The sequence below is a fragment of the Myotis daubentonii genome, chromosome 12 (assembly GCF_963259705.1).
Source record: "Myotis daubentonii chromosome 12, mMyoDau2.1, whole genome shotgun sequence".
Taxonomy (NCBI): Eukaryota; Metazoa; Chordata; class Mammalia; order Chiroptera; family Vespertilionidae; genus Myotis; species Myotis daubentonii.
The window spans coordinates 40,664,486-40,808,664 of NC_081851.1; positions in this window are offsets into that span (position 1 = coordinate 40,664,486).

Here is a 144,179-nt window from a genome sequence, read left to right on the forward strand (position 1 = left end):
TTATAATATCAGTTTCCCCCAAACAGCCTGACAGAATGGCTGGGGGAGCAGAGGTGACTCAAAGTTTAGTAAGTCTTGGGGAAAGTTTACTGGCTCCTGCTGCTTTCTGGCTCACAAATTTGGCCTTTCTACTCCCCAGCACTGGCCACAAACAGTAGGAACCCTTTTCAATCACTATTAGCAACACTTCATTTCTGTCATATTTGACCCTTGGCAAACTGCAACTCAGCTCAGAACATTCTTTCCAGAAAGGAACCAGACATCCTTCAGCTAGAAACGATTTACTATGGGACACGGAGCTGGATTGCTTTTGCTGTCCGCCTGGAGTGACTCAGCCCATTTAGATGAATTGTCCCTTTGCACAGCGGTGCTGGTGGGAGATTCTTTCCTGAGAGACAGCAAGACCGGGGGCCAGCCCTGGACCTACTGACTTGTCATCCTGCCTCGCTGCTCTGAGCCAGGATCTTTGGAACGTCCTGGCTGCCCAAGTACCATGTTTTGTGGCTTTGCTTGAAAGCAAGGCATATGTTACACAGTTGAGAACAGCCACTTTCTCCTCCACATGAGGGCCATGGGGGTGGTTCCCTCTAGTCTTTGCTCATGTTTAATTTGCCTAACACAAAAGGAACACACTAACCAAAATACTAGAGGACTGAAGATTGCTTACATCAGCTAAAGGCACATACACCCCACCTTTTCTCTACCTATTGCAGGAGAGAGCATTTGGGACTTTTAGCTTATTGTTTCCTCCCACCCAACTGTCTTTCATGGGAATTTCTAATCAGGGCAAAGAAGACTGTGACGCAGTCATCCTCTAGACCATCTGGGCATCTCTCATTGTAATTAATATTAATATTATTTGGGGAAAGGGGAGCTGTTATTTAATGGTACAGAGTGAGTGTGATGGATGATGAAAAAGTTTTGTATTGATAGTGGTGCTGTTTCTACAACATGGTGGATGCATTTAATGCCACTGGATTGTACCCTTATGGATAGTTAAAATGATAAGCTGTAAGGTTTGTATAGTTCCCACAATAAATATATTAATCTATTCAGTGGTCGGCAAACTCATTAGTCAACAGAGCCAAATATCAACAGTACAACGACTGAAATTTCTTTTGAGAGCCAAATTTTTTAAACTTAAACTATATAGGTAGGTACATTGTTATTAACTTAATTAGGGTACTCTTAAGGCTTAGGAAGAGCCACATTCAAGGGGCCAGAGAGCTGCATGTGGCTCGCGAGCCGCAGTTTGCCGACCATGGATCTAAGTTAATAATTAATAATGATCAATTCAGAGTAAAAATGGCTAAGATGTCTGATCTGTGCTTTCTATCTTAGCATCTTCTTCTAAGATGCAGTGTCCACAGGTGGACCAACCATACTATGGAATGTTAAACCCAGCACAAAGCACAAATCTTGCCCTGTTTCACATAAAACTGGAAGCAGAGATGGACAAGCCAGAGTTAGAGTACACATAACAGGGCAGAAACTGGGATAACCCACTAAGCACATCACTTCATGGGCGTGAAATACTCAGATGGTTATAGGGCTGCAAATTAGTAACAAGATGGTCCCAGGTAAAAATGATGGAAACTGTCTTCTCCCAGTGACCCACAGACATTGAAAGAGGCAGGAGATATGGATTCCCAGAAAACCACATATATTTGGGGGAAAACAGGGGTCACTCTCCAGAGGCTTTGATCTATTAGTTGGCATTTCACAGAAGGCGGCCAGACTGTGTTGACTCGACAACAGCAGTGCAAGCTGGGACCAATTAATTTACACGGCTTCATGCGGGAAAGGCAGCAAAGCCTGTTACGTCCATTGCTGGTCTTAGCAAAAATAATTGCGAAATGTTAAAATGGTTTATAAATGTATGAAATTAACAAGTGATTTGATCTTCTGTAACCACCCAAATCCATTGAACAAATGTTTGGGAATTCCCCTGGTCAATCTTTGTGATCCTGTGTTTTCTGCACCAAAGACAGAGTAAAACTGGAAATCTGAGCTATAATTTCCTCCCTTCCCCCACATAAGCATTTGAGCATTGGACTGATTTTAGGCCTTAAATTATCATTGACTTTAAAGTCATTCATTAATGTCGTGGTTTCATGGGTATGGTCAAGCACTAGCTTAGACCTTCTAGGAGACTTGTTAGTTGGTTAAGACCCATTATCTGGAGTTGTAAACTTGATTTTGAAAAGGTAGCCTCATCTGAGCAAAGCCTTCCATGGCCACTTCAGCCTAGACTTCATTTTTTTTCTTCTCTTTTCCAACACTTGTTGGGTTTTGGCCGTTTAATAGCAATGAATCTGCTGAATCCAGAGGACATTCTGAGGTAGGCCCTGCAGCACATTGGAGAGACAATCTGGATTCCCTAGTGCAGCCGTGAGCTTAAGGGCCATGCCAGGAAGCCATACTCCTCAAGCTCCATTGTTCTAAGCGCTCAATAAATTGCCTCTTCCTACCTGAGATAGAGAAATGAACTAAATGTATGGTGGAGTATGATTTCCAAGGGGTGCTATATAAAAGATAGGACCATATTAATAGCAGGTGCACTTTACTCAAGAGGAAGAACAATCTTGCCTCTATATCAGCAATGTTAAATAACTCATTTCCAATAACCCAAATGAATAGAAAATTATACTGGGACTCTCCCTCCCTCAATCTTCACTGAGACACATATTAGCTAAGATTAGATGGAAAAGCAGGAGATAGAACTCATATTATGTGCACACTTACAAAGGGAATGATCCCAGAAATTATTCCAGGACTCTTCATCCTGGTCAGATCCAGGACATAACAGGGAAAAGAGAATTTTTGTGAGGAGAGAGTTTGGCCTGTGTGTCCTGACTAGTGTCTAATTCTTGGAACAGTGAACTGGGGTCTGACTTAAGCCTCAGGAACATAGACCATCCAGGAAGGTGTGCTGCCTGCTTCAGTGGTGCATAAGGAGATAGTGACTTGCACTCCTTGACTTGGCAGGACAACATGTAAGAGTATTTCCCGTAGGCCAGTATAAGGGATGTATGGGAAAGAGGGCCAATGTTATGGCAAGAAAGTGCCCATTAGAGAAGGAATCAGTTTAAGAATCTTCCTGGTCCAGGGAGCATGATATTTCCCATCAAAGTGGTGCAGTGATGTCTCTCTCCTTCTCTTCTCTTACCTCTCCTCATTCTCTGTCACCCCCACCTTTAACTCTTGGATGGAGAGAAAAACTATAGATGAAGAATAGGGGGCAGGAGGTAAGCTGGGACAGAGCAGATGACAGAGAAACCAACTGCCCACACACCCCTTTCTCACTGAAGGTTTTCAGCCTTACATGAGTACAAGCTAGAGTTCAGGAGCAATTTAAAGCTAAGTCAAGCTTTGGAGTTCAAATGAAATTGTGGTTTTTAATCACTTGACTATGTAACTTAAAGACTTGGGGTGACCCAAGCAGTCTTTATTTTCAGAGGGTGACCAAAATTATTGGAGGTAGCCCATAGCTTCATCCAGCACAGAAAAGTGAATTAAGATTTAATGGAAACTGCCACTCCATTTCAACATACCTGTTTTCTACCGATGGCAGTACCGATAACAAAGAAATTCTTCCCAATGAGGATGTTAGGGTCTAAGCCAGTGACTCAGGGTATGACAAAAAAGGTGAAAGAAAATATAAGAATGAGAAGCAAAGCACTGATCAAGCCACAAATGGCTCCTGGTTGGGGCGCATACAGGAAGCAACCAATCCAAGTTTCTCTCTCATATCGATGTTTTGCTCTCTTTTGCTCTCTCTTCCTTCCTCTCTCTCTAGAATCAAGAAAAAATATATCGCCAAAACCGGTTTGGCTCAGTGGATAGAGCATCGGCCTGTGGACTGAAAGGTCCCAGGTTCGATTCCGGTCGAGGGCATGTACCTGGGTTGCGGACACATCCCCAGTGGGAGATGTGCAGGAGGCAGCTGATCGATGTTTCTAACTCTCTATCTCTCTCCCTTCCTCTCTGTAAGAAAATTAATAAAATATATTTAAAAAAAAAAAGAAAAAAAAAAGAAAAAATATATCTTCAGGTGAAGATTAAAAAACAAATAAATAAAATAATTTCTATTTTTTTGAGTGACAATTATATAATGCCATTCAAGTGTGGTGAAACAGAAATAGCCTGAACAATAGCAGTATAGCAATCCTAATGATGCCATTTAGGGATGAACCAAGGGCCCACCTGCCTGGTCTAGGTAATAATGAACACTTAGAGGTGATGTCTTACATATGTATCTGTATCTCGTCATCCTAACTCCATTACATGCTTTGTAAGATAAAGAATCGTGCTTTATTCTTTGACATTTAATACATATTTGTTAAATAAACAAGTGAATAAAATTGGTAGCCAATTTGGCATATCATTTTGATTCCCATCCTCTGACAAATCGAATCTTATTTTTACCCAAATTACCCAAATAATTGCTTCATTTTACTACCCGGCTAGTAGAACACTGGCTACATAAATGCTACTATTTAAAATTTATTTATTTGCCAATGATCAATTTTGTTATATTACTCCTGTCTTTAGGAGTAAATCCCATTGAAATAAATTCAAGCCACATAGCCATCCGAAATGAAATGTGAGTAAATCCAATAGGAATATCTAAGCTAATTACTATATGGAAAAGAAACATGAGACTTGGCTGTGAAAACTATAACCATTTGAAAATTTAAACATTTTTAAACTTTTGAAACATTTGAGAATTTCTGTTTCTTACTTAGAGCTGGAGTGACAGTGCTATCAGAGGAGTACAGGAGTGGGGTTCCTCCGTTGTTTGTGGGAGCAGGGTTCTAGGGGCGCTGCTGAAGCATTTTCAGGAGCCCCCATGGGAGGATGAGAGATGGTGAAATGCTTTATTGGTATCAAATTATATTTCTTAGTTTCCAATGTCCCACCTCCCTTAAGCCAGCCCTGAATGAGGGGCGGCTGTGGGTTCAGCAAAGCCAAAAGAAAGGCCAGTGTCCTGAGCTTTCATTCCATGCTGCAGCCTGTGCCATTCACCATTCAGCACAGATTCAGCCCATTAATCCATTGTGTGGAGTCCCACCTGGCCATGAGCCACGTGTGCCCTGCCATGGGAGAGCCAAGAACCCTGCCCGAGAGAAAGAGAGAGAGAGAGAGAGAGAGAGAGAGAGAGAGAGAGAGAGATGCTCCTTTGTTTAGAACTTTAAATCTTTAAATATTCAGGCTTTTCAGGCTTGCAGTGGCCACACTCATCCTGGCCACTAATTTGTTCCCAGGTGTGACTGGCAGACAGCTAGGCACCTTCCCAGATCATTCAGGCCTTACTGGGCATGCGTCTAAACTGCCTCTGTCCAGTTCCTTCCTCCATCAATCAGCAGGGAACAGACTTGGAAAGTGCTGAATACATCTGTTTGGTAGAGCTGTATAAATGGCATGCTTATATTATCTGGTTTCCTGTTAGATAATAACCAGGTTATTATAATGCCGTCAATAGGAAAGGTAGAGAAATAATTCACATTCCCAGGTGACATCTTTCTAACCATTTGAAACAAAGAGGGGGCCAGTTTTCCCATCCTCTGGACTAACTAGGCTCTTAATGGCAGGAGAACCAGGAAACGAACCAGTTGCCTGTTATCAGATCAGTGATGACTTTGCATTCTCAGAGGAGTAATATTTATATTCTATTTTGCTTTCTCTGTTAGGATTTTCCTTACACAGATAATTCAGCATCTTTTTTTTTCCAGAATAGGCCTTTTCAGAAACAAAATATTGAAGAAAATAATAAAAACCTACCAAGTGTCATTCCCGAAGAATCATGCTAGTCTCAGAGAATTGTTTTTCCTCTGATCTTTCTCGGTTGTACCATAATGGTTTTCTCAAAAACAATACTGGCTAACAACTCTAAGAGTCCTTTTGAGTCACCAATAGCAACACTTTTGTTCCCACCAAGCCTAACCACAGCAGGTTGCAGCCCCGCTCTCCACATGCCTTAGAGAGAGCAACCCGACATTCAACTACCACAGATTTATGGTGTGAAAAATGGCATTTTTTAAGGACCTTTGGAAATGTTAAAAATGAACATGGTTTTGCTATTGTTTTCCACAGCGGGAATTTCCATTTATAAATACGACTCCTAATCAATTGGGGAGCTGCTCATGGAGCTCACAGGAAAAAAAGGCCCACATGAACTTTCTTCAGTGATTATTATGTTACAGCTGACTTTCCATATCAAATCCTTGCCACTGTAAATGTGCGTCTTTCCACACACTTTTGTTTTAAATTCCCAGAAGGTCGCAATGCCATCGTATGGCTAAGAGCTAACACGTTTGTGTCCAGGACAGAGAGCTGTTTTATCTTCTTCAAAGCAAGTTTTGTTGCTATGTTGTTTGAGTGTAGATGATTTTTTTGATTGTTATTGAAAGCCAAGAAATGTTTTAAAGCAATTTGTTTCATAGAACATTTTGTCCACCTCATTACAGCGATGTTTATTAATGCTATATTGCAATACTTAAAAAGATCATTTATATTCTATTAGTACCTTTATTCTTTTCAACCCTCTATTACCCAATGGAGGTGACACATTTGGCACTTCAAATGTTTAGCACTTAAAATTTTAGATGAAATAGCGATAATGTGACTTAAACAAGGACATTCTTTCGAAAAGGACTCAGAGAAAAAAGAAAACTTTAAAGTTGCAGCAGCACTTCATAGACATGAAATTGACCCCCCAACCCAAACAACTCTATGCTCCATTATCATAGAGTAAATTTCAGAGCTATTTGGGTAGAGCATAAAGTTCAGAGAGTCATGTGATCAAAACCTCCAAGAGCAAGTGAATGCATTGGGGGCCAAAGGCCACGGAGCGGAGAGAAACATCTGGATTCCATCTTTTGAACTTTTAATGGAAACACTGATCACTTGGCGCACATCTGGGGCTTTTGACAAGAAGAAAGGGTATTTTTTAAATGGGGGCTTTGCTCTAGTTCACTATTCTTCACTCGTGTTAGCTATGAATCTCTTCACATATTGTTAGTTTAATATTTGAGATACCTTAGACTTTTAGTCAATTTATGTTGCTTGATTATTTCTTTAATGAGGTAAGGTTTTGCTGTTTTCATCTCTTTCTTTGAAGTTTTTATTCCAAAGGATTATTCCAGGAAAAAGTTAGGGGGCCCCCTTAGCTATGCAGACTGCACTTTCCCTAGGGAAGCTATTCTTATCATCTTATCACTCAGCAGGGAGAACCATTTTTAAAATCACCAAACTGTAACCAAGGAAGAGGCCTGTAGCATTTGGCCAAGCTGGCTCACTGCCTAAAACCCACATTAACTCCCTGTGACATCTGCATGTGAAATACGTCCCGCACGCAAAGCCTTGCAGGGCTTTTTACAGCAAATGACCTGGTTGTTACCACATTGTTGCTGGCTGAAAAATGTGTCTCAGGCTCACATAAAAATCATGCAAATCTTGTTGCTGAAGACGAGCGTGGTTTGGATTCAGATCTACTACTAGCTGGGACACCATGAGCAAGTCACTTACATGCTTTGGGCCCTAATTTTCTCTTTTGTAAAATGGCAGTCCTAGACTATTTGTTTTAGACGAGTTTGTTTTCAGCAATGTTATTTTATATGCGTTGATTGTTGTCCTGGATGGAGCACTGAAAATAAAATTTCAAAAGCTTGATTGTTTAAATTTACTTTTCAACTTCCGCCTCATTCTCACAGGTCTTATTCCTCTTGAACTTGTGAGGCAGGCGTGGCGATTATTACCCTCCCGGTTTCAAAATGAGACCACCAAGGCTCAGAGAGGTCAGGTGCCTCCTTAGCAGCCACAGAAAGGCAGTCCATTTCCTCTCAGCATGGAGATTTTTTCCTGCAGTCTGGAGACTCTCCTTCCTTGCGATTAATTCCATGAAAATGAGATTCCTCAATCAGCAAGACCCATGTCACAGAAAAGAGGATCGATGGCATGGATGGGAAAACAGGGATGTGCTCCCCAAATTTAGAGCAAAGGGACCATTTCTATGCCTTAGCAAAGAACTGAAAAAACACCAAAACGCACAGGGTTTATAATCAAGCTGTAATACACATTTCTAAACTGGAAAAGGGCCAGATTTTCAGATGAAAAAGGCTCATCACTTGCTAATCAAAATTAATGAAGAGACAAATATCTAGATGTCATATGGATTTTTCTTTCATTTTTAAAGTAAAGAAAGAATCCCATATATGTACATGTATTAAACTAAAGGAGTTTAAAGCAAATGGGGTTAGAGTTCTGGATTTGGTGTCAGAAACATAGCTTTGTCACTTTTCTCACTGTGGGACCATCAAAATCTTCAACCTTGTTAAACCTCAATTTTATCATCTGTAAAATGAGAATAATAAAAAAAAACTTAAAGATTTGTTGACAAGATTAGATAATATCTCTATATAGAAATATCTATATATATATATAAAAGCCTTAGTGACCATCCGACCATTTGACCGGTAGCTATGACGTGCACTGACCACCAGGGGCAGATGCTCAACACAGGAACTGCCGAACTGAGGTGACTTTGCAGCTGTGGTTCTTGGGTGACACACTCGGAACCAGAGAGGAGGGAGCCTGATTTTGGGGTGCATCACCTGAGAACCACCCTCTTGCAATCCAGGATTCCCTCGGGAGATGTCAGAGAACTGGTTTCGGCCCAATCCCCACAGGCCAGGCTGAGGGACCCCACTGGTGTACGAATCCGTGCATCAGGCCTCTAGTCTATATATATAAAACCCTAATATGGAAATAGACCAAATGGCAGAACAACCCAACAACCCAACAATCGGTCGCTATGATGTGCACTGACCACAAGGGGGTGCACGCAGAACATGGTGGGCGTTGGCTGCAATGGGATGGTGCAGCAGGTGAGTGGGGGCACCACACCAAGGTGGGGCACCTGTCACTGTCGTTGGGGCGAGCCTTTGGTGGTTACTGAAAATTCTTTGCTCCCGCATGCTGCAGTCCCACCAGTTGCTCACACCTGCTGCATGTGCCAGAGCCACCGCTCTCACCCACTGCTGGCATCCAGCACTGTCCCCAATTGCTCGGCGCCACCAGCAGGTGCGAGTGGCAGCTGCCGGCCCTGACTGCCCCTCTGGGCTTCTCCACCTCCCTCTGCTCCTGAGGGGTGATCAGGGCCGGCAGCTGCCACTCGCACCCGCTACTGGCACCAGCCCAAATCGTGAGTGGGTGCAAGCAGGGCTGGCACCATCAGCACATGGGAGCAGTGGCTGTGGGAATGGGGCTGCATACAGAAAGGGGACTGGGGGTCACAGCAGGAGGGGCCAGGCAGGGGCATGGAGGATGGGCCGAGACCTGCCCCTGTGTCCACTGCAGCCTCGCAGCCCACAGTTCCTTTCAAGGTGCACAAATTCTTGCTCTGGGCCCCTAGTATGGCTATATATATATATGGCCTTCTTAATAAATACTAAACATTATTGTTATTACTACTATCACAAAACAAAATAATTACATTGAGCTCTAACTTCTCCACAAGAACACTGGTTTTTAGAAGATAAAAGGCTAGGTGATTCAATATTCCTGTCATGGCCATGCTATTTTTCAACTATGTAAGTGTCCCAAAAGCATAATATTGGTATGCCTTTTCTCAAAAAATAAATTGTAAATTGTCCTAAACAAATGGTTGAGTAGTATTGTACAAGAAGTTCTGTGAAATACCAAAACTATTTAAACATACATTAAGATGAGTTGTGTGTGTGTAGTACATACATTCACCAAAATTAATAGAAACGTTATAAAGTTTTTGAAATATAATAACATAATTAAGAGAATTATTTAATAATAATAAACTAGGTCTGGGTCCAGATTATCTCAACAAATATTGTAAAATGAGAAGAAAAGGGATTTTAAGAATTAAGATCCTAGTAAATTCCTAACTTTAATAAATGAAAGACTATTGATATTGGGATTTGTTTTGTTATTTAGATAAATATACAGTTTTAGAATAATTTAAATAAAAATTTAAGTGTACCTAGTAGTAAAATAGAAAACACAAAGCTTATCGCACCATTAGAAATCAATTAAAATTATGGGAAATACAGATCAAAGGAGGAAAATAAAGAGAAAAAAAGATCAAACATGTCAAGGCAATAAATGTAAATTAAAATATCTTGAAATTTAAAAACTCTTAAAATGAATCAAAAGGCAAGATTCATCTTTATGTTGAATATATAAGAAATGCCCAAACCAAAATTATTCAGAAAAGTTGTAGATAAAATTATTGTGAAAAGTTATAGATAAAATGATAGGCCATACTATATATAAAAAACCGACAACATCAAAAATGAGAAAAAGAAATGCACACACAATAATATCTGGCAAGATTCACTAGTGGTGAAAAATATGATTTATGAATTTAAAACACAGTGGATCAACACATTAAATACTACAGAAAATAAATAAGAGAATTAAAAGATAAGTAGGGACATTCTCCCCAAACTTAGGAAAACATGCATATATTCACAAGATAAAATAAAATATATAGCCCTAGTTGGTTTAACTCAGTGGATAGAGCGTCAGCCTGCGGACCAAAGGGTCCCAGGTTTGATTCCAGTCAAGGGCACATGCCTGGGGTTGTGGGCTCGATCCCCAGTGTGGGGCATGCAGGAGGCAGCCAATTAATGATTCTCTTTTATCATTGATGTGTCTAACTCTCTCTTCCTCTCCCTTTCTCTCTGAAATCAATAAAAATATATTAAATACACACACACACACACACACACATACTAGAGGCCCAGTGCATGAATTTGGGGGCGATTGGGCTGGGCTGGCAGGGGGGAGAGGCTGCGGGCAGTTGGCAGGCTGGCCCTGACCCCTGGTCGAACTCCTGGTCAAGGGGACAATTTGCATACTAGCCTTTTATTATATAAGATGTCATTAAGGGAAGATATAAGAATCTCTAAGTATTGTTATTTAAAAAGAAAAATTATAAATTGGACAGAAAGTTAAAGGATATAAAAATTACTGATTTTTAAATATTTCAAAAGGAAGGATCAATATTTACCTGTCATTTTTGACAAATAAAACCATGGGGTTAAGTAAGCTTTTAAATATGTAAAATTAAAATTATTATGTGTAGATCACTAATAGCATAAAAAGAATGTATATATTCTAAATCTCTAGAGAATTTTTTAAAAAAGCAAGAGTAAAATACATGAAAAAGGGTAGAAGGGAGCATAAAAATATAATATAAATAACACTAGAGGCCCAGTGCACAAAAATTTGTGCACTCGGGGGGTCCCTCAGCCCAGCCTATGCCCTCTTACAGTGTGGGACCCCTTGGAGGATGTCCACCCCAGTGGGGACCCTCACCCCATGGAGGATTGGCCAGCCTGGGTGAGGGGCTGATGGCTGTTTTCAGGCTGGCCATACCCCCTTTAGGTTGGGGGGTCCCCACTGGGGTGCCTAGCTAGTCTGGGTGAGGGGCTGACGGCCGTTTTCAGCTGGCCAAGCCCCCTGACGTAAACTCCCAGCCTCTCCTTTTTTCCTTTTTTTCTTTTTTAATTCTGGGATTTATTTACCTTCTATAATTGAAACTTTGTTGCCTTTAGCGGAGGTCTGCAGAAAGCTTGGCTTCCTCCATCGCCAGGGGCAACCCACTCCTGCTCGGTCCAGCTCCGTGGCCACGGCCGGCTGAAAGCAGGTATCTGGGGTTTGTTTACCTTCTATAATTGAAACTTTTTTGCTTTGAGTGGAGCTCAGAACTGGCCGCGGCAGGCGGGGGAAGCTTGGCTTCTTCCATCACTAGAGCAAGCAGGCCTCCTGCTCACTCCAGCTCTGTGGCTTCCGGCCGCCATTTTGGTTGGGTTAATTTGCATATAGTCGCTCTGATTGGCTGGTGGGCATGGCTTAAGGTGTAGTGAAGGTATGGTCAATTTGCATGTTTATCTTTTATTAGTGTAGATAAGACTAAATCATTGATATAATTACTACCACTATTACTACTGCTGCTACTACATGACTACCAAAGGCTGCAACTATTACTGCCATTAACATATAATGGCTAATATTTCTTGAGTATTTATCATGTGGCAGGGGTTTGTCTAAAATCTTAGTACTGCTTATGGATAGTGAGAAATTCACCCAAAATTAGACAGCAAGAAAGTTTTAGTCAGAACTTGAAAACCATCAGTGTGACCCCAGGGCTTAGTTTTAGCACAGGAAACCTGTCTAAAATAAATGATGATGAAATTTGTTAACTAAGTGTTAGGTTAAGACATGCAAGCTAAATGCAAACTAAAAGAATGCAGAGGTGGGAAAATCAAAATAAAGTTAAAATCAAGGAAAACTGTCTTAAAAGACAGTTTTACACTGGTGAAAGCTGTAATCTGATCAAAGTGCAGAATCTCTGGAGGGAAGGCGGGGGAGGATGGGTGAGTGGGAAGTAATCAACCAAGAACCTTGCATGCATATTGGCCCACGGCCACAGACAATGGGGCGGTGAGGTCCTGGGGCAGAGGGCAAAGGCAGGCTGGAGGGGGCCAATGGGGGGGAAAGGAGACATATGTAATGCTTTCAGCATTAAAGAATTATTTTTAAAAAGCTATAATCTGTAATAAAATTATTTGCAACATATTGAAAGTTGAAATTTCAATGGCAGCATTTATGTACATACATTGATAACTGAAATATATGTTAAACCAGATCAAATCAGAAATGACAGTGAACGGTTAACATACTTTCTTAATTTTTCATAAAATATATATACAAAATGAACTAATGAAGTGATTTGAATAATCCATTACTTATTTTTATATCTTTAAATCTAATTTTTAGACATCAAGTGTCAATGGACCTCTAGAAAATTCTGGTAACCAATCTGGGCTCTGAAACACCCAGGAGGAGTTTTCTAAAGATATATATTCTTATGCTTCTCTACCATAGTGGTTTCATAGAAGGGTCCTGAATGTCCCTCCTCCCATAGATGCACAGAATGTAAAGCTGTGCCTAGAACAATTCCTTCTGAGAAAATCCAGGAACTAACTGACTCCTACACATTTCGCAAGTGAGAAAGCAACCACATCAAAAGGTGAAGGAAAGACTGAGACACACTGGTGCCATACACTCCACTGCTGGCACAGCATCACACGATGGAAAGGGAACCTTCAGCTCCTGGCTTCTCCTTGAAGATTGAAGAATTTGGACCACATAATTAGTCCCCCAAATTTAAGGCTCCAACTGGGGACAGGCCCCCAAAACACCTAGTTCTGAAAGCCAATGGGGCTTTTGCTCACATGTCCCACAGGACGATAGCAAACAAAGAAGCAGTTATTAATGGGCATGTGAGGTCTCACCACAGCGACCCACCCAGGGCTCAGCGCAGAGGGGGCACGGACAGCCACCCACTCCTCAGCCTTTCCCTATGGGCTTGAAGACCTGGAAAAAGCTCATTTCAACCCAAATTAGAGTCTTCCCTGTGGAAAGCTAAAGGATTGGCTGGAGACTCGGTTGGTTTAAATTCAGATCCTCAAACAGATGGACACGTAAGTTTTATGGACCCACGGGAACCAAAACAGAGTGCCTGTGTATGGGACCCTTGTGAGCTGACTGCTCATTTTGTCCAGCATTAAAAGTATACATGAAAACAACACAAAACACTACTGAAAGTAAACCGCAATTGAAAAATTAAAAAGATATATCTTTTTAAAAACTATGTCCTTTCTTAATGTTCTGAAGGTTAAGTAGAAGGTTTGGGTATATGCAGGGGTGCCAAAGTGTTAAAGAGTTGATATTTTTATTCTAGAAAGAAAAAAAATAAAATGAAGTAGAAATTCTGGGAAAGTGAGGTGGTCATTATACTTTCTATAAACATTTAATTAAAGATTGGCTATTTGAAAAAAATAAAAAGAAGTGGTTATACAATTAGAAAGATAAAGGTCACCAAATTTTGAATGTTACCTCTAAATTTTAAGGTATAGCTCCACTAATGAAAAAATATAATATGCCCTGTGCCCCCAGATCAAATCAATTCATACAAAAGACTGCAGCCCAGTCAGTGTGGCTCAGTGGTTGAGCATGGACCTATGAACCAAGAGGTCACTGGTTCCATTCCCAGTCAAGGCATGATCTCCAGTAGGAGGCACATAGGAAGCAGCCAATTGATGTTTCTCTCTCATCAATGTTTCTATCTCTCTCCCTCTCTCTTCCTCTCTTTCTAAAAATCAATAAAAAAATTTTTAAAAAAGCAAAGACTTCAAAAGAAAGTTCATTCCTACTCAATTTCAGATGATTTCAATGATATAAATAAAAAGTGCTGCACACATCAACATGACAGAAGTCTAAGGGCATTTAGAATTCTCCATTGATCTGTGACTATTTACTACATCTTGAGAACCCACAAATGCATGAAGAAAGTATCTTCCCTCAAGAAACTTCATTCATCAGAAGGTCAGGTAGACATGACCCTCATTTTTCTCATGCATGGGAATACAACAAGTCCTCATTGTCAATAGGCTCTTGGAACAGACAACAGAATGGTTTTTACCATGGACAATATAAACAGAGTTAAGTTTCTACAGTATGTCATCAATGTTATAAAGAAACAACATTGAACAAAACAACATTAACTGAGGATCTGCTGAACATGTCAGCTTTGCCTTATGCACAGGCGCAAGCAGTATCACTTGTAATGCTCAAGGTGAAGGGAGGCCTAAAGCATCTTGCCAGGAGAGCTAGATTCAGATGGTGGTATTACAGCGGAAATTGGAAAGCCATAGGCTAATATGAAGACATGGACTCTGCATGCTTTAAATGACCATCCTGGGTCTGGGCTGGGAAGCCTGGATCCCAACAACACGAGGCTCCTCTTATTAGTATAATACATGGTGGGGCAAAAGTAGGCTTACAGTTGAGTACAGGAAACACAGAGTTTATGCTTGTATTATTTTCCATACAACTGTAAACCTACTTTTGCCACACCCTGCATACATGCTCTTATATGTGATTTTCACCCCTCTGCTTATGGTGCCCTTCTACATGTTCTGTCTTGATTCATTATCACTCATCCTTCGAGGCTTGGCTCAGGTATCCTTGCTTTGAAGGGTCTTTCCTACTTCCCTAGGCAATCGGTCTTGCCCTTCTCTTCGCAGCCATAGCATTGGGTAAGCTTCTCGAGCATAGCATCTCTCATCACCTGGTGACTGTTTAAGAATCTGCTCCCATTGCCGGGCCAGTGACAATTTGATTAAATTTGTTTATGTATTTCCAATCCCCAGAAAAAGGGAAGGAGACCAATGAATACTTGTCACTCATTCCTCCATTCATCAAATATTTTCTAAGGACTTTCTATCTGTCCAACACAGGTATAAGCGTGTGGGTCACCTCATCTCAGCACCCTTCACTGCCAGGTACATTGATATGGCTGACTGGTCTACATGTCTCTTCCTGAGATATGTGATTCTATGAAAGACCTAAACTAACTTTCGTTTGCAATTTATGATAAAAATTAAATGATCAAGCAACTGTTTTAGAGATCACAGTTTGTAGAAGAATTTGGAAAAATACCTGTGCTTCCAAGTTGCAGTATGTGTGTGTGTGTGTGTGTGTGTGTGTGTGTGTGTGTGTGTGTTCCAATTGTCTCTTTGGGCTGACTCAATTTTTTATGATTGCATAGAGCATAGTCACCCATGGCTGCGGCAGAGGCAATAGACAAAACCACTGGGAGGGAAAGCAGGAAAGAAAGTAAAATCAGATGCAGGACTGCAGGGACTCCCTTCTAAACATCCCATAAATGTGTGTTTAGCTCACATTTATTTTTACATACTTCACCAGAAAATAGCAACTGCAACGTTTCATTCCTGATGGTAGCTTCAGGCAAAGAGGAGGCATAAAATGAGAAAGATGCACAATAAACAAACGAGCAACAAGCCCTTTCCACACTATGCAGATTTCAAAACTTTCCACTCCAGGCCTCAGCCAGCCTCACAGCCTGTGAGGCTCACAGCATGCTCTGGGTGAATGTTAATGCTTTTCCTGAGTGTCAAGTGTGAGTTAGGATAAATTTTTGGTCACCTATCTAAAAAAATATAGTTTTGTTCCCAACCCTAAAATATATAATTTTTGCACTATACTTTTAGGAAGTCTCTTATGATGGAAGGCCTTTGTTTCTACTTCCATTGATTTGGCTTAATCAATTATTGACTTTATTTTGTCAAATGATAGGAAATGTTTTATTCCCATTTAACAAATAACAACTTTGAAACATATATCATGGGAGGGTAGATACACTTTGCCTGATTCCAGCTACCACGTGTCTCTTACAAATTTTCATTCTAGATTATTCCTTTGAACAGGCAATACGTGTACATGTTTGATGGCTTCTCTCGATATCTCAAAGACATGTCAAATTCAAAATGTTAAAGGCTATTACATGATGCAAACTTCCCCCCAGACGATCCCAGAAGAGTGCTTCTAGCTGTGGGAGGAGACACCCGCCCTCCACCTCTAGAAAGCCTGGGGCACGTCCTTTGGGTCTCCATGAGCTCAGTGCCTTCATTCAGTACACTGCATTGCTCCTAATTTTACCTCCCAACTATCTTTTACAGCTTTCCGTGTCTCCCCTCCTCTGCCATGATTACTGCCATAGCTCCTACTTCAGTGATGGCGAACCTTTTGAGCTCGGCGTGTCAGCATTTTGAAAAACCCTAACTTAACTCTGGTGCCGTGTCACATATAGAAATTTTTTGATCTTTGAAACCATAGTAAAACAAAGACTTATATTTTTGATATTTATTTTATACATTTAAATGCCATTTAACAAAGAAAAATCAACCAAAATATGAGTTGGTGTGTCACCTCTGACACGCGTGTCATAGGTTCGCCATCATTGTGACCTAGTTGATGCCTCACATCTGTTCTTATTTACATCCACTCCACTCCCCCAACAGCAGAAAACAGTATTTTCAAAATAAAAATGCATCATCTATCTCCTCTATTTAAAAGCTGCATGGCTTCATTTGTTTGTAATATAAATAGGTATTCTGAGGGAGTTAATCCAAAATGATGATCAGAATGTTGTAACATAGCCCCTCCACCCTGTCCTCTGTGGTCTTACTGCTCTTGTTTTTCCCAGTCCCTTAAATGGGAGGCTCCCTCCTGCCACAGGTCCCTTGCACAAGGGTATTGGGAAGGCCATGGGTGATATAATTTGCAAAATTACCAATTAAACTACAAGAGGATACATCAATACTTATACTGCTTTGAGTGGAAGGGGCAGCCAGTAATTGGGACAAAAGCCCCAACCTAGATTTGTTGGTGGTGTGTCTTAACGTGAGGATGAGACTCACTCTGTTCCATTGAGTAGCTGCCCCAAGTGTCATAGGTTCCCCTGCCTTACAACTTTATCCGTTATGTCTTCACAGTACACATAATCAAAAGGAAAAGGAAAAAAGCTGAGTTACTATTATTGACAGCAACATAACCATAACTAACATTTATTATTTCCTGTCTTAGGAAGCTAAGCACTAGACACACATAGAATCAACCCACTAATACTTAGGACACCCTGCGTGGTACCTATTATCATCCACAGCTTACAAATGAAGAAACTGGGGATTGGCCAAGGGCAGTATCTTGCCCAAGTCATTCACTCATACGTGGTGGAGGCAGTGCTCCAACTCTGGCCACGCGAGAGAAGGCCACAGCAAGGCGGCAGCAGCATGGAAGACAGTTTTCCAGATAACTAAGATAAACGCTTCGGATACCGAAGTCATTTGGGGGGTAAAAATCCACCCCCCCCCCATATCTAAGTATATGCTTCGGTAGAAAGGTGGCATCAAACATTTGTTTTTTTTCTTTTTTTTTGATGGCAGGGCCTTAAAGATGATCTTATCTAAACCTTTGATGACATGACTGACACAAAGCTCTTTCGGTTACGGTATAAATCAACTCTGCCCCCGAGGACTAGAGCGATGTGTAGGAAGTCCCCCACACTACATGGCAACACATTACTATGTTTTATTTCATTCTAAGTTTTTTTCCTATGATTTCCTTTCTTTCCCTTTACTTTCAGGTTGTCAGGCGTCACTTGCTCTGGTCAGGACACACCCCTTCCAACATTAGGCCGTGCTGCTTACAATTTGCTATGAGCTGGGAAACCAGGTAACTCTAAGAGTGGGTGTCAAATAAATTCTGATCGAGGACCTAAGCAGAACTCATGGGTGATGTGCATGAGATTTTGTGAATAGATGCAACCTCTATTTTGGTTTCCCTAATGGTTATCAGCTGTATCTTGGATAAGTGGGTTTGTCGGAGAAATGAATGCCATATAAGTGAGGAGTTGAACACTTTGAGACACACATCTCCAAAGAAGGCATAAGTCAGACGTTCAAATAAATCTACTCCCTCTTCTAGGTCCCCCGTAGCGACCCTCAGAGCTCGCCAACTCCACCTGCTCTCCTTACATTAGTCCCCCTCCCCTATCTTTTTTATAAATATAGTCAAATCATCCTTTACCCTTTACTTCAGTTGTCATTTTCCAGCTGGAAAACAGCAAATTTGATCATTCAAACAGAAACAGCGTCTGTTGCTAACCCCTCAAGCTGGTGTACGAGTTTCATTTCTTGCAACCAAACATTCAGTAACATGTGTTTAAATGTATATCTTTTCCTTTATATTAGTAATAAGAGGGTCATTAAGGGCTGTATAATGAGAGAAAGCAGTTTTCTGGCCTGATAAGTCCCTGGGCTTCATTACCAAATTCATCTTGCGCGTCAGACATTAAATAGCATGGCATTTTCCTCTCTCATCCACGCAGTATCATTTAATTTCATCTAAATGGAGTTTTCGCTATGGCCATAATCATCATCATCTTCATCGCCACTATCATCAAGAAGCATTTATTACCTGCTGCAGTGCATATGGTGCTATATTCAGTATGGTTCTGCACAACTTCATCATCATGGCCCTTACCCCTTAGAGGCCATGAAGTACAAGGGAGTTATTAAAAATAGTGAGATTGGAGTTCAAGTCTAGACCTCACCACTGAGCAGCCGGTTAGCTGGGCCATGCCTCCTCTGAAATTAAGACAGATGAAGCACATTATCTCTAAGATCCTGTCACACTTTAATGTCAGGTCCTCTTCCAGAATCAGCTGTAGGTGTTTTAAGTGGGAGAAGGACCAGCAGAAGAGAGAATTGGCCTAGAATTTTAAACAGGGGCTATATCCAGGGAAGGGGTCTCAGATCAGAGTTGTCTATGCTGAACATTGTTTGTTTCCCTGGCCTTACCCTGGCTTCTCTGTGTTCTCAATATCTTCTACCACCCTTACGCCATTCTGGTTTTGACCTTGGCTCTCTTCCCAGCTCCTGGCCTTTTCACCCAGGTGACAGCCCACAGCAGGCCCTCTAGCTCTGTTCTCTTACTTCTCCCAGCCACACAGAGGAGCTGTGTCCCAATTAGAAGATTAACCCTGAATGGTTCTATGAGGGAAATTCTGAACCCCCTGGCTCCCTATTCTGAGAACTATGCCTGATCCCCATGAAAGAGGATTGAGCTGAGGGTAGGTCACCAGTGAGTGTTGCAAGTACTGAGAACTAAAGCTCATCACACAGGAAATTACCTTGGTCAAAGAACTAGAGAAAATGTGAAGAATAACACAAAATAATTTCAGAGAGAATAAAGGATGAAACTCAGAAATGCAGACAAGTCTAGATGCTGATTATGGAGACAGGAGTGGAAACAAATACTCCAAAGTCATTCCTGGGCTTGGCTGGATACACACAGGAACAAAGAATAGGAAGGTGGGTAGTAGGAGGAGAAGGGACAGGATTTAGTGGGATCCAGAGAGGAGTTCTGTAATTTTTGCCCTGAAATGTGCCTACTGGTCAGGAGAACCATCACATCTCCTCCCAGCCTGTGTATTAATTAGACTGAGTCAAAAGACATAAAATCAGACAGGTAGGCCTGGTATTTAAACAGTCATCTAATAATCTCTCTAACAATCCTAGTTATTTGTATTGGCTGTTCATGACTTTGTGCTAAGTCCTTGACATGCATATTTTCTTGAAGGACCTTCCAAACTAGCAATTTTTGTTGTTGTTATGGTAAAATATACACTATCATGAAATTTACTAGTTTAATCATTTGTACAACTCAGTGGCATTGAACACATTTACAATGTTGTGCAACCATCACTCCTATCCATTTTCAGAACTTTTTTTTTATCATCCCAAATAGAAATCTATACTCATTAAACATTAACTCCCCATTCCCTTCAGCCCCTGGTAAGCACTCTTCTACCTTCTGTCTCCATGATCCAACTATCTTTTAAGAATAGCCATAGACCTGACCGGTTTGGCTCAGTGGATAGAGCGTCAGCCTGCGTACTGAAGGGTCCCAGGTTCAATTCCAGTCAAGGGCATGTACCTTGGTTGCTGGCACATCCCCAGTAGAAGATGTACAGGAGGCAGCTGATCGGTGTTTCTCTCTCATTGATGTTTCTAACTCTCTATCCCTCTCCCTTCCTCTCTGTAAAAATTCAATAAAATATTTTTTTTTTAAAAAAAGAGTAGCCATAAAAGTGGAGTTACATCTTTCCTGGGAGTAAAATTCTAAAGTTAACATATAAGGCAAAAACAAACACCAAACACCCACAGTCTACATTCTCATTGAAAATACTTGAGGAAGAAAGGTCCTATATTAATGATAGGCATATCATCTCTCAATAACTATGACCTAATAACTATGACCTCCTTCACTGTTCAGCTGAGCCTCAGATGAAGTAGCAGGATTCTATTGTACAAAAGTAAGTACTGTTTCTTTAAATGGTGGAAGTAGTAGGTTTATTGAGATGCTCACATCCTATGAGAACCTTGGGGATTAAGACCAAATAAAGGAGGGCAAATTCATACTTCCCATTTCATGTTTACCGGGGGAAATATCCATTGAGTGAAATGGCAGATGGAATCATTTTTGCAATAAATTATTTTTCTCTTTTCCTCCTCTTTTTAACAAATGCATAGTGTTGAATTCTTACACAATGAGTATGTATGATACAATTTCTTCCTAAAATTGTCCTCTTTAAGATGATGAGGCATTGAGAAGTTAAGAAACTTGTATCATGAGCTTTATGAGAAATTGGAATTTGTGCCTTTTAAGCATGACCCAATGACTGCAAGGCAAATGGTTATTCCTTTCAAGCAACTTTTTTCAATATAAATTATTTTCCTTTTCTTTTTGAAATTAATAAGGTCTATTGGCCAGGAAAGCTCATAAGAGGCACTTTGGAAGGTTACTCTAAATTCTGAATCCACTTTTTTCAAACTGCACAATATGTAAATCTCTGGACTCCAGGGGCCAATTGTAAGTTGGTTTCAAATACCACAGAGCACATAAATCTTTCTCCTTCCTTCTTTATCCCCCTCAACCCATAATCTACTCACTCTTTGACCTCACCACAAGAAGCATGACTGCCCTGAATTTAGAGTTTTCCTTTCTATCAGACAATGCATGTTTTTAACCCTAAGCATATTTCAGAGATGGACTCAATCCGCCTTCTTAGTGAGCTTGCTGAGGCCTCAGGTGAGAAGCCGCCTGCAGAAACAGAAACCCCCAGGAACACGCCACTGATGGGCAGTTGGGAGTTCGAACTCTCGGGAATGATTTAGGACCACAGACCAGTTTTACTTATTTGAACTAGCAGAGGGGAGGGTCAGGCTGAAACCATGGAAAAAAAAATCTAGATAAGGAAATGTTTTTGAAGAAATATTGTTTTACGAGTCCCAAATACCTGCAATAATTTATGTTTGTCTCAGAGTTTATGCATTTATCCTATTGCTGACTAAAGGCTCTTAAGGACCTGCTCTGAGGAATAGATGAGGCCAGTTTCTAATTAGCATAACTATTATAAATAACTGTAGGCTATTCAAGTACTTGAAAACAATTTTTTTAAAGTAATCATGTGTACACCACTAATCCGTATTTCTTGTAAGAAGAGTATGCTGAGTAAAGGTAAATTCTAGCCAAAATTAATGTAGTTCCCACTCCGCACTATAATTAACTTTAGCCCAGTGTAAATTAGCCTTGATTCAAGTTTCAATTATGTTATAGCCAAAGTCACACAAATAAACATATGATTAATTAAATAGCAAAATTCACTTCCATAAATTAATGATTTTTTTTCTGGAGGAAAATAAAACAAAAAGAAAGGTTGTTCCTGGCATGGTAAGTACAAAATACTTAGAGTTAACAATTAAAAAATAAAACTCTCCTCTGCAAAACAAGAAGCCTATCAAGAAGCCAAAATGAGAACAGCATAAGAAAGTTTAAGCATATTCATTATTTTCCCATTTGGAGAAGTCCTCTCTTTCATATTATTTATTCTATTTGGAAATGCCAAGCTCCAAACATAAATGTGATTTTCACTGATGCTCTTCCACTTTGTCAGGCTACCCACCCCCCCTCCTCTTCCTTCCTAAATTTAATTAAAACCAGCATTCAGCCATACTGGAGAGAAACTCTATTTACATAACACAAAGAAAAACAATTTTTAAAAGCCCACATTAATCATGAGCTTTAGAGAAAGACACCATAAATAGGATGTATCTAGCCGAGCGACAAGCTCCAGCCACTTAAGAAAAATATCTTTCCAGCCGAAAGGATACCAGTGTTACTTACGAACATAGCTCTTTTGTTCCACGAACTCCTCATTTTCATATGAAGTTACATTATTTGCCTACCCTGGTAGAAAATAATGCATATTCAAATTTGCCTCATCTACTCCTGCAATCTAGTGAAAGCTAAATTTTGTTGTATGGTATTGCTAGGAGTAGAGGAAAATCAAGTACCTACTACATGCCAAGCAAAATGCTTAGTGTTCTGAAGACATTACTTCATTTGATAGTCCTGGCAGCTTCATGAAGTTACTTGTTTATTCACCTTGAGCTTGAGCTTGAACTTTTAACCCAGAATGGTCCTCCTGTCATGAAGTTCCCTACTTCTTGCCCACAGAGATGCAGGGACATATTCAAGACCATCAGACATCCACCATCTTCTTCTTCACTGTGCACACATTTTTCTTGTTTTATTTCAACCATTTTACTAAGAAACATTTTGATCAAAATGAAAAGAAAAATATAGAAAGATTGCTAATGGCATAGACCTCAAGTGGGTGACCAAAATGTTAAGAAGAGTGCATATTAATCAAGGTTATTACAGAAGGCTGTCTGATGAGCAGAGATCTGAATAATTCACCACCAAAGGATTCACCCAAATTGCTCTCCACCTCAGTTTACCTCAAATGCCAAAAGGTAATAACATAGTCTATGCTGTCCCCCAAAAATGTATAAAAAACGTTATAGATTTGTTGTAGACAATTTGTCAAAGATAAAAGAAGAGAATATAAATTATTGAATTTTTACTATAAGTCAGTGCCTTGTAGAGGATTTTGTATATATTTTATTACTTAATCTGCAGCACAAACAATGAGGTGGGTATCTTCATCCACATTTAATAGATAAAGAACCTGAAGCAGAGAGAGTTTAATCCCTTTGACTAAGGTTAGGTAATAGATGGTAGAGCCAGGATCTTAATCCAGATTTCTCTGACTTCATTTATCCATTTCCACCTGCTCTTCCTCTCATCAGAGATGATGCTGAACAGATCCTTATGGCCACATCACTGAGATGTCCCATGTGGAGTGGACGGACTGGCCTGGATTCTGTTGCTGACTCTCACCTATGAGTCATGTTTACTCTGTCTCCCGAAATGCCATGAATAGATTATCAGCTTCCTTACCACCCCACTATATGTAAACTCCAAAAGGGTGGGGACAGATGATTTATTTAGCAATGGTTTTGCTTACTAATGCATCCCAAGCACTGAGAACAATGTCTGGCATGTGGTAGAAGCTCAGTAAATTATTTTGAATGGATGGAGTGAATGAACTCTTGTTCTGGCCTGAGCTCTGTGGTATCTGTTCTGTCTGATCACCCAGCTACATACAGTCTGGCCTTGCCCCTTCCTAGAGGTGATGTGAACTCAGCCACACAGTTATGTCTGGGTGACCACACAAGTTGGAAAAAAAAATGACTGGCATTACTATTCCCTAGATATTATAGAGATTCCTACAGGGTGAAAATGGGAAGCAGCTCCCACTAAATTGCACAGAATCACATTGGCTTGCCTTGATGTCTCTTTCTGCTCAGGCCTCATGGATTTGTGGGATCTTTTTGTGAACCTTCAGGGACATCGGGTGCTATTGTCAGCCAGATTGCTTGGTCTGCTTTCCTGCATTATCCTGGCTAGTTCCAATCCCAAATTCAGTACTTACTTTTCCTCATTTTATTTTTGTATATGTATGTCTAGTCAGGCAGGTTCGACTCTGGCAGAAGTTCTCTATTTGGCATTTCCAAAGTCCATTCCTATGGGTGAAAACCCATAGTTTTCCCAGTGGAGATTCTGAGTTGCTGTGTCACTTGTGTTTATTCTGTCCTTTTAATTCTCTTTAATTATTGAAAATCAACAGAAAGATAGTTTCTAAACAGAAAACTTTCCAAAGTGGCAAGTTCCAAAGTGACACAGTCACAGCTCACTGATGGTTGAGACTTCAAAGTCGCCTGATGGACCGGGATGCCCGGGGTGCCTGGGTCTAGCAATATTGGACTGAAAAACTGGGGCGGGGGGAATAAGTGATTCTTGCCAGGCTTACTTTCCCTTTTTCCCTGCATTTTAGTGATTTTCCCTACAGATGTGCCATTACTGAGAGCCCCAAACCAAAGCCTTTGATTGGTCTCACGCCTTACTCTGAATAATACCATAAACCAGACTCAATTGTCCTGCTATTTCCAATAACTGCCTATAAAATAATTGAAAAATTACTTATTTGGCTGGTCTAAATCACACTGGTTACTGAGTCTTTATATCTGTGATGACCTGTAGGCTTGATCTCTGAATCAGGTAAGCTATTCTTCATTAGTCTCTCTCTTTCCCTGTTTCTAACCTTCCATACAAATTCCATCAACCTTGATCTGAATGTTTAGGATGGTTGAAATTTCAAATTCAAGACCGTACTTGTTAATATTCCTCAGCAGTCTTTGGGGACCATGTGCCCAATGGGATAAAAGCTTCCCAAGGATGGATGCACATCCAAGATTTACATATAAAGGTTAAGGGGCCCAGATGCTGCTTTGGGTGAATGCTGCCTCATATAAGTATTATATACCTAACTTGGGATACTAACACACCCTAAACCTAAACTCCTTCTCTTATGACTTGTAGGCCTCAACAATGACAAATCACACCGTCTTTGGCGAGCAGCTAAATAGCTGGAACCCTGAACCTCCTTAGATGCCCTCTAAAACTTAGCCCATTATTCCTGATTCCAGCCAGCTCCTTATTGATCTCCTCTAATCTTCCTTTTCCCAGCTGTCAGCCAGCCAGCCACAAAGTGCCAAACCTGCCAGGCATGAAATTTCCCCTATCAGTGCTGTGAGACAGTCCCTTGTCATTAGCTTTCAGACATACACTCGTCCCATATTTATTGTTCCACATTTATCAGCTCGCCAAACATGCATGTGTTTGGAATGAATTGGAGGTAAAAATATTAAAGCTAATCAAGTAAAGAGAGGCTGATCTGACATAGATAAACTCTGTCCCATGGCCATGTGCTTGTACCATGTAAACTTTACCATTTCCAGTGTAGAAAGCACTGTTTATAAAAAAATCATATAAACAGCTAGTATTCAGTGTGGAGCCTGGCACACAGTAGGTGCTCAATAAATACTCAGTGCATGAATTTGTGAAAATCAAAATATTTGACTAATTTTGTAGCCCATCAGAACCAACATTACATGTTCTATTTGTCCAAAAAAGTGGTCTCCAAACTCTTTTGATTGGACCCCAACCCATACAATGTTTGAACATGCAGTGTTGTATGTATGACTGCACAAAATATATCATATTCTTTATAAAGCATATGCAGAATAATAAAAGTAGAGTAGGATTTTTAAATATATAAATAGAAACTCTAATACTGGAATCAATATATTAATTGTCATAAATAGATGAAAATGGAACACCAACGATATAGCCTCAAAATTCAGTCATTAACTGAATTTCCAAATCAGAGAGGGAAAAATCATCAGAAATCTAATGTATCAAAATGACTAAACATATCATAGTTTGTTTGGATTGTTTTAAAGCTAGCACTTGTATTATGAAGATACTTGGAATTCTAGAAATTTGCCTCAAACTAACAAAATAATACTGTGAAATGTTAATTTAGGAAGGGCTGGGACGCTGACCATTTTCTCATTTTCCTCTAATTGTTTTATCTCCTTAAATATTTAATTTTGTTTAAGAAACAGAAAAGTAGAAAAAGAAAAATATATTTTTCTTCAATTCAGTATTTTTCTAGTATAAGTCAAATTGGTTTTTAATTGACCTTTATGTATGGTGGAATTCACAGTCAACAGAATATACAGAGGAAGTGGCACAAGTCGTATGTCAGAGGGCAGCCAATTAACAATCACTTCAAAAGCAACCCTCCCAAGAGTCCATTGACCCAAATAGTTCAGAACTCCATAGATCGTCAGAACTAAAAGCACCTTTAAAAGAATTTGGTCCAACCCCCAGCCCTTTCTAGAGATTGAACGACCAAATTCCCAAGCAGCTAATGAATAGTCACACTTAGTGGTAGAACAAGGATGAGAACTTACATGACTGATTTTCAATAGAATTCACTGTATCATGCCATCTAAACAGTGACTTGCAAAAAAATAAACAGTGACTTGCTGAAAACAATTATCCTCTGATTTATTTAATCTTATATCAAGAATTTGAGATGGTCTTATAGTCAAAGAAATCTTCTACTTATGGATCAGTGCCAAATTTTCTATTTTTAGTTTTCATCTATTAAGCTTAAGCCTTGATACAAATATTGGAGGTGAGGTGAAGGTTTCCTTATCAACTCTTCCTTTATTTCTTAGTTTGAATTTAAGAAGTTGGAACCATGTTATGGGAGGATGTTAGCTTTGCCTTCATCCTTGGGAGCTCAGAGTGAGAAGAAAGTGGAACAGAGAAAAGAAGGCACTCAAAACTCTCATGCTCACAAGAAATTTATCTCAGAGTATTAACGCAATGAAAGCCATCTTTATCCCAAAGCGGACAATGTATTCCAGAAAACTAGGAAGTTTGTGTGACATAGCTATCTACAGCCACAGCAGAACAGCACAGCAGAGGACCTCTCAACATTTGGCATCTCCAGTTGTTGACTATTTCTGAAGTTGTTGCATATGTATAATGGTTATGTTTTCCCCCAAATTACTACAAAGGGGATCAAAAATTTGAGTGTTGTTTAATGCTTTAATTATTACTCCAAATGATTCATCTTGTAGCTGAAAAAACAGGAACTCACGCTGACTGAGTGACTTGCCTGTCTCCAGACTCTGAAACCAGTGTTCTTCCAGGCATCGGGCACCTTCTATAAAGTAGGCCATATAACTAGCATGTGTGGCTTTGGGTGAAAACAATACGGATCATTGAGAAAAACCTTGTCTTTCACTGGGTTTCTCAACACCCGAAAAAAGGCAAGCTTAGTTTTCCTCACTATTGAAGACATTGAGACTCAAAGAGATTAAGTATCTGGTCAAGTTCACGGCGTAGCCACTAAGTAGTAGAGCTTAGAGGAGTTTGAACTTGGAGAGTTCTCTCCAACTCAATAGCCCATGCTCGGTCTACTCCACAATACTGCTTCTGCTAGGTGTCTCTTTGTTTTCCCATTATTTTGGGGCATATTTTTCTTTCATAATCACATCTTTAATTAGAAGTAAATGAAATCTAGTTCTTAATTTTATTTTATCATAATTATCCAATAAACTTAGTCTTTGTTTTTAAGCAGGATTGTCTAAAGCATTCATATATTCTATGTACCCCCCTCAACACACCAAGAAGTTTTAAAAACTTAAAACATTTTTAAGTGTCATTGCCACTTTCATGCCTAATTATGGCCCTGCTGATGGTGGTCATTCGCTCTCTCTGGCTGCAGCATTGACTGGAATGGAGAGCTGTGAAGGAGACAGTTCTTGGAAGAATCCTGGCATGTACAGATTTGGGAAAATGACTCAAGGTCCTGGGGCGCCATCCATCATCGCCACTTCTGAAACCAAAGTTGCAAAATCTAAGGGTGGCACTATCACTGAGATTCCACTGCTTTCCCTCCCACTGTCACACCTGCCTGTGTGACACTGCCAGCTGAGACTTGGACATCCCAACCTGGCTATGAGCAATAGCATAGTATAAACATGATCTTTGAAATCTACTAGATTCAGAAAGATTAAAAACAGCATCCAGATACCTGTACTATACTTCCCTGCCTTCTGGAAGCACTCAGCATGTTAAAAGAAGACCAACTCATTGTTTACTTCAAGTAAATTTTATAATTGATTTTACCACCCATGATACTGATAAACAAGGTCCCAATCTATGATGAGCACTTGTCCAAACATCTTATTGTGTCAGAATGGGATAAGCCTTTCTCCAGTGCTTACTGAAGAAAATACGGGGGGGGGGGGGGCTGAAAATCAATTCACCTTTCTTATCAACTAGAAAAATGATTTTGAAACCATTTTTTCCTTTTCTTTTTTATTGAATTTATTGGGGTGACTTTTGTTAAAAAAGATATATAGGTTTCAAGTGTACTATTCTATGATGCATCATCTGTATATTGTATTGTGTGTACACCACCCCAAGTCAAGTCTCCTCTATCACCATCTATCCCTCCCGTTGCCCTCTTCTATCTCTCCCACCCCCTGTCCTCTGGTAATCACCAGACTGTTGTCTGTGTCCATGAGTTTGTATTTTTAAACTGTTTTTTTTTAATTACTATTATTACCAGCACCAATTCAGTAGCTCAGGGACGCCTGAGAAGAGGCTGAGAGAAAGACTCTGGGCCTCCCAGCACCCTAGTGAGAGCAGCTTGGCTTTTGATGTTCTACATAAGATGCCCTTTGAATAAAGAACATGGTGGGGAAGAAGGGTGAGTAGGCAGAGGACAAAAAAATTTTCAGGGAGTCAAACTACTCTATATGATACTATAATGATGGATTCATGTCATTAATCATTTGTCCAAATCCACAGGATGTACAACACCAAGAATGACCCATCAGGTAAATTATGGAGTTTGGGAGATAATGATGTGTCAATGTAGGCTCATCAATTGTAACAAATGTACCTCTCTGTGGGTGATGTTGATAATGGGGGACACTGTATGTGTGAGGGTGGGTGCAGATGGAAATCTTTGTATCTTCCTGTCAATTTTTCTGTAAACTTAAAGCTTCTCTGAAATATAAAATCTATGAATAATAAAGCAACATGAACACTTCTAAAAGTGTCTTAAAGTCTTCACCCTCTAAGCCAGTGGTTGTCAACCTTCTGGCCCTTTAAATACAGCTCCACATGTTGTGACCCAACCATAAAATTATTTTCGTTGCTACTTCATAACTGTAACGTTGCTACTGTTATGAATCATAATGTAAATATCTGATATGCAGGATGGTCTTAGGCGACCCCTGTGAAAGGGTCGTTTGAACGCCAAAAGGGTCACGACCCACAGATTGAGAACCACTGCTAAGCAGTTCAGTTGCACTTTTCCTGTGCCTGACTCTCATCTTTAATGCACTTAGCACTGTCCTATATTCGTGCCCCTTATGAGGAAGCAGATGTGGGGCTGGCATATGGTGCCCACTCATAAATTTCTTTAACCTTTCCCTGGTGTGTAAGCCACAAGCAATGATGGGTTCCAGTGACCGGCCTTCTGAGCTGTCCCTGAGGAGTTCTGAAGCACTGGTCCCATTTGTTCACCTCGGGTGGGTGAGCCAGCATGGGGGGCATCCATCCATCCTCTGACAACAGGCCCGGATGCAGACAGCAAGAAGCCAGCAGGTTGACTCAGGCTCTGAGAGCTGCACCTAGCATCCCACCTGGAAAAGCCCCAGCTGCAGGAGCCCGTGGTCCTCTGTAGCCTGCAGGTGTGACTGGAGGGGCTGAGCCGAAGATTTCAGCTGCCTAGGGCACTCGGTGAATTGCACTGAAGATAGATGATGAATGGCAAGGACTGGAGGCTCAGATTGGTAGATGCTGAAGCAAGTTTTCACAGGTTAGGCTATGGGACACCCAGAGGTGTCTATGAAGGTCAAAGGAAGAGACGCCTCTCTTGACATAAAAATAGCAGTTGACACTCACCCAGCACCCTTTTCTCCTGAGGGCTGCAATGGCAGAAATGGTCTGATTGCATGTGATTCTGCATTTGCACATATTTTGCCTGTAGTTGATTTGCTTTAGTCATATCTTCTGATAGATACTGCAAGTAATTTAAGAACAAGCCATGTCTCCTGGAATATCACCTTTCTTCTAAAGCACCTACCCCTAACCTGGGCCCATGCTATATACTCGTAACCATTTATAGACCAACTGACAGATTGGAAGCCACCACCACTGACTTTTCTCACAGCAGCGGCAGTAACTAATACTGATGTGACACTGTTCTGCTCATACAGTCATAGTGGATTATTTGCTTTCATGGGTATTGTCTAATGTGATAGATTATTCTGCCTATTTTACAGAAAATAACACTGAAACCACTGTTTAAAGAATTAGCCCAAAGCTGTAGAGATTTTAAATATAAAAGGATAGAATTCATGTTTCCTGACTCAGATTCTAGTTGTAGCTGAAGTCAACCTGAACTTTAATTGTAGAATAAGGCACAGTAGTTGCTGTTCCTTTAAAAAGGAAGTTTAGGCAGGTAAGAAGTCACACGTATGTATCTTAGTGGTAGGGTGGTACTATAACTATTGTTGAAATTAGGTTCCATTGTGAGTATGGAGCCTTACCTATCCCTTTGTTTTTCTACTCATCCATCCTGGTATGTGCAGTCAGTCCCACGAGGAGCTTTGGTGAGAGCTTGAGGTGTATATAATATATAATAAACGTGTTGTGCTAGAATAGTCTGTATAATCAATGAGATCGTGAAGGAGGATGCCTCCAATTCTGACCAGTGGGAACAAAGCCTCACAGAAGAGTAACTGTTAGGCCTGATCTTGCAGGATAGAGAAGGAGCATGAAACAGAATTGTAGCAAAGGAACCACATAAGCAAGAGGTGGGCATGAAAGAACATGGCATTTTTGATGCACTGTGGGTTTATTCCCATCCCTCACTGTGATCTCCTCCCTCTTTACCCGTCAATTCCTCCTAAAATTCAATCAGCCTACAGGCACTTATTGGGCAACTTTATTGCCATTTCTTTATTTCCCACCTCAGTTGCTTGTTACCTTACACCTGTACAACTGCAATTGTTTTTCTGCAGTAGACCGCTGCCCCTGGTCATTCAACACTGATTCAGTGAGTTATGTGGGAGGCACTGTGTTGGGGGCCTGTAAGGTATAAAACTACCTAAAGCAATAACCCTGTCTTCAAGGAGTTTGAATTCTTGCAGGGGAAACGGGACAGGTATGGAAATAACTATAATTTATGGCCTAATATGAGTGCTACAGAAGTGCTGTAAAATGAATTATAGGCATTTGCACAGTGTAATAGAACTCCATTATGACATGGTTCATTAGTACATGCGTTTGGATATACTATAAATCAGCTCTTGATACAAACAGAAATGATGAGCGAATCAATTAGAAGGAAAAAGCTTTTTTTTTTTCCAGATGAAGCCTGGATGGGAAAACTAAGACCCAGGTTTCAAGTACACCATGATCTTTAATTTCTTCATAGCTCTCCTTGAGATCCATGACAGTAGGACTGTTGCAGCTGACACTGGAAGAAAGAGTTGAAAACAGGGTCAAAATCCAGCAAATCATTGTCAAAGGCAAGGTCAAAGTAATATGTAGAATTTCCTATAATCTCACACACAAAAGGTTGGAAGAACACTGTAAAACAGACCACCAGTTCAGATGATGGAAGATAAGAGAGTGTTAAGGTACAAGGGAGCTAGGATATGGTCAGTCAATCAAATTAACTCTAGTGTTCACTCACATCTCTCTATACATGCTCATGGCTTCAGTTACTTTCTCTATATAACCTACCCTAACATCCTTCCTTTCTGAGATCTAGGTTTATATATCTGCCCATTCAACCCCTCCCCCTGGATATCTATTTCACTAGTGACCCAAAACTACAGTGACCCTCTGTTCCCCTAAGCCTGCTGTCTTGTATTCCCTGTCTACTGTCTACTAATTGTTCCACTCTCTACTACTTAGTTATAGAGTGAGATACCCAAGAGACATCTAATCACTCACTGCCTTCTCCCTCTTTTCCTATAGCCAAACTATTACCAAATGGTGTTAATTTACCTCTGAACGGTCTTTTGATTTTATCTGCATGTTTTCCAACTCAGTAGCCACCCCTCTGGTCTAGGAGGGCTGAACTACTGTAGTTGCCTTCTCACTGGTCCCCCTATAGCCTTTCTGACTACTCCACTGCTCTCAGGATGATCTTTGCAAAAGGGAAATATGACTATATCACTTATTACATTTCTATTGTTATGACATTTCTATTGTTTTCCATTGCTTTGAAAATAAAACCAAAATCATTAGCATACCTCAAGGATCTTGATTTATCTAGTTTAAACTATCTCATTAACCTCATTATGCATCTTTCTCCCCAAACTTCTTGTAATCCAACCACTGTGGTCTTCCCTTGGAATCAAACATGCCACTATCTCTCCTGGTGCAGTACTGGGTTCAGGCTATTCTCTCAGACTGGCATGGTCACCTTCTCCCCCCTGCAACTATTTCTCATGATACCTGGTTCACTAAGACCCATCTTTGAAATCTCAGCTCAAAATTCCCTTCCCTAGGAATGTTTCCCTGACCTCCATAGTCATTCCTTATCTTCCATCAAGGGTAGATTCTTGAATTCATGTTCTAGGGCTGTGTTTCTTCTTCAGCACACTAATCTCAGTTTGTAATGAAAACTTTATCAACATTTATTTAACGAACATCTATATTTCCATGCAGATTGTAATCTATATGAGAACAAGAACTGCATCTGTTTTTTCTTCCCATTTTATCTCCAGTGAAATCACAGGACTCTGGCACATGGCAGGCATTATTGCATATCTGTTAAACAAACACTTGAACCATAGTGAGTGTAAGCGAGATGAGGCAAAGTCAGGTCAGGTGGGGTGCAAAGAGAAATACATCCAGGAGAGGATGTGCCTGATACAGGCTCCTTTTAAAAGAGGTGCTGGCTTAAAAAACTGGTACATCTACACAATGGAATACTATGCTGCTGTAAAAAGGAAGGAACTCCTACCATTTGCAACAGCATGGATGGAACTGGAGAGCATTATGCTAAGCAAAATAAGTCAGTCAGAGAAAGATACTAGTAAATATCACATGATCACACTCATTTGTGGAATATAATGAACAACATAAACTGATGAACAAAAGCAGATCCAGAGACAGAGAAGCATTGATCAGATGCTCAAAATTCCGAGGGAAGGTAGGAGAGGGTGGGGGTAAGGGAGAGATATCAACCAAAGGACTTGTATGCATGCATATAAACCTAACCAATGGACACAGACACCAGGGGTGTGAGAGCATGAGTGGAGGAGTTGGGGGGACAATGGAGGGGATAAGAACACATATGTAATACCTTAATCAATAAAGAAACAAAGAGAATCATTATGATCAATTATTGAGCACTTATTTTGGAGAATAGTGGATTAGGTGCTTCAGATACATACTAATTTAAATCCTTACAACAAGTGGCAAATGAAATATGAAGGTCTCCCTTTATAAGTGAAAACCTCTGGTTTGCAAAGGGAAGAAACTCATACCCACAACGTACATCTAAGTCTGGAATTTGAACATGAGTCTGGTGCTCACAAGTGGAAATGATTAGTTTTAAATGTAACGGAAAGAGTTAGATGTGATGGAAAGACATAGTGAAAATGTTTCTTGAAGTTGCTCTGTCATCACACATGTAAACATGGTTGAGGAAACGTTCTTAGTCAAGATGAGGAAGTGATAGATTTTCTGATGATTCTGATTCAAACTCACCAAATAGTGCAACTCCTAAAGCGTCCCAAACTCCTCAAAATGGAACCTGTCCTAAAGTATTGTAAGAGATCATAGAAAGGTAGAAAGAATAAGGGTGTCACCTGTGACAGGCCTTTTGTTAATTCCAAGACAGGAACAGCAAGGATGGGCACAGATGGTCAGGAAGGCACAGATAGGAACCAAGTTCTGTGTGACATTCAATGTGGACATTCACCGTGATCACAGCAGAATTTTTAAGGCGAGAAGCTCAAAGAAAGATGAGCAATTCATTTGTGGCCAAGTTTGAAAAGTCACTATAGTCACTGTCTAATGAGGCTTCTCGCCCAAATCTCCAAGAAAAAAAACAACATCTCCATTAGCTGGTGACAAACACCCCGCGCAGTTCGGGAACCAAGGTTTTGTTGATGGCTGACACTTGAGAGAGGGTAGTGATTCATGTTATGAAAAGAACTAGATTTTTTTTTTTAAGAGATGCAACTTGGTAACTAATTTTTGTCTCTCCCTGCCAGTGTAACCGTTTGAATGTTAATTTAATTTTACAGAATATCATTTATGTAAATGTAATTAGAAGGGAAACATGATCTGGAGATGCACAGCACCAAAGAAAATTTATTACTCTAAGGGGTATTGCTCTAATCATTCAACTGCAATATTGAGTTTCCCCAGATTTAATCTAAAAGCAATAAATTACAAAAGGCTAATGCCCTGCCCAACAACAAGCTGTCATGAACCCAAGTTTCAAGGAGGGAAACCAGAGGAGGAAGAGAGGGAAAAACACCTGAACTTTATTTCAGCAACAGGCGATCGTCAGCTTCAAATTTCCTTCCATACAACTCAGTAGAGCCAACATGAGTCGGGAAAAATAGAAAGCTTCGTTCACTAAACAAGAACAAAGTGATCACTTCCAACCTCCTATTGCTTTTCCCTGCAGAAAGTTGACCAGGGCTCTCTACTTGCTGCTAAACATTATTAGAAATGTTTGAAGTTCAGGACTCCATGCTCCCCGACAACAGAGGGGGAGAGGAATCCAGCCAGGATGGAGCAGCCCTGTCTCTTCACCTTATGACTGGGCTGTGCTTTTGCAAAGAAGAGGAAAAGGCACAGCCTGATTAACGTCAAGGTCCATATTGCATTCCACTGCGTGCGTGCCCGAGGGCCAGTTCTCCCGGGGCACCTTGCCAACACAGAGAAGCAAGCCTGCTAAAAGGAAATACTCTTCCGTCTCCTCCTCGTCTCTTCATGCTCAGTGAGAGGTTGTGATGGGAAGAACTTGGGGTTGTAGGTGGTCTCCCTGTTGTATAAACCCCATACCTGAACTTGAACATGGCGGAGGCTACCTGGCCCTTTAAAGGTGCTCAGCAATTGCCACGAGGAAAAAAGGAAATCAGCAAATGGACAACCTGGCTCACAAAAGAAACTCTGGGTGAGGTATTTAAAAATTCCATTGCCTAGGTTCCATCACAGAGCAATTAAATTAAGATTTCTGTGGTTAGGGCACAGACATGGGTATATTTTAAAATCCCACCCCTCCTCCCATGCTGCCCCGGGTGATTTTAATGCATAGCCCACAATGAGAACCGCAGTCCTGGATCAAGGTGATGATGTGCAATGGAATGCCTGTGTTCCATGGGGTGCCTGGTCACAGAATCATTCTAGTGGATGAGTCGGAGGGGAAGGAGAAATGTCTCTAAACATAGAGGATAGAGAGACAATTGCAGCTGGCCAGGTAGGCAGTGGTGGTTATCAAGTAAAACCATACCTCAAGTAACTGAGCATTCAGTATGCTTGTTTTGTTTCCTCTACCACCTCCAAATTCTCCACCTTGCACACACAAGCACACGGTTCACTATTCGAATGGACTTGACTGAATGTTCCTCTCCTTCCAAAATTAGTTTAGTGAAGACCCTTTAGCAGATTCTTTAAAAGATAAAGTATTTGTGTCAATGATGTTCTGACGTATTTTAACAATGGACAAAGGCAATACCTTTATGCCCATTGGGTTGAGCACTCACTTCAGACCTCACTGACTGACACAGGCTGTCTGGTGATCAATAACTTTTGGGCACAAGAGAAGACAGAATTGACAGAGAGAAAAAAATGTTCATTTCTGACTCCATTTCTAGGAACAATGTCTTAGCTGATTCTGTTACTTTTTAATTGCACTTGCTAAACAAAGCATGCTGATGGGTCAAACAGAATTCAATTGTCCAAACAAGTCAAGCAGAAGAGCATCCCTTTTTACCTGGCCTGTGGAGGCTGGGCTCTCAGTCCCTTCTCCACGAGTGAGCATAAGACCATTAGATCTCATTTCTCACTAAACTTTTTCTTCCAAAGCAAACATCTCAAGAGTGTTAAATTAAGCAATTCATTATCACAGCCCCCTTGTACTATATTACAAAATTAAACAACTAATTATTTTTTTTTCACAGTGTAGATATTTAATTATTAGCTAGTTCCTCTCTCAGGACTCAACCAGACTACATTATAGTACAACTCGTCGTTCCCTTCTTGTTTCAAAAGGTGCTAAACAATTTCATTGAAAACTCAGCAAAAGCAAAATAAACAATAAAAGTTGGTTTTAACAGTCATATCATGAGGCAATGATAAAAATTTCAGCCACCTACTTGGGTAGCAACAACTCATAGAGAAGAACTTATAGGTGTTTTTTATTTCTCCGGTTTTATTTGGTTAACATATCACATCGCAACTAGAAATATAATGTTCTCAACATCACCAACCAAGGGCACCAAACAAAGTCACCAATCAATAACCAACACATGCTTTTGCATTGAAAAATAATTTAGAAGAAACTCATTCCTTGTAAGAGTTTAACATCAGATTCTCAAATTAAGTTGGTCAAATATTCACAATTCATATGCATTTCCAGGTAATTATGCAGCTGAGATAGAATGAAATGCTATGGGATTATTTAGATAACAAAACATGAATAATTTCGTCAGGAAAACATGGCCCATATAGTTATATCTCCCTTTATTTCCAGTTACAGTTATTTGCCTATAATCTAGGCCCCAAATCAGTGATGGCAAACCTTTTGAGCTCGGCGTGCCAGCATTTTGAAAAACCCTATCTTAACTCTGGTGCCGTCACATGTAGAAATTTTTTGATATTTGCAACCACAGTAAAACAAGACTTACATTTTGGGTATTTATTTTATATATTTAAATGCCATTTAACAAAGAAAAATCAACCAAAAAAAAATGAGTTCGTGTGTCACCTCTGACACGCATGTCATAGGTTCACCATCACTGCCCTAGATCATCTACATTTTGGTCTCAATCCCTCAATTATTTTAACCCATTGAGATACAGCATTTGCTGAATAATATGTAAATTCTCACTATCAACTCATGAAGAAGAGAAAGAAATGGTTGTGGCCTAATAATAAAATGTGAAGAAAGAAAACATAGGAATTAGGTTGGTCCTAGAATCAAATTAGGACCGTTGAGAGCTAAAAGAAGAAATATCAAGCTATCACAAATGGACAACACCTGAATAATATAAATAAACTTGGTTGCCTTAAATCCTTTTGGAATAATGAAGGGTAAATACAAACCCATTCATTCACACTTATATTCATACACAGAGGTTTAATACATTGCCCAAGTATACACAGTTAGCAAATAATGGATCTGAGGTTTGAAAACAAAGACATGCATCCATCCAAAAACCAAAGTCATTGAAAAGTTTGAATGGACAATCAGAGAGGATGGCTTTTGGCCAAATCGTTCAGTGAAAGAGGCCAGTCACATGTAGATTTGGGCTAGAACATTTTAAGCAAAGGGAACTTCAACTGCAAGGCCTTGAGGTGGGAAGAGGCTGAAAGTGAAGGGAGAGAGAGAAAGCCAGCTGGATTGGATCAAGCTCCATTTGTCAATGCCATTGTTGTCCACTTGCATTATAGCACCAGAAATTGGTAATGGCCACATCCTCCAAAAAGCACAGGTGAACACTTTTCATTCCAAAAGGAAAGGCCTTTTGATTATTTTGGCATTTCAATCGTTAGTGTGCAAGGTAATTACTAGCTGCCTAACATTTGAGCAGGATTGATAGATTCCATTTAGGCCAATGTGCAGCTTATGCTTTCCCACCCCAGGAAATTCGCCGAGGTCAGTAGGTTATAGGGCAGATAAATGTCACGATATGTCAGAATTTCTTATTCTTGTTGCATTCCTCTGGCCTTATTGTTGCAGGTACAGAGCCAGGCTGGAGAGCTGATGGTGCAACGCCATTCCAGTGCTGCATGTAGAAGCATTTATTAACACTCAGTGACTGGATCAGTTAGAGTAGGTATTTGAGGCAACAAAAGATTCCTCCATTTTATTTACTACCAGAAATGAAAAGTTAAAACGTGCAAAAAGCTGTGTTTATTTTATAAAGTCTACTGTTTGTTTTTTTTTTGTTCTCTTTTTATTGTGGTATGATTGACATGCAAAAAAGCTGTACATATTTAATGCATGTATCTTGATGAATTTGAATATAAGTATACAATCATGAAACTGTCGCTATCTAAAATGCCATAAAGTTAACCATCATCTCCAAAAGTTTATTTACTCCTGCTCTTTTATGTTGATGAGCATAAGTAAATGCATTATCTTTTTTAAAGGTTGAATTAATAAAACAAGGTGTGTTGGGAAGTATGGGGTTGGGTGGGTATTCTGAGAAGCAAACTAGCCATTTTGGTTGATTTTTTCCTTCTATCAAATAGATGCATTTTTTGTATCATATAGATACAGCCTTGAATTTCAAAATATGGAAAAAAAATTAAAATTAGAAACTACTGTACTTTATGGTTGATATAGGTAATGTATTCAATTTGGGTCATAAGCAAGTTGATTTAAAACTGTCTATAACCTAGACATTCTGCCTGGCTTTCTAGAGCTTGTTTGACCAGAGCTCAGGAAGCCCAGTTCTAGTAAAAAGTTAAAAACAATTCTGAAATTCATGTGCAATTGTTTGAGTCTAATAAATCTTTGTAAAGTTATGAAGGGAGCCAAGGGGAATGCATTTGACCCAGGTCTAACAGTTATTTACTAAAACTTGTGCCAAACACTGTTGTTTTCATTATCCAAGGGCCTTCCTATAGCATAGTTATTTATTACAATTTCTTAATTATTCATCCCAGCAAGGTTTATAATTATAAACCTGCCACCAATGACAAGGTAATATGTAATTCCTTAGAAATCTCATTTTTTATCTCATGTTAATTAATGCTCACTTATAAATTGTGACCTAACCATAAAATCCACTTAGTGCTTGAATTTAATCTTTCATATTCATTGAAAAACCAGAAGAAATCTGCTCCAAGGCACCCAGGTAAGCCCAATGAGCTGGTTTGATAAACAGTTGAATATACAACAGGCTTATTTCTTGGTGTGAACTATGTGAATTCTCACAGTGAGTAATATTTGCAGCATGGCATCAGCTAGGAGTTTGAAGGGAGGGGGGATAAGAATCATTCTTTTCTTCACTCTAAGAGGCAGCTCTCTGTCAAGATTTCAACATTTTTAAATGTTGACAAGCAGGTACACTCTAAGACGTGCTTTTCGCCTGGCTGATTATGTAAATTATATTCATGGAATGCGTCACTTGGGCATTCAGGTGCAAGCCCATGGTGTCTAATACATGTCCTCCTTGCCAGGAGCAACAGCACTGTACATTTTCAGTAAAGATAACTGATCAGGGGAAAGGAAAAAAAATAACTGCTATTTTCAACCAGAACTATAGAAAGTGCCCTTAGTCCAGAAAAGATGGGATGGCAGGCTAAGGCTGTGAAGTACAGCTCTGACCTTATTAGCCAGGCTCCTGTGTTAAATATAGTGGCGATAATAGAATTTGTATGCCCTAGTTTCCGACAGGTTGAATGTTGCTTAGTGATCCAGGGGCGGGAACTGGCTGCCTGCATTCAAGGGAGATCATAGATTACAGACATTGCCTGGGCATTGCAACCAGAGGATGCTGTTAGAACGGCTCACAGAGAGAGAGACAGCTTCCTAATGCCAGTAATTGGAAGGAGGCTGAATTTGTTATCTATTACAGAGTTATGAATTACTCCAAAACTATTTCTTTATTTCAAAACTATTTATTTGTGGGTCGGGAAACTGGGCTGGCTTAGGTGGTTCCTCGGTCTCATGTGTCCCACGGAGAGCAATCAAGGGGTCAGTGAGGGCGGTGGCCATCTTAAGGCTCCACAGAAGAAGGATCCTATCACTTGCACTAGAAGCACATCACTAGGCTCAGCCCACATGCAAGGAGGAGGGAGTACACGAGGGGATGAATACCAGGAAGCAGGGAGCAGCGATCCTTGGTAGAAGTTTTATAAGCCCTCCTACCAAAAAAGCCTCAGGTCTCTGGCACCCAAAATATCTCTCCCCTATAATGACATGCTTGTCATACTTCAAGCCAACAAAATGAAATGGTAGCACCTTGGCTCTCCTCCTACGCCATGGTGACTGGCAGGAAATATAATGGTGTTATTCACAGGCAGTACATGGCATAGGGCAAAAAGCAAACATTTTCCATTCCAAATACAAACAGAAAACCATTCTTTCTGGGCTTTAATGGGTTTGAATATCCTTTTCCTTCATGTCTCCAATACACACAAAGCCCCTTCCAAAAGTCCGGAGGAGAACCTTACGCTGCAAGGAGGAAGGCAGACACAGCAGGGTACCCGGAGCGCCAGGGAGCTGCAGCCACCCGAGCCACCCACAACCAGCCTTGCACAGAGCTTAATGGATAGAAGCAAAGCCTTTGGTGAAAATCACTTGATGACCACTCTTAGCTGATGACTATTCTTGTCAAGATCCTAAGCAACGCTAACACTTAACAAGAAAGCCATTGAAACCAGAAGCAGACTTTGCCCAAGCGAGAGGCACAAAGGATGTGTGACAAGAACCACCCTTGGCAAATAAAGGGGAGCATAGAACAAACCAGAAACAGCTCCTTGGCCACACAGGCTAAAGGCTATGACTCATCCTAAATAGTGAGCAACCGGAAGACTGTCACCAACATCCACTGTGTGTTTGTTCTATTTTGTAAGGTGATGGGTGGGGTTTTCTGTTGAATCGCCTTGGAACTCTCTCTGTTTGCCTGACAATGACCCAACAGGGACTGATAGCTTTCTTCTTAGGTGGAAAGTCTGAGGAACTTTCTGTGGGTGCATGGAAACAGGATCTACACCCAAATCACTTTCCAAGTGACCAGAAACTATGATTTTCAGTTGTTAGGCATTTGTATTTTCTCAGAACAGCCTTTAAAAGTTAGTTTCTAAGCTAAGACTTCTTAGTACAAAGCAAGCCAAACATACTGATCCCCGTTTCAAGTCTACTCTCACAGCCTTATCATAGGGATCCCAGCAGAAGTCCAGGTTCCTTCCAAAGAGGAGTAGCCTCATAGTACATCCAGTGGCCTCCTTGTCCGAGCACACTGACCTACAGGATGAGCAGAGAACTGAAGACCCCCTTGTCTGCTGTCCCTTCTGCCCCTGAGTTCCAGCCACAGTGATGTTGCTGGTGTCCACCTGAGAACCTTGCTCTGAATAAGTAGATCTGTATCGATACTTATTGAAAATGTCATTTATTTTTATTATAGGGTGACTCACTCATTTTGCTATTGTTGTCTTTATTTTGTACAGCCCAAATTTAAAGAAGCGGCTAAGTATCATAATCTAGAAAGCCATGGGCTCAGTGTGGAAACTAACTATGAGAATGAATGTGCCAGTGCCCAGAATGGATGCCATTTGGTAAGTTTGTATATTTCATAAAATGGCATCTTAATGGGCTTATTTCAGCCTGGGTGTCTTGTGATACCACTGATATTCAGTAATTTATTGGTTTAGGGGTTGTTCTTTTTTGTTTGTTTGTTTTTGAGTCAGTAAAGCTTGAAGGTTGTCTTAGCCTGGATTCTACAAGAAGCAAAATCTAAGAAAATAGCCATGTGTAAGTAGTTTATTTGGGAACATGATCCCAGGAACCAGAATGAAACGGGAGGAGAGAGAGTCTATGCAAGGGCATCAAATGGGTGACTAGTGGCTCAGTCTTGCGGGCTCATCTGAGAAGCAACATGAAATGCATCTCAGGAACACAGGAGGAAGCATTTACCCAGTGACTCCCAGTCGCTATTGGTGAACATTTCTCCCAACCTGGGATTGACTCCTCCCACTTCTGGGTTGCACATTCTTGGGCATCAAGTGAGTTCCTAAAGCATCCAATGCAGTGGCTCCACCAGAGAAGCTGCATGCCTATGAGAGCACTGGCCTGTACCTTCTGGAAACTGGTTGGAGACTGCGCAGAACTCTTGCTTGCAGTAGTGGCTCAGGGTCTGGGTGTGGCTTAGAAGATTAGAAATGGTGCTTAAAGTTGTCTAATAAAACAGTTTTCAGCTAGAAAACACATATAAAGAGATCATCCATTCACAAAGGAATAACATCTCAAGTGCTTAGTGGAAATTAAGAGAAAGTACTGAGGTTGTGAGACATAAGAACTTATCTTCTGAAGGGAGAGTTTGGCTTGTCGGTTTCCCTAGGCACCATAAGTATGTCATTGTAACAGAAGGATATTTGGGGCCCCTGAGAGATCTGCAAGGTACCTTAGATAGGATGTCTTTAAAATGGCTCCCCAGACTGGCCAGTGTGGCTCAGTTAGTTGAGCATCAACCCATGCACCAGGAGGTCACTGGTCCAGGCACATGCTTGGATTGTGGGCTTGATCCCCAGTAGGGGACTTACAGGAGGTAGCCAATCAAGGTATCTCTTTTATTGATGTGTTTATCTTTCTCCCTCTCTCCCTTACTCTCTCAGAAATCAATAAAAACATATTGAAAAAAATAAATTAGTAAAATGGCTCCCCAAACTCCCACCTCCTGGAATTCATGCCTTTATGTAAGCTTCTCTCCTTGTTTGTAAGCTAGATCTAGTGACTTGCTTCTAATGTAAAAGAAAAGTCATGGAACATTGAGGGGAAAAATTATTTTATTTAAAGATATTTTAGGTCTCATTCTATGAGAATGTGACAGAACCTAAGAGGAAACACAAAAACCTTTTCATCCAAGTTCTAGAATGTTCGAGATGCTTAGGATTTCACATTCCTCTGTGATTCCAATGGACTCACTCAGCTATAGGGTTAGATTTTTTCTAGTTTTCACCAAAATCACACATGTAAGAAGGAAACAAGCCTGTAGGATTGAAGTGCTTGGAGAGAGCTATCAACTCATTGTCTTAGAAGGAATTCCTTGGAAAGCAGTAGGAAGAAAGCAGCTCATTTTGGAGTTAGTGGGAAAAGAACCGGGAGTAGGAGCTATAGGAGAAATAAGGGAAGGCCACCAATCTCTGAGTCTTTTAAAGCAGCTCAGCTTTGAATGGTAGGACCATGCCTGCTGCTCAATTATTGAAATATAGACGACACACCACTTGGTGAGCACCTGCCCCTGCATCAAATATACCTGGCTAGATAGTCCCACAATCCAGCAATTGGATGGTCGATGCCAGGGCCAACATGTCACCTGCTGGACCCTGTCTAGAGGGTTGATTTATTTTTGAACTTGTGCCAGTTGCTCAGGCTGTACCATATCTGTGTTAAAGATGTTCATTATCAATCCTGTCTTGATGCTATTTTAATCTTCTTCCCTATCCTGGTTTCCAGTTCTGAACATAGGTGGACACACAGGTCACACACACACACACACACACACACACACACACACACACACTACATATGCTTATATGTAATGCTAATTAGTCCACATAATGCCCATGTGCACACATGTGCCAATGTGCACATACTTGTGAATACATGCACACACATACATGCACAAACACACATGCCTGTATACAGACACATGTGCAGACACACACCTGCACACACACCTGCACTCACTTTGCCCAGCTTCTCCATCCTCCCCTGCCCTGTGCTGTTAGCACTCATCTCTCACACGAGGGCTTAGTTCCTCAGCCTCATCTTCGGTCTAATGATGGCAAAGACTAAAAATGGTGAATCACACCATTGATGTACTTCCCCCATGTTTACCTTACACCAAATTGCTCCAATATTCCTGGAGATACTTAGCATTTACAAACTGTTTATATTCTGATGCATGCTGGAGTCTTTGTAAGCCTCATTCTTCTCTTCTGTAAAATGATTCCTATCATATCTGGCTCACAGATCTAAGAAGAATATCTAAGGCAAGGAACATAAAGGATTAACACAGGGCCTGGACATAGTTACAATAAATGCTAATTGTTGCTATCATGGGATTTATTGTTCATGTTTTTATCATTAGGTTTTTGAGTACCATATACTTCCAATTAACCCATCACCTTTTCAAAATGGTATCTACAATAAAGGACAAAGACTGTAAGTATTTCTTCACTTACTTTGTTTATTTTTTACTTTAATTGGTAAAGAAAAGGAGAGAGGCAAGTATGCTTAGAAGTTTTGGATTAGATTTAAATGAATTTAGCAGCTGATATTTATAGAAAACCAAAATAAACTAAGACTCTTTAAAAGCTATTTCTTCACAATATCATATTTCAGCTAAATCTCGACTAACACAATAATTCTGAGAGTTTCAATTAAGGGCCAGGAGGATTCAATATACAGTCTCCTCTCTGTAAGATCAGTACAGATTTTTTCTTGCACTTCCTTGTGCAACGCAAGGGGCCATATAAGACACCTATTACACATCCAGGGAGGACATTAGGAAAGTACAAACTGCATCCAAAGTACATTTTGCTCCTAATAATTAGAACTGGATGAACAGCTAGAAAAAAAATATGAACCTGCTCAAATGAAATTGGTTAGCTCTAACTGATAGAATGCAGTTTTCCAAAGAATAATTGATATTATATAATCATAACTGCCAGTTTATGTCACAAAAGTGACATTTGACACGTTCCTGCTAACCAGCCTAACATCATCAATTAAAACATCACTTGTGTAATGACATTTCACCAGTCCGTTTAGCATCATAATTTATGACATCACCTCTTTTATGAAACCAGAAGATTGAAGAAAGGTGATTGGGAAGATATTCCGACTGAAAAATAGCGCTCAGCTTGGATTTGCACTTTCAGATTCTTTCATGTTTTTAATCATGTTGCCAGGATAATTGTTAGGTAATAAATAAACAAATAAAATCACAGTGGAAGTCATCAGGACAAATTGTTCCTTCTCTAGTTTCCCTTAGTTATGGTTCAACATCCTTGGGTGGTGCTAACAGGATTTTATTTCACAGCTGAACTGTAAAATGGTTATTCTTGGAAATCCCTGGGAAATAGGAAACAGGAAAGAAAATCTTTGAGTTTGAGCTTGAGTGTGGAATTGCATATTCATGTCTCACCAAACCATTTAAAAACAATTTCTAGGTCAGGAAGGTTGCATGTTACCTGTAGGACTTCCAAAGGCGAATGACATGTTTTTTAGCTGGGGCTCATAAGCATGTGCTATAGAAAATGTGATGGGAAATGTGCAGATAATGTTTTGCCGACTTGGACACTTGAAACGTGCTTGATTTTGTGAACTAATGCCACTCCACTAAATTCAATTAAAAAAAAAAAAGAAACAGAAGAAAAACTTTGATCCTGAAGAAGAAACATTTACTTTTCTCCATCTAAAACACTGGATTTTAAGGCAAGAAGGAGTTGTTTCCTACACTGTTCATTGAGCACATCCTAGACCACTAGCTACATGAATAAGGAAACGGAGTCCAACAGGAGGGGAAGAAATAGGCCTCTCCTTCAATTCCATGATCTTGCCATGATCAAGTGTGAAAAATGCCAGACATGGCACCTCATTTATAAGAGCTAATAAACAAGTGAGTTGTTGCCTTCCCAGCCTCCCCCTTTTATTTACAATTTGGTAGCAGAAGGACAAAGGTGACTCTTCAGTGTTTTAATTCACCATTTTCAAGAAAGTAATCAAGTAGACTCCTCCAAAGTCATTTATGCAATCATGTGTATAAATATTTTAAGGATTTATAGAAAGTTTATGGGTTTTTTTGTTTGTTTTTTATACCACACAGCTGAGCAGGGAATACTGTAAGGACTAAGGTAGACATTATTGACTTCCACTAGCTTCGGGTTTGGGGAATGCTAAAGTCACACGTCTCCTTCCAGGCTAACCTATATCTAAAATAAAAAAGAAGTACTCCCCAAAAAGTGCCATCAGGAAGATCATATTAGAAGTCTCTAAGTTTTACCTACTATTTGGGGTTTTAGTTGTTAAATTCAATCTTTGAATTCATTGCCTACATCAGCCAATGGTAAAACAAACAAACAAAAATGCAAAGATGAAAGCAAAGCAAAAAGTTGCTTGTATTTGAATATTTTACCTAGTTGGCACAGAATTGAAAAATTCTGCTTTATCCTATAGGATATTTGACTAATTCTGACAAGCAAGTCCAGGCCTTGATGGTCACTGGGCAAAGTCCCATGACACCAAGCCACAAGGCATAGCTACTCACACTATTTGATGATTCAATACTAAAAAGTATCAAAAGTTCTCGTTCATTTTGGGATGGCTCCTGGTGGATGTCTCACCCTCACAAGGGAGATTTTTCATAGTTTTCTGAAAGCTACAGAAGACAAAGAATAAGACTTCATGTCATAAAGAATCTCCCTTGATTTGTTGCCTCTGAAATTGCAGTCACGTCATGAGATTTCTGTATATTGATTCTTGAAGGAAAGGTTATCTTTCTGAGGACATCTTTGAGTTAAGCAAAATAAAAATTAAGTCTGATGTTTGTGGTAAAGAGAAAATATACTTTTATTACTAACGAGTGGTTGCCATTTATAACAAAACATACCAACAGTCCTTATATATTTACACACACACACACACACACGCACACACACACACACACACACACACACACGAGATGAGGGAGTAGGGTTATTAACTTTGTAGAATTTTTAACTTATAGAATGCCTTGGAATCAATGTTTGAGAACTGTTTAGCCAGTTTTGGTAATGCATGAATTCAATAGCAGATAAGATCAAACTCCACGTTTTAAAGTAATTTTATGTAAGTGGAGGCACATTTGGCTACATTGGAACATAAATAAATCTTTGAATTTTTTTTTTTAAGATCAAAGTTTTGCAGAAGGCAACACGTGTTCTGAGGAATAAGAGTTTGAAAGGTTCCAAGTGTACTTGCTTTCTTCATCAATGAGCCAAGCATGAATAAAGTGTGCAAATGTCGGCACCAGGGTGCGTCATTGACCAGGAAGGGTTCTTAAAACACAGAGTAAAATTTTGAGCAAATCCATGTAAATGGTTAGAGCATATCCTATATCCTAGTCATCTCTAAAGGGGGCTGTGATTTACTTAGTGTAATTTCTTTCCTTTTTCCCCCCAGAAGTTTTTGCTATGAATATTTATGCCTAGACTTCATTTAGTGACTGAATTTCCACTCGGTTGGAATTATGCATCCCCAAAGCACACCCAAGAAAGGTGAGCAGTTAGAGGTGACGAAAGAGATTTCCTGACCTTTTAGAAATAGCAAGCTACACTGGATTAAGTGCAGCCTGCGTGAGGTTACTTGTGGGTTGGTGGAGTATAATTTCCTTAAAATTATCTCAATGAAACAATTAGTGTGCAGCAGAGCCAGTGCCAGACTGGCCCTTGTTCTGAACTTTCGTTAAAGCATCTCACTCTGTCCCGAAATTGGGCAAGTTATAGTTCTTACAGGAGGTGCTAGTGAGGGACCCCACTTATTCCTGCTCCTGAGTGGAGACCTGTTTACAGCTGGTGCTCGTCAAATTCGAAATTGTAAAGGCGAAGGTGCTCGACTTGATGGGATGGAAGTGTTTCTTTGGTGATGAAGCTTTCCCTCGACAAATTTCCCGAGTCATCGGATGTGCAGACAGCAGCAAAGCCCCCTCTCATTACCATCCTCAAGTGTTCAAGTTGAAGGTGCTGGACTCGGCTCTCAGTCACCCACAGCTGTGTCTTAAAAACAGATCTTTAGGCAAAAGGAACTCAAGCTTGGACACATTGCAAAAGTGTACATTTTTTTAAAATTTCCCTTTTGCATTTTGGCAAAACTGTCTCAAGAAGAAAGGACAATTTTATTTCATCTCATTTATGTTTCTGATAAAATTTAGGAGGTTTTTTTTAGGCTAAGCTGCCATCTATACTCCAACAATGGGTTAGTTGCTTAAAGGAAAGGTTTGAATTTTCCTTAAAGAAGCTTCTATACAGCTATTTTCTTAAATAGTCAAGTTAGTTAATAGTATGTGAGAAATCACAGAGAAATTGGATTATTATTGCAAAATTATTTTTCCGAGTTAATTACGTACCATATAGCCTGAAGGTAGTACCTGTGTAGAGTTAGGATAAAGTGAAGATACCAAGTGAAGTCAGATTTATACTTTATAGAGCAGCTGTTTCTTTTACTCGGTGGAAGGAAAATAGCATTTGTCTTAAGTAGTAAATAGATACATACTGATACATAAACAAGAGCTATTTATTCTATGCCTGGAATGAATACCAAGGAATACAGAAAGAGATCACCCAAAAAGGTGTTTGAAGGATTGTAAATGTTTATAGTTCTTGAATAAAAAGGCACATAACATTACATATGAAGTACATTTGTTTTACTATCTGTAACAATGCACTGAATAAAACAATCTGGATGTAGTAAGCAAGAATAGGGAAAAAATGGCGGAAATGAGCATTATTTCCTGTTGAAATTTACTAAGTACCAAGGACTGTGCTAAGATTTCATGTATATTACCTAATTTACTTTTTTCACACAGCCATCCTATAAAGTGAATAGTATCATCCCAATTCTTGAATGAGAAGTCTGAGCCTCGGAGAAATCAAGAAATTTGGTGAAGGCCTAGGTCAATATAATATATAATTATATATATATATATATATATATATATATATATATATATATATATATATGTAATACTTTAAATAATAAAGATGATTTAGTTTTAAAAAATTTGAAAATGCTACACAAACAATAATAGGGCTAAAGTATCAACTTATATCTAATTCCAAAGCTCTAACCACTTTTCACTGTTTTATTGAATGAGCAGCTTTCTACTTAGGAATACTGACAGAGAAAGAGAGAGTGTTCTGTTAACATCATTATGGACGTGCTATAATTTGAGCCTATAACAAGTAGAAAGTGGAAGATATTGATATAATGTAAAGGTTATTCATAAGGAAAAAAGGAGATGATCATATTAGTGTGTGGTTTTTTTTTTGGGGGGGGGGCGAGGAGATGGTAAGCGGCCACATCCATGTGCTCAATTAATCTGAATGTTTAACTATTTAATTATCAAGACAAACTGAACACCACTCAGACATTGACCTTATGAAAGTCTTTTCATGTTCTTTGCTTTTACACAAAACAGCCTTACATGAAGGGAGCAGACTTACTTTATCTTATCTTTGTTTCTGACAAATTTAAATAGGATTTCTCAGGCTAAGTTACTGTCCAATGGAACTCTAAGACCCATGGCATACCGACGTGCAATTGCAACCTTTGCACATTTTACTTGGTTGTTAGAATAAGACTTTGGCTTGTGTTTCAGTTATGACTTTGCTCATAAATTTCTCTTGTCTTTCATTAAAAATTGTATAGCAAGGCATTGTGGTAGAAAGTATGTTCAACGTGAAGCAAAGAGACTTTATTGACCCTGGTTCATGCCCTTTTAGGCAAACCATATTAGTTGGGGTTAGACCCTTGGTGACTCCAGGCCTCCCTTCCCTCATTTGTCAAAAAGATGATCTACAAAACCTCATTCAACTCTGAGTTCCATCACTACTAGAAAATTTTTCTTTTGGAAAATGTATTGGTGGGACTACCCAAAATATTTTTATAAGTTATAAGTGAAACCCTAACCACTGAAGGCTAGACCCTTTTTCATTATGTAGAGCCCATGCCTATTTTTATTTTTAGTGAGATTTATTGGGATGCAGTACTTAAGTTAGACACCAGTTATCTGAATTGTTTTTCAGAATAGTTTTTATTTAGACACACTGAATTAGAAATAGCCACTCAGCACTAGTCTCTCTACTGTAACAAGCATTTTCTTTTAAATGAATACATTCAAGGTTATTCTGAAGTTGGCAGGCTCATTATGTTTAAAAGTTCCACCTACATGCTGGACTAGAACACATCTTCCCAATATGAGATGTTGACATTTCTACCACAGTTTCCAACTTCTAAATGACTTCAGATTTCTACACTCACTTTCTGGTGATCTCACCCAGTTTTATTTATGTCATTTAAAATGCTGATGACTCCCACATTTTTGTTTCTAGGCCAAACCTCTCTCCTGACTTTAGATTACTTAACGTTACTTGATGTCTGTTTACTAGACTTCTTTGGATGCTGTTATGGGTTCAGTTATTCCACCAAAAAGATATGTTGAATTCCTTACCCCTGGTACCTCAGTGATTAAGAAAGTAGGGTGTTTACAAAGGTAGTCAAGTTAAAATGAGGACGCCAATCCAGTATGATTGGTGTCTTCATGAAAAGGGGGCATTTAGGCACAGAAATAGGCACACCCACACAGAGAGAAGATGATATGAAGACACACAGGGAAAAGATGGCCACGTGACTGGGTTGATGCATCCACAAGCCAAGGAACACCAAGGATTGCTGGCAAACATAGAAGCTAGAAGAGGCAATGAAGGATTTGCTCCTAGAGCCATCATAGAGAGCGTGCCGGAACCTTGACTTAAGGCTTCTAGCCTCCAGATCTGTGAGAGAATAAATTTCTGTTGTTTTAAGCCACTTAGTGTATAGTCCTTTATGCAGCAGCCTTTGAAAATGAATATAGATACCTAATAAGCATCTTAAACCCTACCTGCCCCAAAGTGCCCCTGCCTCTCCTCACTTCTCTTCCCTATCAATGGGAGCTCTATATTATCAGTTGCTCAGATAAAAAACTTCAGAGTCATCCTTGATTCCTATTTTTCTCTCCTCTTCATGAAATTGACCCTCAAAATACAGGTATTTTAGCCTAGCTGGTGTGGCTCAATAGTTTAGCATTGCCCGAGAAACCAAGAGGTCACCAGTTTGATTCCTGGTCAGGGCACAGGCCTGGGGTTGTGGGCTCAATCCCCAGTACAGGGCATGTGGGAGGCAGCTGTTGGATGATGTTTCTCTCACTCATCTCATTGATGTTTCTATCTCTCTATCCCTCTCCCTTCATCTCTCTCTAAAAATCAATAAAAACATATTGTTAAAAAATACAGGTATTTGATAGACTCTAAGATACCATCAATTGTTAGGTACATGATGATGCTATTCAATTCTAAGAAAGAAAAAAAATTGTAAATCTTATGACTCAATGGGATTGCTGAGAATTTTTATTTTATACTTAAAGATCTCCAAACTGATGTACACATTTTAACCCTATATTATCTTTGTTCACAGAAAAAAATGAAGATGTATGTGAAATAAGTTGGTTAAGGTTACCAAAAATATTATCAACTTCAGAACCCATTTTCTTAATTGCTTTGACTCAAAGTCATATATGTGCATGTGTTTCCACAAAATATTGTCCATGGTGCCATTAAAGTAGCAGAGATGCAATGCTTTGCTTCCTTCAGATTTTGAACAAAACTGTAAAACTTCTAGTGACCCCTGACTCAATTAAGGGAGAATAAAAACTTCAAATCAAGTGTATCCTTGTACAGATAAATGAAAACCACATCTCTAGGCCTCCTAGCCTGTAGTGGTGGCAAGAAATCATCAATTAGAAGATGCATTCCAATTTCAGGGGTTTTAAAATGCTCAATAACAACAAAAAAGGAATCTTCGGACCAAAATATATATTGTCTATCACTATCCCACTGATCCAAGCCACCATCATCCCTTGCCTGCTTCTTGCTGCCTTATAATTAGTTTCTCTATTTTTCTACTTGCCCCTCTACAATCTATCCTCCACATTCAATTTCCTTAAACACACAAAACATGATTCTAACTCAGGGCCTTTGCACTCGCTGGTTTCTTTTTCTGAAATGCTCTCGCCCCAGATAGTCATACAACTCACCTCTGCACCTCTTTTAAGTCAATGCTCAGATGTTATCTTCTCCTTGAGGCCTTTCTTGACCATGTGATTAAAAATCCCCACCCACCCACCCCCCAGTACTCTATTTCCTTGCTTTAGTTTTCTCTATCTTATTACCATAGATAGGGAAATAAATATTTATATATACACATATATAGATATAAATATTTGTTCATATTTATCCAATATACTTATCTACTATGTAGGATTATACTGTGTTCTATTCTTGAAACATCCATAGATAGATAGATAGATAGATAGATAGATAGATAGATAGATAGATAGACAGTTATTTATTTCTATATTGTTTCCTCACATCCTGGAAGACAGGGATGTTATCTGTTTTTGTTTTCATGACCATACCACTGACTAGTACATAGTAAACATTTGTTAAATTAAAAAATTGTAATAGCAATTAGTTAAATATAGTGAAAAATCAATTACCATGAAACCTGATGAGTAAGGTAAGAGTCACTTGATATCTTTTCCTGGATATAAACTCTGTTCAAACTGTGACCATATTACAGACCAAAAATTGGAGAAATAAATAAGATGACCATGAAAACAAATACATCACCACCTGCTCTTCCTGCTATTGATTTTTCTTAAGACTCTAAGGATAGGAACATAGGAAGAAAACAGAAATGAATGCTACTAACACACTGTTGAACAAAAATAGAGGCAAAGAAGCATTGAACAGACTGTCAAACTACAGCGGGAAGGTAGGGGAGGGTTGGGGGGGTAAGAGATCAACCGAAGGGCTTGTATGCACGCATATAAGCACAACCAACAGATGCAAGACACTGGGGGCTAGGGGACAAGGGCAAGTGCGGGGGTGGAGGTTAGGGGAGGCCGGGGGGAGGTCAGTGGGGGAAAAAAAAAGAGACATGTATACTATTTGTAATACCTTAAACAATAAAAAACAAATAAAAAATAAAAAAGAAATGAATGCTACTATTTTAGAATATGCTGGATTTCTTGCATGCTATTCAGAATGAACAAGTGACAGGGAAGGGGCGGTGGGCACAGCCAGAGTGCTTCTGGCGATCAGAAACCTTTCAGCCCTCTAGGACCTGTCAAGTCTCAGCTTTGTTAGAAAGCCTTCCTGAGTCCTCTTTTTTTTTTAAGGATTCCTATAGGCTGAAGAATATTTCCCACTTGATTCTATTACTTGCCTACATGTAAATCTTTCTCTCCTTCAATACTGCACCTTTCGGAACAGCAATAATCTCATGATTCATCTATAGCGTATCTTTCGTATCTTGCATGGTTCCTAGCATAGAGTTATATCCACTTGAAAAAGGATAAAATTGCAAGAAAAGTGGAATGAATTTACACCTAATGAGGTGTCAACTAGACAGGTCCCACAGAGGGGATAGAATCTTCCCAGGGGTGAGTCTTTGAAAGAGTGTTGGGAAAGTTTACTTGCCAAGAATCTCATTGGACTGGAGGCCAGTGCTCTATAAAGGAAGCAGTGACTGTCAATCAAATTACTTTATGGAGAATTAAGTTTGTTCATCTTGTCTCCTGTGTTAGGGAGTTGAGCATGAGTAGAGAGACCTGCTCTCGGCTCATTTACACTCAGAGATACTCTGTAGGAAACGGCAATTTATGGGTATGGAATGAAGCCAGGCAAGTATTCAATGAAGTTAATTTTGTTTGCTTGTTTGTTATAGCTGATTGTTTATCACAGGTAGAGCCAGCTTCATCTGGGCAACACTATTAATCTTAATTATAGCTCTAGTGACCTTCCCTTTGCCTTTAGGCTACACACTTAGAGACATTTCCTAAAGTCCTTCCTGGAAAGGAGCACCCATTGACAGCTGCTTTCCTTTAAGACAATTGGAGTCGTTACCAAAATGAAACTTAAGTGACACAGGCTATTTAATTTTCATTTTCAACTCTTAGTTCTATATTTTTACTTGATATATGCTATGTTTTATCCATTTTTAAAATAAAAACAATATTTAGAAATTATAAACAAAATGAAATGTGAAAAATAAAGGTACTATTTGAGAGTACTATCTGGTTGGAACTTTCCTATGCAATTTCTTCTTTTATTATGCGACCATATATTTACCTGATGTTCAGTGGTTGTACTGCAAAGAGATCATCAATTTAAATAATTCATATCCTTGTAGGGGATTGGATGATTTGCGATATGAAAAGACATGTTGTTTCAATGGTTCAGCTGTGCAGTGAGTGAATGCAGGATTAATGTGCTCTTTGGAAAGGAAGATTGGCCAATGCAGCTATTGTTTTATTTAGTTTAAAAACTTTAGAACTCCATGTACCAGCTTTGCAAGGCGGGTAGTATCGGCAGTGTACAAATTCAGGGAGCATTACTCACATTTATTGTATGTGAATAGAATTCCAGGAGCACTTGCCACCTGACATTTACACAAAACACAATTTTGAAAGGTGTGAAATACTTCAGCCCTGAGGAATACTGGGGTAGTTTTGAAAAAGCTATTAGAGAAAGCGGGAGCAGGGAAATCTCCCAGCCATCCTGGAATCTGTAGATAGTTTGCACAGATGCTACCCTCGAATCAGCGATTCTGGCTTGCAATTTTAAGAAAGAGCTAACAATAAACACAAATAATAAAATAATCAGATTAAAATTGATCAAACATGATAGAATTCTCTTACATGGAAAGGGTTTTTTTTTTAAAAAAGCAAATAATGAAAAACTAGGTGGCAATAAATAAAAATAAAAGTAAAAAATCCACTTAGCCAATAAAATGATGAAGTAATAAGTAAAAATAAGATAAAACCAATAAGTAGCAAAAACATAAAATGATAAATTAGTTAAATGATTCATTGATTAATTAAAATTTGGAACATTGGCCAGGTCTTATTTCTAGGAAGTTCCTAGACATTGGATGGGAAGCTAAAAGGAGAAGCAGCCACTGCCCAGAAAGACCTTGCAGGTCCGGTTTCTTTTTCCTGTCTTATCTATCTCTTCTCCTTCTGAGCAAATCCAGAAAGGCCAGGATGGGCAAGGAAACAGTGAGCACTTCTCCACAATCTATTTTATATATATATACACTAGAGGCCCAGTGCATGAAATTTGTGCACTGGGGGTGAGTCCCTCAGCCCGGCCTGAACTTCTCGCAGTCCATGACCCCTCAGGGGATGGAACGGGCCTAAGCCAACAGTTGGAAATCCCTCTCGCAGTCCAGGACCCCTCTCTCCTTACCGTCCACCTGCTCACTGCTCCTTACCACTCAGCTTGCTGCCCCTTAGCGCTGCCATGGAGGCAGGAGAGGCTCCCGCCACTGCCACTGTGCTCACCAGCCATGAGCCCTATCTTTCTGTGTAGTTTTCTGTGGGCCAACTGCTTCTTCCTTCTCACTTAGGGCGAGCAGCATGTCATGGAATGCAGAAGGCTGCCTGGAGCTGAGGGGAGTGGCTGGGCCCATGGGGTGACAGGTGGACACAGAGGACGCTATCTCACCCAATTGTGGGGAGGGCTGGCTGGCCTTCATCTGCCTAACCCCATGCAGGGAGTGACCGAGCAGGGTTTCCGCCTCTCCATTCTCCATCCTTCCAACTGTGACACCTGTCACTCTTCCCAGGTCTCCCCCAAAGTGAGTTCAGCTCAATCCCTGAATGTAAAAGGACACGGGGGTGGAGAGGGGGGCTCCACTCCAGTGCCCCCTGATTCCCAGCAACAGGACCTGGTCAACAGGACCTGATCTCAGGATGGTGGTCACAGCTGCGGAACATAAATCTGTTTTAAGAAAAGTTGGGAATGCAGACTTTCGTATGAGCCCCTATTTCAAAAGGTGGCAGTTTATTCACATTGTGGCAAAGTCACCTTCAAGAGTAACTTAAGTAGGTAAAGTCAGGGCCAAACTGGGCCATTTCCTCATCCAATCTCTCTGAGGCCCGTGGACAGAACCAAATCTCAGCTCTTCACAGGATACTTCCGGGTTTTTTTTTTTTTAAGCCTAAATGACAATAGTTTGTCTCCATTCTTGTTCTTGGGATTTTTTCATCATCAGATAAAAGGATACGTACATTGGGTCAGTCCTCTCGAGATACAATATTCCAGTTGCACCCATGTGATGATGACAGCACCCCTCAGAGAGAGGGAGCTGACAGATGGGGAGCAGGGAATTCTGAAAACCAAAGCGATGACAGAGATGCTAAGCCTTCCCTTCACGTGTCTGACACCCCTCTTCAGGAGGCCTGCAGGCTGGCCGTCGGCTGGACCTTTACCACTTGATGTCCTGGCAGGCTGCCCTTGGCCCTGCTAGGTGGTGTGCAGGGCCACCTGGGCCCAGGGGGAGTCGCCCCCCCCCCCGCCGCCCCCTGCAGCCACTCCTAGTACAGCTCCGGCACATAGGCGCTGGTCTCCGGGGGCCACACCAGGATGGCAGCCTTCCATCTGCCATAGCAGTGCCCTGTCTGCACACCTGTCATCTGCCTGAGCCTGGCCCCTGTCGCTTAGGCATGCCCGGCACAGGCCAGGACCTCCACGAAGTGGCAGGGGAACTTGCCCAGCTTCAGGACCACTTCTGGCTGTTCTGAAAGCCTTAAGCAGCCTCAAAGCATAGTAGAACCTCTCCGTCCCTTTCAAGGGTGACCTCCTGGAAGTCTTTGTTCCTCAGGGTGCGGTAGGTGAGCACCCCATGTCCTTGTTGAACAGCTCCGTGGCCATGTGCCTGAAGATGTGCACCAGGTACCCATCGGAGCTGGCACCCTCGTGGAGCCTTACCGCCTTCTCCTTCCTGACTCTAAACAGAGTGTCCACAGTGGCGTCATTCGAGGTGAGGTCACTTTGCTCCATTATCTGGACAATTTCACCTGAGGCTAACATGCAGTCAGCCCCTGGGAACTGTGTGAAGCTGTGGGAACATCTTCTCAACGGGCCTCCAGTTTCCTGTCATAACCCGGGGCCACAATGACATGGAAAATCTTGTCTGGCGACAGGTTCTGCCCCCTGGTGAAGTAATCCTTCACCAGAGAGCCCATGATCTGCTGGGGAGACTTGGCCGTTCAGAGGTGGGGGTGATGGGGTGACCCAGCACATGCTCTGCATATCGGTCCCAGCCGGTGCAGGCGGAGGTCAGCATGAGTAACCAGGCTCTTCCTCACGGTGCTGGCAGGACCGACGCACAAATTCCTTCTGACTCTCCAGGATGCTGAAGTCCGCAGCTATCTTCATGTCAAAGACAGTGCGCCCCAAGGCTTTTGAGAAAGCCGCAGAACCTTCTGGATGCATCAGTGACACTGAGGCTGAATTTAGCAGCAAAATAAGGCAGAGACTAAGGACACATGGACACTGCCAGCACCTTGTGCTGTGAGGATCACATTTCTTATTAAGGTTCAGAACACGGAAAAAGTCCTTGGTCTTCTGTTGAAAATCTTGGACTCCTCCCTCTGTGATCACACAACTGTCACACACCAGGCAGTCACTCAGAAATATCTTGATATATTTTGAACAAAGGTACAAAGGCAATTCATTAGAGAAAGAAAAACATTTCTAACAAATGGTGTCAAAATGATTGGATATTTATAATAATAAACGTGTAATATGCTAATTTTACCAGGTGTCCTTTCAGATGTCCTTCCAGGATGAAGCCGGGGCTGCGAGGGCCAAGACAAGCTGCCACGGCTGCGGGGGCCAAGTTCCTTTCACGAATTTCGTGCATCAGGCCTCTAGTGCATTTATAAAAAAGATAAATAAACCTTTATCAATACCATGCATTGCATACAAATATTAATTCAAAAAGGATCATAAATATAAATGTAAAACTTCCAAGAAAAAAATTGGAGAAAATCTTTGTGAACTTGTGTTAGGATAAGATTTCTTAGCTATAACACCAAAATATAATCCACTAAGCAGATTTGATAAATTGGACTTCATCAAAATTCTAAAATATTACTCTTTAAAAGATAAGACATAGACTATGTTTAAATATTTGCAAATCACATATCTGATACAGAACTTATATCCACAATATAAAAAGAACTCCAAAGTCAATAGGAAAAAAATCAAACAAATCAATAAAAAGCAGACAACAGATTTGAACGCATGACAAAATATATGAAAATGCTCAACATTATTTGTCATTAGAGAAATGCAAATTCAAGCCACAATGAGATATTACTTTACCTTTTAGAGTGGCTAATATTAAAAAGAACAGGTCTTACCAAATGTTGACAAGAATATGGCACAATTGGAATTCTCATACACCCCTGGTGGGAGTGTAAAATGATATAACCACTTTAGAAACAGTTTGCCAGTCTCTTAAAAAGTTAAACATACACCAACCACATGACTCATCCATGCCATTTCTAGGTATTTATTCAAGGGAAATGAAAGCCTCTGTCTAGACCAGCCGTGGGCAAATTACGGCCCGCGGGCTGGATCTGGCCCGTTTGAAATTAATAAAACTAAAAAAAAAAAACAGACCTTACCCTTTTATGTAATGATGTTTACTTTGAATTTATATTAGTTCACACAAACACTCCATCCATGCTTTTGTTCCGGCCCTCCGGTCCAGTTTAAGAACCCATTGTGGCCCTTGAGTCAAAAAGTTTGCCCACCCCTGGTCTAGACAAAGACAGCTATATATATAAAAGCCTAAGTGACCATCTCAACTGAACGGATGAACGAACAGGCTGCATGGGGCGACCAGGCCGGCAGGGGGGTTAGTGAGGGGCGACCAAATGACTGAGTAGCAGGCTGCATGGGACAACCAGGCTTGCGGGGGGGAGTTGGGGTGACAAGGCCGGCAGGGGGGGCAGTGAGGGGTGACCAGGCTGACAGAGGGAGGCAGTGATGGGTGACCAGGCTGGTGGGTGGGGCAGTTGGGGGCTACCAGGCTGGCAAGAGGGGCAGTAAGGGGCAACCAGGCCAGCGGGGGGGGGGGGGGCAGTTGGGGTTGACCAGGCCAGCAGGAGGGGCAGTTAGGGGCAATCAGGCAGGTAGGCAGGTGAGCAGTTAGGAGCCAGTGGTCCCAGATTGTGGGAGGAATATGTGACTGCTGGTTTAGGCCCAATCCCTAGGATTGGGGTTAAACTGGCAGTCAGACATTCCCTGAGTGGTCCTGGATTGGAGAGGGTGCAGTCTGGGTTGAGGGGTCCCTCCCTCCCCGCATGAATTTCATGCACCGGGCCTCTAGTATTATACATAAATGTCCATCGCAGCTTTATTTGTAGTAGCTAAATAATGAAAAGTTAAGTGTTCATCATCAGGTGAATAAATCAACAAATTGTAGTAGGTTCATACAATGGAATCTTACTGAACAATAAAAGTAATGATACATGTAACAACATGGATGAATCTAAAAATAAGTACGTTGAATGAGAGAAGCTAGAGAAGAAAGAATGCACTCTATATGGTTGCATTTATATAAACTCTAAAAAATACAAACTATAAGGACAGGAAGCATATCATTGGTTCTCTGGGAATTGATGGGGGCAAGCTGGGGTGGGGCCGAAGAGGGGTGGGAATAAGAAAATATGAAGGAGGAGAGAAACCAAGATGGTGGCATAGGTTAACACCAGAGATTGCTGCCTCGAACAACCACCTCAAAAAACAACTAAACGACAGAACGGACATCATCCAGAACCACAGGAAGGCTGGCTGGTGGAAATTCTACAACTAGGAGGAAAGAGAATATCATACCCAGACTCAGAGGAGGCGCAGTGCTGAAGTGAAATACTCAGGTGCAGAGTGCGCGTGGAGCGGGCTGGCGGTGGAGGGCACGGGTGTTGTTTTCAATCGGGAGGGAGTTTCAGACTCTGAGCTCCAGATCCGGGCGAGTATCTAGGGACCCAGACTCAAACGGGAGAAGCGGGATATCTGGCTTCGGTCGGAACTCGAAGGCAGCTTTCTCTCCGAGGTTTGCAGCGGTTGCTGGGACTCTGTGAGCCAGAGCCCCTAGGGACGGAACTGAGAGCAGCCATAACTGCTCGCTCCAGCCTGCCCTGTAGATCCCCGGGGACCCGACCCGCCCAAGCCCTGCGCAGAGCCATTTGCTGGATAGCCTCAGGCAAAGGCTAGATTAGCACCGCCCTAGAGATCCCTCACAGAAGCTCTCCCACTGCAGACAGTTAGCCTGGAGGTCAAATCACCCCCGGTAGTGCCGACAACAATCAAGGCTTAACTACAACAAGACCACTAGGGGGTACACCAAGAAAGCATAAAAAATGCAGAGACAAAGAAACAGGACAAAACTGTCAATGGAGGATATTGAGTTCAGAACCACACTTTTAAGGTCTCTTAAGAACTGTCTAGAAGCCGTTGAGAAATATAGTGAGATCCTCAAGAAATCTAATGAGACCCTCGATGTTATGATAAAGAACCAACTAGAAATTTAGCATACACGGACTGAAATAACGAATACTATACAGACTCCCAACAGCAGACCAGAGGAGCGCAAGAATCAAGGCAAAGATTTGAAATGCGAAGAAGCAAAAAACACCCAACCGGAAAATATGAAGATAGTGTAAGGAGCCTCTGGGACAGCTTCAAGCGTACCAATATCAGAATTATACGGGTGCCAGAAGGTGAGAGAGAGCAAGATATTGAAAACCTATTTGAAGAAATAATGACAGAAAACTTCCCCCACCTGGTGAAAGAAATAGACTTACAGGTCCAGGAAGCGCAGAGAACCCCAAACAAAAGGAATCCAAAGAGGACCATACCAAGACACATCATAATTAAAATGCCAAGAGCAAAAGACAAAGAGAGAATCTTAAAAGCAGCAAGAGAAAGAAACTCAGTTACCTATAAGGGAATACCCATATGACTGTCAGCTGATTTCTCAACAGAAACTTTGCAGACCAGAAGGAAATGGCAAGAAATATTCAAAGTGATGAATACCAAGAACCTACAACCAAGATTACTTTATCCAGCAAAGCTATCATTCAGAACTGAAGGTCAGATAAAGAGCTTCACAGATAAGGAAAAGCTAAAGGAGTTCATCACCACCAAACCAGTATTATATGAAATGCTGAAAGGTATCCTTTAAGAAGAGGAAGAAGAAGAAAAAGGTAAAGATACAAATTATGAACAACAAACATGCATCTATCAACAAGTGAATATAAGAATCAAGTGAATAAATAATCTGGTGATCATAATAGAATCAGGGACATAGAAAGGGAATGGACTGACTATTCTTGGGGGGGAAAGGGGTGTGGGAGATGCGGGAAGAGACTGGACAAAAATCGTGCACCTATGGATGAGGACAGTGGGTGGGGAGTGAGGGCGGAGGGTGGGGCGGGAACTGGGAGGAGGGGAGTTATGGGGGGAGGGAAAGAGGAACAAATGTAATAATCTGAACAATAAAGATTTAATTATAAAAAAAATAAAGACGATGACTCTAAAGCCTTAAAAAAAAAAAAAAAGAAAGAAAATATGAAGGAGCATGAGGATGTCACCCCAGTTTTGAAGTGATGTATACTTTCATTATCTTAATTATAGTAATGATTTCACGGGTGTGTATATGTCAAAACTTTTGGTATTGTACACTTAAAATATGTGCAGTTTATTTTGTCATTTATACCTCCACAAAGCAGTTAAAACTTTATAGACTGTGTTTAAATTAGAGAAGTAGTATGTTCAATTCACAGTAAATATTGATTGGATTCTAACTATAGATCAGGTTTTTAAAAATTAAAAATATTATCTAGGTTGGTTATGTACAAATAAAGTTGAAGTTCAAGAAACTAGAAAAGGAGTAACTAAAGGAAAAAGCATAGGTTCTGGGGTTAGAGGGACCTCAGTTCAGATCTAGGCTCTTCAATGTAATACCTGTGCGACCTTTGGAAAGTTAACTAACTTCTCTGAGCTTCAATCACTCTTTCTGTAGAAGGTGAAAGCACCTATCCCTGGGTCCTCACAATGTTTAGAAACCCTGTACATGAAGTATCTTGAGCAAAGCAGTCACTTCTTACAGCAAGCATGTCAAACTTGGGCCTGCGGGCCACATGCCTCCTTTATTTGGCCCGTGTTAGCCTTTGAGTTTGACATGCATGCCTTACAGGAAAGCAGGTATTAATAGTATTTCTTATTAAATGAAAAAGATATTGTCTACACATGAGGTTACAGGGGCCAAAACTAGAGAAAGTGGAAGATGTGAAATATGTTGTTTTTATATAAAAAGACAAGATTTAGTGGCTAATTAAGTTTTAGAAGCAAGAAAAAGGCAAGTGTCAAAAACCAGAAGAATTTCAGTCCCATCATCAGAAGGTTTTCTAGGAAGCAGGGGGGACAATCAAGGTCTGTGGGAAGATGATTAGTATAGTGTAGACTAGTGCATTCACTGAGGTAGGTCCTGAAAGTGATTTTTCATTCAGGGCACCATTACCAATCTGGTCCAGGGCAGTTCTAGACCATAGTTTTGAGGGGCTGATGGCTCACCCCAACCCTTGCTGTCTGCAGCACTTATACACTATTAATAATTGCCGGAGAGGCTATCATAGTTAAGTTCTGAACCCACCATTGGCCAGGGGAGGTGTCCCTTGCCAGGCTGCTGGGGGCTGAAATCACCACACGCCACTAGCACAGCAGCAGCCACCAGCAACTGTGAGTGACCGCTGCATGGCAGGAGGAGCTTCTATCTCTCCCGCTTTCTACGCTTCTTGTGGTACCTCTACTAACCAAGCCTAACAGCAAGCCAGCTGGTGAGCAAGCCCAGGGAAATTAGAGTTTGTCAACTCCCATCCTTAGCAGCATAGGGCAGAATGTAAAAGTGTAGAACTGAGAGGTGACAGAAAAATAACCAGCTCATCTCTACAGAATTAACTGCAGAGAGAGAACAGTGATGAAGGTGGACATTGAAAGACATGAAGCAGACATTTTAAGTGGCCAGAAGTCCAGAGAAGAGAGACTTTGAAAAGGCGATGTATTCAGTGATGTCCAATCCTAGAGAGAGGGCAAGGTCTAAGAGAAAGCCACTGGATTTGACAATTAACAGTCCTGATAACATTGAAAACTTAGTTTCTCGAGATACAGATGCCAGGTTTTAGATAAGTTTAAATTTCAAGATATAAGATGGTAGGTATAAACAACACCTCATTGAGTTTAGCAGGAATCAACGGACTTATACAACTTCCTTAAAGATTATGCTTTAATAGGGTAAGCAACTCATTCCCATTTGCCCAGAACTTTCCCAGGTTTAGCTTGGAAAGTTCCTGGTCTCAGAAATGCCTCAGATTCAGGCAAACTGAGATGGCCAGTCACTGTGACCCTGCATGTTTAGAGAATGTTCACAAATGAGCTATATTCTGCCTCAAAAAAGGATGCAGAAACTTTTGTTACTTGAAAGTCCTAAGGTATTTTCAGAATAACCATTATTTTGACCCCCAGTTCACTAATAGTGCAACCATTGCACTTGACTTTAAAATGTGATTCTTCTCCATCCAGGTCTCACCCTCTTTAGTTCATCTTCTGGCAATGACATCCCAAGAGAAGCATTCTCCTACTTGGCTTTTCAAGCTCAACCTTTTCATGACACCCCAGTTAATTAATACCTGCCCTGGGTCAACCTGGAAGAAAATGTGTTGAGCTTAGAGATTTCCATTGTAACATTGAACCCCAGGAAGGAGCAAGGCAAATTTATACCAGTAGGTCTAATTGCTAGAAAGGTAATTCTGCAAAGATGGAAATCAGCAGAAAGATTAACATTGCTCTACCAGCTTGAGTGCCCCAACTAACAGAGAGAAAATAATGTTTCAATTAAATGAAAGGATACTGAATTAGGTAGATTACTCAGGAGACTGGTAATGGAATACAGAGCCTTTCACCTCCCGGTCACCATTACCAATCTGGTCCAGGGCAGTTCTAGACCATAGTTTTGAGGAGCTGATGGCTCACCCCAGCCCTTGCTGTCTGCAGCACTTGATGAACTGGTCCCCCAGAGCACCTGCATCAGCCTCAAAGGTCACTGTGGTTCACTGAAGATGTAAGAGGATGCAAAGCCCCCTCCTTGGAGAGAAGGGCTGGGCATGAGCTAACTAAGGGCTTAGGCAGACAACAGAACTCACTACCAGGAAATTGGGATGGGGGAAATGATTCAAAACGGGGAGCCATGCAGAGGAGGGAAATCACATGTCAACTCACATCAGAGGGAGTTAAGTGTTTCTCCTGAATTCAGAGTTGGGATGGAAGTAGAAGTGGTGCTTGAGGAGTTTGTCCTTTGTGTGTATTGGAAGGGAGTGGCCAGGGAGGAGGAAAATGCATTAGAAATCAAAACTTGGAGGTCAGAACTCGATGAGCAAAACTGAGTCATGAATTCACTTGTTATCACCCATGTTATGTCCCAGGGCTTATCTTATTCCACAAAATATTGTCACAGACAAAGACTGATATAAGGAGATTAGCTTAATTCCTGATGCCAGTGTAATAAAAATCCCTCCCATTAATGGAATCCAGATGTCAGCTGGGGTTTTCCTAAAACCGAGATAAGATGGTCTCAAGCTTTACATTCCATACCTTGTGGGAGTTTAAAGGAGTCCCCAAGGTTTTTGCAAATTCTAAGAGGTTGGGTTCTCTTGGTTATCTCTGTATCTGAATTCCCATTTTCCCTGTATAAGTTCAATGTATGGATTACCTTGCCATTCTGGACCTGCTGTTTCCAACAGGATCTAAATGAGAAACTCAGCTGTTTCCTCTATCCCCACAATCGTTGTGCTATTGCATGATATTTATGTGCACTCACAGAGACTTCATTCAAAATGGGACGTGGAGTGGGGAGGGAAGGGGATGTTTCTATCACAACGAAAGAGCCCACAAATGGGGGCAGTCTGCTATCATAGAGGTCTCCGAATCCCTAACACTGGGGGCATTTCCCTGGCCCTTTCACCCTATTTTGTACCCCCCAACCTGTTACTATCCAACTACCTCTCTCTTACCTGTGACCTTCAAGACTGCTCCAGAAACCCCACATGCTTCCTCTTTCTCTGGCAAACTCACTTTCAAGGTTTGGGGGACTGACTCATAGAATATCTTGGCAAGCCAAAAAGACCCTCGATGTCAGGAATCCACCCTCCAGAGGAGGCAATATGGGTTTTAGGAAACTTTCTTTTTTCTCCCCACTACAGTAGTATACTAAAGAAGTATTTCTACAATAACCTGAGAAAAGGAACTTCTCGGTTGAGTTCATTTATCAGGATACAAAACAGAAACATGGGCATGCAATAGTATTCAAGTTCATATTTAAAGATTGAGGTTCCCCCAAGTAGAAGCTGTAACTAGAATTTTGGCACCTTGATGAAGAATTATTTCATGAAATTCTGGTAGAGCAGGGACAGGCTGTGGCCATATTGATAGACATGAATGATTCCACAGTAATTTTAAATTAATGAATAAAACCTTTAATAAAGACAGGTTGGGGAAATTTGGCTTGAGGAGCACTGCTTAGGGACTGAGTGCCTTGGAATATGTTTTTCATTTTGGGGGAAAAATAAGGTGTGTAATTTCACTATAGAGTGTAAGTTTATCTTAACAAACTCATGGAAAAATCTACAGGCCTCAAAGTTGTTTTCTAGAATTGTAACTGTGAAAAGTGAATAGTTTCTCATTTTTCTATTAACTGTTATAGAAATATGCCCTTTAAGCATAAGCTACTGCTTAAAATACCTTGGTTCCCACCTACTTCAAACCTTCATTTTACAGATAAGGAAACTGAGACCCTAAGAGGTTGATGGCCCTGTAGCAGGAAAAAGAATCTTTTCTCCTTGCTTGCCATCCATGTTACCATCCCCTGAGACTTATGCATTAATGTCTTGAAGATTTATAAGAGAAAAAAATGATTTGTGAACCCTGAGGAATGACAACAAGGAGAAATTTTTAAACATATGTTTAAGTAGTCTATGCCCTTGATTTGATGTGCGATGTAAGAGAGCAGGGGAAAGTTAACCTCTAAATCATTGGGATAATCCAGCTGGGCCAAATAACACAGCTTTTCATTAGCTGGGTGCTTTGGAGTAGCTGGGATATTTTTATTCTGGTAATGGAGAGATAGATATGGCCTCTGGGAACAGTTCTTGGAAATTGTACTTTCTCCAGATGCTCAATTTGGGTGTGGGACAGATTGGTTTCAAGGCCAAGAGCAACAAACATTCCCACTGATTGGAGAGCTGAGGATCTTCAAAGGTCTGGAGGCTTGCCACAAGATCCTTGGGTTTTGGTCATCAGTCTCTACAGCAACCTTAAAATTCACTGGACAGCAACAGCCATCAAAGCTGATGGTCAGTAGAGCCTGCTCAGGCTGGAGGGAGCCATGGTTGGTGAGCTCTTGTAGATAACACCCCTTTCCAGACACTCACTTGGCCAGGCTGCAAGACAGGCATTCTGTGAGAGGTCAGTCATTTACCTATCGATTCCCTAACACTCAATAATTGGTCACAAAGTTCCTCCTGCCCAGGACCACCACACTTACTTGCAGAAACTTGCTGAGAAAATATCTAGGCGTGTTTTATGTACACAACGTGGTCCTGATAATTGGTTATCCCGATAAAGCCATCTAACATTAATTTTTATTGAATGAATGTTCTCGAAAGCACACTCGCACAATCTCACATTTGGAGGTGGGAGGGTAAGTCAAGAAAGGCATCAAAATGTTTTATATTTGGAAACATCAACATCAACATCAGCAATAGATATGTATTAAGGACCTATTTATTGGAAATGTAGATATAGCATGGAGGATGTAGGTAGTCTCTAATCATATCTGCATGGCAAGTCCATGGGGAAACAGACCACGTGCAAGTCCATAAGAAATAGGTTCTGTGTACAGCAAAATATGCACTCACAAATTATATCAATGTGATATCAGTAAATGTCAACAAATAATTGCCCTCTTTCTTACCTGGCTTTATATGCATCAAATCTGCACTATCATATGTAGATATATGCCCAACTTTGGAAAAATCTGAATTCCAGAATTTGTTGGAAAAGAAAAACTGTTTTGCTTGTTTTAAGAATGTATTTATCTGTGTATTTCAGTAAACTCATTTGTAATTTGAATTTAAAAAGTAAGTTGCTCATCCTTAAATGTGGATTTATTTGACTCTACCGTGCAAGCCATTTATAATCTAATTTAAATTCTTAATTTAATTTTCAGTGACATAAAAAATAGGTCTCAGCCCATTTCCTAACCAAAGATATATCAGTTCCATTGAGTTCCACTCCCCTTCTATACTTTCATTGTACTTCTAAATGACTTTTTATTTTCAACTTGACTTATTTTTTTCCTTTCTTTTCTATTTTGGTTGCTTGTGTTTGTGTTTGTTTTAATTGAGATGAGTTAAATAATGTCAAAGCCAGTTAAGGGTTGACTACAAATGACAGACAATTGAAGATTTGATAGGCATGATATAATAGTAGTTCCAAACAGCATAACCTCTATACCAGGTATTTTATAGGCAGGATCATAAGCTAAACTGAAGGACTGCTTCTATCATTGTCACATCAGCACAAATGTTCCCTTGAAAAAATGGGAAATAGCCCTACTGGATGGGTTTAAAGGAGATGCTGATATGTAATTAGTGTTTGCTCTCATCTGATCGACAGATGGAGTGAATGCTGGGACCCAGTCTGTTGGAGCAGTGAATGGCCAACACATGAAGTGATTGTGTTACTACTCTTAGGCTGTTCATGGAACTCCATCATTTACCAGAATTCTAGGGAGAAAAGTGGAGACTACTAAGGACTGCAAATGTTAGCACACATGTGTGCACATGTCACTGAAACAGCAGTCAATGCATTCACCTAGAACAAGGCTCCTCTTTTGTATACATAGAATATATTTCATTCATTTCAAAGCCTGGAGGTGTTAAAATGGTCATGTGACCTAAGTTTAGCAGAGTATACCGCTTCAGAAGTTGCATCCATGACACACCTACTGGGAGAGGAGAGGCATTAGTGCCTGGGAAGTAGAAGCTATTGATTTCTCTTTTTGGTTCTTGGTTTGTCAGAAAAGGATGTTCATCATTCTGAACCCTCCCCTGTGCCTCCCTCTTTCTCAGTTTTGCCACCTTCGACTCCTTCCTTTGCCATCTATAAACACAGAATTCTAAAGTGATAGGCTTTCAGAATATATTGCACTAATACATCATCAGCATTGTCATTATGATGTATTAACACAATGCATCATCATAGACCTGTCAGAGCCATGATTTATGACTCAAAATGTGTTGTGGTATAGGGAGGCATCGGGGACCCCATTGACTGAATGCTTGTTTATTTTTACACTTAAGGGCTTTGAAAGTAAGCTTCAAACTACTTTTCCTCAAGGAAAGACTAGGGGCAGACTTTGAAAGGAGGACTCTATTTCAAAACACTGGAGGGGCCAGTGGGTCACACTTAAGATATAAAGGTTTATGTTTTCCCAGACCACTTTAAGTTCAGAATCAAACTTCCACACTCCGAGTCATTTGGCTCCCGCTGGAAGAATCCGGCCTTTTCCATGTCTCTCCACTCCTCTATTTAGAACTCCCTTAATAGTTAACTGTGCGAGGTGTGGTAGGAAAGGTATACATTAGAGGCTTTCTTTTATTGCCAAAAGCAATAAGGATAGTGTTATATTTTATGAGAGTAATAAATGTGATTATGTAGGGAAATTTTGCTTTCAGGGTAACTGGGTGCTGGCATTACACATTTTCTTTCTGAGCATTAAGTTCTTTCATAATGTCCTCAGCAAAATATTAAACACATATTGCATGGATAGGAGTGAGCACAGTGCCAAGAGAAAGGCAAAAGATGGGGAACCATTGTAGAGAAAAAAATACACGATATAAAAGAGAATTAAAGCAAGCCAAAAAGAAATACAGTATCATTCAAATTATAATAGTCCTGTGGAAATGACTGAGGTGGATGAAGATTCATCAAGAAAGGCTTCTGAAAAAGGTGAGTCTTGGGGCAAAGTTGGAAGGACGGACTTAGGGAAGATGAGAGGAACATATGACTGCATGTCCCCTCCCCAACTCTAGGATGACAAGTCTTTCCAGAATGTACTTTCCCTCACTTGTTCACCAGAGCCTGGTTTCTTAAGAACTGAGGTGATATGAAAGCTGGAGTCTGTGAACGTGGACTGACTCAGGTTCTTTCAGCCTTCTCTGCATAGCTCATCTTCACCTTTCAATTTGTCTAGCCAGTAGTATCATCACTTACATGAATGATGAAGTCTATAATGATCAGAAAGGTAGAAAGTGCTTTTAGCCAGGTGTCCTCTTATTACTGGAACTAAGGAGCTGGGGCAGAGCCCCAAACTACCTTGGCAGGTCAGAGTAAATGTCACCTTAAACATGTCTGTACACTATGACACACTTTTCTTATTGCAAAAAAAAAAAAATAAAAAATGCTTAATGTAATTCAGCCAGGCCTGCTTCTTCCAGGTTTAATTCATCCTCATGTCTGGAGAGCCGGAAATGTAACTAGTAAAGAATTCACTAACAGGAGATGCAGGGAATTTGCCAAGAGTTGGTTAATCTGAAGGTTTATTTTTTTATCCAAATATAAAGGGAGTTTGCAAACTGGTTCAGATTAACCAGGTCAAGTTGTATATTTTATTAACTTGAAAACATTTTTTAAAAATCCTTTTCACATTAAAAAAAAAGTGCACAGAGTTAGATAGGGGTTGTGGGGGTGAAGGGAGGTTGTCTGCTTAATAAAAGTTATAAAGAGAGATGTGTCAGCTGCTTAATTTCCACTTCTGGTTTCGGCCAGAAACAGCTGCAAAACGTCTACTCTAACTCAAGTCTTTTTATGATTTTTACTAACTTCTTATTCAAAAATGCCTTTTGTTGATTTTCTGAGGACTCTCACCAGAGATCGCCATGAAGAGAAGAAAGAACCCATTTGAGCAATTTATGGCTCATTCGCCACCACAGATGAATCAAAATCTTAACGATAATTTCATAATTGGATTCAGGCATTTCTGTTGGCCTACTATATTTTCCAGAAAATCAAACTTACTTTGTTTTTCCATATAGACCTTATTATAATCTTTGAAATGGCTATCATGATTAAAATCTGTCAATGGAGCCCTATTGTCCCCAAGATAACATCTAAGTTTCTGGCATGCATTCAAATATTTTCATGAACTAGCCTTTGTCTACCTCTCCACCTGTTTCTCCCGCTAGTCCCATGCCTGAAATTCCAAATTCTTGCCATAATGAACCATTGGCTGTCCCATATTTAGCCAGCCTGTCTCTTGTCCCCACATCTTGTGCACGTTGTTCCCTCTGTTTTTCTTGCCCAGAACCTCTCCTATGTTGCCTGGCTCTCTCCTCATCCCCTAAGGTCTCAATGTGGATACCTCTCCCATGATCCTTTTCTCGTCATCTCAAGTCAAGGGCCAGCTGCCCAGCTGTGTGCTGTCATGTCAAAACTTGCCTGAATGACTGATTTTTCCCCCAGTCCTGATCAAATTGTAGTGGAATCATCATACTCATGTTCCTAACCAAAAAATTTATCCTTGAGTCCATATCTGAATCTCAGGTATATCTTTCAATATCTTGCATGGTACCTGGAATAGTCATCCCTCTTGTAAATATTTGTTGAATAAATGAGCACCAAAAAATGAATATATTAAATGTATCAGTTCCGTGTCTTGCTGCAAAACTTGCATTAAGTTAAAAGGCTTTGTAAATATATTAAATTATGCTAAGCCCTTTACACATTAGCAAGATCCCTATCTTTACCCCAGCCCAAAGCCTGAGACATAGCAAGTACTCAATAAGCACCCAAGGGTTGATTAGTTAATAGAAGCTTTTTGTTAGGAGCTCTTTGCTGTGCAGAACAGAAACCATGCCTAAACTAGCACAGTGTTGCTGCTATTCCTGTCATGCTGACATACTTTATAACTGAAACACTAAAGTTCTTTATTTTTCACTTAAGTCAACTTAGATGTATGATCCTTGAGCATGTTCTATCTTGAACAAAAATTGGCTTATCATCAGGAAGACTTTGGTCTAGTGCAGGATATATTTTAAGAGATTTCCCTCCCCCCAAAAAGACCATTTATTGCCCCCTTAAACTCACTGGCCTGAAATCTCTTATCAGCATTTTAGCATTTGAGCTGAAGTCTTTGATCTCCACGAAAATATTGATAGCCCTGCAGATAGGTGCTTCGTCTGCTTGCTCACCAAGACCATGACATAAGCTGCATCACTCCAACCTCTCTTGAAAGTTCTTAGGCAAATCTATCTACATTAAGACATTCACTCAGTCCCCCTGGAAAGCTAGTCAGCTAATCCAGCAGCAGGCAATTGGGTCTGCATAGCCCCAATTGATCACATGACACCATCCTATGGACAGTAGAGTCTAAAGAAGTGGGATTTGGGCTGGGAGAGATCTGACAGGGGGAGAATTCTCAGAGAACGCCGGGACCATTATCCTGGCAGTATGGTGCTATAGAAGCTCGTGAGCATCTGGAACAGCCTGGAAATACCAATGCCTGGAGTAGAGTCCGACTTTCATGGGGGCAGAGAATGAAGACAGTGGAGGGAGAGGAGAACCAAACACAAGCTGCACAACCTTTACAATTTTGTCTTCCATCAATGCCTGTGTCATTGGGGAAATGCAGCAATGCTAACTGTTAACCGCTTTCAGCTAACCTAAGGATATCTTAGGAACTCTGTAGGAAGAGTGGGGACACTGAATTCAGAAAGACTCAGGCTCTCTTCAGTAATTAAGGTTTCTTGGACAAGTCATCTCAAAGATTCAGTTTCTTCATCCATAAAATGGAAATTGAAATACTTACCTTGTAAGCCATTCCAATGATTGAAAGTAATGTATGCCTGGCATATAGTGGGTACTTAGTAAATTTCCCTCCCCTTCAATAAAATGGCAATGCCTTTTCAGTGTGGCATTTAATTCAGAGTTATCATCATCATTGACCTACAGAATTCTCTCAGAACCCTTTAATAAATAAGAAGAGGAGAAATAGGGCATATCTATAATTGAGACCTCTGAGATGTAGAGGTGCCTGTTGCCAACACTATAAAGTCAACTCCATCTTTTCATGTCAAAGCCATTGGGAGGAAATGTGAAAATTCAATTAGTTATAAGTTCTATCTCCAAATATCCAGTTATTTAGCCACCATGTGCAAGAAATAGTATGCGACTTGATGACTTTTTCATTTGTTACTCACATAGCTCAGCCTTTGAAAGGTAGAGTCATCAATATAGATACCAGTGTCATCTTGAGTCTTCAGGTTTTCTGTTCTGATCAGTCCAGATCATGGGCCAAACTACTGACACACACTGTTCCCTAAGGAAGTCTAGGTGTATCTCTTTGTAAATATCCTAATGAGCCTTTTGCTCTATTTTGGAGCAGGTTTTTAAAAGGAGGTTTTAAAATAATTATATTTTGTTGAGCAGTAATTCATCTGTTTTGCTAACTTGAATTGCAGTGTTTTTTAATTCTTTGATATTTTTATTAATATCATTGTTTGTAAACTCAACTTATATTTCCTCAGCACATTTGAGATGTCTTCTATCAAATCACATGTAGAATTGTCAATAGTCAAACAGGTTTTTAAAGAGGTGTCCCAGAGAGAAATGAATCAGACTTTCATAGCTGAAGGGACTTCAGATTATGTAGCCCAATCCTTAATTTTACAAATGAAGTTGATATCCAAAGAAATGAAATGATTAGCTTGAGATCAAACAAATAGGTTATGGCAAAACTGGCCTAGAGCCCAGCTCTTCCAATTTCAGTTTCTGTCCTCCTAAAACAAAAACCTGACAGATTAGAAAGAAGTAATAGCCAGCACAGTCATGATGGGCGACTGGGACGTGGGGTGTACCAAGGGACCACTGGCAGCAAGTTCAAAGAATATTTCCAAGTGCTTCATTAATAATTAATGGTGGGTTAGAAAAAGGAACACATCTGACAATTTTAGAATTCTTACAATCTGCTATACTAGTGCAGTGGTTCATACTCACAGGTGATTTTTCTCCTCTTAGAGGTGATTTTACAATGTCTTGAGACATGTTTGGCTGTTAAAATTGGGGATGGGAGGTAATGCTACTAGCATCTAGTGAGTGGGGGGAAAATGTGCTATAGATCTGACAATGCAATGCACAGGACAGGTGCCCAAAACAAATAATAATCTGGCCAAATATGTTCATGGTGCCAAGGCTGAGAACCCCTGGACCAATGGTTCTCAACTTTATCAGAACCAGCATCTACTTGTTATAACCCCCTTTACTACCATGAAATAAAATCTGTAGTAATGATCTACCTACATTCATAATTAAATGTAAAGGAGAAATAGAGGTAAAATAGTGCACAAGAAGTTCATAGTTTAGTGGGAAAAATTCAGAGACAAGTACACTAGAAGGTGTATATACCTATTCATTAAATCACTAAGAATGCCACATGTGGCTGGTGGTGGCACAAATACCACAAAAGGTTTTGCTGCTAAGGGCATTCTGATATGGTTAACAAATCATAATAAATCTTTGAACACAATAAAGTATAATCTCTTACTAATTTTAGTGTCAGTATATATTAAACCTTTGCGAAAGACACTTTGTGCTTATTTGTAAAACAGTGGATGTCTGGAGGGACATCTATGAGCCCCACAGGTCTCTCCAGTGTCTTGTAGGACATGAAACATTCCTGGCCCCATCCGCTAACTGACAGTAGCACCACACACCAAACATTATATCAACCTAAACCTATCTATGTAATTTCTAAAATGCCTTCCGAAAGGATGGCACTTTTTCCTCTGAGCACCACCAATTTAGATAATAATGTAAAGACATATATAACATAACTAGGCTTAATAGTCAATTTGAATGTAAAGTAGCTTTTTAAATAGTTACTTTCATGCAGTAAAAATAGAAATTGTTATGCATGCCCTTAGATTATAATCAAATTCCTTTGGTTGTCCTTTCTTTGGTTTTAACAGAAAACCAAATTGACTTCCAAAACTTCCTGTGCCCATGTTTTTTATTCTCTTAAAAAGTCACATGGTACCTATTTCACAATAATATTAAATGGTGGTTTCTACACTGACCTTATTTCCAAATATGCATATTTTCCCTTAAAAATGTCTTTCTTGCCCTAACCGGTTTGGCTCAGTGGATAGTGTGTCGGCTTGTGGACTGAAGGGTCCCAGGTTCGATTCCGGTCAAGGGCATGTACCTTGGTTGCAGGCACATCCCCAGTAGGGGGTGTACAGGAGGCAGCTGATCCATGTTTCTCTCTCATCAATGTTTCTAACTCTCTATCCATCTCCCTTTCTCTCTGTAAGAAATCAATAAAATATATATATTTTTTAAAGTTATTTTTTAAATTAAACAACTTTGGATTTTATTTTTTATTAATTCCACAATGCTTAGTTATGGATATGATAAGCAAATCAAAACAAAGAGCAACAACAAAACCATCCACTTTCTTAAAACCTATTTCTTAAGTGTGTAATGAACATAGTTATTTCTTTCCCATTAAAATGTGTGTGTGTGTGTGTGTGTGTGTGTGTTATTTTTTATTATTGAGGGGGAGAATTATACTTTCTTGCTATAATATGATTTTACAGCAGAATAATCTCATCAGTTAGTTAGCTTCTGTTTTTCACGTGAAAATACCATTTAAAAACACCAAATTATTACTGATTCTCAAATTCTGAACCAATGTATAAATTGGAAGTGGTCATTATATAGTACCTAAAGAAATGGGCTGGCGAAGAAAAATCTTTTCCTGGTCTTTTGTTTATTCTTTTCTAGATAAAATTTAAATCTTACTTAAAAAAACATCATTAAATAGAATCATTGACAACATCTTAAACTATGGCCCAAACACATATGTGTGGTCTAAAGAAGAGGGTAGGGGTAGGATAGTAAGTGAGCTCATGGGGTTTGTAGGTTATTTCTACTCATAATCCCTCACCTAGGGTCACATCAGTTTTATCTGCTTTATTTTTATGCTTCCACAAGATTTTGTTCCAACAAAGGATTTCCCCATCTAAAAAAATTTGAAAACCACAGCCCTAGGGGAAATTAGGCAGCAGACGTAAAGAAATATAATGTAGGTCAAATTTCATCACAACAAATACTATTGTGACAAAAATCTCTATATAGCAAAAGATTTCTGAGCCCTAGGCAATAACCCATTTGTCTTAAGAAACATGCAATACAACAAAATAAAAGAATCTGGGCAATCTTTTTATTATAATAGCCTTTGACCTGTATTCCTTGCTTGGTGGAAGAATGAATCTTAAAGTTTGAATTCAGTGTTGCTAGTTTCTTCTAGGTAAAGCCATTTCCCATTCAATCAGCTTCATGTCAGCCAAAAGTTTATAGGGAAATAAAATATCTTTCAGGTTAAAGGTCACACATAGAAATATGCTCCATAAACCCTACATAATTCAACTTTGAGACCAAGAACAAGAGAAACAATGATCACAAAAGTAATATTGAGCCCAGATATGGTAAGGACAGCTGGTTGCCCCCCAATGTCCACTCTTCCCTTCTTCCTTATGATCAAAATCTGATTTTTACCTGCACACATTGGCATCTGACATATAGTCTTAATTCCCCAGCCTCCCTTGATATTAAATGTGACCAATGAAATATAAAACTGTTGTGTAGGTCTTCAGACAAGGTCAGTCTTAGCAGACAGGAAGTGCCATCTTTCTAGAAGTCAAATATAAAGGTTAGACCTTTCACTGCTTCTTGGGAAAATTAGTTGTCCTTGAAGATGGAAGCCATGTGTTGCGGAGTGAAAAACTAGAGGAATCTTGAGTTCCTAATGCTTTTGGAGAGCCAGAAGACAACCTTGGATTGCTTATCTCTGAACTACTATTGCATGAAAAAGTAAATACTTGTGTGATTGATCCACTGTGTTTAGGATTAGGTTACTCATAGCCAAATATAATTGTTGTATCTTCCAATACTAACCAATGCACCCTTTCCTCTATACTTTGGGATTTTATTGCTTCTACTTTTCTACTCAAAAATATATTAGATACACAACCTGTCCCAAAACTGAAGGTTTTAGCACTTGACATAAATAAATACAACTTTCCTTCATGAAAATATCTTTATTTCAGTCCTTTTAATAAGCAACTTGATTTCTTTAATGGAGATTATAGGGCTACACTGGAAAATATCTTAAAATTCTAATATAGTTTCTCATGTGCTAGTCTCATTTTTTAACAATTAAATTTTTTCAGCTTTATTGAAATATAAGTGACAAAATAAACTGCACATTTTAGGGGTATAATTTGGTAAGGTTTGAAATATGCATATACCCATGAAACTCTCACCATGATCAAGATAGTAAATATATCCATCATCATTCAACATTTCCTGTGTCTTTACAAATCCTTCCCATCCACCCTTCTCACCTCCAACCTCAAACTTGGGCAACCATTAATCTGTTTTCTTTCCCTATATATTAGCTTGCAATGCATTTTTTAGAGTTTTATACAGCTGTACTGTATAAAACACTTTTTAGAATTTTATACAGATGTTGGTAGCTTTTTACCAACAATTCTGATGAAAAAGCCCATGACTATATGTACACATGCCTGGCTCAATCTAGAGACGTAATCTGTTTCCCAGATTTTGAAAAGAGCAAGCTATTCTGTTGTTTCCCAAAATGAATAGAACTTTATATGAGGTAAAATAATATGGATAAGAAAAAAGGAGACCTTGATGCTCACCTTTTCAATTATTTGCATGAACAGCTATAAATATTTTTATTTGTAAGTGTAAACGGATGCTAAGGTGAGACTTAATTATATATGATTGCTGGAACAGAGCAGTTACTAAAAAAGGATTCCTTTAATTCAGGATACTTACTTGTTTGTAGACTCTCTATGTGTCTTACGTCATAAAAAGATAATGCACACACACACATTAACTTTTAAAAAGAATTTTAAATGTTGCAAGTATATGGAATTTTTATGGTATGTATTTTTCCTCAATGATCTCAACTGGTCTGAATAGGCACTTTCAATTTAAATATACTACAAATGTTGGTAATTTCTACAGGGAAGGGTGGGCATAGATAGAATTGCCAATAAAATACAGGATATCCAGTTCGGTTTGAATTTCACATAATTAATAATTATTTTAGTGTAAATGTATTCTAAATATTGCATGTAATATGCTTATGCTAAAATAATTTTTAAAATCCAAATGTAACTGGGTATTTTCTCTTTTTAATTTCTAAATCTGGCACCTTTAAGAATGTATGGGAAGAAGGAAATAGTGCTGGCTGAGACCAGTATGAATGGCCTCTGTCAAACCTAATGAATGGGCCCACTTACAAATCTAATATAAACTGTCCCCAATTGTGAGAGCCTAAAAGTAAAAACTTGATTATAACCTGTGAAAAGTATTGCTTATGTCAACTTTAAATTATTTTAGAAGTCTGGTGTCTGGATGAGGAATATGTCATTCTAGGACTCTCTTTAGGCTTGGGTCACTCTGGCTCTGTTGTATTCCAACTGGGTGTCCCTGACATACCATTAACTCTTGCTTCAACTGATAAGAAGCCAAACATTTTGTAGTAATTGTGGGATACAGTTTGCCAAGATATCTTTGAGATAAGTTACTTTTTTTGATGAAAGACCATGTCTTAGGAATTCTTTATACTGCACCTTAGGTTCTGGAAATCGACAAACATCTAATTCCCAGTGGTTTTAACTCAGAGCTTGCACGGTGTTAACTTAGGAAACCCTTATCTGTATAGATTTGACTCTGACTCATAAAATATCCCTTCCCATGCAACAAGGGAAGCAACTTAAAAAAGCCTTCCTGTTAGTTACCACAGATGATCATGTGTGACACCTATCACATCCCCACTTCCCATGTCTTCCAGTGATGGCTGTGACTGATGACAAAACTATGTGAAATACAGAAGGGGAAAAAGTAAACTTTAGGAGTCCCTGCTCTCAAATGTATTTCCCTTCCTACTATTTAACTCCATTCTGAATTCCTCCAAAGATCAGTTTAGATGTTAGGGTTAGATTCCAATTTTGCCAACAGCACATCTGGTTTTCTCTCTCCACTGAAGAAATCAAGTATAGATTGGAAACAGCTCATTGATTATGTCCGATAGGTCCCTACAAACCAGGGCAGAAGCAAAACCAGGAAGCCGTTAGGTTTTGTGCTCTCATGTTTTATAGCACTCTTATTCACCAGCCGCGGTGGGAGGCTTTCTGACAAGCTTCTGACCTCTCAGGGGTAAGTAACTGGCACCTCAGCTCTTGTAGTGAACACACAAGCCTCTTTGTTTGTTCCATAGGTAGGACTGCCTGACCTTGTGGTTTGGGCACATGTAGGAAACAAGTTAGGTGGTGTGATTTGAGGGATACTGGAATTCTCTCCCTCCTCCCTCCTCCTTCTTGCCCTCACCACCCAGCTACCACCTTACCCAAATATTTCAAATATCTCCCATATCGCTGATACCTGGTCACAAAGTCATTTTAAACTGTCAAGAATACAAGTAAAATTCACACTGGGAATGTTGACCATTGATTTAATGTGATGCTATCTGATTAAATGAAAATTCACAGGTTAAAGAATGGCCATTATAATTCTTCAAGTTGCTGGTGGTCCCTAGAGGTTGCCATCTCTTTGAATCTTTCACAGTGCCTTGCATTTAGAAGGTACTCAATAATTATTTGTTTACTTACCAAAAAGAGGTGTAAAAAATTTCATGAAAAACTGACTGGTAAGCTTTCACTTAGTATGCTAGACGCATATGTTCTTAAATATTTCCTGACTGAATGAGTACCAAGTGTGATATTTGACCAAGTTTGCCATAAATTCTCTTCCTGTGAATTTATATTCCTAACTTTTTTAGTGTTTGTAGTATTTTTCATATTCATATTCCTTTTAGAGTTCTAAACAAACATCTCTGAATGTTTCTACACCCATATGAGCAAGCAATTCTGATTCCTATTTAAAAAATAGAGCAAGTTCCACCACCTCACTTAGGAAAGACAAAAGTGGAGTAGAGGGAGGGGCAATGGACTAGGATTTTATTCAATGGGAATTCATGGCCACACAGAATCCTCTTGGAGGTAAATTTGAAGGGAGTCATCTTTCTAATAGGCTGCTTCTAGATGTGTAAAAGATTTCAGAAATTCAGTTATCTAGAGAGAAGTGTGGACCATTATTTCCACGCACTCTTCCCTGAATGTGACTTTCTTATTGATTACAGAAAGAAACTAGTAGCAATGATGGTAAGACTGAAGCAAGATATTCTTCATAGCTGAATCCAGTTGTATTGCCTTGAAGTTTAATTTTCTCTAGGTGCCTCATTTCCATTCATCAGCTATCTTTTATCTTTAATAATGTATTGTACAACTTTATTCTGAAATAGCCATTAGTTTCCATATGGCCCTTCTTATCAGTCAACAAGAATAACAATTTATGACTTATGTGTATATATCCCTTGATTCTCACATCCACTCTGTATGAAAATTATATTAGATGACTTAGAGAATACAAGTGACTTGTCCAAAGAGACACAGCTAGCAAGCAGTCAGAACGGGAACCCAGTCCAATTTTATTATTCCATGCTGCGTCTCAGAAAAGTCTATGATTAATGAGGTGAAAATACTAATAACGCTTAGTAACTTCTGTTGTATAAAATATTGAGGCTATTTTTTAAAAAACAAAAATATGACAGTAGGGATTGTGAGCAGCAAAATGGCACTAGGTATTATATTGGTGGAATCAGACTGGAGTTTGGTTCAGTACTTGAGTTATGGTTAAGAAAGAAGTCAGAGCCAAGACTCAAACTATAAGAGAAAGTTTATTTAGAAAGGCACAGAGGTAGAGGAAGCGAGCCATAGAAGAAATGGGCTCAGGAAACAAATTACGGAGGCAAGAGAAGGGCCCTTGGAGCTTAGGAGAGAGAAGGGGGCAAGGAAAATGGGCCTAGGGAAAGGGGGAGGGGAAAATGAGGGTGTGCTCCATAGAGACAGCTGTGCTGGGTCCTCCATCCTAGGAGCTTTTAAGGTGGGGATTTTAGGGGAAATCCCAGGGAGAGAATCTCAATAGAATATTTAGGTGTGTTTTTCAGGCGTGTTCTCTCAGGTCATGGTCTCCACTGATTGGTCAGTCCCAGGGCAAGGAGGCATTAGTAACTGCAGCTGGTCCTGATGCCATCCATGGCATCCCTTGTCCGGTTTTGCTTCTTTTCTGAGCCTGGAGCTGAAATACAGCTGAGGCTTAGATGTTATCTCTCGGGTTTAATGCTTAAGGGAGTGGTAATGCAAGTTCCCATGTGGCAGTCACGTGAGGCTACTCTTTGGTCCCTTGTTCCTCCTCAAAGGGGGTCTACCACATGACTATCAACATGCCAGGGGAGGAAAGGTTAGGGGAAGGTCCAAACCACATGACCAGCGATATGCTAGTGGAGGAAAGGTTACCCTGGGTGCAAGGTCCTTGTTTTCTCCGTTTTGCCCATTGCTAGGCACCTGGAGCCTTCTGCCCTGGTGACCTTCTGTACCTGGCCCATTGTCCTTGGGTAGCTATGTCTGTCTAATTGCCTACCACAGGATGGCAAAAACAATGTGGTCAGTCATGGGCCTAGGGAAGAAATTTTTCTCACTCAGTATTTAACTGTGCCTTCAACATGGCTGTCCTTAATCCCCAGCTAAGGGGGTGTTATAGATGACTCTTTCTGAAAAGAAAATTCAGGATATTGGAGCCAACACTTGTAGGTCATGCAAGGGTTTTGTATTTGTATCCTGATTTCCAAAAATCCCCACATTTCTCATTTAACAATATGTAAATGGACAGAATCGGAAACAGTGTTCAGTATTGTAATTGCAGATTTAAAAGGAACTTCCATAGGAAGTGAACTTTTAAAGGACTTATTAAATACCTCATTTTGAAAATAGTGAACAATTCAAGTGTTTTTACGTGCCTATTAGGAGAAAGAAGGTTAATAAGTCTGAAGACTCTCTGGAAAAACAAAACCACTGAGCCATTTGAAAGTAGCCTCTTGTTTCCTATCAAGACTGCCAAGGAAACTGAGTTAACCACTTCCCCAGAAAGGGGTTGGATTTCAAAATGTAGGTGCTTTATATAATCACTACATATGTTCAAATCCATGTTAAATGCTGAAGTATTTATAAATATTTCTTTTAAATACACAAATTTTTTAAGTTCATCTAGACAGGTGCAGGGATATATCATGTGCCAACAAATTGTCAAAACTTTTGACAAAGAGTCAACGAAGTGTGGTGATGTTTTTAGAAGAGCACAGGTCTTTGTGTGACATAAAATCCAATGCCAAGGAAAATCACCAGCTCCATCTGCAGTAACTGATTAAAAAAAATTTTTTTAAAAGATTTCCCATCTTTCTCCAGATGTCATTTGCCTTGCCAAGAAATGTAGTCATGTAAACCATTACTATGCCTGACTTAGCCTTAAAAGCCTCTGGACCCAATACGTGATCAAGGTGCGGGAACCACAACCTAAATTCTGGTTCTCAAAACTGAGTTAAGAGACTATGACACAGTCAAGTAATCTTTGCCAAACAACAGTGAAGCCACAAAAGAGATTGGAGTCAGAAAAGGGAACACGCCAATGCTTTCTTGAAGAGTCACAACTTACAACAGGAAACTAGAATAATGTTTAAAGTGTGGCTGGATCCCTAAATGCATTATACACTGGGAAGTAATCCCTTTTATAAGGTGTGTTTGGTTTATGGACTGCTTTTGACATTAGTTTGTACTTCTTTCAGCTTTTAGTCATAGGTTACCAGGATCAGAAATAGATATGCCCAAAGATCCTGGGTGAAGTTCATGTTTCTCAGTCAGCCACTACTTACCATAGACCCAATGAAGGCATGGTTCTCTGCTAGGAGTCAAGATTTTTAACCACATCCCACAACAGCGACGGTTTTGATATAACTCTTGCTTTCAGAGTCCTTCCTCTAATTGGGAGAGGTCAGATACAAACACCAACACAAGGCACAAGTACAACGTAATAAAAGGTAAGCACCCAATGGACCAGACATGTTGAAAGTTCAAATAAGGGACAGGTCACTTCAAGAAGGAGCGATTAAGAAAATCTTTACATAAGAGGAAGGATTGGATGTGTTCTCTGAAGTTTGGCTAAGCATGTGAATAGAGAGGCAAGGGATAGGCTTTCTGGTAAGGAAAACAGGAGGGGTAAATAAGCTGATATCAGTAACCATGTGGGAGAGTGGGAGACATGTTTTGAAGTAGAGACAGAGAAGATGACAGTTTTTAATGCAGGTTAAGTACTTTGGATTTTATCCATAGGCATTAAAAGTCAATAAAGATTTTTCAGCAGGAAAATAGATATAAATACATACATTTCATTAAGATACAAGGTTCCAGTAGGATTTAACAAAAAGTTAGAGTTGAAGGTATAACATGTGAGTTGATTCTGAGTCCTAGTTTAAAGTTATAATCAGGCAATCAAAATTATTGAACTCTTAAGCTATCTGAAGCATGGTTGTAGATGATACAGGATACAAAGAATTGGATAACAAGCCCCTTTTTTTGGAGAACCTTATTGTGGTAATCATTTTGTAATATATACAAATATCAAACCATTATGCTGTACACCTTAAACTTATATAATGTTATATGTCAATTATATCCCAATAAAACAGACGAAAAAAAGAAAAATATTACCTTGAAATACAAAAAGAAGAAAATATTATTGATTATTTCAGAAAATTGTTATGTTCATGTATAAGTAGACAAATTTTATGGATCAGGGGAGGAATAGTCATGAGAATAAAATAGAGTAAAACTAAATGGAGAAAAATGAGAAGAAACGATAAGGACAATATTAAGGAAAATAAACATTTTATAGCAGGATAAAAGCAAAGATTGTGGAGGTTAAAAATACCCCATTATGAAGAACAAAAAATTAAATCCATGAAATGAAGGACAAATTTAAGAACTTAAATTATTTTTAAGAGAACATATGTAATACAGAGAGGAAAACTTTAATAATAATCTTCATCAGAAGTTCCAGATTACATTAACACAAACCAAAAGACAAATATTGGGGAGATTTGGGAAGAGTTATAAGTCTGTTAATGTTCTCTCATATATAGAGAGGTTAAACCTATTTTTTAACTTTGACATTAAAATATACAAAAGAATGCTTTTTAGAGTGAAAGGTATCCAATAATTGAATTAAAGTAAAATTATTATTATTAATAGACTAGAAAAGAATATAACAAAGAAGCATGGCTTATACTCTGAATTTCAGAAAATAATAAGAAATCATAACCAACAAAATTATAGAAAATGACAGAAATAAGGCCAAATATATCAGTTACAACAACAAATATAAACCAGTTAAACATTTTTTTGAAAACATGCTCAGTTTGAAAGAAAAACTTTAAAAATCCAACTACTTCAATAACAAGAACATATATAGAAGAGAATAATATAAGTAAGTTAACAGTTAAAAGCTGCACAAAGACTCATTATATAAATAAAAAGAAATGAAAGTGTTGCAACAGTAATGTCAGATAAAAAATTAGGACAAAAACATAGGTTCAGAGTTAATTTATGCTGATACCAGGTAGAATTCACTAATAATACATATTGCTAAACTCTATATGGGCAATATTATTATATTAATATATTATATAAAACATAAAAGATAAAACAAGGATATGAAATATTCAAGAATAAGTACTTAAAGCCAAAAGAAGAGAATTAAGACAACTTTCTTTGATGAATCAAGTAGCCACAGCATAAATATAAGGAAATAAATGATATAACAAATATATTTAGTTCAATAACTAGAGCAGCACAAAAAAGTAAATACACTTTGCTTTTATTGTTAGTCTTTATGTTTAGTTTTGTTTTATATTTTCATTTTTAACCTGTATGTTTATTCAATTTCTATTGGAAAATATGACATTTTATTACCTACTAGTACATTGCTGGTAAGAGTAAAAATTTCAACTTCTGGAAAAGTGTTGGTTCCTGTTAAAGTTCACCTGATTACCTACCTACCCTATGCCTCCGTTACCTGACCTAAAATCCTACTATTAGGTATTTACTCAAGAGCAATAAAAAGAGATAGTCATGGAAAGCTTGTTTAAGAATGTGTAAAGCAACTTTACTTATAAGAGGCTAGAAGTGAAAAGAACTAAAAGTTCATCAACAGGAAAATAGATACCCAGATTGAGGTATATTCGTATAATGCACTATGACTTGGCAATACAAAGAAGTGAACCATGGTATATGCAGCAACACGAATCTCGGATGTATGATTTAATTTCTATGAAGTACAGGAACAGGCAGGTGATGGAATCAGAGCACACACCTCCGGAATGCGAGGGGGAGCGATCTGGAAAACAGCGTGATGAAAGCTCCTGGGACGGGAAAGGCTCTATATCTGCATTTGGCTGTGAGTTAGTGACATGAGCATGCATTTGACAAAACTAATTGAACTGTCCGCAAAAGATCAAAGGATCAGTGTGTTCCACTCTGCAGAAAATACCTCAAGAGAAAGAACAACAACAAAGTGTTTCCAAACTTCAATAATTGTATGCCTATGCGACTGAAGTAATTTTAGAAAATAAAAAATGTGGAAATCTCTCTAATTAATTTCCTAAAGTTCCCATGTATCTGATTATAAAACCTACTATTGATAAGACATAAAAAAGGAATAAATAGAATATAGATATCATGGATGAAACACTCACATGCTCTACCAAATGGGACCCCACATTATGCTAAAAGAATAATAAATGATGAGAAAATTACCTTTATTTCTGAAAATGAGTAAAATGTATCACAGCAAAATTAAAGTATTAAAAAGCACTATTATTTCATAGGCATTGTAGAAGAATTTGATCATATTCAATACTCATTCCTGATTTTGCAAAATAGCTAGATAGGAATGATAAGGTGATTTCTTAACTGTTAAAACGTCTCTCGCAGCATACACATTCTTAAAGTCATAATTAATGTAAAATGCTGAAATAATTTCCATTAAATTCAGAAAAAAACATAAGCCTATTATTTCAATAATTATTTATTTTTATTCTGGAGATTCTGATGCAATAACACAAGAAAGAAAAAAGGAGTATAAACATTTTAAAAAAGTGAAAATATTGACCAACTAATAACTTCCTCATAGTGAAAAAAGGATGGATTACTTAATAAGTAGATTGTTATAACTTCCTAATATTTAGGAAAGATAAATTTCAGCACATACTTCAAATAAATTACATTTTAAATTAAAAGCAAACAACCACAAACCACTAAAAATAATTGTAGGTTAAAATGTACATATATTTTTAGTGGTGGAAAACATTGTAAACTTAAACTTATGACAAAACCTTAAAAAGAAAATAAAATTTTGAAAAATCTTTTTTTAAAAAATCAAAATTTATTAAAAATTGTATATCCCTAATAAATAGAGGGTATTTGTTCATAATAAATGCAAATTACAAACAAAAGACAAATATACCAATATTAAAAATAAGCAAATGGCATCAGTCAGAAAGTTATAAAATATAAAATAAAAGTAGATAAGATTTGTTGCTGCTAAATTTAATGAACAAGTTACTGTTTATACAATACAAATCAAATTGATAACATATAAAATAAAAATGACAATATCTATAACCAGCAAGACATTGAAAATGGCCTACATGAATAAAAATAGGTAATTGGCTGAACAAAAATGACTGTATCATGAATTACTAAGCTCAGGTTACAATTCTGTGTTGCAGAAAAAAAATCATGTAAAAATATAGATAATCACGGTTTAGTGAATAAGATAGGTTGCCTAATATCTTTGTAATTTAACATCATTTTTGGGGAAATAAATTTCTTTTTTAAAAGACTAGAGTAAATATACCAAAATGTTACAAACATTGTTTTCTCTGAGTAATAGTAATAGGAAGAAATAATATCTTTGTCTTTGCATTTTGCAATTCTGTTCAATTTTTTCTAAACAAAAAAGAAAAAAAATTGTAATCAGAGTAATGTATAAAAAAATCATAGAGATCGGTGCCATACATTTTTAAAGCTAACCACAGTCCTGATTAATAGAAGCAAATTTTGTTATTGTTCAGGGGGTGTGGGAGGAATCAATGCTTTTACTAATCCTGATATACTGTTTAAGAAAAAAAGAAAGAATGAAAAAGTAAAAGAAGGAATACCAGTCTAAGCTCTGACAATAACATAGATAGATATTTTTTATTTTAGAATTTGATGGCTTATTCATACCAAAGATCAGAATGATAATGTGTCTAAACTTAATTACCGCTATTGCCACTCTAGGACAGAATGAGAAAATAGGGAGATAGATACCCAGAGATAGGTCCTGTTAAAGTAAGTATTACCTTGGAATATAAGTGGCTGTAGCCATATAATGCAGGTTAAATTTTATTAAGCAGAGCATCATCCTGGTGTGAGTCAGTGAGCGTTAACATGAAGCATAGCAATGTAACATGGCCACTAATATTTTGAAAAACATCTAACTCTGTATCCAACATAAGCTATCAGCACAGATACCTGTGCTAGATCCAATTTTCTCTTGGCCCGGGGAAGTAGAAAATATTCTCTGAAGTATCGGCATGTAGTAAGCACAGAAAATAGAAAATAATTTAATGTGGTTCTAAATGGTACTTGTGAAATGTCTTTAAAAATAAATCCTTTCTGACTCTTCATTATGTTGCACAAATGAGAAGCCCAAAAATTATGGCTCAACACCCATTTTACATTCAAGGTCAGATAGGCAACAATCAGGCGATGATATTTTATTCTCCTGCACATATGAAATTCTGTTTGAACTCATCAGAGTGAATTTATAGATGTGCTAAACTATCCAATAAGAAGATTGGGTGTGCGTAGGACAAGATGCCTATTCGGTTTCCTAAAGCAAGTAAATTACTAGCCAGGCTTGGTTTCACTTGGTATAGAGGAGAGAAGTTAATAATTTTTGTCCCAACCTTGACCAAAATATGAGCCTGAATTTTTAAGGACAACAAATTTTAAAACCTTGGCAGTGATCATTCAGGAGTATTTCTGAATAGGATACATTCACATGAGACCTTTTTCCTTTGCCAGCATCTCTATAACTACCAGGAACTTAGGATAATACAAACAAAATATCAGAGTGTACACTCAACCAGAGCTGAATATTTATCCACTGCAATAATCTGAAAAGATTTCTTCTAGCATTTAGGTTTTGGTTGAATCCCACAAAACTCAGCAATATTTAGAACCAAACGGATGCCCTGTCCTTACTTCACCTTCCAATATCAGACTTCTGTGGGTACAAATAAATCGCATGTTTCTAAATTCCATGTTGACATCAATTCCATTCCAGTTGATGTCAAACTGTAATTGAACATCTTCTTTGTGGCTGAAATCATGTCATGTTTTTAATTAAAGATTTCCCTCTTAATATTTTAGAGATGCAAATTTATACATTCCAAAAATATTCTGGGCATGGGGAAGAAGCTCTGAGAAGGGGAAGGATACAGTCTTACAAATGAGTAAGAGGCCAAAGAAAATGTTGTGTTAATACTTAATCATGAAACAATAGAGGAAAGATTTCATGAGATCCTATATAATTAACTAGGGGCCCGGTGCACGAAATTCGTGCACTGGGTGTGTGTGTGGGGGGAGTGTCCCTCAGCCCAGCCTGCCCCCTCTCACATACTGGGAGCCCTCAGGCGTTGACCCCCATCACCCTCCAATCGCAGCATCGGCCTCTTGCCCAGGCCTGACGCCTCTGGCTGAGGCGTCCGGACCGGGCAGAGGGGACCCACAGCTGCAGCGGCCCCACGATCATGGGCTTCGCTTCAGGCCCAGGCAAGGGACCCCTAGCTCCCGGGACTGCCAGCTTCGACCGTGCCCAGCTCCCATAGCTGGCTCCACCCCTACTTCCTGCTATCACTGGCCAGGGCGGAAAAGGCGCCTGATTCTCCGATCATGGCTGGGGGGCAGGGCAAAGGTGACCCCAGGACCGCCTTTGCCCTGCCCCCCAGCTCTTAGCTCCCCCCTGGGTTTCCGATCACTGTCAGTGGAAGGGGGCTTCTTCCTGCTTTCCCTTTCGCCTCCCTGCATTGTGCCTACATATGCAAATTAACCGCCATCTTGTTGGCAGTTAACTGCCAATCTTAGTTGGCAGTTAATTTGCATATAGCCCTGATTAGCCAATGAAAAGGGTATCGTTGTACGCCAATTACCATTTTTTCTCTTTTATTAGTGTTGATAGAGTAGAATTAAGTATAGCTCACATGCTTCCAAGAAAATCCCAGAATGCATTGTGGAGATAAGCAATGCAATGGTTACTCACTTTGGAGAAATCATGCAGAAAGTACTACACGTACCACATTCAAGATAATGTCCACGCCTCTTCAAAATCATCCTATCTGGTTAATCTTTTCCAAAGCTCACTGCACCAGGCCACTAGCTATTCTACAAACATTAGGGACATAAAGCCAACTTTAATCTAATGGCTTCAGCATTGAGAACTACAGGCAAATAAACAACAGCATCAAAATCTTCTTGTTCATCTCAAGGATTAAAAAAAATGTGTGTAAGCTTAAGAATAGAAAGGGGAAAGAGTGACAAACTTGGTTGTTCCAGAGAGATGGAGTGAGGCAATGGTGTTGTAGTAAGAATACACACAATTGACGTCACGCACAAGGAAGGTGATCCAAACAGAAATAAGAACCATGTCATTCAGAACAACACTCTCAAAAGCAACACATGATCTTTGGGAATAACTGTACTAACACAAATAAATTTTGATCGTGTTGAATATTTATGTGTTTAAGAAACAGACCTTTCTATCTAAATGATCCGTAAACCAGCCATTCAAGTCTAAGCGAGATTTTACGTCTCTTTCGTAATTCCCCAAATCTGTGTTGATATCCAGGGTAATTCACACTCATAAGATTGAGCTGTTATGAATGTAATTAAACTTGCAAAGTGGCATATTAAAAGCAGATCTAACCTAAGATATAATAAAGCAAGTGGGTGAGGCTTACAACAATATTAACAACTAGTGTTTTGTGGTTTCTCTTTAAATACCAAAGGAGATTGAATTGGAGTGAGGGAATATTGGCTAATAAATTTGCAGAGGAAAAAGAAACCACCTCTATTTTCAATCTCCAAGTCTGAAAGAAGGGAAGGACCTTAGTTAAGTATTGTTTATAATGTTTCTCTAAGTTCATTTCAGTGTAATGAATTTGGTGGCACCCCTGGGAATTCTGCAGCAAGGTAAAATTTTGCACCCAGAATAGTTTATGTGCAAAGCATGTATTTAGAGCTGAATTTTCTAAAATTATGCATAGAAAATTTCAGAAGAAAATGCCCACAGAATCTTAACTCTTGAAGGGCTTTGGGGACACCATCTACTTAAAAATACAGTGTATAAAACATCGTTAAACAAAAAGTAAATGTGCCAATTTCACTTCCTTCTTCCTGCAGCTCTAATTTAAACAAGTTGCACACGTAAGTGATACTATATATGCATAGGGTTTTGCATTAAGTTTGCAATGTCAGGTTTGTTTATAAAAATCATATTTTTAACCACTGGCCCCTGGGGCTCTATTCTGGGCAGTTACAACCTCCAGCCAGTACCATTCTGACTTTTAAAGAGACAGCTCTCATTTCCATGAACTTTCAATGGAGACATTACAGACCTTGGACCAAAACTCTTGGTTTATGTTTTCTGTGGCCTTAAAAATGTACAATTACGTTTATTTACTTAGCGCAGAAAGTGCACCCCTGTTTGCCATGACTAGGCTGGTGGCCACTGACAGCCCCAGGAAGCTTGCAAAGTTTTTATTCCTTTTCTTTCTCTCTCTTCTCTCTGCCTGGCCACCACTTCTGTGAAAAAAAAATAATTCCTCGTAGTACTTTTGAGAGCATTTACCACATTTTTGTTTCTATTCAGAACTTTTAACTCCATTCATGACCCTAGTGGTTGCACAGTAGTTAATAAAGGGCAGAAACCTTTATAGTCTTTTCCACCATAGTTGAAATGCTGGCTCCTGCAGTATATGCCCAGCCATCACAATGCTCACAGGCATTGGAACACAAGCCCTCTCATTCCTAGATTTGCTGCACTTCAAGGAAAATGCAGAGATTTTGCTGAATACTTATGAGGAACAATTGCATGTATCTGCTTTGCTGTCCATTCACACATGGCAACACCATAGTCATGTTTGCTTTGGTCTTACCACAAAATTTTAACATTTTTCTTCTTCTGTCCCCTCCCCCCTTTTTTGGTTTAAGGGCACCAAAACATAAAGTAAATGTGGTCATTATGAGGTTATAGAAATATATCATAGCTGGGCTTCCCAGATAAGATGTTCATTAAGGGGCTAGCCTTTTATGTTATGAAAACTATGTGGCTTTCTACACAGCGTATTGAAAGGTCAACATGGGTTGGGGGCCAAACGGTCATCACTCTCACGGCAAATTACTCATGCTTAGTCCAGGAAATGCTGTTGTTTGCAATGTGGCTTAGGCATGCATAAGCTTGATTCTTTGATATCAAAGAAATTATCTAGGGCAAAATTGTGTGTTCAGTGCAACTCAATGGGGCATGCTTTCAACTCGGGCTGGCCCAGGAAACTAAGCAGAATGGAGACCTTTCTCTGGATGGTTGTCCATAACAGTGACTCCTCTACCTCCCTTCTCTATGAACCTCTCATAAAGCCCATTCAGAGAACTCTAGAACATTATTTGCAATACTACTATTCACATGTCAGTCCCAGAGCAAAGCAAAATGTTGTTTTTATAGGGCAATTTCTATCAGCTCTGGGACTGAGTTAAGAGTAACATTTGGAGGTGATATCATTGAAGTAGGCACTGTCCATGAGTATTCATTTCATAACACTATAGTAGCAGCCCTCAGAGCTGTACCATAGAATCATAGGAGTGAGGAGGCTGACAGAAGTTTATCTAAGTCCATTGGTGGCACCTGGAAGACTGTCCCTAAGTGCAGTCAGTTGTCTAAATCCAAAAAAGATTATCATCAAATTAGCAACACCATCACCATTTTTAGCCCTATCATCAAAGACTGCACAGTACCTATTTATCAATAGTATCTGAATAGCTTTTTTATTTAAAATATAAATAGATTAAATATATGAAACTTTACCTTTGCCCACTAGAAGAGTATAGCCTAAGATATTGTAAGTGGGTATTTGTACTAAACTCGTGTCCATTTCCTCCTCTTGCTAGTTCTTGAGTTTTCTTTGGAGAGTTTCTATTGTATATTGTTGGTATTCTAAAGCATAGTTTTACAGGGCTGGTGAAGCAACATCCCACTAGAGAGTTGAAGGAGTCCTTGAATATTATTTCCTCCATTCTCCCAGATTTTGATAATGATCACATCACATAGCAATCTCCTTGAGTATTCACTAAAAATTTTGGAGCCATTTTCATTTCCCAACATCTCAACTCTCATAGCCAAACAGTTATCAGTTTCTGTCAATTGCAGTCAATAAATATTTCTTGAATTTCTTTTTTATACCCTCCTCTCCCTACTATCATATTAGGGCCCTGGCATGTGTCCCTTAAATTGACACAATGATTTCCTCACTACTATGCCTGCCTCCCATCTCTTTCCACCCCTACTCTTTGCAATAGAAAAGTAACTCTAAGTAATTGATCCCTTATGATAGGCCAGGCATTATGCTATGCACTTTATAAAATTCAATCTTCACAACCCTCCTGAAGTAGATATTATTTTTCTCATTTTACAGGCAGAGAAACAGAGGCTAAGCGATATTAAGAAACTTACCTATGATCATCCAGCTAATACCTATCCCAGCCAAGATTTAAATTCAGTTTTGTATGACTCCGAATTCCATACTCTAAAGGGAGTAATCTCCCTTCATACAAATGCCAGAGCAATCTTTCTAAAACACAAGTGCCATTATTTATTTTGTTGCTCCCAACTTGGATGGTTCGTCACCCATTGTTTGTACAATCAAGCCACAAACAAGAAAGGCGTTCCAGGGCCTGCCATAACTTAGCTTTCCCAAATATCTTTCTTGCTAATCACCATGCTCACCTGAGATCCAGACATCTAGCATCCCTAACTCCTCGGTGTCCTTTAAACAGCTAGATTCTCTTATGCCTCTGCATTCCTTTGCATTCATGGCTCCATCAGACAGGAGGGCTTGTTCTGTTTGGAAAACCTGCTCAGACTTAAAGATGCACCTGAGATGTGATTTCCATCTGGGACCATCTTGGATCCCGTGAATAAGTTCATTTTCTCTGTTCTTTGCACTTTGCACTTTACTTCATTGCATTTTGACATTCCTCTATTTGAATCTAAGCATTCATTGGCATGTCTGTTTCCTCATTAAACTGTGGCTTCTTCAGAGGTCTGTGATATTTTTGGTTTTCTACCCTTCCTGCTTCCACTCTGCCCCACCTTATTCTCCAGAGAATAACAAGTCATGACATATCATTCCTTTACCCCAAACCCTTCAATAATTTCCCATCATATTTAGAATAAAATCAGAAACCCTTAACATGCCGATAAGGTCTTATGTGTTCTTGCCACCTGCTGTCTCTGACTCCCCTCCTCCTTCTCTACTCCCCCTTTTCCATGTTTAGCTTCAGGGCTTCCCAGCTATTTTCTGAATAGACCAAGGAGATGCCTACTCAGAACCTGCACGCTGACCGTTTCTACTGCCCGGAAGACTCTTTGCCCTGATGTGCACTTGGATGTTCCCCTTGCTGCATTCAGATCTCTACCAAACATTAGCTCCTCAGAGGAACCTTTCCTGACCACCCACGTAAATATAAACTTAAGATCTCAGGTATCATCACACCCTATACCCATCTTTCCATCCTTAGCACTGACCATTATCTGTCATTATATGACACACTGTGATGTGTATTTATCTCTGTCTTCCATGCCCACTGAAATGTAAGCCCCACGAGGGTGGGCCTGTTTCTGATTCCCTCAGTGCTATACTCCAAGGCTTTCCAAGCAGCTATATCAGTAACCATAAAGAAAAAAAGTAAACCTTCTCCCTCATGTTCCAGGGTTTACAACATTGCCAGTAACACGTCAGGGGCTCAAAACATACTGGCACATATGGAGTAAATTATGGTGCAAATTATAAAGAATTTCCCCTTACAGACCTGACAGATCAGAGAAGCTTCTTACACCCAAAAGGACATTTCAAAAATTAATTAAATGATAAGGACAGTGATTTGATAGACAGTGAAGCCGAAAAGAAAAAAGGAAGCCAAAATACAACTCATAAAATTTTTTAGAGATGTTGCACTTCGGCATCTTGTGACCCACCCCATCACAAATGTCTTCTTCATATCTCAGTCCTTCCTGATGTCATCTCCTGATAGAAATGAGCTTTGTTATTCCTTGAACCCTTTCATAAACAGGAATGATCTAAATCAGGGATCCCTAAGCCTTTCTTCTCCAAATGAAGCAAAGCAGGCATTCTCATCTGGGACAATGTCTCAGAAATCTACTTAAGTCCATTACAGCATAACCTTTGAGCCATCATTAATTCTTCTTGACTTTTAGGAAGCCAGGCGTAATGGGAAAATACCTTTTTTACTGTCTGCCATGATTGTTATGAATGCTAGAAGAATCTAAGGTCTCTTCCCAATATTCTCTCCTTCTTTCTAAATATCTCCATGTATGTTTAGTATAAAATATTAATCCTTCATTTTAAATGACTCCAGTTTACTTTTTAGCAACAATGCTGCTTACTCAATATTTTTGTCTTATATATACAGGCAATTACTCTTTATGTTTCAGTTTTCTTAAGTCTCTCCATGTGTCCCCCCTGCACCATGATCGTGATTGCAGTTCAATGTCTGAAGTTGCCATTATATTAGAAAGTCTAAAAAGATTGGAAGGAAAATTAAGTTTTGAAAGGAAGGAAATTAATTTGTTTTGAACGTTTTGAGTTCAAGATGGATTTGAACTCATATTCATGGTCTACTTCAAGATCTTCTGCTTGACCATTTTCCTGCCTAAGCTCACCCCATGCCCAACCTAGGTGCTTCCTTATTCCTCTCAGCTTAATTCAGTAGGAAAGGCTCCAGATTATTGTGATACCTGAGAGAGAATCTCCTTCATTTCCACCAGTCTATCCTCACTAGAATGCTTTCTCTTTGCTCTCCTCCCATTCCCTTTCCTCTTTTCCCCTCCCCCTTTTTATTTCTCTTCTCCTCTTCTCTCTTCACTTTTCTTTCTCTCCTCCCCTCCCCTCCCCTCCCCTCTCCTCTCTTCTCCTCTCCTCTCCTCTCCTCTCCTCTCCTCTCCTCTCCTCTCCTCTCCTCACCTCTCCTCTCCTCTGCTCTCTTCTTTTCTCTCCTCTTCTCTTCTATGTTTCTCTCTCCTAATCTTCTCCACATGCTTAATCCCAAAGACCACTTCAAGGAAATCTTACTTTCTGGATCCAAATCCAACATTTCTCTAGCTCACCATCAGTACAACACTTTCTTCATGATGGCATTGATGAAACTATCGGATGTCTTCCCTATCTCTTTGCTTGGGTTTCCACATTGAACTGGACTCACCTCCTGTTTTCTTTTGCAAGATTACAGCAGACATTCAAGGCTAGATGAATGAGTTAGCAACAGCCCTCATAACTCAAGGAGGAAATTAGCTAAGGACCAGCTCCAACCAGCTATTCCCTGGACTGACCCCATTCACCTTGAAATCAGGGCCCTGGAAGAAGAGAGAGGAAGAAAACGTGTGCATGACTCTGTCACTATATACTTCTGGGAGGGAATGTATCTGTGTGTAGTTGGGGTGAGAGAAGATATTTGTGCATAGAAGAGGAAGCTATGCAGTGGAACAAGAGGCCAGACCAATCTCAGTCCTTATGATGAAAATCAGGAGGAAATATTCCACTCAAAAGAATGACCCTGTACCTACACTGGAGGATGGCTAATTCTAGCCCATAGAATTGTCCCACAGCAGGAGTTACCTCATTTTTGCTGGGTTGTAACTTTAGGTATGTATGTGGCATGCAATTAAAATTTTCCTGGAATCACCCCACTTAACCCAATGACAATGGGGAGCAGGGTTTCTCCATCTTAACAGCTAGTTCAGAGCCCAAGTGGCAGTCCACCAGCAGCTGATGTGAAGAGAGGCTGAGTGGCAGTTCTAATTGACCATTTCTACCCATGTTCCTCTTAGGAACATACAATATGAGCTGTCACAGCTTCCTGCCAATCACAAGAAATCTGACCTAGAGAAAGCACTGTCTCAGAGCAAGGGCTGTTTATATAGCCAATGAATTCAGTTTCCATTGCATTATCTCGTTTTTAGGCCATTGCAGAGAAGAGTCTGCCTAATCATATCATAAAATCACAAACTTAGTAGATTATACAGGATGACTTCAAATATAAATATGTTCTCTGGCTGCCCAAACAAGAGGCCATTTAGCATTTGACATCCTCTAGTCTTAGAATTGCAAGTTTGTTCTTTGGGGATACTCGGGAGCTTTTGCAGAGTCAAAGCTCACCAAATTAGAGGCAGAGAGGGGAAAAACAGTGAATTTGTGTTCTGATGTATAATGAAGAGAACGCCTATAGGAGCTGTTTTCCTACAGCACAAAGGGTTAAGGCAACATAGGAAATTTATGCAACCAAGTTACATGCCACAGTTGCCTGTTTTTTTTTCCTTTTACAGTCAATGAGTGATTTTCACTCTGACACAATGTCGACAACACATATGTCATAAGCAATGGAGACTGAGAAGAAAAAGAAGTGCACAAAGGCAAACTAACTAGACAGATATCAGCTCGTCTGTGCCACATGCTCATGCTCAGCTCCAGTGGAATGGTCTTGCCATAATAAGGCCAGACACATGGATTTCTAAATGTCTCTACAAGTGGTTAGTTAGCCAGGTGGCTACACACCTATAGACGCACTGACAGGGAAACTACATGAGAAAACACGGTGTTGCTGTTTGCAACTGCCATCCGCACTCCATCAGGGAACACAGTTGGTGTTTTCTCTCCCATAGTTAACGGAGGACTGTGGGAAAGACGACAGAGCTTCAGATCCCCCACCCAACTCAGCAGGAGGAAAGGGGGAGTTGTCAGACAATTAAATGCCCTTCCAAACTCTCCATCCATAAATGGACACATACAGGTGTGCTTCCAGCTCCCAGACTTATGTCACTCAGCTTGTTTCTGAGTAGTGATTAATTCTGCAGGAAGGGAACTATGGCAGCTTGTATTTTTGTTTATAGATATTCATGGACCCCTCCCTGGAGGACAATTATATTTCACTTCCCTATTGATGGGGCTTAGCCGTGTGACATGCTACAGCATGTGAACTGTGTGGAAAGTGACATGCAGAAGCTTTAAGAGCCACTGTGTGCTCTTCAGGGCCTATTTTGTCTCCTGTCAGTGACCAGCCATGTCCCCAAGAGAAATTTTTTTGTCAGTCTGGGTTCTGCAGTGAAGACAACAGGAAAGAGTATTGAAGTAGACCCAAAATAAATATGAGCAAGAAATAACCTTTATTGTTGAAAACCACTGAAATTTGCAGATCTTTTCTTACTGTATAAGAATCTAATCTATTCTGACTGATACAGTCACTTTAAGAAAGCTGATAGACCATCTATATGACAGTAAGTCCTCACCTAATGTCATTGATAGGTTCCTGGCACTGCAGTGAAATGACATATAACTATTTTCCTACAAGTTAATTGATATAAACAAGAGTTAAGTTCCTACCCATCTCATTAATGTCATAATGAAACAATGCTAAACTAAATGATGTCATTCAAGGACCTGCTATAAATCTAAAAGTGGGTGGCAGCCTTGCTTGAGAAATTCAAGCATTTTTTCCTCTTGTCATGATCTCTATCTTACAGCTAGCCCATTTGTGTTTGGATTAGTTGTTCTGTCCTTGGTTTGTTAGTCTGATCTTCCTCAAGTGGGGTATCAGGCAGGGCAGATCTTTGAACCTCAGAAGTAAATACATATCAGGCAGATAATGGTATGGTTAATTCAATGAAAGAAGGAAACATGGATTTGATGATTATAGAACATGTTATCCTCTTTGAAAATCTGTTTATCTTTGCAACGGAGACATTTAGTTTTATAAGTGCATAGATACTATCTCAATATTAGAAAGACGTGGTCAGGGAGCCATATGGCAAGAAGGACCCATGATAGAATAACATAACTTTATTAAGACTATATATTTTTTTTAAGTATCCTAAACTCAAAATAGTTGTCAATCATGATAATGTTCCAGGAATCAGAATAAATGCTGGGTTTCCGGGCATAGAATATACTACATAGCAGGACACTTTATCTCACTTAATTCAGTCATTATACATCAGTTATGTTCTATGTGCACAGGATTATGTTGTTTGCAGGAACCAGTTCTGAGGCTCGCCCATGTTCCTTGTTTGTTAGTGAAAGACAATATTCACCTATATCTCATCCAAAACACATAAGGTTTTATCTTACTCCTCTCCTTCAGATTTTAAGAGCTAATCACCTTAGCAAGCACAATATCTAGAGCTGAGTAGATGAGTGTTTCTCAGGATTATCAGTTACATCATTAATTAGAAAAGAGAAGCAGTGACAGAGGAAGTTTATGGTTCTGATACCATTGTAATGACCTGTTATTATTTAACAGGAAAGGAGCAAAGGGGAGACTAGATAATATAGGCATGCCACTTATACAGCTTTGCCAAGAAGCTGCAGCTAATATTCTCCAAGGCTGTTCCCCACAGATTGCTTGGGAAAGGGACTGGGCAATAGACGCATGGTCAGTAAGGTCTGGGTTATGTGGGAAGATGCTGACCTGTCAGTCATATCTGGAAGGGAGTCAATGGCTGGAATAGGCATGGCCACTGCAAGAGGATGAAATCTGACATACTTAACTCCTGAACAAAGAAAGTTCTCTCTCTTGGATCGTGTGCTCTCAACACTCTTGCTCTCTCGCTCGCTCTCTTTTTAAAATATTTTGTTATTGATTTCAGAGAGGAAGGGAGAGGGAGAGAGAGATAGAAACATCAATGATGAGAGAGAATCATTGACCAGCTGTCTCCTACACACCCCCTTACTGGGGACTGAGACTACAACCTGGGCATGTGCCCTTGACTGGAATAGAACCCCGGGACCCTCCAGTCCACAGGCCAATGCTCTATCCACTGAGCCAAACCAGATAAGGTGACCCTCTTGCTCTCTTGAGACTTCTGTTGCAGGGGGTGCACTCCCCTGCATTTGCTCATGTGGCTCATAGCCATGTAGGACCCACACAATCACTAATGGACTTTAACTAGCCTGATGCTACATTGGACCCAGCTCCACCATGGAAAGGAAACTCTGGACACTGGTCCTACTTTTAGCTCTAGTGAACCCCAACTGAATATTTTCCAGGACTAGTTTAAGGGACATGGGACTTTACAAATGGAGGGATATAATTTCACAGGAATAAAAACCATTCATTCTCCCCTATTGGTCTTAGAGAATTCCTTTTCTGAAGATACCGCAAGAATCCCACTCCCACTACTGATGGAGGAATTCCACCCACCCAGTCCTCCAGCAACAGTTTGACATCATAGTTAGGAAACAACATTGCACAACCATAGAATGTTGGATTTGAATAAGAAGAAGTATCTGGGATCCTGAGGCTTAGAGAGGTTTGAGGACTCCCAAATGGTAGTAGATTACAGTCCAGAGCATTGGCTGTAATGTTGGTCCTCTTCTTACAATTGTGTGCAGAGGATGGGTTAGGCCAGTGGTCGGCAAACTCATTAGTCAACAGAGCCAAATATCAACAGTACAACAACTGAAATTTCTTTTGAGAGCCAAAGTTTTAAAACTTAAACTATATAGATTGTTATTAACTTAACTAGGGGCCCGGTGCACGAAATTCATGCACTGGGTGTGTGTGGGGAGGGGAGTGTCCCTCAGCCCAGCCTGCCCCCTCTCACATACTGGGAGCCCTCAGGTGTTGACCCCCATCACCCTCCAATCGCAGGATCGGCCCCTTGCCCAGGCCTGACGCCTCCGCCAGAGGCATACACCCCCATCACCCTCCGATCGCCTGATCGGCCCCTTGCCCAGGCCTGACGCCTCCGTCAGAGGTGTCAGGCTTGGACAGGGGACCCCCATCTCCCCCCGATCACTGGCTCTGGCCCCCGCCCAGGCCTGAGGCCTCTGGCCCAGGAATCATGCCTAGGCAGGGGACCCCCATCTCCCTCTGATCGCTTGCTCCACCCCCCGCCCAAGCCTGATGCCTCTGACCCAGGCTTCAGGCCTGGGCAAGGGGACCATCATATCCCCCCAATCCCCGGCTCTGCCCCCCGCCCAGGCCTGATGCCTCGGCCAGAGGAGTTGACCCTCATCACCCTCCGATCACCAATCACCGGATCGGCCCCTTGACCAGGCCTGAGGCCTCCAGCAGAGGTGTCAGGCCTGGGCAGGGGACCCCCAGCTCCCCGCGGTTGCAGGCTCCACCCCTGCCCAGGCCTAACGCCTCTGGCTGAGGCGTCAGGCCCGGGCAGCGGGGACCCACAGCTACAGCGGCCCCGCGATCGTGGGCTCTGCTTTAGGCCCAGGCAAGGGACCCCTAGCTCCTGGGACTGCCAGCTTCGACCGTGCCCAGCTCCCATCACTGGCTCCACCCCTACTTCCTGCTATCACTGGCCAGGGCGGCAAAGGCGCCTGATTCTCCGATCATGGCTGGGGGGCAGGGCAAAGGCGGCCCAGCTCTTAGCTCCCCCCTCGGTTTCCAATCACTGTCAGTGGCAGGGGGCTTCTTCCTGCTTTCCCTTTCGCCTCCCTGCATTGTGCCTACATATGCAAATTAGCCGCCATCTTGTTGGCAGTTAACTGCCAATCTTAGTTGGCAGTTAACTGCCAATCATAGTTGGCAGTTAATTTGCATATAGCCCTGATTAGCCAATGAAAAGGGTATCGTCGTACACCAATTACCATTTTTCTCTTTTATTAGATAGGATTAGGGTACTCCTAAGGCTTAGGAAGAGCCACACTCAAGGGGCCAAAGAGCCGCATGTGGCTCATGAGCTGCAGTTTGCCGACCACGGGGTTAGGCTAAGGGATCCCATTTGAGATGATAGAAATCTATTTGAAAAAGAACATAGAGTATGGGAGAATTAAGAATATGGAAATTATGAATAGCAATGATCTATTCCAAATAGAAGCTTTATTTAGAAGAGCCCATGAGTCTCTCACCTTTGTTTGGATGCCTCGTGACCAGGAGCTTATTGCTCTCTGAGGTGTCTGCTCTGTTGTGGGATCTTGCTGGTTACTAATAAGGCCTCTCTTGGGATGAACAAATACCTTCCGCACGGAAATTTCCTAAAGCTGTTTATAGTTCTACTCTCCTCTGTAAGATTAATCTAGTTCAGTGGTTTTCAAACACAGATGTGCGATTTTGTCTCTCAGAAGACATTTGGCAAAGTTTAGAGACACTTCTGATTGTCACAACTACCAAAAATGCTACTGACATCTAGTGCATAGAGGCCAGGAGTACTGTTAAGCATTGTATAATGTACCAGACAAACCTACAGCAAATAATTATCTAGCTCAAATGTCAGCAGTGTTGAGGTAGAAAAACTGATCTAGTCCAATCCTTACTAGACACTATAGCCCTTCACATATTTGAGAGGAGCTCTGTTATCCCTTCCAAGTCTTCTTTCTGCTAAATACCTTCAGGTTTCTCATTATTATGCATATGAAAGGTTTATCAGTCTGTAGTGACTATGTTTCAATGTATTATTGTCTCTCATTAATTGCCTGGAGCACAAGGGCAAGCTATCCTTCAGTGGTTCTCAACCTTCCTAATGCCACGACCCTTTAATACAGTTCCTCATGTTGTGGTGACCCCCAACCATAAAATTATTTTTGTTGCTACTTCATAACTGTAATTTTGTTACTGTTATGAATCATAATGTAAATATCTGATATGCAGAATGTATTTTCAGGGGTTATTTTCAGGGGTCGTGACCCACAGGTTCATGCAAAAATCCAGAAGATTCTTAACCCCCACGTGTGTTCAATGCACTGACAAGTACCAATAAGCCATCACTAGAAGTATGAAAAGAGTCTGGTGTCTTAGATCAGAATGTGGATCAGCAAAATTCCATGGTATTTAGATGATGCTAGAAATAGCAGTAGTAGCAAGGGAACACTATTTAATGAGTGCTGATGTTATGCCAGATACTCTGCTAAGGGCTTCATGTGCATTATCTCATTTAATCCTCCTAGCAATCCCAGGTGGTAGGTTGAGTTATCATTTTACAGATGAAGAAACCAATCTTTAGATGAAAAAAAAATTCTTTAAGCTCATTTGCTTAAGACAGTCCGGTTGGCCAGGACTCAAACCCAAATCTGCCCAACCTCAAAACCCAGGTTCTCAATCACCACAATGTGCTCCTCAAAATGTGGATAAAATGGCACATTTTTCCAAAGAGTAACAAGCTACAAGGAGTAGCTAATGAATCCATCCTAACATGCGTGTGCATATCTTGGCAGGCGGTCTCCCTCCTTTGTAACCTAAGACCATATTCCATTTGCAAAGAAAACCAAAGCTACTAGGTCAATTATGGCTCATATTTTAAGAGCCAAAAGCTTTGTGTGTTTTTAATAGCCTCTAGGGTAAAAACAAATCAACAGCAACATAAAGAAAAGAAATGTTACTAACATTTCCATGGTCCTCTGTTCAAGAAAGTTGTCTCATTTAAAATTGAAAACCCTCGTCTGGACCATCCCAGATTCATGAGTACCCTGGGACATTTCTTGAGTGAGTGATGGCTACAGATCTGTGTGCTTTTGACATATCAGGTTTATTTTCATTTCAAAGGAGTTTGGGTATTTTCTTCTCAGTGCTTCTACAGTTGCAGCAAGGCTGGAGCTTTTAGGACTATGACTCATGGATCTTTCCTTCTGAAGAGGGTGGACTATATTTTTCTTTTGGCAGCTCTTAAATTATTAGTCAAGTTGCCATGTAATTTTTGGGTTTCACCAAGTGGCTTCAAGGATTAGAAACTGAGATCCTCGGAAAAGTGCTGGGATTACAAACTTTCACTCTGTTGCAACTGAAAGCTAGTCTTTTCTTTCTCTTACAATCCAAGAACATATTTCTGCCATATTTATATAGCATTTCCCCGCAGACAAGGAAAACCCTGTTAGCAGAAGTGAGGGAGGAGTCACCTGGCAAGTAGAAGGCAAAGCTCTTTTGGCAGGAAAGCTGGCACCAAAACTCATCACAATTAACTTTCATTTTCAAACTTAAAGAGACTTTGATATTGGTCTTACTTTGTCATCATAAATGTCTACTCTTTCCTTATTCCTGGAATGACCTCATGTCTCCTCTGTAGCTGAGAGTGTCCCTGCCATAAAACTGCACTGCATTGCTTTTGAAACAGAATACCTATTGCTCTTACCATTGATCCATGCACATACCCCCGGATGTCCCTTGAAACTGAATTCTCCAAGGGACTTTCCACATACTCTGAGTGACTGGTTCTCACCCCTTTAAAACCAAGACTTGTGTCTAGGATAGACCACCTACATGCACCTGGGAGGGTTTATGTCACTTCCGACCAGACCTCCTCCCATAGGTTACCACCCTCTGTCTCCATCTCCCAGCTACCTTGCACTGGCAGGAGCTGGTGCCTGGGAAGCACTCCTCAAAGTTCCTCTCTTCTGCAGGACACGGTGCGCGGCAGTGAGGGCAGTGCTGAGGCTCGGGTGCAAGAGAACTGTAGACCCAAGGAGCCCTGGGTAGAGAAGTGTGGGTGAAATATAAAATGGAGATGCTTTTCTTGACTTGAAGAAGCAACTGGCCTCAAAAGCCCCCCATCGCTATGCAAAAGAGGAGCTCTTGGATATAAAAGAACGCCCTCATTCCAAACAAAGGTCTGGGACCCTGAGGAGTGGCATGCCTCTCTTTCCCCAGCTTTGGAGAGGAGCTCACCAGTGGAAAGTGTGAAAAAAAAGAGTTGGACACAGACTGGCCTTCCCTGGTGCACAGGGCAGTAGGTCCACCAGAGCGCCTGAAAGAAGATGACTTAGATGGTGTTCTCACTCCCAGAGACAAAGCTTTGGAAGGGGTTGCCATGTCACAGCGCCTGACAGCTTCCGGTGGAGAAAAATAATGATGGGCTTTGCCTGACTGGAGGACGAAGATTGGCAGTGGGAGGAGCTTCTCTGCTAGGAACTGTGAGAAGGATCACTGTCATAGCACCAAGAACCTGCGGGCCTGGAGAGACAGAGGCGGAGAGAGGGACGACAAGGACTAGCATTTCAGGAGGAAGTTTGGGTGAGCGGAGAAGAAACGATTCCTTCACAGAAGAAGAACCAGAGTGGCTCTCAGCTGGACCCACAAATCAGTCTGAAACCATTGAGCTGACTGGCTTTGATGAGAAGATGATGGAAGATCACAGGGGTAGAAAAGGAACGAAGCCATGGACAGCCTCTGCAAAGGAAGGCATTGTTGAATATTCAGTGGAGGAGTGGCCAGAGAGCATGGGGTGGAGGTCATCCTTGGACAGGAGCCTGCTGCAGATCAGGAAGTGCCAAGGAATGCTGTCCTGCCTCAGCAGTCCCCAGGAGAATTTGACTTTAATGAGTTCATTAACCTTGATAAGATGCCATGCTTGGTTCGGTGACTGTAGCAGCATACTTATAAAATGGATGAAGTGTCCAGGCAGATTTGGCTCAAAGGATAGAGCATTGGACTACGGACTGAAGGGCCCAGGGTTCGATTCCCATCAAGGGCATGTACCTTGGTTGTAGGCTCGCTCTCTGGCTGTGGTCGGGCCCATGTGGGAGGCAACCAATCAATGTTTCTCTCTGTGTGTCTTTCCCTCTCCCTTCCACTCTCCTGAAAAAAAATCAATGCAACAATATCCTCAGATGAGGATTAACAAAAAACAATTAAATTAAAAAAAATAATAAAATGTATGGAGCAACTATATGGTTAAATTTGACCCGAGTGTTTAAAAAAATAAATAAAAGTAGAACCAAGACCTGGATCAGCCAGAACCATTAAAGACAGACCAGAAACCCACCCTCCTGTCTTAAGTAATCCCATCCCTTCAAATTGCCCAGTAGGATTGAAAGGTCCCTAGCAGGGATCAGAAAACCTTCCTTGTATGTGCATTCTGGCCTTGAGATTGAATGGATATTGTTCTTGATTCCTGTGGTGTCCCCTACCTGACTTGCTGTGTCAGATGAGTTTCATGAGAATTGATTGAGATAAGAGTATGAAATATCTTTAATCCTGGTAAGGCAGCTCAAGATTCAAAAGATGAATATTTTTACTAGGTCATGGACAAAATAAAATCCCTGTCCAGGTAAACTTGAAAGGATACACATAAATAAAACATCCCTCAGATCACACATTTTGGGAGCATTTCCTGAGCCCATCAGACTTTATTGAATCCCGCTAGTCTGGATTTTCTGATGAGCTTGCACAACACTCCCTGTCTGTATCCTTTCTGGCAATGACTGATGATTTTCTCATCTGTTTCCTTTCTAAACTGAAAGCTTACAGTGGACAGGAAGTTCATTTTTCTCTATACCTGGTGCCTAGTGCAGTGCCTGCTACATAATAGACATTCAATAAATGTTCATTAAATTAATTTAGTTAGCTAATTTAGTTAGCTAATTAATAATTAACAACAAACACAGCATATGCTGAATGCTAAATAGTAGGTAAAGACAAGTGGTCTAGGATTCAAATCAGGGCATTGGTGAAGTAAAGTCTTATAGAAGAGTTGGGACTAGAAGAAACACAGGGATGAAATCCACCCATCCATTTATTCATTCGATAGGTATTGCATCTTACCATAGGCTGAGGAAATACATAGATCTGAGGATTCCATTTCCTGGAGGGAAGATGGCATGGGCAAACCGTAGAGAGTTATAAATAGAAATATAATTATAAAGGAATGAGAAAAGAGGTTTGTCTGAAATGGAGAAGTGAGGAAATAGGTTTTAAATGGACCTTGAATGCTTGGCTAGAGAGTTGGTGCTCTATTCTATAAGCAATGAGGAGCCAGTCCGTAGAGGGACAAGATAGATGGGTTGCAGAGAGCAAGGGCTAGAGGCAGGAAGACCTGCTAGGAGGCTGTTATAGAAATGCACATTAAGGGGGTGGCAGTATCCACATTTAGGCTACTAGAGAATTATCCTCTGGGGTCTCTCATCCTGTCCTAATTTAAGTTGTAGATGCTCCTGTGAAGACATTAGACCTATGTTGCTTTCTAAGAAAGGACCTGGGCAAGTGAAAGAGGAACCCATGGGTATTAGAGTTAAGCATCATTTAATTCAAGGTTTTACACTATTTCTGCTCAGGGGTGGCATCACTCAAGTGCTTAAGGGAATTGGTAATTCTTGGGTGAGATGTGGGCTGTCTCCTTTTCTAGGCTTCCCTCTATACCAACCATGAACATCTTGTTTGAGAAGATGTGTGTTAGAAAATGACAGTGTTGAACCATTTACAATTACCTCTTTATTTCTGATTAAAACTAGATTAGAAATATTCCCAAATATAATCCATGTATTTGCTTGTTCATTTATTCTCTACTGGAGTAGTGATGAATAAAACATAGGCCTACTAAATTCTTAAGTTTGCCTTGAAATTTAAAAAACAGACTTGATCCTTCCAATGAAATGCTAACATTACATTTGTGTCTTGCAGAGTTTGTATCAGACAAAGTTTGTTTGTACCCAATTCAAAACTTTTCTAGGGTATTGGGACTCATTCAAGAAGCTTTTCAAAATGTTTTAAGAGAATACTATTTTTTCTTCTACTAGCAATTGGGTCAGTGACAGAAATACCCCAAATCAAATGACAACCTTATCTTCCCAAACATTTTCCAAAAGGCTCTCCCATTATGGAGTCAATAGCTAACTGTCTGTGACTAGTCCTATATCATTTCTCCATTCCTATTTTTACTTAAAATGCAAACTGTTTTTGCTGTTTCCCACAATAGTTTTGGCCTTTCTTGGTAATCTAATGCCCTAGCCAATTTCCTGAGGTAAAGATGTGTTTATATAAAAATTGCTATCAGAGAAACAGTTTAAGCAATGAGAGAGGTCAGTGTACATTTTAACTGACAACTACATAAATAGATGGAGATGGAGTCACATGTCAAAGTCTCAAATTGTTTTACACGTGGCCTCGTTTTCTTGCCTGGACCTAAGCGCTGATTACACACACACAAAAAAAATGTATCCAACAGATGTTTATTGAATGCCTACTGTGGGGTTGGCCCTGTGCTAGGCAATGATGCTACACTAAGGAGCAAACATGACATTTGCTGTTTGCTAATACTTTATCTATTGGTAATAGGAGACTTAACTCAATAATAAGCTGTGAGAATACAGAGACCATGTTTTATTTATTTTTCTTCATTCATTTCTGCTTTTCTTTTTTTAAAAAATTTTTTATTGATGAAGTCATTACATTTCTGCTTTTCTGAGGCATGGACTAGAAATAGAGAATGAAAATCAGAAAATGTTATTCTATTCTTTTCTTCGAATTCCTCCAATATGTCCATACATACGTGAGCAGTCTAATCTAGTCTTTGACATGTCATTCAATTCAAGTTGTTTATTTATACACTCAGACCCTCAGCTTTCTCACCTATGAAATGGGTATTATTATATCTGTTCTCATATTTAGTGGTTGTAGTTATTTTGAAGCTTCAATGAGAGAATGGCATAGGAAAGCCCCTTGTAAACTTGTATTAACAACATAAACGTTAATACACAAAGCTCTTCAAAGACAGGCTTCCATATCGCCTAGGGCGATGGTGAGCCTATAACACAAGGAAGACAAGGATGAGTGGAGAAATGCAAAGCTTTGGTTCCATAGCACATGGTCATATTTAGTTGGAATATAACTATGTATAGTGCTACCAACAAGAATCAGTATAAAAGGCAGCAGTGAAGTAAGTAACCTTGGTTGTCTGATATGGTTGCCATTAAATACATGTGACAATTGAACACATGGAATATGGCTAAGTCTGAGGAACTGAATTTTTAATTTTATTTACTTTCAATTAATTTAAGTTTAAATCATTATACATTATTAGTTAGGTGTGTGACTCCACGAAAAATGTATTACCTTATCTGGACCTCAATTTCTATTAGAGCAGTGGTTCTCAACCTTCCTAATGCTGCGACCCTTTAATACAGTTCCTCATGTTGTGGCAACCCCCAACCATAAAATTATTTTCGTTGCTACTTCATAACTGTAATTTTGCTACTGTTATGAACCATAATGTAAGTATCTGATATGCAGGATGTATTTTCATTGTTACAAATTGAACATAATTAAAGCATAGTGATTAATCACAAAAACAATATGTAATGATATACGTGTTTTCCGATGGTCTTAGGCGACCCCTGTGAAAGGGTCGTTCGACCCCAAAGGGGTCGCGACCCACAGGTTGAGAACCGCTGTATTAGAAGAAACTGGATTAAATATTCTCCTGGGTGCCTCTTTCAGGTAAAATGTTGTGTAAATCAAAATACAAGAGTAACAGCTAAGACACAGGAGCTAGTCCTAACTCCATACAGATCTAATACTCACATGTACCATAGGTAAATATGTAAATGCTAGCTTTTAGCTCTTAGCCTATAGCCTATCTGTGCCTCTGTTTCCTCTTCTATAAAAAGGAGATAAGAGAAACTACATCTTGACATTATAAGGATTAAATAATTTACTAACTATAAAGTAATAGCATGGTTCCTGATACACAGCAATAATGAAATTTAGTTATTTTTATGACCATCAATAACTAGCTGTAAGAAATGTTTAGGTCTCTTTAACTATCTGAGCACCAATTGCTTTATTTGGTATGTGCCATCTCAGCTACAAATAATTTCATGAAAATAAAATGCCATGACACACAAACTCTATGAAATGCTAAAAAAGGACAAATATTTGTTTTTATCTTATTTCTAATCATTAATTTAATTTAAGCGTCTCATCACTCATTCAACCAATATTTACAGAGTGTCTACTATGGTCCAAGGACTCTTTTTCAGATTGTGGCTTATAGAAGAGAGCAAACAATAATTTCCTGCCTTTTAGGAATTTACTTTGGTTTTATACACACAACATGCACGGACACTCACACACACACACACACACACACACACACACACACACACTCTGTAGTCTTTAGAGTCAGCCTCTGTTTGACTCCCAGTTCTGCAACTTACAAATTGTATAACTTTAAGCAAGTTACTTAAGTTCTTTAAGCTTCTTTTAACCTTTTTGTATAAAGGAGATAATACTAGTAAAGGAAATGTTTGAGGATTACGTGAAATGTTGTGGGTAAGGTGCTTACACACAGTATCTGGCACTCAATAAATAGTAAATAAATAGTAGCTTTTATTGTTTTTTTATATTAGAGCAAAGAAAACCCGCTTCCCTCCCAAGGTACAATTCTTTGTTGAGTTCTGGGTCATGTGTGTGAAGCAATAGCTGAGAGGCCATAGGGGATCCCATTTCCTGTTTCTCATGTTTCTCTAGGATTTCTGAACTCCTGGCCATCTTCAAACCCTTCAGATTGAATACTCAGAAGTATCCGGGTTTGAGTTTTTAAAATTATTTCAAAGAAGAGGAGTCCTCACCTATTCTGCCTCAGAAAATGCGTCTACGTAAGGGAAGAGAGGAGACAGTAACTGACAAGGCCTGGAAACAGCTTGCACACTTGAAGACTGGGGTTAGGGGCGGGGGCGGTGATAGTGGTCTATGGAGGGTATGAGGTGAAAATGAGGGAGTATTATCATCTCCAGGTTCCGTGTTCAAAGCTGATCAGTCCCTGCATTTCCCCAGGATTTTCCTGGGCTGCGTTTTACTAACATCAGTCAATACCTAGCAGACGAATCTATGGGGGAAGTGGAGGTAGTTCTCCCAGTTGGGTATTAAAATAATGGTCCTTGCCCCATGATATTGTGGTTGATAACACAGCAGCAATATCAACCATGAGGACCTCCTCTCTGTTCCACCCTTGGCATAAAGAATCTCTTTTTGTGGTATTTCACTCCGCTTTAAGAATCAATTTGAAGTACATTTTGGCCTTATTTCTCTCTGTGTGAAAAGCATCGGGGGTTCGGGGGGGGGGGGGCGCACCTCTTTGAAGATGACTCTGTACCTCTGGTACTCCCCAGAGGGTTTGCAAGTGTCCAACCCTCAAAATCCACAGCAAATCAACAAAGTTGTTTTTCCAGAACAACCGGGCTGACCCTGACTAGGTGGCTGCCTGAAAGTACCGTTTCCAGAACTAAAGGATCCTGGGTCGCTCAAGTCACTGGCCTGCCCCCGTGTCTAAAAAGTCACTAATGTTTTTTTCCTTTGAATCATGGCCATAAGTGCTGGGGGCCAGGTACGTTTAGTTAGGAACAGAGGAAAGGAAGGGCCCATGAAGGAGAGAGAAAATTATACCTAAAGACCGTCATTATTTTGCTAAGGGAGCATCTAACTGACTGGTTCCATAAAGAACTGGTCAGGGTAACCCCATAATTCATGGAGTTTATTTTCCCTCCCCGAAAGTTGCAATTGTGATCTTCGGAGATTTGGCAACATTAAGGCAAGGATGCTGCCAACAGGAGGCAAGACCTCATACAACCCTGCGTGGGCCCTCCTGGGCTCAGATCTTACAGCAGCCTTGCCTTGTATGGCATTGGAACAATGGAGCTCCTTTCCTGGGATGGAGTCCTCCCTTCATCCTCTGCCAGTATCTGAAGCCGTGCCCTCCATAAATGACAACCACGGTTTCTCCACCAAGTATCTAGACAGCGTGGAGAAGTGACTCAAAGCTCGTGAGAGCACAGGACCCACTCAATTTCTTCCCTAGAAGCTCTTGGCTCTCTGCTGGCTCCACACTTTCTGAAGTCCCGGGTCCCCAGCACACCCCTCCTCTCCCGTTCGGATAATTTAGCAAATTAGCAATGGAGTAAAAACGGCTCCCTTTCCACATCTGCACTTTGCCCTCCATAAAACAGTTTGTGAGACCTGAAATTTCTCAGCAGACACTTGTAGTTAAACAAAGCATTTCACATACCTCTGGAGGAAGGGCCATATTTATTTATTTATAGTTCATTATTCACGAAGCGGCTTTCATCTAAAGGCTGATGTTGGGAGGGGGGTGATCAGTTCCACCAGGGCAGAGCTCACGCTGTGCTGAAGCCGAAGATGTCACCACCATAAACATGCACCGCTGTGACAATGGGAAGGGGAAGGTGAAGAATTGCCTCTCCAAGCAGGGTGGGGGGCTGAGTGCGTGAGAAAGGGAAAGATGCATTTGATTGTGTTTACAAGATTCATTCACAGCACAGCAGGCAGTATTCACACTGTAATATTCACCCTAACACAGATAATTTGATTTTCAACCTAGTTATCATGCATTCAGACATAGCAATACACGAAAATATATGCTTTAGCAGTGCATTTTAAACAAGGTTGCACACTTTAAGTCGGAATATATTAGAGGTGAGTGTTGAAGTTCGCGATTGTACAAGTACTAGAAATCTCCATCCGGCACATGGCATATGCTTTGAAATGACCCAAAAAAATTTTTTTACAGTATGTTCCAGCTGCTGACTATATATTTGTATATCTATAGACATACAGCATGCAATGAAAATGATAAACTTGCTTGCCTTTTACGTTTTTTATGGTTTGAAGAGTCTTTAACTTTCTTTAGGATCCCAAAGTAAAATAGAAATGTAATCTACCCACACACTTTGAAATTATAACTATTACTATTATAACTAAGCAGATGACAGATTATCTGGCCCAACGCCCTTATGCGGCCAGCAAGGAAACTGACTTTTTCAAGGTCACACAATTAATAAGAGTGAGGTTATATTTCTTGTCTTCAGAATTTGATTTTTCTGCCTTCCTGCCACTGGCATTGAATTACATAAAATGTGGGGATTGTCTGCCTTTATCATATAGTTAAAATCAGAGTTGTTACTAGTGCACCTTAAGCCCCTAAGTGTACATACTGAGGCTCTTCCCACCCTGGCCTCCAGTCCACAGACCTAAGAGTCAGCCAGCATATGTGAAAGATTAATTCACTGCCAAGATTGTTTCCCTGTTGCCTTCAGTCTTCTACCACCTATGATATTAGTTAATAAGAGCTATTTCTTGACAATGGGGAAGTCATAATGGATAGCGCCGGTCTTGGAAGGCGTTAGTCATTTAATACTACAAGTGGCCTTCTAAGACTTGGTACAACTCCCAGAGAAATACAAATTGAAGGTTCAGTAGATTGACTTGTCTTTTCATTGGTGATAAATCTCATTGTCAAGTGAGGTGACTAAAGACTTTGATTTGGGTCCTGGGTCAAACATTCACACTTCACAAACTGAAGACGATTGCTCCCCAATGCTGATGGAGCAAATGGATAACCTGGACACACCAGGAGAGCACAGGACTTCAGGAGGACAAGGACCACTACAGGAAGGGAGAAGACAGACGGACAGACAGGGGAGGCACCTCGCCTCTCCCTGAACAACCCATTCGGCAGCTATAAATACTTCCTTGTTTGTCCACACTGCCATGCCCACATTCTCTTCATGTCACAGATCACAGAGTCCTGAGAAGCTCGAAGTAGAGAGGACTGGAAATTGCCCAAGAGTTTTGGAAACAGCCATTGAAGCTTGTAGGGACTCAGTTAACAAGTGGTGGTGACCCAAAACCTCCACCTCCACAGGCCTGAGTAAGACCTGCGGGGAAAAAGCACTTAGGCTACGTGGGAAAGCTTTGCCCAAATAAGAGTTTTTTAATGTTGGAAAAGGCATTTTAGAATTGCTTTGACAGAAACTGTTTTTCAAAAATGAATTAGCTTCTAAACAGTCTAGGAGGTAAATGAATGTAATTCATAATCGTTGTCAAACCTTCTGCAACCATGGGGGTCCAGCCATCTGGGATGCCGCCTGGCTTGTCCTAACTCCAGCACTTGCTAACAAAGTGGTCTTTGGGAAGTGAATCATATTCTTCATCTATTCATCTGTCATATCTCCATTATAGGGTTCTGAGGATTTAAATTAGTTCATTAGGCCTCAGCCAGTTTTGCTCAGTGGATAGAGTGCTGGCCTGTGGACTGAAGGGTCCTGGGTTTGATTCCAGTCAAGGGCACATGCCCGCGCATTCCAGGCTCATTCCCCAGTAGGGGGCATGCAGGAGGCAGCCGATCAATGATTCTCTCTCATCATTGATGTTTCTCTCTCTCTCTTCTTCTCCCTTCCTCTTTGAAATCAATAAAAAAAAAAAAAATTTTTTTTAAATCTTAAAAACAAAGAACGTAGTTCATTAGAATACAATACTTAAAACAGTGCCTGGCACATGTTAAGCTCTCAATAAAAATTCGGGTCCATCTGGTACTTCTTCTGGTACCGCCCTTCAAAATAACCTGAGATCAAACTGCATCCTGCCTCGGAGAATATAGGGCACTTGTATATTGGGATAGAGCACCATGCTTGCTTTGCACCACACAATTAATTGCATTTAATGACCATTTTTATTAGAATGAGAATGGTGACAATAAAATTAAAGGAGCACAGGCTCAATATTACCTAGCCAAAAAAGGAAAATGCAAAGCCCCCCCCCCCCCCACACACACACACATGCAGAAGCAAAAACATCTTTCCTCTTCCTTGGGCTTTCTCTGCATGCTGAGCTCTACCCAGACAAAGGAGAGATCTGCTCTGTGTAAAATGATGGTCCCTATAGCTGCTTCCAAAAGAATGCTCTCATTTTCTAGAATCAGAATGCCGGCTCAGGCAAGCCACCGTGTGCTCCTGGAGAAGAATTGCCTGGGCCAGGGCGTTCAGGCGCTCACTGTGCTCTGCAGCCTCCCTCCCTTCCCCTAGCCTGGGGCCAGCATGCAGGCCTGCACTTCCCCACCTACATGGGTAGCATGGACTCTGCGGTGGTTTAAGTGCATTATCAATGCTTTCATCAAAGCCTGGTGCTCAGTATAGCAGCTGGTGAATGTTGTGTCGTGCACTACATATGGATCAGTGGAGGCAGGCCCAGAGCTCAGCATACCTCCTTAAACAGGTGTTTGGCTCTGCACTTTCCAGGTGGCCAGAAGGACCATGATCTTTTGGTGAAAGAGGAAGCCATGGGGGAGAGGAAGGGCTCCCCGTCATTGGCAAGGGAGTGTATCCAGCCCCTTGGCTCTCATCCGTCTGTTCACCAGACATGGTCTTAAAGCCAGAACATTTTCTCTCAGAGTTCCTACTTACTTTGAATTTCAAAGGAGAGTTTTTGCTCCTTTGTTAAGAGTGGGCTTTTGGTCTGGGGAGTTAACGAGGTCACCATACTACTGGCAGCTGGAGTCTGCAGTCAGGGCGTCTTCCTCCATCAGCCCAGGCTGCCAGGGGTGTGGAGAAGCTCAAAAACAGTGCTCTGTCCACCTTCATGAGCAGAGGTCGGTGCGCCCCATGCTCCCTGGCCGCTGGGATGATCCACACCATCCACAGCTAGCCAGGAAGTCACAAGCAGGCAAACAACAAAACTGCTGCTTCTTGGGAGGCAGAAATCAAGGAAGCATCAAACAGGTTTTTGTTTTTTGTGTTTTTTTCCACTACAAGATTCACAAATGAGGTTTCAATACCATTAGGATCAAAAGGGACTGAAAACCCTGTCGATTGGAGGTTTCCAGGCAGCTTTAGTGCCTGCACTGGGTACAGTGCTATTTCCAAGGTAAACCTGAGCAACTCATAGGCTTAAACCTTACAGAAAAATAGCCCAGTGATAAGAGGGCTAGCCTAAGTGTCAGAACTGAGCCCTGAAGAATCCCACACAAGGGCTTATGGAGAGAACACTAAGGAGAAAAGGCAAGGCAGGCCAGGTCTCCTGTAGCCTACAGTCTGCAAATCCATGGGGAACCCCAAGAATAAACTTGACACCCTCTCCTAGGCGGAACCATCTCTTTCAAATCCTCTTCAAGAGCTCAGAGTAAATTGAGCACATTTGTCATAACATAAACGGGAGAGAGGGGTTAGTTAGTTAGAAGGGGAGTGGGAAGGGGCCTTATCATGGGCCCACCTGCGCCAGAACTGACACTGGGGGGGAGGGGGGATCATGCTCCTTTCCTGGGGCCCTGTGACCCAGTGGACCCAGGGGCAGGAAGGCAGCTGTCAGTTTTCACATGGCACTCGGCTCTGGAAAGGGAGCAAGTCCAGTGGAAGCCAAACCCTTGTCATGATCCCATCAGCCCCACAATGGCGGGGCCTCTGCTGACTGGTAGAGGGTCACAGGAGTGTGGGAGCTCATCTGCCTCCCACATCTGACTGTGCAAATCATACAAATCATACTGCTTCCCCTCCTGAAAGCCTGGGAAAGCCCATTCATGGAATTCCTTGTACAGAGTCCCTCTGTAGAAATAAGTGAGATTTATCCCAAGGATCAAGGATGGAGACTTCTATTAATATTTTTAATTCATAGTCTGAATTGTTTCAAAGGGGATTAAAGAATAATAAATCCTATATGCACATATATGCAGGTTAATCTGGTTAAAATAGCGTTTCTCAATCGTGACACTATTAAATTTGTGGGCCAGGTAACCCTTTGTTATGATGGGTGGAGGGGTCTTTCCTGTGCATTGTAAGATGTTTAGCATCCTCCCTGGGCTCTACCCACTAGATGCTCCTGCTGAGAATGACTGCATTAAAATAAAGATAGATAGATAGATAGATAGATAGATAGATAGATAGATAATCAAAAGTTATAGAGAAAACAAGGAGTCTACTGTTCTTAAAAACTGAGTAGTAATTAGTCTGCACATGTTCTAAAGGAAGGAAACCAGGTTGGATCTGGACTATAATGGTTCTGGTGTTGTTAACATTTACTGTGCTTCTGGGAGCCCAGCATAGGGCCCAGGTACAGTATAGTTTCATGTATAAATTCATTTGGTCCTTATTATTATCTCTATTTTACCCATGAGAAAAATAGCCTTAAAGACATTAACTAACTTTTCTAAAGATGACCAGCTAAAAAGCAAGAGACAAAAACAACAAAAATAAATAAAAAATAAAATAAAATAAAAAGCAAGAAACCCAGAATATGACCCGTTTTGGCTGACTCTTAACTGCTAGAACCAAAGAGTCCCAGAACATAGCCACGAATTATCCATGGCCACTGAGCGTGGCTAGCCCAAACTATGTGCTGTAAGTATAAAATTTACCCCAGATTTTAGAGATATATTAAAATGATATTAAATAAAATATATTATTCAAATTAGTTTTATCTGTTGTTTGCTCATTTTTGATAATGCATATGTAGCTTGCATTAAATTTCTAGTGGGCACCGCTCTTCTAGACAACACCATCTCCCCTTGTATCTGTTTTAAGAAAGGCTGAGAGGGAAGATAACTTGTTGTGGAGCAGGAGAAAAATAACAAGTAGCAAGGGAACCAGTATTAGCACCTTCTGCTAGCAAACCAAAAATTAAGGAAAATCACAGAAATCTTTTTAGAAATAAGTTATCTCTAAAAGGCCAAATGCAAAAAAAAAAATTCCAAGTATTTATATTCATATTCCTATGACAGCAAGTTATTCTCTTTATTGATATCAAATCCTGAGTACTTGGTTCCACACTCAGTCCCAGGCCAGCTGCTAGGTCAGTATACACCCACCCTCATTTTCTCCCTCCTAATCATCCAACTGCCTCACTTAGCTTCATGCTTTGTTGCTGTGCACTTCAGCTGGTCCAAGACAAAGGATAATTTTCAGTCATTTTAGAGTTCCAGTCACTGGCCTTTCCTAAATCCTCTCCCAAGGATACGTTTTTATTGATATTTTGAGAGAGAGAGAGAGAGAGAGAGAGAGAGAGAGAGAGAGAGACATTGATGTCAGAGAGGAACATTAATCGGTTGCCTCCTACATGTGCCCTGACTGGGAATTGAACCCCAAACCTCTCTGGTGTACAGGAGGATGCTCCAACCAACTGAGCCACCCAACCAGGGCAAATTTATTCTTAATCTTACCTGAGCTTATCATCCATAATACTTTCTTGTTACCTGTTCAATCCATAGGGTCCCTTGTGCCTCCCCCCACCTCGGGTCTGTAGATAACTTCCTCTAACAAAAGCCCACCCTCTTCTCCAAGGCCAGGCCTTGAAGCTGGTAGACTGGGGGGCCTGAATCTGTCTCCCTGTGATCATGAGCCGGATCTGCAGAGTGGGCTTAATAAAAGTACCACCCTCGTGGAGCTGCTGTGAGGATTAATCAATTAATCCACCTAAACCCCTGGAATACTGCCTGGAACACGCTAAGCGCTTCATCAACTCCAGTCACTGCCTTTTGCAGTTGTCTTTGGGTTAGAAGGGGGGCCAAGCCCTGCACGTGAAGGTATCCCTGCTCCCATCTGCCCGTGTACCTGTCCTGTCCCATCAGCATTGGGGCGCTCAGCTGCGATAGCGCAGTAGGATGGCAGCGGGCAGGCGGCGCTGGCAGGAACAGAGCCGGCAGCACCCAGGGACAGGGACCAAGAGCAGCAGAGGAAAGCTGCGCCCATTACATTGTTATTAAAGCTCGATGAACAACTCTGATCACCGCACAGTTGAAAATTATGGGATTCAGGGCCAAAGCCGAGGGATTTGTTTCAAATCGGTAAATCCCCCCCAAGAGGAAGTCTCCGCAGCAGACGCCTGGAGAGCACACCCAGAAGGCACACGCACCAGGCTGCACGGGCTTTGTCAGAAAGGCCTGGGGGACCCTGCCCGGCTCCGGCTCCAGCGTGTGGCTGGGCGGCTTGGCTGGGGATGGAACAAAAGCAGGCGGCCGGCTGCAGACCTGGGAATGGGAAACCGCCGCCCACTCGGGTCAATAAGCAGAGATGGATGATGGTACCCGCTGGATAACCTCACTTTGCAACTTTTATGCGAAGGTTTGACAAATGACACCAGAGAAAGGTACAAGAGAGTGATTAAAACCAGCCCTAGAGAAGGCAGAGTGAACTGTCCTGGGGCTTGACTCTCCTTGCGGTCCCCCCCATTCCCACCCCCAGCCCCCCACCAACTGCCTGGTGTTTTTTAGAGCCTTTTTAATTTCGTTAGCTCCTTCTCCCCACCCTCTACTGTTCCTCATATGCAAACTTATCCTTGGGCGTCATTTTATTCAGGAGGTTGTGTCCCTGGACTCAAAATAAAAATACTTATTCCTTCAATGCACCAAAATGCTCGTCACCTTGCTGGCCAGGCAGGAATTGCTGGCATATATATAGTAGTAAGAAGTTCCCCCCAATCCTTCAGAAGAACCTTTTCTGTTCAGGAAAATCACGTGGGTCTCCTATTAGAAACAGATCCTCAGGCCTCCAAGGCGGTGAACGGAATCAGAATTTCCCAGGGAGAAGGCGAGGGAGAGGAAGTGAATCTCAGGATCCGGGAAGCCCAGGGAAACAGCTGAGCTTTCTCACGCCGCTGCCCTCGCAAGAGTAGCTGCCTGGGGTGGAGAAAGTGGCACCAGTCCTCTGGTCCTCCCCTCATTGGCTGAGTGCTTCCACCAAACTGTGATTCAAGTGGTGACCCATTAAAGAGATAAAACCCATCAAGGTTAAAATCCCAGGGCCCCAGACCCTCGGACACGCTGATGTCTCATGGCAACTGAACTGGACCAGATCAGAGCAACTAATTGCAGCCACGGAGAGCTGTGTCCCTAAAGAGGCCAGGAAGTTGGGAGAAATGTCAATATGGATGGTGGCAAGGAAATGGATTATGCTCAGATATGGCTACCCTCGACTTGGTCTTAGTCCCCCCTGCGTTACTCTGAGCCGTGGGGAGTTGTCACCCTACCTGCTGGTAGAAAGATGAGTCTCTTGTTCCCTCCTCCACATTCACTGGCAGGAGAATGGTTCACTAAAGCCCTGTTTTTTGAGTTTGTCCCTACCAGCTTCCTGGAGCAAACAAACAACCAAACAAGCCACACAACAACAACATGGAAACGTGCTGTATATAGGCGCCTTGAGAAGATGTGCTTAGGAATCCAGGCCTAAAATAACAAATGATTTGACTCTAAATATATGTGTGGCTTGTCAGAAATCAAGTCCTCCCTCCCCCTTTATCCTGGGTAAAAGGAGATATAGGCCACTGTTAAGAAACCTTTTCTTTGTCCAGTCAGGGCTTCTGTAAAAACCATCACTGAACTTGGAGGCCTCAAGGGGCACATTGTTTATTGTTTTCTGCACAAAATTGTCCAATGATGCTAAGATTAGCCATAGCTAGATTTAGCACATCATATGTCTAATACTTACCTTTAAAAATAAATAACAAAGTGACTCCTGAAAACTCTATCTTCGCTGTCTCCACCTATTTCCATGTGCTTCATTAAACATAATAGAATTATTATTGTTAAGTATCAATACATGTTCAATAAACCCATGTGGAAAAGGAACAAGTGAGCCCTCTTTCAGGGTGGCCTGTAGGAAACGATAGGACAAGTAGGGCATTAAGACTAAGGACTTGTGTGTGGGATTCTCTGTAGGATCCACGGCTGCTGCAATCAGCAACACCTGTGCAAAATAGCATAGAGAATAATGGAAAGGTAATATTTCTGAACCTTACAAGGCAGGCCAAACTCGTTTACAATGACAGCTGTCATTAATACAAACGTTGATTGCATTGTTATGGGGGGGGGGGTAGGTAACATTAAGTGTTGGAAGAAGACCTGGAATACTGAACAATGGCAATATGTGGGCCCTGACCCTATCCTTTGCACAAAAGGACAGACAGCCCTGACATGCATCGGACTGAGGGTCAGGAATGATCACTTAAAGAAATCCAAAGAAGCAAAGCTCCAGGGTAAAAGAATGAGCTTGGTGTTACCTGTCTAGTTTATGGCCTTTTCCCTTGTCTTCCTTTCTTTCTTTCCTTTTTTTTTTTAACTGTCCTTCAAGGGGGCTGAAAAGCAATTTTCATGCTATGGCTCTAAATATCAGTTTATCCCTCTGACAGGGTTCTGAGCATGCCCAGTAGAAATGATTTAACACTACGCTGATGACTTGCAACAGAAGAACGTCATGTGAAAAGGTAGTCTGCCACAGCTAATGGGCTCTTGTTTCAAAGGGATGCTGTGTGTACATTACCAGCGTATGGAGAAGGTGTAGAAAGGCCCAGGCAGCCATTAGGAATGGAGTGTTGTTGATGATGAAAAGGCACTTTGCCGGTGAGGGAATGGTGGGAGAGAGAAGGCTTATCTGTCTTTTTGATTAGAAATGCATGCTTCCTTTCATCATCTGAGCTGAAAAATTGGCTTCTGCTCTTGGTTTATGAAACCATTTTTCTTTTTCCTTTCTTCCCAGGTTTGCAAACTGCTTAATAAATTAGTTACTGTGAGGTACATGGGTGCCACAATAACCTTAGAGGCTTTTCCCAAATGCATCCTTAATATTTTATAAGTATTTAAATAGATTTATTCAATTTGAGCTGGCTGATTTATTAAAGCTGGCATTCTGGCATGAAAAGGGGGCTCTATGCAGATTAAAGCTAATCAAAAAAAAATTTAAGAGGTGCTCCGAGTTCATATGAAGTTTTTTTTAGGAATTAGAGCAAAACTTTTGGATACAGCCAATTAAGCAAACAGGGTAAAGAAACCATCTGAAGCATAGACTTTGAAATGGGAGCCTCCGGCCTATGGTCCCATGAAATGTTCTGAAGAGTCTATTCATTTATTCATTCACTCGTTCAGACAACATTACGGAGAGTATTAGCGACTGTGCAAGGTTCTGGTGCCTTTCTGTCACTCTGTTCGGTCCAGCTTTAAACGATTATAGGGCCAAAACGTATCTATTTACCTCTCCACCCAAGGAAGACAGCAACAAAAATCAGGTCATCTCATATAAGTCATTCTGAATTACAAAGAAAAGAGTGGCCCCCGCCTGACAGGAAAGAGCTAGATTTTTGTCCCTGAAGGGTTGTTCTTATCTGCAGTGAAAGTGACTGAGTCTACTCAGAGTTCCTACAAGGTGACTCCCCAGTCAGCAGATCTGGGAAAGCCAACCCCCACAGTCATGTCTAATGACCCCTATCAGACCCTATGCTGGAACTGCAGTTCTTCCGAAGACCACACTGAGCCCTGATCATTCAGAAAAGCAGGGTCCAGACTTCAGTGGCATCAGACGCTTAAACTAACTCACCATGTGCCCAAGGAATCTGTGAGAAGCTAAATTCTCTTCTTTCAGGATAAAAAAGCAGACTTGGAGATTTATATCAGATCACAAAAGCTTCAGAGGAAGCAGTCAGAATTAAAGGGAACATAAATCATCTTTTCAAAATATATTTTTCCTTATTTACCAGATTTCTACACACATAATGTGCGTCAAGTATTAAATCTAAATAGTCAGACATCCAATCCTAAAGAGGATGAAATATGTTCAAAAGTACACAATGATCAATTTGAAGCAGCATAATGGATAATGCCCCAGTGATACTTTAGAGAGTATATGAACAATTAAGGTAATTATCCATACCAAAAACTATTTTATAGAAATGTGCTACAAAGAAAAAAATTACATTAGAGTCTAAATGATCAGAAAGCAGCAGCCAGTTGGGCAGTATTTCTAAGACCTCACTTTTCTTTTCTCCACTACTCTCTGACAAAGAGAACTGAAAATTATACCATTTGTGTTAGAATCAAATGCAAATGGAATAATTGTCCCTTCTCTAATCAAAACACATTTATGGATTGAAATACCACATGGGGCAATTTTCAGTTAATCATGAATGTTAATAAATATGACTGTAAGCTCATAAACAAACATTACTTTGGCTAATATAATATAGGAAATTATTGTTAAGCTTGATCAGACATGTAACAAAAACTGAACTTTGCAGAAAGTCAGCAAATTAACCATCTGAAAATAGAGATGAGCATCAACATTAATGAAAGATTAGATTTAGCTAAAATGCTTAGACAAATCATGCATTAGCACTAGGAAATATTTAAAGCTGGCTTTGCTGAAAATGGAAAATATTAAGTATTATCAGCATATTAGCTTCTTTACAGAGCAAAAACCAGATGCTTAGTGACTGGAGATTTAAAAAGTAGAAAATCAGGTTTACAAAAATCAAAGTTACCCAGAGCTTGAATTATATAAAAGCCTCAAATAACAAATGGTGTTTTTAAATGAAATAGAAATATTCCGTACTCATTCTCTTTCCATCACTGAGCTTATAAACCAATTTGAGATTCCTTCCTTTAGCCTTCCCTAAATGTAAAATATGTATTTATTTTGGGGACAAAATACTTAAACAGCTATAAAAGGATTCAAATAATCTATAAGGCCAGGGATAGATTCAGACCTGCAGAGGCAGTAATCAAAGAAAAGCTGATGGCACCACTTCCACCTCCTGCCATGACTAAAATAAAAACACTAAGCTTAAAGCACAGACTAGACATGGATGCTAGAACAAAATAGCTTCTTTGTAGATTTGCTCATTTCAAAAATCCATATTTCTCAAAGCTGAGCTTTTCTCATTCACAGGAGTGGGGAACCCCACCTCCTCTCCGGGTGCCCTAAGTGAAGTCTGCTGTTGGGTCACCCAACACTGTGAAAGAAATCACCTTAAAGTGAGAGCAGTATGAGGGAATGCTGACATCTAGGCTTTAGGGGAAATAAAATTTATTTCATCCATTATAGGTTTTTTTTAATCTCTTGGTCAATCTGCAGATCAACCTCTACATAGCCATGCAATTAAGTGAAGTACACGTGTAAAGTCATACTCCATGCACCCCCAAAAATGCAAGTTTCATCTGAAAAATTGCAATAGCAAAGGTAAAAATCAGTCCTCCCTTTGGATTATTTAGGTAACTGTCACTCTTTTCAACTTGTTCTGAAAAATCTAGACCCAAGTCTAGAAAAGGAGAAGAAACCTTGAGTGACAAGGCAGTGAGTTCACAGTAAGGGGGCTGGCCATTATAAAAATGCATAGAACTTTTATACAATCTACTTCCTACTTTCTAAAAACTCCAATATTGTCAAGTATGGCAATCAATACATGTGGCAAGTAATAATAGCATCTATTTACCAATCACTAGGTAGTTACTAGGCTTTATATTTATGTCACTTTAACTTATTAAACTCTTACAATGATCCTCTAAGGTTTCTCCTTTTTCAGATGAGAAAACTGAAGCTCAGAGAGAAACTTATCCCAGTTAACGGTATAGTTGGGATTTGACCCTACGCAGACTGCTGGTGAGGATTAGTGAAAGCATAACCTTTTCAAACATATGCTGTCAGTGTTCTGAATTGCTTACATTAAAATATTCTTATGCAAACCAAAATTGCAAAGTGTCCCCATTCTACATTGTGCAAAAGAAAATAATTACACCTTTTAAAAATAGAATTTCTATTTTTAGCTTTAGCTTTACAGTTTGTTGCTCCATTTTCTCCATTATCAAGGAAATAGGGTAAAAGAAATATTTATTGTGCTGTGGGTCCTTGTCTGAATCCACTTGCCCTTCTTTCTTACTGAAAACCAGACTAAACATTCGTGATTGTCTACATTTTTAATTTTTCAACAGTAATGAATAAACTCTACCTGGGGTACTCTAACCAGCCCCCCACATTGTTAGCAGGCCTCACATTCTACTGATATAATTGCACAACTGCACTCTTGGCCTGACCTTTCTGGATTCGTTCATCTTTGGATATTTCTGATACAATCGAAGTTCATGTAAAGCACTTGTTCTGAAAATCACTTTTGGAAGACCATGAAGAACTTTCAAGGCATGCTATCTTAAAGAAACCTATAAATGAAATAGGTCCAGGATGAGGCACATAAGTGGCTGAGGGGGGAAAAAAATCTCCATTTAGTATACACAACTTCAGCTTCCCTGTCTATACAGATTCCATATAAGGAATAGTAACTTTTCAAGTCAGCAGGCCTGGACATATTTCTTGGCCTTACAATTCTCACAGTTCTAGACATTCCAAGGTAGAGGGTCATTCAAACAGAGTTGTAATTTCTTGTGTATATTTATTTCCAAAGTGTCTTCTGCATAGTTTCCCAATGAAATCATAGATGGAGGCTAGGGGAATGCTGGCTGGGTTATTTTTCAAGCATGCCTAGAAGAAGCAGGCAAAAAGAACTGCTCTGGGTTTCTCAGCAAAAGGGACAATCTTGAGCTGGACTACCATAGCGAGAGCTTTCGTCCCTGTGCGGTTCACTTACTGTAGCATTTGTCTTGGAGTTGATGAGCTTTGAAGACTAAACTTCCCTGTGGTCACTAGGAGAATGGCATCTATCACATACAAGTCAGCTTGGTAGGGCAAGATTATCCGACAAGAATATGCTGGAAGGCCCACTGTCAGCATTCTAGCGTCTTCTCCACATCTCAGCACCCTTGAGTGCACCCTTACTGCCTTAGTGCTTTGATTGTCTCATCTGTGAAACAGGGTGAACATACCAAGATGGCAGCATGTTCTTTTTGGATCTGAAAGCTACTAAAAATGATGTAAGGTTTTTAATATTTGTTTTACTATACTCAAAATGTAACCAAATAGTATATATATAGTTTTATTTCTTTAGGTGAAATTTGAGTATCAGGAGACCCAATAAAATGAGGAAAGTTTGAATATTGACACATATCCAGGGCTGATCATTACTAACTCCAAGATAATGAGAATAGTTTGGTCAAAAGTGTTTTTTAAACTTCATTGCAAATCCTGAATTATCTAGGGTTACTCTCTATTTATTCAACAAATAGTTATTATCTATTCACTCATCGGGTCCTTATTAAACAGACATTCCTCTACTTATCAAACAGACATCCTTCACTTGGGATACATCAGTGAAGAAGAGAGTTAGCTCCATCCCCTCCTGGAGCTTGAATTTTCATGGGAGGAGAAATTTAATAAACAATAAATATAATAAATTAGAAGATTCTCCTATAAGTTAAAACATGTTAAGTGCTAGAGAAAGAAGAAAAAGTTGAGTAGCCTAAGGGATCGGCAGTTTGGGAGTTGGGGTCGGGGACTGGTGTAGGTTTCTCTCCTAAATAAAGTGATCTACATAGGCCTCATTAAAAGGTGACTGAAATTGAGCAAAGACTTCTAGGAGGTAAGAGAGTGAGCTGTGCAGGTACGTGGGGAAGAGCAGACCTAGGGCTCAAGGAATAGAAGGTAATGGGAAGGTCTATGACTCATTGCCCCAAAAGCAGAAGCTATTGCAAGGATTTGCCCAGAGGAGAGCCATGAACTTAAAGTCAATCAGAGTACATCGAAAGTGCAAGATTTCGGATGAGATCCCCAACAAGAAAGTCTAGTACACTTCCAACGTGTAAGTATTATACATCACTCACTAAAACCTACACGTGGCAAATAAAGACAAAAGAGACCATGGCTAAAACATCGTGGCTCTTAAATTACATTTTCTGAATTAGGATATTAATTCAGAAAATTCATTATGATATTAATTCTGAATTATATTAGACAAAGACTACAGACAATATAACCTGGTGTTGAGAAGCTTAGGTTTAGCCACCTACTTTTGCTGTAACTTTGATTAAATTAATTAACCTGCTGGGATTTGTGATGGAGAACAGTCTAGCACAGATTGGAGTACAGAGATATTTGGGTGCAGAGGATCCCCAAAGTTGCATTATAGAAGTAGCTGCATCCATCTACTAGTAAGAGAGGGACATTACGCCAGTTGCCCTGGATCTAAAGCAGGGCCCATGGCTGAACCTTAAGTTGAAAGGCAAGATCCAGCACCAATAGTAGGAGCTCAGCCATAACACTGTCTACATTCGCATGTGTCTGGCTGCTCCCCTCACCATCCCCCCGCCCACCCCCGACCTCATACCTTTATGTTGCAAGGGCTGCAGGATCCAAGATAAGAATTGTGGCTTATAAGGAATCTAAGAAAGCTGCTTTGCCTGAAAGCAAGGAGCCAATGGAGCTTGGGGGCAACATAGCTATGATACCCAATTAGCTGAGAGTTCATTTAACAAACACAATCCCCTTTATTTGATGTACTTCCAGCATTGCTTATGAGCTATATCCTACTTAGGAGCACAAACTCTCCAATTATTTGCCTTACATTATGAATCATTTATCTAGTCAATCTAATATTCTTCCCTTATGCATCTTAATACCTCAATTAACTATTATGAGTCATTTGTTATTTGTATACCTGAAAACTGCTTTCTTTCCAAGTTATTACTTATTGGTCATAATCAATTAGGGAAGTTTTTAGACTATGGCTGTCTTATATAAATACACTGGTAAAGCTCCTATGATTTCTGACAATTAAATTGTTCTGTCACTTGGGGACTCTCATTAATCTCAACTTGTCATCCTTGTTTATGCAGGTTATAATGGGCTATGTGTGTAAGTGAAATGAGACGCTAAAAGGCTTTGGCTTTTTAACTCTTTGATAAAAGTAAAATGGAAATACTTAAAGTGGTGACTTTGGTTTGTACAATCTGAAGGAACTATATTCTGGACAGGGGCCAATCAACTCCACCATAACCCACAGCAACCTTTGTATAGATTTGTAATTTAGAAACTAGAAAAAAAAAGTAAGTGGCTTCTAACCCCCGTGGATTCTTTATGTTTACATATCCTGAGAAGGAAATCACAGAGAAGAAAATTGTTCTTCGGCTTTACTGGTCAAGTTGTAAAAGCTCTGGGTATAACTAGTATATAAGTGGGTAAAAGAAAAGAAGCATCATAGCAGTCAGAAAGGTCCCGGGGGGGAATTTAGATGTCACATGCCATCAACAAGGATTTGATTCATGGCAAGAATCTAAATGCAGGGAGTTGTTATGAGGGCTACTATGTATTGGTCTTGAGATGTAATTTATTGGGCATCGTTATTTATGATGTGAAATATGCAAACAGTGTATTAATTAAATTCAGGTGTGCCTACCTTTAGCAAAACCTCAGACAATAATTAAATTATACAAAGTGACCCAAGTCAACAGATCAGAAATCTGAACACAAATCTAAGAGTTTTAATAAAGTCATAAATCACTGTAAAGGAAATGGTAGGTATTATTATTAAATTGAGAGCAAGACTGAAAAGAATGTGTAATAATAGAGCTGGTGAAAAACAAACCTGAAATAGAACTGTAAGGAACAAGGGGAGCTGATCTGCCCAGATGGAGCTGCTAATCAAAAACTGAGTTGAGAAATAACAGTTTGGCAAAAAATTAAACATTGGAAAAGATAAGATTTCAGATTCACCACTTTTTACTTCCCAAGAAAATTCAAGTGGTCTCATATGTGGTAAGTGTGGTGAAGGGGAGCCACGTTCATTCATTGGAAAAAAGTAACTTTGAGTCTTCTTAAACGTGAAATATCTTAGGACCCACTCCTCAAAAGCGAAGAAGTCACCGTGTACAAACACTTTAATCCCAGGGTTGCAATAGGTCCCTACGTGGCCTTAGAAATCCTTTATCATGATTCTGTGATTCTATTCTTACTATGCTATTCTCTCTTATACAAAATGCCACCAGTGCCTTTCTTATGTAAATTCAGCTAGCATTGACTGAATGCTTGCTACATGCCAAGCACCCTACCACATTCTCATTTATCCGCACAACAACTCTAGAATGTAGATTTTCTCATCATCCTCATTTTATATTCAGATAGGGCATTTCATAACTTGTTCAAGGTTGAGGAAAGGATGTGAACCTAATCTGCCTGCCACTAGACTCCAACTTGAACCATTATGCTGACTTGTCTCCCTCTCTGTGCCAGTCTACCCTCCATTCCCATGTCAGTCCATTTCCCATTTATCCCTAATAAATCGGAGAAGCTTAACGGTGGCTCTGTCATCTATGGTGCCAATTCCTTGACAGAAAATACTGCATCTTGTTTACTTTTAAATCTCCTTCAGTGCCCAACACAGGTAGCTATGGATAACATTGGAGGAAGAGAGTGAAAGAAAGAGGCAGATAGGAAGAGGGAATGCTGAGCTCAGTGACTTGAACTATGGTAGAGAAATGTAATACTATGCTAGTTAGCAGCTGGCCCAGTTTTACTGCTGGGGGAGGGTTGTTGTTGAGCAAATAATTTAGTTTATCTCAGCCTCCACTCCTCATCTGTAGAATGAGGAGTTGGCCTAAGTGATCACTCTAATCTCTTGCAGCTCCCACATTCTCTGATTTTTATTCATTTCAAACGTGTTTCTTCCTAGCCCCACCAGGGACCATGATAAACCTGTCATGCACTAAAACCCCTTCCATGTACCAAGAACTCTGTATACGTTATCATCTTGTGATCCTCACAGCAACTCTGTAAGGACAGTATTATCATTGTCATTCAGCAGAGAAAGTGAAGCTTAGCCAATTTATAAGCTCAAGGTCATGCGGTCAGTGAGCGGCAGTGAGGCAAGCCTGATCTCATGCAGTTATAAATTTACAAGTCTACCAGATCTTGAGAACAGTTGAAACTCCTAGCTGAATGGCTCCTTAGAAAGCACAAAATACCATCCTGTGACCCTGAAAAGTTCCCAATGTGATTCCCTCAATCAGCAGGGATCTGGGACTTGAGAAAATGAAACGATCCTTGAGATGTGATTTTTGGAATTGCCATGTTCACAGTCACCACTGCATCTCTAACCCTGGGCAAGCACCTCTCACAAAAACATCAGATCACTGCAAAACCTGTCATCACTTAGCCGTCTCCACCATCTCTCCCAAGGCTGGGCCCCCAGAGCACTTTCTGTCTGTACTATTCAGTTGTCACTTAATCACACACTCCCTCATCCAGCCTGTTGCTTCATGTGCCTTATTCTTGCCGTGCCAACACAAATACAAGTTACTTAAGGACAGAAACTGAGCTTTATAGTTCTTTCCAGCCTTACAGTATCTACAACAGAGTTGGACCCATTAAGTGATCCTCTCTTTCATTCAATGTATTCATCACATTTTCAGCAGAAGATCAATCAATGTGCTCCTTCTCTGCCCTGAATCTGCTGCCCTAAAAGTACTAGCACAGTTCAACTGCTACAGTTCAGAGGGAAACCACCCTGAAGGGTCTCAGTACCACACCACAAGGCTGAGTCTGGCATTTAACTGCCAAGAATAACATGGTGCTGAGATGGAGAATATGGCTGAGACATCTCCTGCCTTCCATGGAGGAATTGGATTCTAACAGAGCTCTTCAAGTGATAGTCCCCTATCAGTCCAAGGTAAGTTTAAAATCAGGCCCAAGAGAGACAGAGAATGGTAGAATCTCCAAGATCCCAGGAAATCCCTTCCAGTTATGCCACGCCTGTCCCACTCTTATCAAAGCTGAGAGCACTGCCTTAAGATTCCTTCTACTTAGCAATATAGATTACTTGGCCACATGCCTTCTTATTTAACAAATACGACACAGCAGAAAATCCTTCAGAAAACTCAAGATTGCAAGACCCAAAGTTTTTAAAATATATAATCCTAAAAGCATCTCTCTGCCTGTAGAGAAAATGGGGCCTGGATTAAAGGTCTTGATATTACTTTGAGAGTTCATTGCCTTTGCAAATCAAGAGAGGAAAGGTTCAATTATTGGTGATGAGACACCCATTTTTGTAGGCGCTTTTCTATAGGGTAATGAGTCCTATTCCCGAGAATATGCTGCAACATGACAATAGATAGTTGTCACTCAGGGCAAAGTTGTTTGATCTCAATAACAAAATTCATAATATATTTTCAAGATACATCCCAGAATGTTAGAAGTACTTCTCCCCCACATCTGGAAAGTTGAGATGCAAAATATAAATATCATGGATATTGTAAGATAATTTGCATTTTCATTCACCAGAGAAATAGATATCAATGTAAGACAGAAAGAAAATAGAACCAAAAATACTTAGTAGAAATAGTTACAATGTGCTAAGCACATACTATGTGCCACACTCCTTTGTTGTTGTTGTTTTTTATTTAATTTTCACAAATACTCTGTGAAGGAAGGATCTATCCCCCTTTTGACCATGAGACTATTCAGCTTCAGACACCTCTAGTAATAACATCATTATTGAGTGCTACAACCTGCATTCATATCAAGATGCTTCCATCTCCAAGTCCATTCTGTTAATCACTAAAATTTAGTTTATGTGTTTATCTTGTCAGATAGCCAGGTGTTCAGAGCTGATCTTGGAGTTTGTTTTGTATGATCATGAATTTGGATGGGTAATGGAAAATTACCAGCTTCCCTAAATGTCTCCATTTGGCCCTGCTGAGCAGATGTACCGGGTCCCTCCAGGTTTGCTAGGTAAGTCCCTCAGTATAAAGCTAGCGTCCGAGGGAAGGTAGAAGTGCTGAGTTTGAACATGTTCTTTGAAAGTGCTGTTATTTGAAAAAGCTGTACAGTGTCAGAGCTAAGCAGGGTTCCAGCTGTGAACAGCACTCTAAAGAGTGTTGAGAGAATCTGGGCTGTCCAGCTGTGCGGAGCCCGGAAGTGCTTGAAGAGGTGACAAGTGCCAGAGTCCTCCCCAAACCCTCCCCCACAGCTGCAGCCACTAACAACAGAAGCTAGGAAGATTTGCTAAAGCCAAAAAAACACAGCCACTGTATCCCCAGCATAATGCCATCCCGACCAATCACCATGGACACAAAACCAACTTCTCAAGGTAGAGTGATGGCTCTGAGAGCCGCATCTAGTCTGGACACTGGACCATTATAATACTCTAACCCCATGAGGAGAATCAGAGACCCAGCCAGAGAAACTCTTCCTTGTTCTCACCAGCTCCTCTCCTTTGGTCAGTGGGTACAAGGCAGGGGGTATGGTTGGTTTGTCATCCAGGGATAATGAGGAAAATGATGTAAATCAGCATGATATCAAGGAATCAGCAGGGGCTTTGGAGTCAGAGGAACCTGGGTTCAAACCCTGATGCTTCCGTGTACTAGGTATACAACTTTGATGAGTGAAATAAGCCTTTCAAGCCTCCTTTTCCTCACTTTTAAAGAGTGTAATAGCAATTTCCTTTTAGAGTTGTGACAAAGTGATTTAAAATAAAATATAAATCATGATAGCTGGTAGATTTCCAAAAATATTCCTTCTCTCCTCCTCCTGTATATTCACAGAGGGGCTAAAATAGGGTTTTTCTGCTATGAAATCTCATGGGATTGAAGCCCAGAAATGCTAGGTGAAAAAAACAAGCCATCCCTAGTGGCCTTGAAGTATAACACAGATGGCCAGTGAAGATGTCACCAGGGAAAGTGAGTGGGTCACATAAGAAAATGTGTTAAAGTGCTCAGAAATGCCCTTTCAATTTTGATTATTTTAAATTCCTAGAATGGTTTAAGCACATGTAGGCAATGTAATGAACACAGTGAGTACTTCCAACACCAGCACCTTTGAATCGGGATGCTTGTTGGCCTAAATGGAAAACTGTATCCAACATTGCCAAATGTAGAAGCTTTTATGTAAATAAAAATGTTCAGCAACTGTGACCTCATCTTTACCTATGAAGATTCTACCACGGTTCAAGTCCAAGCTCCAGCACTCTGTCGATCTCTCTGTTCCAAGAGGCAGAAAACCCAACTTAAACTGGCGTAAGCTTAAAGTGACATGGTTCGGGGAGCTGAGGAGTCCAGTTCAGCCCCCGTTCCAGATTGATGTAAAATGCAAGTGATGGCAGCAGGACCCGGCTTTGCGTTAGGCTTCTCTTTGTTGGCTACAGTTTTTAAAAATATATTTGTAATGCTTTATTGATTTCAGAGAGGGAAAGGGAGATAGAAACATCGATGATGAGAATCATGGATTGGCTGCCTCCTGCACATCTCCCACTGGGGATCAAGCCCACAACCCGGTATGTGCCCTGACCGGAATCGAATCGTGACCTCCTGGTTCATAGGTCGACACTCAACCAGTGAGCCGTGCCGGCTGGGCTGTTGGCTACATTTAAAAGTCTGCGTGGTGGCCCTTCAGGCTCCCTTGATCAAAAAAATCCAGTCCAGCAGAAGGGAGAATCTGCTCCTGGGTTGGCACAAAAAGAACATCTGGGGTTCAGATTGGGGTTTTATGTCTACTGGATACCCAGCTCCAGCCAGATGAGTGAGTCCACTCATTAGCCTGGCTTGGGACATGAGATCCCCCTGGGAATAAAGTCAGTACTACAGTTGGCACATAGACTGAGAGTGAAGAGGCATAGTAACCCAAAAGCTAGTTGTGGATATTGCACAGTAAAATCAACCAATGTCCACTATTACCCTCTAGTCCAGGGGTGGGCAAACTTTTTGACTCGAGGGCCACAATGGGTTCTTAAACTGGACCGGAGGGCCGGAACAAAAGCATGGATGGAGTGTTTGTGTGAACGAATATAAATTCAAAGTAAACATCATTACATAAAAGGGTACGGTCTTTTTTTTTTTTTTTTAGTTTTATTAATTTCAAATGCGGCCCGCGGGCCATAGTTTGCCCACGGCTGCTCTAGCCCCAGAGAAAAATGGCCATTATGTCCTTTACATGTTTCCTAACTTCCTTTGTGCCACTTACATAGTGCTTGTCACGTGCAACCTTATATTTTAGGTTAATGATTAGCGCCTCAAGGGCAGAGGCTATTTTAAATGTCTTTGTCTCCATCAACATTGTCTTTCACAGTGCTTTACCCTTAGTGAGTAAATTAAGGGAATTTAATAAAAATTAATGAATTTAACACACAGCTTTGAAAATGAAAAATTGAAGTCAAAAGTTGAAATAGTTGACCTGTAGAAGAGATTAAGAGGAAACAATGTTCGAATTATACCGTTTCTGGAGAAGTGGGAGAAAGGGAAATCAGAGGCCCTTTATTTAAAAATCGTTGTCAGAAATCTCCAACTTCCTTAAGAAATTTATTAAAGAGATTGAGAGGGCACATTGCTCAAAAAATACCAAAAACCCTCATGGAAAAGCTTGAACTTTCCAAGTCAAACCATCAAGATAAATAACTAAAGAAAAATATCCCAAAAGGTAAAGGAGACAGGTGAATTAATTGGAGTGAAGGGGATAGCAAGGAGGCAAGGGCTCTAAAACAAACAAAAAAAGTTTTCCAACAACACGTCCAAGAATTTGGAGGAAAACGGTTCAGATAAGAAAGGGGAATTCACTATCAAATTACCCAAAACGTCTCTTTGCAGGATTAGATCTGGCCACCATCAGCTCCTGTCTGGAGGAAGTCCTCATAGCTACATGAGACAGAAAAGTTGATTAAGTCTCTCAAATACGATCACACTCTTTTTTAATTAACCTCCAGGCCAACTGGGTCATGGCGAGTAGACTGCTTCTATTTTATTAGCAATCTCCAGTTTTACCTTGTCAGGACTGCACAGCACGCAAACAGAGACAAGGAATTTGTTACAGCCCCATTGTGGAGAAAGATATTTCAACCGAGGCTCTCCTTTTGAGAGAAAAAGCTAAATGTATCTTTGGGTCAGGAAAACATTTGACAACAAAGAACAAGAGGTGGTAAATTGTGGCCAAGAGGCCAAATTCAGCTCGATGTCTGTTTTTATAAAGTTTGATGCCTATTTGCTCATCTAACGGCTGCTTCTTGTGCCTAGAAGGGCAGAGCTGAGTCATTGCAGCAAGCATCATATGGTCCGAAAAACTTAAAATACTCACCATCTAGCCCTTTACAGAAAGAGTATGCAGGCCACAGAAGATGATGGGTTTTCTACCAGCTCTCAGAGAATCAGGTGTGCTAAGGGCAAGATGGTGGCAAGGTTTGTCATGATCAGTAATGACTGTGGACTGTGAGTAGAAGCAAAGGACAGAGAAAGAAAGCAGCAGTTCTGGTTGCTGAGGAACCAAGAGGGAAAAGATACAGAGAGTGGGGAGGCCTCCATGGAGGCGGGTGGGGCAGAGAGAGGCGCAATTAGTAGAAAAGCCTTTGTCTGCCTTAAAGTGTTTCTCTCTTCTGCTACTGCTGCACATTTGAATGTTTTATTTCTTCGACCCTCCGAGTATTACCAAACAGTTATTATCTGAGCTTCTAACAAACAATTATTCCAGCTCCTAATTTATATTTCAATCATTTTAACTACTGATCTTATGATCACATCCTGGCTCTGATCACATTAGTGTCTATTAACTATGCAGCAACCAATAAAATCTGCATGAGAGACTTATTCCATATATACTCCCTTAGTGCAATTTATTAAAATAATGTAGACTATTAACGTTTAAACTAAATGTAATATATATATTTAATATAAAAATTCTCATTACTGTGATTAATAAAATTTTTACTGTAAGCTGATATTTAGTTAGAGAAAATGAACAAGTTAAGCCAACTGAACTATTTCAGTTACATTAATTTAATTAAATATGACTTCTACATTATGTAGGATTAGGTACCTACCACTGATAATTCTAACATATTTAAGGAATCAAAAAGTAGAATTCCACTATTAAAGTTACAGGCAAATCACCGAAGTCCTTTTAGATAAAACATCCTAGCATCTCTCACTGAAGCCCTTCACTTTTCTAGATATGAATTGCAGAAGTTACAAAGCAACGCCACAATAATGCACTGTTTTCCTCCTTAAAATGTCTCATTGTTTAGGTTTTTCCTTTTGAACTGCACTAAGGTTGTGTGTGCATGTGTGTGTGTGTGTGTGTGTGTGTGTGTGTGTGTGTGTGTGTGTGTGTGTGAGAGAGAGATGGAGACAAAAGACACAGAGACAGAGAAAGAAACACAAAAACACAGAGTTGTCTCCATTTATACAGAAACGTTTCCCAAAATGATTTATGGAAGCATGTGCTGGTCAAACTTCAGTCTCTTCCTTCATGTGGAACTACCCTGACCTGGGCTGATTGCCCTGACACTTCCCCACTTTGCAACCTTTGGTAAATAATGACTTCAGCCCAGTTTGTCCATCAATAAAATTGGACTGAGAGGTTGTGAAGATTGAGATGGATAGAAAAATCCTAGCCTTTGATTACTGCCCCTCAGAGCTGGGCGCCTGTGCTGCTGCCTCCGAAAAGGTTATGTTTTATTATTTCTCTCCTTCAAGCATAACCACAGGGCCAGTGTGGCTGAATTATCCTGTGCAGCCCAGAAGTCTTTCCCACATGGCCCTGGCCATCAACCCACCCCATTGCTCTTTTCTGCTCTATCTGCATCTTTTCTGGCTTTCTCTGTCTTCTGTGCTGGTGACATTCTACTGACAACTAAGAGGTCCTGTGATCATTCAGACCTAAAGGCTGGAAGAGAAGAGTGAACAGAGCACAAACACTAACACTGAGTCCCGTGGGTCTGTGCTGGAGTCCCAGCTCACTTGCTACAGAGCCTTGGGTAAGTACCTAGTCTCTTTACCTCTTGATGTCCATGCCTGCCAAATAGGAGTGGGAGAGGCAATAAGGATGCCTACTTTTAGGGTTGTTGTGGATATTAACTGATTACTGCAGATAAAGTGCTTCAAATAGTGCCCATATTACGATAGTAATACTAATGCTATCAATAATAATGGGTATAGTGATTCCTACAACAAGATCACTGCTCTTCTAGAGGCTGGGTCATGCATTGGTGGAGAGTTCAAAACTTGAGGAGACCCACAAACCTCTCTGAAACCAGCAGACTCTCAGGCACTGTGAGTATTCCATTCCCCAGAAGGAAGGGAGCACTGCTATTCTAGTGTCCCAGGGAACGTCACAGATTTCCCCTCCTTAGGCTCTAGTAGTTTATTTTTACAAGGTCTGCTTGAGAATGACAGAAACTGCCAGTGTTACTAGAAATACAGCCACTTTCAGAGAGCAACAGAAGAGGAAGGAGGAAGAAGAAGAAGAAGAAGAAGAAGAAGAAGAAGAAGAAGAAGAAGAAGAAGAAGAAGAAGAAGGAGGAGGAGGAGGAGGAGGAGGAGGAGGAGGAGGAGGAGGAGGAGGAGGAGGAGGAGGAGGAGGAGGAGGAGGAGGAGGAGAAAGGGAAGGGGAAGGGGAAGGGGAAGGGGAAGGGGAAAACCTGCGCCTAAAATCTCCCACCAAGAGCCCTGGTCCTTGATGATCTGGTTTTACCCCTGAAGCAAGGTGCTCCTGCCTCTTCTGCTAAACAGGGACAAGGGGGATGCGGAAACAAAACGCTGACTCTCAGGCCTAAGATCAGCACTCATTATCATAATTCTGAAACCAGGAGGAGCACCAGGACCCAGCCTGAATTACCACCCAATCTCCTTGATAAATGTGGACAGGGAAATCTCCAGGAAGGTGCTGCCTAATAGGCTGGGACAGATATTCCCACGCCAAATCCATCCCAATTGGGTGGATTTCTTTGGAAAGGACAGTCAGGCAATAATGGGGAGCAATTATTAAGTGCGGTGCAGTGAACTTCGGGGGACAGGGAAGAGCCTGTGGCTGCCATTTCACCTTCTCTGAAAGGCCTTTGATCACCTCGCCATTCTGTCCCTCCCCTTCATTCAGCAATAATTTGGACAGAAAGCCACATTGTTCAGGTGGAGCTCTGAGGACTAAGGAGTTCTCCTCGCCCCTTCTGGAACAAATAAGTTAATAGGACTTGTGTCATCACCTTTGTCAATTTCCCCTGTCCCATGGCCCTTACTTTATTTCGAGGTTTTGTTAGAAAAAAACGTCCTCTGTCAGTAAGCCCATCCATTCTAAGAATCTATCTCTCTTTGGAAACTCCATTATTAGGAGTTGTTTAGGGGCCCATGGAATGGATTCTGGAGTCATTCTCCCCAATTTGAATTCTGAACCCAAATATGAATGGATTTAAACTTTCTATGCTTGGGGTACCCTCCTATGAAATGGGCTAGTATAGTATGAGCTTCATTGGGGTGCTGTACAAATCAAATGAGTTAAGGCCAAGTTAATTAAGCTAATGCTTTTCCCATCACAAGTGCTCAATAAATTTTAGCAATTATTGTCATCATCATCACCACAATCATAATTAAAAATATTCTGGGAGTTATCCTTTGGTTGACACCAATAGTTTTCTGAATGTGGGGTCAGATATTATTTTAAGATATTCTCGGGAAGATTTACAACATAAGATGGTGGCTAAAACATTAGATTTATTTTAAGATACCTTAACTTTTATGAACTATACACAAATAAGTAGTTATTGTAAGGGAACTCAAAAACCATATTTTCTGCTGCAGAATAAAGACAAGGAATTAGAGCCATTGAATCATATTTCAAAGCCTGAGCTATCTTCCTTAGTCTTCTCTCTACTTAAAGCACTCATTTGCTGACTGGGCTGGAGAATATGGGCTGTGCACATGATCTGGAATCAGCATGGTCCACTCCGATCTCATTACGACTATGCTTTAACCATTGAAGTGGTCAAGACAAAATTCACCAAGCTAACCAGACCCTCCCACCTGCACACCGGAAGCAAGCGTCTTGGTTTAGCTCTCTCACTCAGACTCATTGTCACGGACTAACCAGCTTCTCCATCCTGCTATACACAATACCTATGTTACTTTGCAAGAGTAGTGTTGCATCAATCAAAAAAGGGAAAGGGATCCACTTCAACAAGCAATATAATGCAAAAGAAGAACTTGGCTCCATTGAAATCACTTTTATTCTCAAATATATTTCATGAATGCATCACGATTTTCTATGGTTGACAGGCCTTGCTGCTTCTGTCTAGTTATTCTCTCTGCCAAGCTAAAGGCCATGAAGAATTTTGAATCTTTATGAAAAAAAAATGCATCAAGATCTAAAAAATACCACCAAAGTCCCCTCTGAGGACCACCATCTTCATGGAATCAGCTTTGCCCAGAAACAAGCCTAAACTAAGTCTTTACTAAACTTATTCAAATTTACACAAATAACTCAATCTCGGTAGCTTAGCTCCAGGAGACTTCCTCTTACCAAAACCCATAGAAACCCAAATACCATAACATAATTAGTATCTGCTTTCTAGTAGATAATACATGGTTTTGTTCCATTAATGAAAGGACCCTCTGTTGTCTGAAACAATAAAGAGAGAAATCATTTGGTCTGGCTTGCTGTCTGAGCCTGAATTTTGAAAAGCTCTGCCTCTTCATTCTACCCTGAGTTTAAAATATGGCACACCTGGACAATCTGGTTCTCTCCAGGGAACGTACTAACTCTGGATTGTTTTATGCATTTGAAGTTCACCATATGGAACAACTGAGTCATTAAAATGGGCATTAAAAAGATTTGTTCACTGAGCTAGATTTAGACAGATAATAATACTTGACACTTATATAGTGCCTTTCACCTGTCCATCTCAAAGTAAGCAATTTGTAAACACATTTTGTTGCAAACTCTTTATAAACCAGAGTTTTATTAGCTTTTCCCTCTGTAGAAACAGCTCCAACATGCTATACAATAAGTCCACACCAAATAAGAGATGGTGCAAAATAAAACAGAAACAGAAACAACAGAAAAACAAAGCAGTCCACGAATGTTAAATATGTATTATTGCAAGCACTAACTGCACTGTGTCTTCTCTGGGAATGTATGGAAAGTATTTGTTTTCTCTTATCTAACCTTGGATGCAAACAAACCACAAACAGAATTTTCTTAAGAATTATGAATACTGTTGTTTAAATTAACTGAATCAAATTGACTGAAACCTCATACCATTTCCACTTAAGTAATCCAGTGTTCTGACAATAATAATTTATAGGATTCCCATGCAATTTCAACTAGGTTTTTCATAATTGCCATTCCATTTGCATATCTAGCTCTTTAGGTCTATTTCTCAATAGGTCATAACTCAGGGGTGTAGAGGGAGGTTCATTGTGACCTCCAAACCAATAACCTTCCTCACAGCTTTATGTATGTACATAATTTATTTATATATTTTTTCTCTCTAACCTCAGCATCTCTGTTCATACAATGTCTACCTTCCTTTTAGTTGCCACCTTTACTTTGTGACTTCTTTACTGTGTAGCACAAAAAGTTTTTAGGGAATAAATGTTACATAGCCAATGAAAAAAATCTCTAAGCTCCAGACTGTTTATTTATCAAACAACTCGTTGATATAGATTTCATGGAAGCACTATGCACAATAGCCAAAATACGGGAAAAAAGCTAAATTTCCATAGATGAATGAATAGATAAAGAAACTGTGGTATGTACACACTATGGAATATTATTATTATTAAGCCTTAAAAAAATAAGGGGATCCTGTAATTTGAAACAACCTGGGTGGACCTGGAGTACATTATGCTACGTGAAATAAGCCAGACACAGAAACTTAAATACTGTATGGTTTCACATATATGTGGAATCTAAATTAGTCAAACTCATAGAGGCAGAGAGTAGAATGGTAGTTGCCAGGGACTAGAGGGAGGAGGTAAAAGATAGGTTATGGTCAAAGGGTACAAAGTTCCAGTTAGACAAGGCAAGTTCTGGAGACCTACTACAAACCATAGCGCCTAAAGCTAGCAATACTCTATTGTATAACTACAATTTTCAAGAGGGTAAATCTCTGTTAAGTGCTTTTATCACAAAGATAATGATGATGATGATGATGGTGATGATGATGATGATGATGATGATGACGATGATGATTAAAATGATGGTGATGACATTGATAATAAAGGTAGCAGGATGAATCTTTGGAAGGTGACCCATATATTTATGACCTTGATGATGGTGATAGTTTCACAATGTATACTTATCCCCAAAACTCACAAATTTGTATACATTAACCATGTACAGTCTTTCACATGTCAATCAGACCTCAATAAAGTATTTTTTAAAGAAATAGTTATCTTTCTTGAAAAATTGTGTTTGTGAATGATATTTGTCCTCAATACAAACCCAAGGGCTCCTAAATGAATAAGAAATATGCATATAAAAATATAATCAAATTATATGAACAAGCAAATATTAGAAGAAAAATCATAAATACTAAATATGAAAAAGTAGATTAATTTCAGTGTCAGGCAACTCAAACTGAAATTGTCTTAAAGGTTAGAAATATAATTTAAATTATTAGAACTATGACTTATTTAATCAAATATAATTTTAAAACACACATGAATCATATATGATATAGAATTAAAATCCCACACAAATGTTTAAGATAGAACTGGCTTCTACAATATCTACAATATTTTACTCTTTGGGATAGTCCCAAATTCTGCTCTGCCACTGGAAGTAAATGTGATATTAAAGTAGAAGAAGTAAAATTTATGCAAGAATCAGGAGAACCAGGTTCTATTCTTAGATCTGACATCAATGAAATTGCTTTTGTCAAAATAACAACCTCTCTGATCTCTATATTTGTTTTTGCTAAAAAAAAAAAATCATGTCTTATATGATTTTGGCAAATCAGTTATTAGTGTTTTTTGATTGTTTGTTTCACATACTTCTGCACTCCTCCTGGGAACATGAGTCACATCTGGCTGTTTCTTTCAGCTGTTCCTTGCATAACACTGGATGTATGAGAACGCTGGGAGGCTCTTTCATGCTGTCTGATCAGAAACTTTATCCCTGTCTATTACCTCCCTGTATGTGGACATAGGGACCTCTGTGGAAAACATTTGTATGTGTATAATAATCAAAATTAAATGCACTATGCCCTAGCTAGTTTCACTCAGTGGCTAGAGGGTCAGCCTGCAGACTGAAGGGTCCCAGGTTTGATTCTGGCCAAGGGCACATGCCTGGGCTGTGGCCTCGATCCCCAGGAGGGGGTGTGCAGGAGGCAGCCTATCAATGATTGTCTCTCATCATTGATGTTTCTCTCTCTCTCTCCCTCTCCCTTCCTCTCTGAAATCAATAAAAATATATTTTAAAAAATACACTAGATCTCAGAGGACAAACTTATATGTTCCAAAATTCTAGCCATGCAAACGTCCTGGGACCCACCAAGAAATCCCCCTCGTAACTGGTTATATCAGGAGAAAGAGTACTCACCCACTGGACCTACGCCATTAGTTCTATGTCCTTCCCCAAAGTCACGCTTAGTTCTCTTCGACGGGTCTGTTGCACAAATAGTAATGGGTGGGTAATGCCAACATACTAATTTTGAGCTATTTTCTGCGCTTTTCTGAAGAATTCCAACTGTCGGACATGGAAAATGGAATTCTGCTCATTTTTCTGTATAAACAAAACCACTTTTACTCCCCCAAATTTTTCTCTCAGATGCTCACATAAGACTGATTCTCCTGGGCACATCGCCATGTTTATCCTGCATCATTACATGACATCCAGCCCTCCCTACTCAGCATACCACCTAATCGCCAGGGGGCTCTTGGGTCAATGTGAGAAGCAAAGCAACACACCACATTTAAGTGACAGCTGCCTGGTATCATGTTCAACCATGTTGTTAACATACCCTAGTGAGTCATGATTAAATATCTCAAATAGCAAATCAATAAGTTTCTAGGCAGTATGATATAAAGGTATTCCATTTTCAAAGTGAGATAGGTATAAAAGTAACCCTAAAAAGACTCACACCCTGGTCAAGGCAAACAAAGCTCCCAATACATTTTTAATGAAATTTATAGAGAAGAGATTTTTTTATCATGTATGTAAAATAAGAAATGTGAAAAGATTTTCACATCAATGTATCTGTATTTTTATATGTATGTATGTAGTTTATCTAATTGACAAATGACTTCATATTGAATATGTATTGCGCTAAAACCAGCACACACTACTATAAAGAATCAAAATAGCGGCCTATACGTAATATCTTAATCAATAAAAAATATATTAAAAAAATAAATAAATAGTGAGGGAGAAAAAAAAACCAACACAAAACAAAACAAAATAGTGGCCTAACCAGTTTGGCTCAGTGGATAGAGCATCGGTCTGCTAATTGAAGGGTCCCAGGTTCGATTCTGGTCAAGGGCACATCCCCACTATGGGGTGTGCAGGAGGCAGCTGATTGATGTTTCTCTCTCATCGATGTTTCTAACTCTCTATCCCTCTCCCTTCCCCTCTGTAATAAAATATTTTTTAAAAAAAGAATCAAAATAGGAACACCAGTAAGGTGCTACATTAGAGATAAAATGACAAGTAATCTGTGAGTAGGTAGATGGGAAGTAGTTTAAAATTATTTTAAAGATATTTTTCTATGCTAATGTTAATGTTCTTCTGCACTGTGGTTACTGAATGCTTTAATTCTGCTATTTGTCTTATATCTTTTTAGTTTTCTCCTTTCTAGTCACCTTGCAAACTTTAAAAATATTACCGTCCCTTTTGCCATCCCATTGTAAAAATGACCTCATTATTAATTACTGAAATAGGATCCCTTTTGTTCCCAGGTCTTGCATATTTTCTCCCAACTTTTCACTGCTTTGCTCAAGGCTGACCAATGATCAATGTCAGATTTCTCCCTAAGCATTGCGCCTGCCCCGATTATACCTCACAGGTTCCTAGCCCCAGTGCTTTCCCTGTGGACCTCACGTCCCTCTCAAGCTGAAGATGTGACTGACTACTGAAGACAAGGGCATACCAGAGGCGATGGGGACAGAGGGAGTTCTCATCTGGCTTTTCTGCATCACATCTCAACAACTAAGGGCAATTACTTTGTAGCTGCCCAGTCTTCTTGCTTCCACCCTTCTCCTGGTTTCAGAAAACATGACAGCTATGCCTTGAATGCCTCGGGAACTACTTACAGATGTCCATCCAATTTCTTCCTCTATCATTGTTCTAAGCTACCCATGCTACAACCTACAAATGTGCCCTTTCCTTTCATCTGGCATTCCTCATAGTGATCTGAGCCCTTTTCTTTCAAACTCCTTCCCATGAGGCAGAGATCAGACAATTCCTCTTACTCACAAACTCTGACTGCTGTGACTTCTGTCTTCAAACCCACGGCAAACTCTATCGCACCTTTGCCTACAATAAGTCAAGAGCATCACAGAGTCACCGGACAGCCCTGCCTCTAGTCATTATCAACATGGTCAAGGTAAAAAAAAAAAAAAAAGGAAGAAAATAGCAATACATTTCTGATGACAAAGGAAATGAAGTGAACACATTTTCCCCTATTCCTCCCCCTAAGTACAGCTACAAGTCTTGAATTTTGTGTTATATATAAAACAAACATAAAACATCTCTGAAAGGTGGAGCAAAGAAGGCAAACTTGCTAGGAGACTTGGGACTCCAGGACAAACATGGTAGTGTGTTCCCTGCATTTTCTTTTTGCCTCCTCGATATCCTGGACTGGATACTTGAGAAGTCTGTAACATGGTACAGCTACTTCAGAGAAAGTTCTGGCAGTTGGTTATAAAACTATACATGTATGCCTACCCTGTGACACTTCAATTCCAATCCTAGATATTTATGAAAGAGAAATTAAATCATATTGTCACAAAGGACTTATAAAATAATGTTCATAGCAGTTTGATTCATAACAGCCCAAAACTTGAAGCTACCCATGTGTTCATTAATAGAAGAATGAATAAACAAATTGTGATTTACTCATACAAGGAAATGCTACTCATCAATAAAAATGCATAAACTCTCAATACATGCAATAATACGAATAAATCTTAAACATGTCATGCTGAGTCAAAGAAGCTAGACACACGAGTAGAACATAGTGCATGATTCTAATTATTAGTATGTGAAACAAAATCTGTATTGTTGTCTCTGAGGAATGGGAAAAGTATTGGCTAGGAATGGGCATGATGAAACTTTCTGGTATAATGTAACTATTCTAAAACTTGAAAGAGGAAGGTGTTACAGAGGTATATGTATTTGACAAATTCACCAACTGTAGACTTAATTCTTCATTTCATTGTATATAAATTTTATATCAGAAGTAAAGAACTAAAAGGATGAATAAACATATAATAAGCAAGCATTATTAAATGATAATGGTAGAATCTAGGTGGTGAGTATAAATATTCACTGTAAACTTTCAACTCTGCTTTATGTTTTAAATTTTTCATATTAAAATGTTGGGAGAGGCCTGGACCATATGTATGAATATGTGTGGTTTTCTTCTGGGGCTGTTTATTATATTATTTGTTTATCCCTTAGCTAATACCACATTATCTTTCTTATTCTAGCTTTATATTAATTTCTGTTTCAAGATTATCTTTATTATTTTTGGCCCTTTGTTTTCACTATAAATTTTAGTATCAGCTTATCAATTTCTACAACAGTTTTTCAGAGATTTTGATTGGCATTGAATTGACTCTATACATCATTTTGGAGGAAATTAACATATTTACAATATTGGATCTTTAAAGTATGAACATCCTCTGTTCCTTTACTTATTTATCTCTTTAATATCTCTCAATAATGTTCTGAAGTTTTTTGTATAGAAATATTGATCCTCTTTTTGGTACATTTCCTTCTGGGTATTGGAAAATTTATTCTGTTGAAATGTTATTTTATTTTTTATTTATAGTACATGCAAATAAAATGAAAGGAACCAGGAGAAATGCCCAATTCTAGGAATGGGGTGAGAAATGGATACAATAAATGTGGAAGCACTTACAGTGTCAGGAAGTAAAGAAGTGCTAAAATAATCTAAATTTATGAGAGTTTGTCAAAGAGACACAGGATCCAACTGAAAGAGTTCCCAACAGCCAAAGCTGGAACAAATGGGCAATAAAATAAAATAATATGGTATTGGATTAATACCTAAAGTATAAAATAAATACCCAGGAGTCCATACTGATGTCAATAAATTATTGGAGAAATAAATGAGGGGAAAAGACAAATGCCTCATGCAGAAGAGTTAAAAATAATTTATGTAGCTACCTAGTCTCAATAAAGGCATCATAAATTCCCACTCTTTATGTGTGGGCTACCCATGGTTACTTTCATCCAAGGAGTACAACACAGAAGGGGAGGAGGGTTATAAGTTTATAGTTCATGGATAAGTCTGACAAATATTGCCTCAGACAGTGATCAAGGTCAAATCAACATTGTTAAATTGTGTTGATGATATGTGCCCTTGATATGTGATTAAAATGGCACTTTACATCTGTGGTCTTTCTTCCCAAAAGCCATAATCTCAGTGTAATCATGAGGAAAACATCAACCAAATTCCAGTACAGAAGTATTCTACAAAATACCTAACCAACACTCCTCAAATTTTCAAGGTCATGAAAAACAAGGAATGTCTGAGAAATTGCCATAGTCAAGAAAAGCCTTAAAGAGACATGACAAATAATGATTATTCTGGATGGGATCCTAGGACTATTTATATTTTCTGTTTTATCTTGTGTCAGGTTGGGTATGTTGTACATTTTTAGTAATTAATTTAATCTAATTCTTCATTCTTATCACAAAGAAGTTCTATGTCTTC